Source organism: Nicotiana tabacum, chromosome 11 (assembly GCF_000715075.1).
Source record: "Nicotiana tabacum cultivar K326 chromosome 11, ASM71507v2, whole genome shotgun sequence".
Taxonomy (NCBI): Eukaryota; Viridiplantae; Streptophyta; class Magnoliopsida; order Solanales; family Solanaceae; genus Nicotiana; species Nicotiana tabacum.
The window spans coordinates 163,486,067-163,630,245 of record NC_134090.1 but is presented as its reverse complement, the minus strand read 5'-3'; the positions used below and the strand labels follow the sequence as shown (position 1 = coordinate 163,630,245).

Here is a 144,179-nt window from a genome sequence, read left to right as displayed (position 1 = left end):
TCACTCCTAGGTCGGCTCCCATGAAGGAAATGAGATGAAATGAGCCAAACCCATTTCTTTACACTTATACACTGCCCAAACGACTCTTCTTCGCGTTCGCGAGACCCCCATCACGTTCGCGAAGAAGAAAATTCCCAAAAACTATTTTTCAAACTTTTCTCAGACAGCCTTTAGTACAATGGCCATAACGTTTTGTAAAAAATTTCAAATGACAAATGGTTCAATGTTTTAAAAATTAGACACCAAGATCTACAACTTTTATGTTTTGGTCATCTACAAATTCCTTATAGATTTTGAGATATAGGCTGCCAAATTCAGCCATGTGCAACACAAATTTCTTCTTCATCTTCCCGGCAGCCTTAAATGTACCAGCCATAACCTTTTGTACACAAATCCAAATGCTAAATAGTTTACCTTTCTGAAAACTAGACACAAAGGTATACAATTTTTATTTTTGGATTATCTCCAAATTCCTGATAGATTGCGAGATATGATCCTCTGAAGTCAGACCTGTGCAACAGAGATTTCCATCTTTGCGAACGCGAGGGTCTCTTCGCGAACGCGAAGAACAAAATCCCTGAAGCCAAATCCTTCTTCGCGAACGCGAAGAACAACACCAAACACCAGCATCAGCTATTGCAAAACAACTCGAAATGATCCGAAACACACCCGAAGCCCCTGGGGCCCCGTCCAAACATACCAACAAGTCCCATAACATAACACAGACCTACTCAAGGCCTCAAATCACATCAAACAATGCTAAAATCATGAATCGCATTCCAATCCAAGTTTAATGAACTTAAGAATTTTAAACATATATATTCGATGTCGAAACCTATCAAATCACACCCGATTGACCTCAAATTTTGCACACAAATCATATTCGATATTACGGACCTACTCCAATTTCCGGAATCGGAATCCGATCCCGATATCAAAAAGTCTACTTCCGGTCAAACTCCTCAAAACCCTTCAAATTTCTATCTTTAGCCAAATGATTCCAAAATGACCCACAGACCTCCGAATTCACTTCCGATAGCGCTCCCAACACCAGAATTACCATACGGAGCTACTCCCAGACCCGGAATCCCAAACGTACATCGATAACACTGAAATGCACTTCAACCCAAACTTATGAAATTCTTTCAAAAATGCAAACTTCCAGAATAGGTGCCGAAACGTTTCTGGGTCTTTCAAAACCTGATCCGGACATACGCCCAAGTTTGAAATCATCATACGAACCTATTGGAACCTTCGAATCCCGATTCCGAGATCATTTACTCAAAAATCTAATTTTAGTCAATTCTTCCAACTTAAAGCTTTCGAAATAGGAATTCTCTTTTCAAATCAACTTCGAACTTCCCGGAATTCAATTCCAACCAAGCGTACTAGTCATAATACCTGAAGTGAAGCTGCTCATGGCCTCAAACTGTTGAACGACGCGCTAGAGCTCAAAACGACCGGTCGGGTCGTTACAACGCCTCTGGCATGTAAGTAGCTCCTGCATTCTTAAGCCCGAAGGGCATTACATTGTAGCAATAGATGCCTTGTACAATGAGGAATGCTGCCTATAACTCATCTTCTTTTCTTTTTTTGTGATAAATTGCTGGAGGTACATTTATTTTCGTTTAAAAAGTTTGAGATCTTGACATAGCAGTCAACTTTCTTTTTTCTTTTTGTCAATCCGAGAAATTTTGCTTTCATTTGTTTGGATTCTACCTTTCATTTTCTTTTTGTGATATATTACTTTATGTTTATATTTGTTATGTTAAATTTTATATGTAAATATTTTATATTCATTACACATATGGACACAAGCGGCTGGTGGGGTGAATAAAGGTATAAATATTACGTAATTATCTTTTTGGTATTAATTTGGAAGTTGTTTGTTTGTTTTCTTACTTCTTTTACTTTCTTTTCTTTATTTCTCGTGAAAATAATAAATAAAGGCCGAGTCAATGGGATTGGAGTACAACCATCCTCTAGTCGTCCACCAATAGCATTATTCACTGGGGCATCAATTTCCTAAGAAGACATGGAAGCTATGCGTCAAAAAGTGGATCAAATGTCGCAAGAATTTCAAGCAACTCTAGCTTTGATCCAAAACTTATTAAAAAGGAAAAGCAAGAAAGGAGCTGCAATGGAGTCTGAGTCTGAGGAGGAGACTGATTCTGAATATGCTATTTGAATGTTTTAGAGTTGAAGTTAGAGAGATATTTAATTTATGTTGTTTGATAGTTGGCCGAATTGTTATAAATATTATTGTTCATTTTGTAGTAAACATTGGATTTTGGATTGTTATGTTATATTTTTGGATTGTTATATTAGGTTTTGGGCTAATTGTTAGGTGTTTGGTTGGCTGTTTTATTTGGCAGGTGGTGTAATTAGAAATACAACAGAATTCTACTTAAAAATGCCCAGATTTGCGACTGAATCAATCGCAAATTTCACCAGGAATTACCCAGATTTGCGATTGATTCATTTGCAAATTGAAAAACTTAATTAAGATTTGTGACTGAATCAGTCGCAAATGGAGAATTTCCAATAGTTTTAATTAATTAATAATCAATAGTTACAATTGTTTCAGTCGGAATAATTAATTAAAAATTAACTTTATTTTTAATTTTTCGACGGAATCAATCAAAACTTTTTATTTATATATTTTTTAAACTCTGGTCAGCGACTAAATCAGTCGCTAAATTTGCAACTGATTCGGTCGCACATGGCTTAATTTCAAATGTCCCCGTATTTTTCAATTTGCGACGGAATCCGTCGTAAATTTTTGACTGATTCTGTCGCAAATATATTGCGACCACGTGTTTTCCGACTGACACTTTTCAGTCATAAATCGAAAAAATACAATTTTCGACTGATTTGACGATCACAAATTTGTTGTTTTTTAGTAGTGAAGCCCTTTGAATTTATTTTTTAATGTAAAGTTATAATTCATGTTGTTTGCAGCAAATTTTCGATGTACGAAAAATAACTGCGATCACAAAGGTATAAAGTAATTTTATTAATCAATTGGTGGTACAATTCTGTTTCTCTCTTGATTTTTCTCTCCTGATTATCTCCGTGATTAGAGAGCTGGAGCAGAGTATTTCGCGAACGTAGGATGATGCAAAATTTCTTGGATGTATCTGATATCCATGAAAGTTTGTTGTGGATCTTCTTGAAATATTTGATTATCAAGAATTATTCGACCACATCTTGATCTCGTGTGTATCCCGTTAGTTTATGGGATATTCGAGATGATCTCCAATTTTGAGATGTCTTTTCAAGGGAATATGTGATATAGGGTATGATAGAGTAGCCTCCAAATTAGGTTTCAATAGAGTAGCCTCCAAGTGACCGTAATGGACTCCTAGAATTTCAAGAGTAATGTCTTGAATTTAGGATTTAACCCAAATTTTGTATAGGCTTGATTTATTAAAATTTCTATGCCTACACATGTAATTCAATCGCAATTAAATAGAATATTGATTATTATAAATGTGTGTGGTTTTGAATGTTTGGTTAGATGTGAAAATAATATATTAAAAATTGATCTAAACCTTCTGAATGCATTGTCTTTTTGTGTTTCTAGTTGATATCTCGTTGAAAATTCTTTTGGGGAAGAAGAAGAAGAAGAAGAAGCAAAAGAAGGTGATGATCTTAAATATCCTTATCTCTAGCTGATCACTTTGCTTATTATTATTCTTAAACAAAGACGCGCTGGAAATTTGCTGCTGGAGGTCATTGTCTACACTCATCGAATTAGACGAATTAGGAATGTTGAGATCAGAGATCAAGCTTTGAGTCCAGCTAGAAAGATCAGAAGCGGCATAGAAAATTGCATCTGTATTAGAAACAAAGGAATCCCCATCATTGTGTCCATAGACATCTCTCTATAACTCATTTTCTCTTCTTTTTTGTGATAAATTGCTGGAGGTACATTTATCTTCGTTTAAAAAGATTGAGATATTGACATACCATACCAGTTTATCAACTTTCTTTTTTCTTTTTGTCATTTCATGAAATTTCGCTTTCATTTGTTTGGAATCTACCTTTCATTTCAGACACGTCACTCGAAGCGATCAACTTTAATTTGTCTTTATTTATCAATGCTCAATGCCCTTTTGCTTGGACTTTGTATATATATTAAACTTTTTACTATTAAATATTTATAGACTACGAGCCTAATTGTTATTGTATATAAATTTGACTTATAAGCTTTAAATTCTATATAAGCGTCTGCTTATCTTATGCCAACGCAAAATGAGTGCAGAAAAGTGATAGTGATCCAAACAAGACTAAAATTGCGAGAAAAGTTGGACGCTGAATTTCCTGGAACATGTAAGGCGTAGATGAAGACTTGATTCGAAAAAAATTGGACGTTAGTTGCATGGCTGTAGTGATTTTATTGCCAATTGGCTCTTGATTTCTTTTTTTTCCACCAATCAAGTCTTAATTCAATAGTCATTAAAATCCTGAATCCTCTCTTGACAAAAATTTCACAAGCTATTAATTATTTCACAACATATTATGAATATAATTATTTACCTGTAAAATAGTACAATTAAATTTGTTACGTGATTTATACACAAGCGAATCGATTTGATCCAAAATGATGAAGAGATAAAATTAATATTAAGATTAGCAATTTAAATTGAAGAAGATCACAAGCCTGGCTCCGAACGCAATGCCTCCGGGGACAACATTGAAAGTAACGATTAACCGCAAATGAAACAGTTTGATTGATAGCAAAAGTAATAAAATAAAGCTTTTCTATCAGAAAACTTCCTCTTTTTACAATGGTTGTTTATCTAGGAAAATAAGATCCTAAAATCATGCTCTTCCTTAATGATAATAAAATAGTCATTGATGAACGTGTAATGACAGACCATGAATGCAAATATTCTATGCAACGGTCGCTCATTTAATATTAGTAAATATTCCCTCATTAAATGTTATCCAATGACAAACCCTTGATCTTTTTCCGTCGACTATGTATGCTCCCTTCAAGATCTATCCTATATCGATTACATTAGTTATATCCGGTATTGATTATTGACTGACTTGCCCTTTGTCTATCTTCGATTCCACGTGTCATGTTATCATTCGACCATTCGTTATAACCCAATTTTACCCCATACAGATAGTTCCCCTACTTTCCAGTGACATATCTAGTGTTATCGGAAAGTTGGTGAAGATGCCTTTCTTGGCGGGAAAGTTCCTGAACATGCTCTAATGCTTGAAAGGACGCACGTCTTCTCACATTTAATACCCCGAACATGTGTTGCCTCACGATTCAGCAAATATTTTTGCCAGTTTTCTAGGTAATCATGACCACAATTTTTGTCATCTATAACTTCTCTGCCATTCATCATTTACTTCTTCACTTTCACAACTTTCATAAATTTTTCTTCCTCTCTGCACTTGCTTAAAAATATCTTATAACCTTCAATTTTCTCAGCAAAAATCTTACTAACCTTTTATTACCATGGCTTCTTACACCACTTTCTCCGACAACACTGGTCTTCTCTTCGGGGGAGGTCTGTGTGATGACCCAAAAGGTCATCACTTATTTTAAAAATAAATTCTGCATTTCGAGTCCTTAATTTTTTTCTGTCTTACCTCGATTTGCGTGCGTAATTCGGGCGCGTAGTCGGAAAGCCATTATGTGGAAATCTATGAAAAATGATGAATTTTGCCTTTAAAATGAGTTTAAGTTGACTTCGGTCAACATTTTAGGTAAACGAACCCGGACCCATGATTTGACGGTCCCGAGGGTCCGTAGGAAAATATAGGACTTGAGCGTATGCTCGAAATCGAATTCCGAGGTTCCAAGCCCGAGAAATAATTTTTTAAAGAAAATTATTTTTTGGAATTATTTCTGAGTTTTGGAAATGAAATATGTTTAAAACTTGATGTTATCGGGCTCGTATTTTAGTTTTGGAGCCCGGTACAGGTCTTATATGTGATTTAAGATAAGTCTGTGAAATTTGGTAAGAAACGGAAGTCGTTTGAGGTGATTCGGACCCGTAGTTGTGAAAATTCATACTTTGAAAGTTTTGAGATTTTCTTAGATTTCCATGCTAAATTCGTTGTTTAAAAGGTTATTTTGGCGATTTGTATGCATGTTTGGTTTGGAGACCCGAGGGCTTGAGTGAGTTTTGGATGGGTTTCGAAAGGTTTTGAACTTGGAAAAGTTGCAGGTTTTTGCTGTCTCAGTGCATAGAGGTTTTGTTCTTCGCGTTCGCATGGTCCCACTCGTGAACGCGTAAGGCAATTTCCTCAAGTGCCAGTTTGTTCTTCGCAAATGCGGAGCTTGGGACGCGAACGTGAGGCTGTAGGGGGAGTACCCTTCACGAACGCGTCCAGGCACTCGTGAACGTGTAGGCTAATAGCCTGGGGGGAGGGATTCATATTTTGTTCTACGTGAACGCGACCAACTAACCGCGAACGCGAAGGCTCTAGGGGCTGAAGCTCCGCGAACACGAGCCGACGAATGCGAACGCGATGGTTAATTGGCCTGACCCATCGCGAACGCGATGAAGATCTGTCCAGTGATTTTAAAACAGAAGCAAAAACGGGATTTAACCAAAATTTCATAACTTCTTCTTCTAAACTCCAAATTGGGTGATTTTTGAAAGAGTACTTCACCACAAATCCATAAGTATATAATCTTAGACTCATTTTCTAAAATTTTCATTAACCCCCATTAGATTTCTAGGCTTAAATCATGTTCTTAAGGGTAGAAAATTAGGGATTTGGTTAGAGTTAGGGCTTTTTGCATAATTGGGATTTAGACCTCGTTTTGGGGTTGGATTTTAGAACTAATTACATATTCGGGCTCGTGGGTGAATGGGTGATCAAGTTTTGGTCCGAACCTCGTGTTTTGACCAAGCGGGCTCGGGGTCGATTTTTGACTTTTTGGGGAAAATGATAGAAAACCTATAATTGAGCATTGGGTATGAATTCTTTAGCATTTATTGATGTTGTTAAATCAATTTGGACTAGGTACGAGTTGTTTGGAGGCGAATTCTAAAGGAAAAAACGGTGTTTGAGGCTTGAGTTGGCCGTGGAAGTTCGAGGTAAGTGTTTGGTCCAACCTTAACTTGAGGGATTAGGAGTTGTGTCTATTTGCTACGTGTTACTTGTTGAGTACGACATATAGGTATGGTGACGAGTATCTATACGTCGATGTCAAGCATGACCGTGAGTCTTAAATTGAAAGTGTTGTGTTCTTAATAAATACTACGAATGCCTAAGTTGTTGATTCTCTGTGTTGAGAGAGGATTATGATTATTCTCGTGGAAATTACTTATGATTGAGTATTAGTACTAGTTGAGGAAGTTAGATGTTGGAAAAAGTTTGGTTATAGTTGGTTTTCCCTTGCCGGGACGTTTTTACTTTTACTGTCGATTCCCTTGCCAGGATAGTATTGTTTCTTTATTGATCCCTTGCTGAGACTCTCTTTGTGATTTGTTGTTGAACTGTATATATGGATCGGGTTGCACGCCGCAATAATATTATGTTTGGATCGGGTTGCATGCCGCAACAGTGATAAATGATATCGATTGGGTTGCACGCCGCAACGGTGTTATTATGTTTTGGGATCGGGTTGCATGCCGCAACAATAGATAATACAAAGTGCTTATAGACTGGTTACGAGTTCCTTATTGTTTTGCTGTAAATTCTAAATTGTCCTATGTTTTTCTCTTAAATTATTGTTGGTAATGATATTCCCCCGTAGCATGTTCCCCCTTCCAGCTTTACTTGTTTATTTCTGTTTTATTTTCTGCTGTATATTATATAACTGCACATGTTTATTTGGTAATCTAGTCCTAGCCTCGTTACTACTTCGCCGGGGTTAGGCCAGACACTTGCCAGCACATGGGGTCGGTTGTGCTGATACTACACTCTGCACTATGTGCAGATCTCGGAGCGGCAACTTTTGGACCGTAGCTTTGGGTGATTGCGTCCAGTCCAGTTAGAGATCCCGAGGTAGTCCTACAGGCGTTTGCAGGCCTGACGCTCTCTTCTATCTTTATAAGAATTATGTTTTCATTTACTTCAGATACAAATTGTACCTTTCTTTCTAGACAATTGTATGTAGTATTCGTAGTTGGTCCGTGATATTGTGACACCGGATTCCGGGTAGAGATGTATGTTGGTATTGTCGTACTGGTTTGGCTAAGTTATCAGATTAAGTCTTCCCCATGTATTTATTTATCGTTAATATTTTACTGTTGATCACATGTTAATCTAAATTGTTAAAAGGGCTAAGTAAAAGACTTAGTGATTCTATATTACGTGGCTTGCCTAGCTTTCACGAGTAGGCACCATCACGCCTCCCGAGGGTGAGAAATCCGGGTCGTGACAGTCTGAAGAAAAACAAGGATAAGGTGGTCGAAGTCGATTATGAGCCTCCCATTGTTAGCACTATCATACCACATCATCTCAGCACCGCGAACGACTTTCAAGAGAAGGCTCCTTCTACCTCTTCACGAACTTGGCCAGTTAGCAGGTACCCCTCATCTATTTGCCCTTCCAGTATCCCGTAAAAAGGACTGACTGTCCCAATCTTGAATTCCTTGCCCCGGATATGATAGAGCATGTTACCTTCACCAAGGAGGGGTTCCCATATGTCTATACGTATCCCTTTACCTTGGGTCCATTCTCCTTGAGGTCGAATGAAGGTCTTGACCCAATAATTTTGGAGTTTTGCCATCGGTATCAGGTCTGCTTAGCATAAGTAGGCCTGTATATATGGCGAACGGTGGCCTGCCTTCGCCAATTGTGCACGGAGACCGTGGAAACCCTAACCCTTGCACACATGATGAATCTTTACTCTCCCAAAATTTTCCGTAGGGGAGTAATAAACTTCAACAAATATGGCCACCACGATCTTCTCACTAATGTAGATGATGACAACGATTGTGGGTGGATAGAACGATTCGTCAACACTGCTACTAGGTACATCATCCTAGACACAACTCTAACTTTTTTCGAGTCATGGAATTGATTTCGCAAGTTTTCAGTCATTCACCTCCTTCTTTCGTGAAAAGATTGCTTCCCGTTGTCACTGATTTTCCTGTTTCTTCTACTTCAGCTACTCCATGGGAACCATCACGTGTTCAGGGCTTGGACCAATGGGTTTAGAAAATTCTGGACATCATAACTCCAGAATCCCAATGGTGGAAGGAGACGTCTCCCAAATACGGGTGGGAGGCCAAACATCATGGTAAGTCAAGCTTTACTTCTGTTTGAATACAAGAAATCTACATGATTAGACTGTTAACTCTATTTTTTGTCTGATATAGGACTTCTGAGGGTCTTTGTCGTTTGTCAAGAAGTTGACGCCTTAGCTGACCCCGAAGAGGCTAGGAGGGTGCTTTAAAATGCCCTTGTCCGAAGTGGAGCTCGCAGGTCTACTTCCGATGTGGGGGCCCCTTCTGGGAATCTCCAGCCCAAGAAACCGAAGAGAAGTCGCTCCTTCCGGCTGGGGCTCAAGAGAAGAAAGCAAAGAAAATGCCATCTGAGCCGACCATAGTTTTCCTCGCTGATGAAGGGGAAGCTAGTGATGGAGAGGCTTCCATTATAATGAGAAAAGGATATTCGTCAACTCAATCGAATGCTCAGTCGGGGGAGCTTCAAAACCTGACATTAGAGGAAACCCAAGCACTTTGGGTGAGATGGACCTGGTAGAGAATATTGATTCTCTCTTCCCGCCTTTCATTGTTGTTTCCAGTTAAAGGAGTTCAAACCCAGAGCCTCTTCTGCCTCCCAACATTGAGCAAATAACAACCAGTATTGTTCCTGCCGCAACTACTTCTCATCTTTCCACACTAACAACTTCACGTCCATCGACACCTGCTGCTCCTTTGCCACCAGCACCAATTGCATATCCTCTACCGACAATAGATGATCGAGAAAAAGATGCTTCTCCTCCTCGTTCTCCCGACCACGGGAATTTGGGGCATGATTATTCAGCCCCTTCCCGAGATCCTCGAGGAAGTAGAAGGCCACTCTTTCGATTTTGAAAGAGTTCCATCTTTTGTCCAAGTCGGTGGAGCTTGAGAATTATATGTGCTTGCTGCTGCCGAGCATGAGTCTGTTGATGATAGGCTATAATTACATATTTTAGTCGATTATTACATTCCAATTTACTGCACTTTCATTGAGTTTGAGCTTTAATCGTTAGTGTTTTGCACTAATGGTGTGTTTTATGCCTTGTAAGAGTAATTCCAAGCTATGTAGATATTATGGAATCAATTTAAGTGATTTGGAGCTTTGAAGTCTGAGTAAAAGCCCAAGGAATTAAGCTGGGATTGTATTCGGAGATCAACGAATGATAGTTTAGAACGAAAGAAGAATCGAGTAGGCATATTGCGTACTGTCTAGTAAAATGCACATAACTTTTCGCTTATAACCATTTGGGCTCCACAATATATTGTTGGAAATCTAACTCAAAAGGATACAACTTTCATATTTTATGTTTTTTCAAATTCCAAATAGAACAGGGTGAAAAGTGTGCGGCAAGTGCGCGGCCGCGCACTGGCCGTGCAAAATGGGGTAAAACACTAGGCAAAATGATCTGCGGCCGCGCACGTCCTGTCCAGGAAAAATATCCTTTTTTGCGTAGGAAAAGGTAAAATTATTTGGGCCCGACCCTACTTGGTATATATACATGGAAAACGGTATTTTGAGGACTTTTGACATAATTTAGACCTAAGGAGGCTAAGGAGATCGGGGATTCGACCTAAGGAGGCAAGAACACACTAGGCGCAAGGCGGAGAATTCTTTTATGAGTTTTTCATTTCCTTCTTCTTATTTCCGTTATTGGTTATGAATTCTAGTATTGTAGTTATGCATAATATTATGAATAGCTAATTTGTTATCTAGAGTTTTGATAGAACCTTTTGTAGGATAAATTCTTGTTATGTTTTTATATAATTGAGCCGTTGGATTTCTCTATTTGTTCAACTACGGTTATATTGCGGTTGATTGAAGGGCTCTCAATTGAATGTGCCTATTTAGTGTGTATTACTCGGGAGAGAGTGCATATTTAGGTAGTTGTTGAACAACATCACTCCTAACGTATATAAGGGATCAATACGGAGGGTTTAAAGGCGGGATTAGGGATAACGAAACCTTGGTGCGATCCGAGTGAGCCGTACTTAATGCCACCTAGTGTAATTTGGGAGAATATGTCTTGTAAATTGTGGTAGTTACTCGGGAGAGAATTACAACACTCAGAGCGCTTATGATCGGTAGAGAATACTTAGGCGAAGTTATAGAAGACGTAGCGGGAAGGATTCCGACAATTGGGGAAGTCATAACTCTAGACCTCCTTAATATTTTCTCCAACCCGTAGTATCTTTAATTGTTAATCTACTAATTTAATTTGTTAGTTAATTAGATACAAAAATCTTAATATTTATAACTTAGGAATTATTCGAGCTTGTCTTCTTAGTAAGCCTTAGTTCTCTATGGGATTCGACTCCGGACTTGTAAATCGGATTATATTTGCAGCGACCGCTTAGTCCTTTTTATAAGGCATAGTTGGGCGTGATCAAATTTTGGTACCGTTGCCGGTGAATTAACGTTGTAGCTGTAGGTGTACATATTGCTAAGCTTCAAGTTTGAACTTTTATTTTTATTTATTTGTATTTGATTTTTATTTTTATTTTTTGTTTTACTTATTAATTTGAGAAACATGGCATCTTGGAATTATGAAAGTTTTGATGTTGGTAATTCTACTTTTGATCTTCCTTATACATTTAGTGTAGGAAACCACCCGGGGCAAAATTATCAAAATATTCCCGAGAGCGAGTTATGTGCACCAACTCAATCTTATGTGTGGAATGTGTATGGTATGTGTGGTGGTCAAGATGATCACTTTCATGGTTGTGCTTATATTTCTTATCTTCCCCCAACCCCTTACTGTGATGGTTCTACTTTTTCTTGTGAGGATAACAGGAACAAAGAACCTAGGAAAGCTGACCTAAAGGAGATCAAAGATATATTAAAGTGCCATATGGAATAATATGATGAGAAACCATGGCATATACAAAGGCAAGAGGCAACTATTCATAACTTGAAGGCTCAAGAGAATAAATTAATTGAACCTTGTAAAACGCAACAAGTTGACATTGTGGATAGTAGCCAGTATGAGTATAAATTGGCTGCAGAAATTGCTATTATATTGGAGGATTTAAAAAAAATGGGGATGAGATAGAGGAGAAGGCCAGAGTAGAACACCAACAATCAATTGAGCTAGATTTTGAGGATGCCGATGTCGTAAAAGAGATACTAGAGTCAACCAAGGATATTGAGGATACATATTTAGTTGAATCTAGTATTATTAGTGTTGAGGATATTGACAATCCCAATATTTATGTAGTTGAGCGCATTGGTCCACACTCCAAGCATTTTTTCACATTGTGTTTGGATGATGATATGGAAATAGAGTCGTCCGAGCCACTTGAGGAGTCAAGGAGTAAGGAACAAGATGCCTACATTCTGGAATACTTCGTGCCAAAAAGTCGGGAATACACATCTCATCCAAAGGCCAAGAAGCGCAAAATACTGCATTGTTTTATTAGGCCAGTCAGATTCGTTCTACCACCCCAGGAGCATGATTACAGAGCAGAATCAAAACTTGGGGTCTAATTCATAAGTTCAAAGTGGAGGCAGAAAGTGATTCGCATTGTGCCACGATGTTAAATCAAACGCTTGTTGGGAGGCAACCTAGCTTTACTGCTTTCTTTTATTTTTTTCATTTTTTGTTAATTGTATTATGTTTGTAGTGTCAATTTTTGATTTTCTAGGAGCATGGAAAGCAATGCTATTGGAAGGATGCAACAGCAAACCAGATGATTGGAACTAAGTGTGAGGTACCCGCATGAAGGACCAGACTTGGGAGAAGTCTGAGTACCCCATGAGCTGCTAATGTTTCGGCCTTTGGCCTACCAGAGAGTTTCTTTTACCCTCTTATTAGTATGGTGTGTATTGGAGACAATGCACAATTTTAAGTGTGGGGTGAGGAAATTGTCTGGGTGACTTTCTATGCTATTTTAATTGTGTTAGTTTAATTGAATAACTTTTTTAGAAAAACAAAAAAAATAGACTTTTACCGATAATGGATATCCTAGACAATTTTCTTGAGGGATTTAGGTCTAAAGAAAAAAAGATAAAAGATTTTCTTTGTAGGTAGTGTAGTAATTCCCCCTTGGTTTTTCTTTGTGTCGCGGTTCTTTTCCAAGGGTTTTGTTTGAACCGAGTGTAGTTAGTTTTTTTAGGGAGTAGGAGCTAGTGTGATATGAATTGAATCATAATGATATCTCTTGACTTTGTTATGCCTTGAGAATAGTGAGTACTTTGGTTGTAACGCTTAGTCTTAGTTTTTGACTCTTATATAAGTACCTTAAATTGTACTCCCTCTATTCCAATTTATGTGAACCTATTTGACTGGGCACAGAGTTTAAAAAAATGAAGACTTTTGAAATTTGTGGTCCTAAACAAAGCAAAAGGGGCCCCAGAGTATTTGTGTGGTTATAAAAGCTTCTCATTAAGGGCAGAATTGTAAGTTTAAACTAAATTGTTACCAAATTTAGAAAGGGGTCATTCTTTTTGGAACGGACCAAAAAGGAAATAGGTTCACATAAACTGGAACATAGGGAGTATGATTTTAAACTTGCTTAACTACTTTGACTAGAGAGTCTTGATGAGTCCAATCCTGAGATGAGTTATGTGCCATGTGTGTCTAAGTTTTTGTGTTATTCTATGCATTGCATTTGATGTCTAGAACTTGCCCCGTGTGTTTGCAAAGCGAAATAGTAGTTTCGTTCAGTCTTGGAAGTGATATAGACGTTTCTTTGTTGAGCCATATATATATTTCTCCCACCTAATTGTTATGTATCGTAGTTAACCCTTTTGAGCATGTAATCATGTTTCTTTGGCAACCACATTACAAGCCTTACCCATTTGTTTGAATAACTATCTATTTGAACCTTTTCACCTCTCATGAGCACTTGAATTGTTATGAACTTTGTAAAAGTTAAAGTGTGGGGTGGTTGGTTTGACTTTTGAGTGGAACTAATGAAATAAAGAGAAAGGTGCACTGATTTGAAAGAGCAAGAGCCACTTGAATTGTAAAAGAAAAGAAAAGAAAAAAATAGTTGTATTACTGTGAAAAATATTCTTTGATAGTGGTGACTCTTGATGTAATTGTGCTTAAATAATTTGGGAGTTGATGTATATTGATGTGAAGGTGGAGTCATGGTTTGACATAAGTATGGGGTTTTAAATGTTAAAGTATATGTATTAAAGTGATAATTTGGGAGTTGATGTATATTGATGTGAAGGTGGAGTCATGGTTTGACATAAGTATGGGGTTTTAAATGTTAAAGTATATGTATTAAAGTGCTTAGGGAGGTGTAATAACTCTTATATCTAAATGCATCCTACCCGTCCCGTAGTCTACATTACAACCAAATAAAGTCTTACTTGATCCTAGACTGAATGAGCTCGATTAGTAGAGTAGTACACTACGGGCAAGCCTATAGTGCATCTTTTGTGGCATATGAATGTTATTTCTGAGAGTGAGTGAATTCTTTCTATCTTGAGTTCCTAAGTGTTCTTAAATTTTATTGTGTAGAGCTACTCTCTTTTGTTGTGTGAGGGTACTTGATTCATGAAGGAAAGGTAATGTCAGTGAACTCTATGTTAGAGTAAGTGGGTTAATTATGAATAATGCATGGTACTTGCGAGTCAAATCTTTTGAGGTGAAGATGTTACGATTTTGTGCTTAGTTTATTTTAAATATTCTTGGAGTAATGAGTTAGGAGAATTGTTTAAAAAGGCCGTGTCTATATAAAGTGTTGTTTGATTGCTCGAGGACGAGCAATGGTTTAAGTGTGGGGTGTTGATGATAGGCTATAATTACGTATTTTAGTCGATTATTACATTCCAATTTACTATACTATAATTGAGTTTGAGCTTTAATCGCTAGTGTTTTGCACTAATGGTGTATTTTATGTCTTGTAGAAGTGATTCCGAGCTATGTAGATGTTATGGAATGAATTCAAGTGATTTGGAGCTTTAAATTCTGAGTAAAAGCCCAAGAAATTAAGTCGGGATTGTATTCGGGGATTAACGAATGATAGATAAGAACGAACGAAAAATTGAGTAGGCATATTGTGCACTGTCTAGTAAAATGCACATAACTTTTCGCTGAGGACTCCATTTGGGCTCTACAATATATGGTTGGAAAGTTAACTCAAAGGCTATAACTTTCATGTTTTACGTTTTTTCAAATTTCAAAAAGAACAGGGTGAAAAAGTGTGCGGCAAGTGCGCGACAGCGCACTGGCCGCACAAATGGGGCAGAACACTGGGCAAAATCCATGGCCAATCCGCGGCCGCGCACGTCCTGTTCGGGAAAAGTGTCCTTTTTTGCGTAGGAAAAGGTGTAAGTGTTTGGGCCCGACCCTACTTGGTGTATATATATATAGAAAATGGTATTTTAAGGACTTTTGACATAATTTAGACCTAAGGAGGCTAAGGAGATCGAGGATTCGACCTAAGGAGGTAAGAACACACTAGGAGCAAGACGGAGGATTTTGTTTACGAGTTTTTCACTTCCTTTTTCATATTTCCATTATTGGTTATGGATTCTAGTATTGTAGTTATGCATACTATTATGAATAGCTAATTTGTTATCTAGAGTTTTAATAGAACCTTCTGTAGGATAAATTCTTGTTATGTTTTTATATAATTGAGTCGTTGAATTTCTCTATTTGTTCAACTACGGTTATATTGTGGTTGATTGAAGAGCTCTCAATTGACTGTGCCTATTTAGTGTGTATTACTCGGGAGAGAGTACATATTTAGGTAGTTGTTGAACAACATCACACCTAACGTATGTGAGGGATCAATATGGAGGGCTTAAAGGTGGGATTAGGGATAACAAAACCTTGGTACGATCCGAGTGAGCCGTACTTAATGCCACCTAGCGTAATTTGGGAGAATATGTCTAGTAAATTGTGGTAGTTACTCGGGAGAGAATTACAACACTCAGAGAGCTTATGATCGGTAGAGAATACTTAGATAGAAGACGTAGCAGGAAGGATTCCGACAATTGGAAAAATCATAACTCTAGACCTTCTTAATATTTTCTCCAACCCACAGTAACTTTAGTTGTTAATCTACTAATTTTATTATTTAGTTAATTAGATACAAGAATCTTAATGTTTATAACTTAGGAATTGTTTGAGCTTGTCTTCTTAGTAATAGGTAGGTAAGCCTTAGTTCTTTATGGGATTCGACTCTGGACTTGTAAACCTGATTATATTTGCAGCGACCACTTAGTCCTTTTTATAAGGCATAATTGGGTGTGATCATCTGTCTTCGAGGAGAAGATCATTAATTTGAAGGCAGGATTAAGCTCTAAGACCTAGGAGCCCAATGTTGTCGAGGAAAATAGGGCCCGAATCGAAGAGAGGCTTAAGGGTCTATTGACCAAAACTGGCTTCATTCAACTACGAATGTTGAGTTCGACACTCGCCTTCGTGCTTTGATGTCCGAAATAGAAGAGCTCTAGGCTAAAATCAATAAACCTTAGGCCAAACTCCGATAGCAAGAGGATTCCCTTCTCTTCGAAAAGACATATACCATATATCTATACGAAGAGGAAGACCGTGGAGAAGGCCAAAGCGGTTATCACCAACATAGATAATTGTATTGCCCAGGCCCGAAAACTAGAGTTATCCGCTCGTCAAAATCTTTTTGTTCGGCCCACTACGACTGACTCCTCAGTAATGGTTCCGAGAACTCGGGAATTGAAGGGGAGACTAAAGAAGATGAAGGCCCTGAACCGATAGCGGATCCGCCTTCCTCTACCGGGGAAAATGTAGATCCATATCTTCCTTCGGGTTTCGGCGGCAATGATATATAACTTCTTCTTTCTGTATCTTGTAATTATGCCAAACTTTTCACTTTTAATATTATTTTAATTTATGTATATAGGTACTGGGTAGGTAGGGTTGGTCACTCCTATTTTAAGAAAAAAATATAAAATTAACCGGTACCGAAACTAATTGCATTTATTAGCCAGAATATATATAATATTGGTTATTATTTCTGGGAATGGTTAAAAATATGTATTTTTACTAATTTAATTGGGTTATTATTTATTAGACTAAAAATAAAAATAAAAAATGCGGAATAAGAAAATACTACTGGAATATTGTGCTTTCTGATCACTATGATTTTTGTATGAGTTAGTGAAAGTTTTATGATTTTTTGGTGAGAAAACAAAGTTATATGATTTTGATAAAAAAAGTCATATACTTATATGACCATTTGTGAAAGCATAAAATTTATGTGTAAAATGTACTAAAATTGTAACAAATAGTATATATGAACTCATAATCTTAATCATATACTGAGTTCAATACTAAAAATCTTAAAGATTGAACCCATAAAGTTTAAATCCTGAATCTGCCTCTGCTTCTATCCAAAGCTTCTACAAATAAGTCATACCTTTCTCATGGTTCCGCCCTTGATTGTGAAATCGCTAAAGTATTCTTAATAACATTAGATCCGCCCCTGATTCTTATGTCCCTGACAAGCGCATCCGTTGTGTCCAGATTATTTACAAGCCTAACGCTAGTTTCTTTGTTCGCAGCCCCAACAATCTCTGCCGATAAACCGCCATCAAATTCAGATTTAGCGCTAGATTTCAGCCTTTTATTGCTCTCTGATCCTTTATCCTCCTCCTCATCTCTATTACTGCAAACAACAACCGTAGAAAGCGCCCTGAAATCAACATTAAATATTCTTATCTCTTGCTGATCACTCTTCTTAGTATTATTCTTAGACCTATCGAAAGATGAACCTGACACAACCAAATCATCATCAGTATTACCACCTGCAGCAGCAGCAGTCGAGATCTGCTGCTGGAGGTCGTCTACACTCGTCGAATTAGACGAATTAGGAATGTTGGGATCGGAGATAAGGCTTTGAGTCCAACCTGAAATATCAGAAGCAGCATAGATGACTGCATCAGTATTAGAAACAAAGGAATCCTCATCTTTGATGATTGTTTTCATAGACATCTCTCTCTAATACTCGTCTCTCTTTTTTTCGGTCAAGTATATTATACGAGTGTTGCTGGAGTTTCCTTTCTGCTTCCCTTAAGAAAGAGTTGACACAGTCATTCTTTTTTTATTGTCATTCCGATTAAAAGGGAAAAAACAATGTTGTCCCAAGTACAAGAAACATATATATATATATATATATATATATATATATATATATATATATGAATACAATATTAGTTTTAGGATATAATATTATACGTTAGGAATCCTTCATGATGAATCCCACAATCTCGCCTAACCTATGAGCATTAAGTTGGCACAATTAAAAAAAATTAGTAGTTTCACGCCAAATATTTCAAAGAATAATATTCTATAATTTCGGACTTCACAAATATAGTTAGAATATAAAAATTAAATTGATGTATATGCAGTAGTTTATTTCTTAAGCATTTAAAACATGAAAACAAGAACACGTCAAAGAAAAGTGCTCTAATTTGATCGAGATATATATACATATATAGGACATATCTCTTATTCGGGTAATTTGAAGTTCCTATTAGTAATTTAATTTGAAAACTTATTATAATGTCTCATTACTTATATAATTTGATAATGTATTATATTGTTCAAATTTATATAGAAAAAAAGAGTCTATATCTATCTATATCTTTTATATATTATTATAGCACGAATATAATATTAATTGAATTTAATGTCGGTTTACAAAAATAACTTTATAATATTAAGTATAAAAACTTATAATAAAAGGATATAACTAAAATTCTATATATTAGCCTTATAATCCTATTAGTTTTAGGACATAATACTACATATTATGAATCCTAGAAAAACATGAAAAAATAATACTTACCGTTAAAAGTTCATAAGCATTCTACAGTTTAAATTTCAAAAGAGATGATGAAAATCAGAAGGACTTTTTCGTTGCTTGGCATATAATCACTATTCACATATTTATATTAGAAATTGTGCTATACATATATGTAATATCCAGATTTTGTGTAAATATCTTACATTGGCCACCCACAAAAATATGCACATGCATATATCATTGATTAATTTATCTATCTATATCTATATTATTATAAAAGTATGTATACAATGTCGGTTTACAAAATAACTTTATAATATTAAGCATAATAACGCATATTAAAAGGACATAATCAAAATTCTAGATATTAGCCTTATAATTCTATTAGTTTTATGACATATGCTATACGTTAGGAATCCTGCCCTAACGTAGAGAGGCTGTTTCCAAATAGACCCCCGGCATCCTTCCCTCCAAGAACTTCCCACCTTTGCTCTTGGAGAGACTCGAACTCACAACCTCTCGGTTGGAAGTGGGGGTTGCTTACCATCAGAGCAACCCCACCTATAGGAACACATTATGTTTCCTTTTAATATAATTACTTTCGGGGCAGAGACGTGTTTTTAGTCATATTATCCTATTACTTTTAGGATATACTTTTTAAAATTTTCTATTACTAATTTAATTTGAAAATGTATTATAATGTCCTATTACTAATTTAATTTGAGAATGTATTATATTGTCCAAATCTATTAAGAAAAATGAGATCATGTATTATTATGAAAGCACAAATATAATATTAATAGACCAAAATAGCCTTAAAATATTAAATGGAAGAACTCATAGGAAAAGGACATAACTGCAATAACCTATTTTTTGGACTAATTTGAGAATGTATTATATTGTCCAAATCGATTTAGAAAAAGGAAGTCTATATTATTATAAAGGCACAAATATATTATTAATAGACCAAAATAGCCCTAAAATATTAAATGAAAGAACTCATAGGTAAAGGACATAACTACAATAATCTATTTCTTGGACGACAATACCTTCTATTCAAAATTTTAATATTTAAAATTTTAAAAATAAAAAAAAGTTTCTATTAAATTCTTATTTAAAAATATTTAGGAAGGTTTAATAAAATCAATTTTTATAATAATCCTCCATATTGGCAATACATTACCACTCCATAATATCCAATACCAAGAAAAAATAAAAGTAATATTAATTGGGCTGCATAAAGAGTTGAAATTGAGGAAAATAATATCCCACAATAATATATTTTTTTATTATATTTGAACTGTTTTCTTACTCAAATAACCATCACAAATATATATCAAAGCAGAACAAAGGTGCTAAATTTATAAGGAAAGCAAAATTGATAATATGGGATGAAACACTTATAATTAAGTGTCAAACGATCGAAACAATTGCCCGGAGTTTTAGAGATATATTGAATGTTAATGAACCATTTGGTGAAAAATTAATGGTTTGGGAGGTGATTTCTATCAAGTACTACCAGTAGTCCAAAATCAACAAAAGCAGAGACTGTAAAATCTAGCTCGCCAAAGTTATACTTCTGGCCTCAAATAAAAAAAATTCAACTGACAAGAAATATAGAGTAAGAACAGATCCAATATTTAGTGTCTTCTTGCTTCATGTCGGAAACAAAGAAGAGTATCCAATAAAAGATGATTTGATTCTTCTCGAATACTTGGTTATCAACCCCAATGCTAATAGCAGTGCATTTAATAAGAGAAATATTTCTATCATTAGATTAAAAAATAATTTGCAAATCACATGATAGAATTAAAAAGCTATCTTAGCTAGCAGAAATGAATATGTTGATCAACTAAATAAAAGGTTGATTGCAAAATTTTATAGTAAAAACAAAATATTTTTCAGTTTTTGACTTAGCAGAGAATGATACCAATAATTACTACCAAGAAGAATACTTAACTACATTAATATCAAATGGCCTTCTACCTTACACATTTGTTGTCAAGTTTAATATTTCTTACGTATGTTAGTGTCACCGTATATATAATAGACTAAGTTAAAATTGATCTTCCATTATATATAGGTTGTTTTTGAAAAAAATATGCTCGTTATGCTACTAAAAAACTTAGATATGCTGAATAGATAATGTAATAGCACACATATGGTATATAGAAGTTGTGACAGTAATGTCATACATGCAAAATTATGATATTGGTCAATGTGCTTCTAAATATATTCTTATCTTTAAATTCAACTTTGGTCTTTCAAAATTAAGGAATATTCTTTTAAATTTGTGTCAAAATAATTTTTAGTATGTTTATGTTTTTCAAATATAATAGATAAATCACAAGGACAGACATACTAAATATTAGATTATGTTTACCGCAATATATTTTCTTGCACAAACAACTGTATATTGCACTTTCAAGAGGAATATCAAAATCAACAACAAGAGTTCTAGTTAAGGTAGAGTAACCAATTAGGAGAAAACATACACACACAAAAATATCGCCCACAAAGAAGTGTTCGATAAGATACCATCACATTAAATACTTTTAAATTATACTTCCTCCGATCCACTTTAAGGTAAATATGTTCAATTATATTGTTAATTAATGATAAAAGGTGAATTCCTTAATATGTGTGAAAGTAACCAAAAAATCACTTAAAGTGGACCAGAGGAAGTACTAATACATTATTATCTTACTAACATGACAAAATTGATCATTTGTGTGATGATGTCCTTTTATTTTAAATTCATCTATTATGTTAATGTAATAATATTTTTAGGTATTTAGATGATTATTATATATAAAATTTCTCTCATTAATTAAATTTTATTGTTCCTTTATATAATTAAATGTTTAAACTATCACGTGTCATTATTAACGTGGAACGCACGTTCATAGATACTAGTATATATATATATATGAGAGAGAGAGGTGATGTGACACCTTCCATAGATGATGATTGTCATTTATCTTTTTGAGTTATTATCACTTTTAGCCCGCGCCATAAATTATTTACATTCGGTAGCCGAAAAAATATATAATTTTTATATATAGCATACATAATGTATATATATACAAACAAATATACAAATTTTATACATTCGTTTGGCTTTTATTTTTACAGCGGCTATACGGTGTCGTTTTTCCTTTTTTCCCTAATTTTTTGGCTTTTATCCTATTTTTTCATTTATTTATGTTCTCTATTACTATTATATAAAACTTGCATTGAACATTAAAATTTATTTTCTGAAAGATAGTGTTCTTCCAAAAAGAGGGGATGTCACGACCCCAAATACCCGGTTGTGATGGCGCCTATCACAATACTAGGCAAGCCAACTCAATCAAGTATCCTCAGTAAATTTCTTTTAATAAAAACATTTTTTTCTAACATTTATTTAAGTTTCAATTTTTCATACGATATTTAAATCACTGAAATGTGTGGAAAACAGAAAAATATCAAACCAACATAGCCTAACAATCTGGTGTCACGAGTCTAGAGCCTCTAAATACAACTAGTCCGACTGTCTATTACATAACAAGTCTAAAAATGCGGAAAACAAGGATAGAAAGGAGGAAAGCAGGGCTGCGGACGTCATGCAGCTACCTTGCAGTCTCCGATAAGCTCCGAAAATGTTGGGGACCCTCACTCTGCCGCTCGGACACCTGAATCTGCACACAAGGTGCAGGGAGTAATATGAGTACGCCAACTTAGTAAGTAACTAAAGTAAATAAGGTCTGAGTGCAGTGACAAGCAGTTAAAAATCATATATAAGAGTACACAATAGAGTTTTAAATCAAACTCAATAGTTTAAAAGTCAGTTACTTCGTAAAAACTTCAGTTTCAATTGAAATACTTTGAAATCATTTACTTAACAGCTTTCAACAGAGGCTCATTATAAGAGAAAAGTGAAATCAGCAAAGATATCATAAATGGGCTCCTCGGGCAAGGTATCACTCATAAATATAGCCTCTCGGGCTAGCCTCTCAGTCACTCAGTACTCACACTCAGCACTCAGGCTCAATAATATCTCATAATAGTAATAATCATAATTACCGTTGCGGCATGCAGCCTGATCCATAGTTTATAGTCGACTACGCTCACTAGGGGTGTACAGACTCTGAAGGGGCTCCTACAACCCAAGCGTCATATCGCTGCGACACGCAGCCCGATCCAATATATATATATTGCTGCGGCGTGCAACCCGATCAATATAAGTATCGCTGCGGTGTGCAGCCCGATCCATAATATATACATATAGTATTGTTGCGGCGTACAGCCCAATCCATAATCTATGTATAATCCTCATCATTAGGCCCTCAACCTCTCTCAATCATTAACCTCACAGCCAATCGGGCATGACAGTTGAAATCAGGGAATCTCAGCCCAAACAGTTTTCACATTTTAAGAATTAGAGTGATAAAAACCAAGTTTAAACAATAAACAGGTACAAAGTGACTGAGGTTATGCTTTCAACCAAAGAGAGTGAGGAAAAATAGTAAAAATGCCCATAAGGGTTTCAACAGTTCAGCACAAGGCCTCAAACATGGCATACTACCCATAATATAGTATCAATCTCTAAAATACGTGATATCATAAAATTTCAAATCTAATACGTGACTTAATAGTCGCTACGGGACGGACCGAGTCACAATCCCTACCTGTGCACGCCCACACGCTCGTCACCTAGCATGTGCGTCACCTTATTTGTCAAAACAATACGAAATACTGGAGTTTTATACCCTCAATTCCAGATTTATAATGGTTACTTACCTGAAAACGAATGAAATACTACTCCCTGACACCTTTGCATCTTGCCTCGGCTTCAACTCGCGCCGAATCTTCCCAAATCCAGAATCATAGTGTTAGAATATGCTAAGGGAATGAAGCTCATGCGAAAATAATCAAATTATACCAAAAATTCCGAAATTGGCCAAACTCGACCCCCAGGCCCACGTCTTGGAACCCGATAAAATTTACATCAATGAAATCCTTATCACTCCAAGAGTTCATTCATATTAAAAGTACCAAAATTCGACCACAAATGGACTCTCGAACCCTCAATCAAAGGTCTTCAATACCAAGCCCTAATTCCCAAATTTTAACCCTTAATTTCCATTAATTCCAAGCCGAATCAGTGAAATAATACCATAGGCACGAGTTTAGGGTCCAAAAACCTTACCTCTATGAAATCACCTTGAAATCCCTCTTCAAATAGCTCCCTCAAGCTCAAACCCGCATGCAAATGGTGAAGAATAGCTCAAAAATCGTGAAGGATGGAATATATACCTTCTGACCCAGAGATTCCGCACATGCAGTCCTATTTCCACTTCTGCGGTACCGCTAATGCGATCCAACCAACCGCATCTGCGATTTTCACTTAAAGGTCCATTACCGCATCTGCGATCACGATCTCGCACCTGCGCTACCGCAGCTGTGCTCCTTTAGCCGCTTCTGTGGTTCCAGCTGATCCCCTCTTGGCCGCATCTGCGGCTCCATCTCCTCTTCTACGAGCCCGCACCTACGGTCCCCTAGCCGCAGGTGCGGTTATGACATCAGACTTAGCTTCAGCTGCAACTTCCAAAATCCTAACTTTCTGCCAATCATACGAAATCACCCCGAGGCCCCAAGGCCTCAACCAAAAGCACAACCAAGTCATATACTACTATCCAAACTTATACCAATCTTCAAAACACCTCGAACAACATCGAATTAACCAAAACACCTCAGATTCAAGCCTAAATCTACTCCGGACCTCCAAAACACATTCTGATCACGCTCCTAAGTCCCAAATCATCTTCCAAAGCTATCCGAACCATCGGAATTCACATCCGAGCCCTATTTCACATAATTCAATATCCGGTTGACTTATCCAACTTAAGCTCAATCAAAAGAGACTAAGTATATCAAACTTCACCAAAACCTTTTCGAACCCGATAACATATAATACCGATAAACACAACAATAAGAAGCAGAAATGGGGGAAACGGAGCGGTAACTCATGAGAAGACCGGCCGGGTCGTCACATCCTCCCCCTTTTAAACAAACATTCATCCCCGAACGAGTCAAGAAACATACCTGAAGCCTCAAATAGGCGAGGATATCTGCTCCGCATCTCCCGCTCGGTCTCCCAGGTAGTTTCCTCCACGGGCCGACCTCTCTACTGCACTTTCATTAAGGCTATATCCTTTGACCTCAACTTTCAAACCTGATGCTCCAAAATGGCTACTGGCTCCACATCATAGGTCAAATCATCATCTAACTGAACCGTGCTGAAATCCAAAACATGAGACGGATCGCCAATATACTTCCGGAGCATAGAAACATGAAATACCGGATGAACACTCGACAAGCTGGGTGGCAAAGCAAGCTCATAAGCCACCTCCCTAATCCTCTGAAGCACCTCAAAATGCCTAATGAACTGAGGACTTAATTTACCATTTTTCTCAAATCTCATAACACCCTCCATGGGTGAAACCTTCAACAGAACCTTCTCACCAACCATGTATAGGACACATCCTGAACCTTCCTATCAACATAACTTTTTTGTTTCCACTACGCTGTACGAAGCCTCTCCTGAATCACCTTCACCTTGTCTAAGTCATCATGCACCAAGTCTGTACCCAATAGCCTAGCCTCACCCGGCTCAAACCAACAAACTAGAGATCTACACCGCCTCTCATACAAAGCCTCATATGGAGCCATCTGAATACTCGACTGGTAACTATTGTTATAAGCAAACTCTACGAGCGGTAGAAACTGATCCCATGATCCTCCAAAATCAATGACACAAGCGCGCAACATGTCCTCCAATATCTGAATAGTGCGCTCGGACTGCCCGTCCATCTGAGGGTGAAAAGTTGTGCTCAACTCAACCTGAGTACCCAACTCTCGCTACACAGACCTCCAAAATTGTGAAGTAAACTGAGTGCCCCTATCTGAAATGATGGAAACTGGGACACCATGCAAACGAACAATCTCTCGGATATAGATCTCTGCCAACCGCTCTGAAGAATAGGTAGTACACACATGAATGAAATGCGCGACTTGGTTAGCCGATCCACAATCACCCAAATAGCATCGAACTTCTTTAAAGTCCATGGGAGCCCAACTACAAAGTCCATAGTGATCCGCTCCCACTTCCACTCTGGAATATCCATATGCTGAAGCAAGCCACTCGGTCTGTGATGCTCATATTTCACCTCCTGACAATTGAGACACCGAGCTAAAAATCCCACAATGTCTTTCTTCATTCTCTTCCACCAATAATGTTGTCTCAGATCCTGATACATCTTCGCGGCACCCGGATGAAAGGAATACCGCGAGCTATGGGCCTCCTCCAGAATCAACTCCCGAAGCCCATCTACATTGGGCACACATATTCGGCCCTGCATCCTCAACACCCCATCATCACCAATGGTCACATCTCTGGCATCATCGTGCTGAACTCTTTCCTTAAGGACAAGCAAATGAGGATCATCATACTGAAGCTCTCTGATGCGATCGAATAAGGAAAACCGAGAAATCACACAAGCCAATACTCGACTAGGCTCCGAAATATCTAACCTCACGAACCGATTGGCCAATGCATGAACATCAACTGCAAGAGGTATCTCCTCAACTAGAATGTATGCCAAACTCCCCATACTCACCGCCTTCCTACTCAAGGCATCAACCACCACATTGGCCTTTCCCGGATGATACAAAATAGTGATATCATAGTCCTTTAGCAGCTCCAACCATCTTCGCTGCCTCAAATTGAGATTCTTCTATTTGAACAAGTACTGGAGGCTACGATGATCAGTAAACACCTCACAAGACATACCATACAAATAATGCCTTCAAATCTTCAACGCGTGAACAATGACAGCCAACTCCAAATCATGAACATAGTGTTCTCCAAGATTGATCTCCGTTTAGGTTATCACCAGTTGAAGATCAGAGACTCGAATATTCTTAAGACAACCTTCAGGACCAGATACAGTCATTATGAGTTTCTTGTTATGTCTTTTGGGCTGATCAATGCCCCGGCAACGTTCATGCATTTGATGAACAACGCATTTCGGCCTTATCTCGACTCGTTCGTGATTGTTTTCATTGATGATATTCGAGTGTACTCACATAGTCAGGAGGAGCATGCGGAGTATTTGAGAGTTATGTTGCAGAGATTGAGGGAGGAGAAGCTTTATGCAACTTCCATTGAACATTAAAATTTATTTTCTGAAAGATAGTGTTCTTCCCAAAAGAGGGGAGCAGTTACAACAATTAATTATAATAATAGTAGCAATTTGAACGGACACTTTCCTGATTATGGGAAGGTTACAACTTACAACATTGAATATAATGGTGTCTATTAAAGGAGAAAGAAAGCAATACGGTACGTACAATTCTGTGATTCACTTTATTTTCGTTTGATAACCAAAACTTGATGCCTTGATCATTCATTTTAATTAATTTCGTTTTCTTTTTCGGCTTTCATTTTTACAGATTATTATAATATTTACTTGAGCACAAGAAAATTGTCTTTTTCCAATTTGAATTTCTTATACAGATTCTTTAGGTCATTATTCGGAGGGAGTAAAATCTCATCTTACGCTTTTAATTATTTCCCCCATTTTGGCAATTACCTTATTTAAATAGCCCAAACCTCTTTAAATATGATTAATCAACTATTCTCTACTATTATAATTGATATTAATTACTATTAATAATATATATATACACACACACCATTTGTGTGCTCTTTCGTGGCGTCAAACTTTAATTATCCAATACTTTTCATTTAGTGCTTGTATAATATTTTTTCTTCCTAGAAGTAACATGCATGGTTCCGTTGTATGAGTCCAAATTTGACCGATCACGACACACGACGATTAACGAAGCCTCCTTGAATTGACGTCCTGAGGGAGACGACCCTGAAATAAACCAGAGACTGGACGACCTTTGTAATAATGTATGGTCATTAGGGGATATCGGTTTAGAAGAGTTTCTCTCTTAATATAAAAAGAGGACAATAATCTTGTAACGGGCATTCCGAACTCTGGAGACATTACTATTTATGAATAAAAAGAAATTTCGTGACCTATCCTCTCTTTATTTATCACCCTTCTAGAGATTATTATTCTCAGCTAAGATTTACTCTTTCTTCTTTGATTGATTTGTTCAAAAAAGTTTTAATATCTTTTGAGCCAAACATCCGCTCTTACATGAATACCTAATAATATGTGACATTTTTTGGCTTTCGTATTCTTCAAATCTCAAAAGTCATTAAATATTACTGATACATGTACCTAATATAATTTATGATAGTATTTAAATAGGGATGGAACTTCTCGAAGATTGCATTTGCTCCCCAGCATACTGTCATTATATATAAAAGTACAAAAAAATTCGATACTTTTTTTAGATTTATTCCTATTTTAGTTCTAATATGTGATTATTCCTTAGTGATTTTTTTTTTAAATTTTTTTCATATGTATGTGTGTATATATATATATATATGCACGTGCATCGCGTTCGCGCACTCTTCTCTCTCGGCTAAATTTGCAAAAACATTATTTGGTAAATTCACTTTTTACTGCACGAAGCACAAATAAGTTAACTAGTTCTAATTAAAAATTGGAAACGGGGACATAATACCAAGTAGCATAAATAGTTGTAATTACTAATGGGAAAAGCTCCCTCAAAAACATCGCATTGAGGCAAGTTGTATCCAAACAAGACTGAATTACGACAAACGATCGAATTTATATTTCGTCGAACATGGCTGGTAGCCTTGTATAGATCATTAGTTTTGACAAAGTTAGACGCAACTTAAACTTCCTCCAACATGGCTGATTTAGATAAGTAATTTTCTTTGTCAAATTAAATGCCAATAAAGTCTTGCTTTATTTTTTCCCCACTACCATAATTATTAAAAGGCTAAATTCTGAGCTAGATAGCCTCTTAAACTTAGCTCGATTTGTTAGTTAGAATTCACAAACTTCACATTTGCTAGAATGGTTCATTGATGAGGGTAGTGAAAAGAAAATGCTCAAATGCAGGGTGGCTCAAACACATGTATAAAGCTAGAATTTAATGTGCGTCCTAAATATTTTTTTAAAAAATGGTATGATATATACAGAGGCGGCCCGACAAATTTTGTGGCCTAAAGCCAAACTTTATGAGGGGCCTTAACTTTTTAATTTTTTTAATTATTTATTTGAAGTCTATTTTTTTAGCTTTTCTTAGATGCAAAGTTATTAATAGTTTTCTTATAATCAATAACTCCTAATAAATATTTCTCAATTGACAATATAGCTTATCAATTTAACCTTTCTTGTGAAATTGTTATTTTTAGGTAAGATTTTATCAATTTTAATTTTGAAAACTTCTTTCCGCTGAACCAACGGTAACATGAGTTATGAACATTATTCCATAAGCAATATAGGCATTTGAAAAAAAAATCTTTTTATTTGATTAAGTGTATCAATTAAACTGTTATCTTCTAATTGTACTATTTTTCTTAATACTTTTAATTCAGAAAATAAATCTAAACCATTAATATCGAATTGATTACTATGCTTTAAGTAACATTCAAGATTAAGGCAATATTTTTTCAAATTTCCAACATTTAGTGATCTTAGTTTTTACTGCCAAATAGAAAACCAAAAATATTTTCATATACTTCGAATTGTTCAAAATCTATTTTGAAGTGAAAAAATAGCCTTGTCTATTATGTATAAAAGTAATCAACTCTAAAGGACTCTTCGAAAGATTTTGAGATTTCATTATTAACATTCGCATCAAATTGTTACTTCTTATATATAACACGTTTCTTATGTAATTCAGGTTCGATATTCATTTCAAGTACAATTTCCTTGGTAGAAATCATAGCAGTTGCAAATTCTTCTTCTCTATATTTGTTAAATAAAGAAATCAAACCTTTTCACTTTACAAAACTCTTTTTTAAACTTATACATAGTCTATTAGGTGTCACAAAAAATGGGGTCTCCCACAAATGTGGGGCCTAAAGCAATTGCTTTACTTGTTTTATGAAAAGGCCGTCCATGGATATATATATTTATTTGAAATCTATTCTTCTAATTTTTTGAGATGCATAGTTGTTAATAATTTTCTTATAATCGATTTCTTTCAGCAATCTCTTTTCAATTGATAATATAACCAATATTTAGTCTTTTCTAAGACACTATTGATCTTAGATAAACTTTATTAATTTTAATTTTTTTTTCACTGAGGCAACTATTATAGGAACTGTCAATATTATTCTATAAGCAAGTGAAAAAAAATTAAGTTTTTTTTTATCTTCTACTTGTAGTATTTTCCTTGTCAATTCAATTGCAATTCACACGTTAGAAAACTATTCATACTGCCCATTTTTAAGTAAGTCAAACAATTATTTTATTTAAATATCTAAAAAAAAGTTCTTTCCTTTTATATCCCTATTTTTTTTTTATAGTAAACGCTTGTATAATTAATCTCTTGCCCTCGATTTATCCGCAATGATTTAACTTATATACAGTCTAAATAAATTTTATACTAGTAATGAAGTTAAAATCAAAGTTGTTCTTCGAAAAATGACTTTAGCCTAAAAGCGAGGAAAGTCATTTTTTCATTTTAATATGGTAACTAAATATTAGAATAACTTACTCGAAAAATATTTATTTTATTGTAAAAAAATGACACCAAATAGTTATTCTAGAGTACTTCTATTTAGGAATTATCCAATGGATCCTGAATTTCAGTTTTTCAGGACTTTGTGTCCTGAAATTAAAATTTTAATTCAAATTTTCAAAATATAAGTATTGGCTAATTCCTAAATAGCAGCTCTAAAATGGTTATTTGTGTACTTTCTCCTATTTTAGTGAAACAAAAGGAACGGGCCTTTCTAAGTGGGCTGCACTATGATAACGTTCGTCCTATTATGAGATGGAATTAACCCAAATAACTGCTCACCCTACTACTTAAACTATAAATAGCCGATGAATGTATAATATATGTATAATTTATATGTTACATGTGTATAATTGTGTATAATCAATATATAATCTATGTATATGGCTAGAAAAAGTAAAGAATTAATATAGCTGGCTATTTGTGTAAAGATCCCTTCATTAAAGTTATAGCCCATTGTTGAATCCCAAAAAGACAAAAAAGAAAGCCACGTCATATATCCTCGTAACACAATGTAAGTAAGATTCTTAACCGTTGGATTTTGTTCCAATCCATAATCTTCAACCGCTCATTTAGTATACTTTGTTTTTTTTCTGGTTCAGATATTCTCTCTTTAGTTCTTTGATTCCTAGTTTTTGAGTAGCAATTTTCTACTGTGCTTTTGAAGCTGACACTCTTCTTTCTTTGTAGGGACATCTCTCTCTCTCTCTTTCTCTCTTTTTCACTGTGTGTTTGTGTGTGCCATGGCAACTGAAAGCTTCAACAAACCTCCATCATACCCTGAGGTAAACCAAGCTTTCAACTTTCCCTTTTTGCTTTTTTCATTTTTTTTTTGCATCTCATTTTTTAACATTTTTAGATCAGAATTATACCCCTAAAGTCTTATATTTTCAAACAAACACAAAAAAAATGATTTTTTTACCCATATTTCAGTGATTTTTTTCTTAATTCTTGATGAAAGATGTAATCTTTAAAGTTACATGCAAGAACCCTTTAACCCTCATTGTAATATAAACAAGAAAAAAAAATTCTAGCCTTTTGCCTTTGTTATGGGTAATTCACTTAATATTTCTCTAATTCTTCAGGACTTAGTGCTTGTAAAGTTTGAGTTTTTGCAATTGTTGCTCAATTCCCTAGAATTTTTTTGTAAAAGAAGAAAAAATCAGCAGTTTAAAGTTACTATTTTTACTGTTTTAATGGCTCCCACATGAACATATATGATATCAGGAATGCTTTTTTTAACAGATCTGCATGTTTGTTTCTTGAAAAAGAAAAAAACACAAGAATTTCAAAAATAAAGATTTGGGTTTTGTTTTAACAGATGATATATGAAGCCATTGAAGCACTAAATCAAGAAGGGGGTTCAAACAAGTCATCAATATCTACTTACATTGAATCAAAATATGGAGATCTGGGTAAAGATCATTCAGAGTTTCTAACTTTACATTTGGACAACATGAAGCAAACTGGAGAGCTCATTTTCCTTAAGAACAATTACATTAAACCTGGTTCAGATGTTCCTCAGAAAAGGGGTAGAGGCAGACCACCAAAGCCAAAAGTTCCTTTACCACCTGGTGCAGAATCTGCAGAAATTGCATCACCAAGGCCAAGAGGAAGGCCAAGAAAAGATCCCAATGCACCACCTACTTCAAAGAAGCCAAAGCCAACACCTGCAGCCCCAAATTCCACAGGGAGGCCTAGGGGTAGGCCTAGGAAAGTTAGGCCACAGCCTGCACAAGATGATGATGATGTTGAGGAAAGCTGAAAAATAAATTGTAGGCTTATTGTTGGACTAGATCTGTTGATGGTGATGACTCTAGTTATGACTTAGTTGTCTTATTTTTCTTTTTGTTTAGGTATTAGTATTCGCTTTTGTCAGACTTGTTGTCGTGTGACCAGGGGTTAGGGATTCAAAGCGGTACAAGTAGTCTCTTGTAGAAATGTAATGTAAGACCGTGACCAGTAGACTGATGTGGTTTGGTTCTTTCTCGAATCCTGTCAAATCCTGTTTGCTATCAGTAGACTGATGTGGTCCGACTCTTTCTCAAATCTTGCGTGCAGTGGTAGCTTAGTGTTGCAGCCCTTTTATTAGTATGATCTCCTCTTGGTTAATGCCTCACATGTAGTGGATTATTACTTTCTGTAGTTCTAGTAGGATTGTGTATGTGTTTAGCTCTTTGTTCAAGATTCACTGTAGAGAGATCTGTAATCCTTGTTACTATGTGTAATTGCTGCACTTTTCACTCTGTTATCTATATGTTAAAATTAGAATGCATCTTTTTGAAACTGTCCTTTTACCATTGAAGTATCTTAGTTTTGAGTTCTAACTTGTCCCAAAGGTATGATTGATTACAAGATTAGCATGAGCCATATACTTTTGTTGGGCAAATTCATCATGACTCGTGCTTTTGTGTTGTAGTATTAGGTTATTTGATGAATTAGTAGAAGTTGAATTATTGGATGCCACCATACTTTTTAAAAAAGACTTTTGAGTCTTATAATTAAATATTTTTCAAACTTTTTGAAGTTTGATTGTTTGGGCTGAGGCGTAGTTATTGAGAATATAGTACACTGGTGATTTGGAGTTAGTTATTGATGGTAACTGCTAAAGTGAGTTTCTAATGGAGCTCAAGTGGGAAAAAAATAAAAGAATATTATTGGATAAGAGGATAATGAGATGAAGACATTGTAGTGGATTAAAAGGTCATGAATTAACAGGTTTTGTTGGACAAGAGACATAATGTGTAAGAACTAGATTGTCTCTATATGGAGACATTATCTCTTATCCATATAAAAATTGTTACTATAATCATGTCTTTATCTAAGGCAGTTAAGGTCCCACTTAAGGTTGGAATCCTGATCTATTAGGACAAGTCCTTTGATGCCTCCTAGTGGGAGCAGCAGATTGTTGGAATCTTCTTATGCGTGTTTGTATATGAGTTAAAGGGTCAAAACTTCTTGGTGGTGGAAGCTGTGATTGGATGCAATGAAGAATATTTGAGAGTGTCACTCAGAAGAAGCGAATCTAGAATTTGTAAGTTCGTGTTTGCAGAGTTTATATATTGAATGTATGAATAAAGTATCATATTGAAAGTTGATAAAAAAGAAGAAAGCTATATATAAGGTAGGGATACTTTGCGGAATTTTAGAAAAAATTAGTTTGGCTCAAAACGAATAGTATTATATCACACTAAGTGGGGCCAATGACACAAATAACATTGAAAGAAGCTGGTCTTGAACTTTTGACATTTGAGGCAGATCACTTGATCAACGTCCAAAACTTTTAACTTTTGACCTTAAGTTTGTCTATTGATCAACTGATCGCCCCATCGCCAAAAGTTAAAAACCACCGTTTATGGTGTTCTATTTCTGCCATTTTCTGCACTAAGTGAAGAGTGTCTTTGAATTAGCTTAGTCCATTCTGTTTCTTGGTTAATGACCTACTTTATCAAGTATAGTTTGAAATCAGTAGCAAAAGTAGACATTCAACAGAAATATGAAATCAATAAATTTTGACAAGGGGGTAAAGTTGGGAAATTGGCACATGTCAAGAATCAGGACCACCCCTAGTTTAATGCTCATCTTTTCAACAGAAACTGCAGTAGGATGCTGTGACAACATAATGGTCCATCATTATGGTCTTGTCTTAGTACAGCTGTAGAATCTTGCCAAAGTTGTGCTTTATGTTGACATACAAGGACCAGAGAGTAGCACCATTGTTTGGATATTGCCATTCACTTGTTCAATTTTTTTTTTTTTTTGATATAACTATCTGGTATTACATACACATTAATCCGATTAATCCATATTCAATATCATAGAGGGTCCGAATGAATACTTTCCTACCTTCCTAAATGAACAATTCAACGGCCAAGAGGTTGCAATTCAAACAGTAGTGTCATTTGCTTTTAATAACAATTCAACGGCCAAGAGGTTGCAATTCAAACAGTAGTGTCATTTGCTTTAGTGCACTGTGCTGCCTTTTTATTAGGGAAAAATTTAAGAATAGTCAGATTTACAAATGGTCGTTCAAAAATAGTCCGGTTTCAAAAGTAATCGAAATTTAGCCACTTTCATGTAAAGATAAATGGGAACGAAAAAACTGTTTAAAATCCGGAAAAATGCTCCAGCATAATATACTGGAGTTCCAGTATAATATACCAGTCCGGCATAATATACTGGAGTTTGGAGCACCGGTGCTCCAGTTTTCAGTATATTATACTGGAGCTAGCAAAGTATACCGGTCCAGCATAATATGCTGGAAGTTCATACACAGGTGCACCGAACTCCAATATATTATGTTGGACCGGTCTCTATTGCAGCAAAATAGTGGCTATTTTTCATTGACTTGGTAAACGCTGGCTATTTTTGAATGACCAGTCTGAAAACTGGCTAGACCGTGCTATTTGAATGCCAAAGCTAGTTTTTCAAGGTGAGGGTACCTTGTTTCGGTATCGATTAAGGTTTTGCTGATATAGTAAATCGGAGATTGCGTACCTTCGTTTTTGCGGACCAAGACTGCGCTTACCGCAACTTCAGAGACCGCTAGATACACAAGTAGACATTCACCTATGTCTGCCTTGACGAGTAGGGGTGGCGAAGATAGATACGCTTTCAGTTTTCTCAAGGCGTCGACGCATTCTGCATTCCATTGCAGTCTGTGGTCTTTCCTTAGCGCATTGTAGAATTTATGGCATCTATCCGATAATCGTGAAATGAACCTCGACAGGGCGACTATTCATCCTGTTAATTTTTGCACCTGCTTTTTGCTGGCCAGTACCTACGGTATTCCATCGATGGCTCTAATCTGGTCCGGGTTGACCTCGATACCCCTTTATGACACTAGAAAACCAAGGAACTTTCCTGAAGTTATGTCGAAGACGTATTTTTCGGGATTCAGCTTCATCCCGTATTGCCTCAATATCTCGAAGACCTCCTTCAGATGGCCGATGTGATCCTCTTTCTTTGTCGATTTTACTAGCATGTCGTCGATGTAAACCTCCATGGTCTTACTGAGTTGTTCTTTGAACATCTTGGTGACTAACCTTTGATATGTCGCCCCCGCATTCTTGAGTCTGAACGGCATTACCTTGTATCAGTACGTTCCTCGGTGACTGATGAAAGTGGTCTTTTCTTGATCTTCTTCAGCCATTAGAATTTGGTTGTAACTGGAATAGGTGTCCAAAAAGCTCAGTTATTCGTGCCCCGCTGTTGCGTCGATGAGCTGATCGATGTGCGGTAATGGAAAGGAATCTTTCGTGCATGCTTTGTTCAAGTCGGTGAAGTCAACACACATCCGCCATTTCCCGTTCTTCTTTTTTACCATGACCACATTGGCGACCCATTGGGGGTATTTCGACTCTCTAATGGAACCATTGGCGAGTAATTTATCAACCTCCTCGCTGACCGCCTCATTGATGGTGGCATTGAACTTTCTCCTCATTTGCCATATCGGCGGGTAAAGAGGATCAACGTTCAGCATGTGTGTGGCGATATCCCTTGGGATTCCTGGCATATTTGAGTGAGAAAATGCAAATAAATCGGCGTTGTTAGTTAAGAACTCACGATATTTACCTGGTTCCGAGAGGTTGTGTCCGACATAAGCCTTTTTCCTGCTATCGGTATTGTCTAGTTGAATGGGATCAAGATCTTCTACTGTTGCTTTGCAAGCTTCTTTGACGTCCGGGTCTTTGATGGCTTTTACTTGTGCGTCGGGTTTGGTTCCCGACATGACTGATTGTTATGCCTCCGCACTTTCCCCTTTTAGTTGTTTGATGTGTGTGCAATCTTGGGCTATCCGGTAGCATTCTTGGGCGGTGCGTGGCTCGCCTCGGATGCTGAATATCTCCCATGGGGTGGGAAATTTGATTACTTGATAGAAACTCGACGGGACGGCGCGCATGGCGTGTATCCATGGTCGTCCTATGATGGCATTGTAGGTTGTTTCTTGGTTCATGACGTGGAATGACGTTTCCAGGGTGACTCCTCATGCCAGGACGGGCAGCACTATTTCCCCAGAGGTTCGTTCCACTGCGTTATTAAAACCCGTTAGTGTTATACAATGCGGTATTATTTTATCCTCGAGACTCATCTGCATGAGAACTCGTGGGTGAACAATACACACGTCGCTTTCGTCATACATCGTTATTCTTTTTACATCGGTATCTGCGATGCGTAAAGTTATAACCAAAGCATCATAGTGAGGGACAGACAAAACGTCGGTATCCGACTTATCAAAAATGATACTGTCTTTGAGGTCGTCATACCGTTTGTGGGCAACCGTCCGTTTGAATTTATGTGTGGTGGTGAATTTCACATGGTTGATTATCGTGTCGTTGCTGCCGCCAATGATTATTTGTATAGTACGAGCTGGTGATGGTGGTTTTGGAGGTCCTTGAGGTTGATCGCGTCCACGAGTGAAGTTGGCCCTTCCTTGGTTGCTCAGCAGTTCTTTCACGTATCCTTGGTTTTAACATTCTTACCACTTCTTGTAGCAGACCTATGCAGTCTTCGGTATTGTTTCCTCTTTCCTGGTGGAATTCACATAGAACGTTCGATCTCTTGGTGCTCGGATCCGACTTTATCTTTTGCGGCCACTGCACCTTCGTGCCGAGCTTTTCCAGTGCGTACACAATTTCTGAAGGAAAAACACAAAAGTTATGAGCAGATAACAGTGGAGGCATACCTCTTTCGTTTCGAGGGGGGGGGGATGTGTCGAGGCGCGACGTCTGCATGTTGTGGAGGAGGGGGATTGGGTGTTCGGATATAGGGCTGGTGCCTTTCTCGGTTGAAACATGGTAGTTAATCCCTTCGACCGTCATTGCGGCGATCTCTCCTTGTCTCGGTTTGGACTGATGTTAATCGCTGGAGCGGACCGTTCAGGTCATCCTCATCTACTCTCACTTCGGCGCAATAGGCATTATGGATCTCTTCCCATGTAGTAGGGGTACTTCATGAGTCTACTTGGACCCGTTTCTATTCAGCCCATTTTGAAAGGCTGCTATTGCCATCCCTTCTGACACGTTCGGTAGGCTCATCCTTACCCTGTTGAATCGGGCTAGGAAATCCCGAAGTCCCTCGCCCGTGGTTTGCCTGACGGCGAAGATATCGTTGACCCTAGCCTCTGCCTTTTTCGCCCCCGCGTGAGCGGTGGCGAACTTATCTGCCATCTCTTCGAACGTTGATATCGATCGCGCTGGTAGTTAGGAATACCATGTCAATGCTCCCCTTGTCAGAGTTTCGCCGAACTTTTTCAGCAGTACAGACGACACCTGTTCCTTTGATAGATCGTTACCTTTTACTGCGGTAACGTAATGGATTAAGTGATCCTCCGGGTCCGTAGTGCCATCATATATTTTTAAATATGGCGGCATTTTGAAGGTCTTCGGAATAGTGGGGAGCTGCCCCTTCGCTATATGGTTGTTCGACGAATCAGCCTACATCGCGTTTTGGTAACAACTTTGGAGCGCCTGGTATTTTATCAACCCTTTCCTGATGTTCCTTCATCTGGTCGCGGAGTGTTTTGTTCTCGTTTTCCATCTCTTCCATTTTCTTTAAGATGGTCGTAAGTGCATTGTTGCATGCATCAACAACAGTACGGGTGTTACCTGTTCGTTTAGTGTCTGGCTCATCGGCAACAACTGCGGTTTCTGCAGGTAATATGTCTTCGATATCTCTCTGAACGGGTTTCTCGAGCATGCTGCTCAAGGTGTTTGTCAACCATTCTTCTAATAGCCTTTTCACGGCCGGTGGCGCTTCTCCTGCTGCGGATGTTGAGGTTTTCCTCTCGCGCAAGATCGTTAGATCCTCGTGCGAGGGAGGTGAGATCTCTCCCTCAGGTGTAACACTTGGTGTTGCATTTTTGTTGTCTTCTCCACTGGCTTCGTTGAGGGAATTCAGGAGGTTGTTTGTGACACCTACTATTGCCTTTAGCCTTGTTTCTCCCTTTCCCGCCATTGTTAGCCTTTATGAAGCTAAAGAAAAGTGATTATTTCTTTCAAGAATCTAGATGAAAACTACGATTTCAGCTATAGAAATCCCCACAGACGGCGCCAAATTGTTTGACTCAAAAGATATCGAAACTTTTTTGAACAAATCAATCAAAATTGAAGGGTTAAATCTTAGCTAAGTATAATAATCTCTAGATTGGAAGATAGGTAAGGAGAAGATGGGTAATAAGATTTCTTTATAGATCTGAATCAATAAAATCCTTTCAAGAACACTTCTCATTCATAAGTAGAATAATAGCCGATATTCTGAATCCCCCCTTACAAAGTTATGGTTCGCTATATATATAGGGAGTGAGTCTCCTCTAAGCTGTAAAAGATAGATTATAAGGAATATTCGAAGGAATATTCTTAGTATCCCCTAACGGGCCTATATATTACAAGAGTCGTACAATCTCTTATTTGTCTCAAGGTCGTCCTCTGCAAGGCGTCAGGTTATGGGGAACTCGTCGTTTCGTCGTACTCGTCGATGGTCATGGGTGTTCAAATTTGGACCCATACAATGACAAACTGAGGGAATGGCATCAGAATGCTAAATGAACATTTATGAATTCATGAACATAATTACACGACGCAAAACTATTGCACAAAAGAATTTGCAACTGCACTTTTGATGGGGCTTCAGATTGTACATTGTGGTGGTTGATATACAAAAAAGAAGATATTGTACAGGGGGGTATGGATAATAAAGAATTATGACGATTTCATACATAGCCATCATAAAAAAGAAGAGAGAAAAAGCACCTTGGAACAGAGTTGTTAATCGGGACCAGTTGCATCTCTCTTTAATCGTAATTTCCCACTTTCATCTCTATTGAAAAGCTTCTCAACTACTTCATCCCAGTTAGTTCTTGCATCACTGCACTGCGCTTTGTTTGTCATTGCATCTTCCTCCTGTTTCTGAGATGACTCCTCAGTTATACTCTCCGCGGATTCCTCTTCATCTGCGTCCACAGCGTGTGGTATGTTTAAACTGACAGCTCTTTCGAGTGCATCCTTGTGTTCTTTTTCTAATGTCTTCAGCCTTTCAATTTTCTGCACTTTGGGGGGAGTCGTAGTGGTCTCAGCACTAGCCTCCTTAAGTCTCTGCAAGGAAGAGTTTGCTTAACTAGATCAAAATTCGTCCGACACATGAGCAGGGGGGGATGTAGCATAGGAGTACCGGGTTCAGACCCGGTACTTTCAATGCAGAACATAAATTTGTGTGTAAAATCCACTAAAATTACAACACATAGTAGATATGAACTTATAACTTTAAAAATACAATGAGTTTCATGCTAAAAACCTTAGAGGTTGAAACCATAAAGTTTAAATCCTGGATTTGCAAACGAGGATTCATATAGCTAACCCCAACTGATTGAGGATTGAGACATAGTTGATTGTTCGATAAACGTAACCACCAGTTGTGAAAAGCGCTCGCTTTAGCGCTTTAAGCATGAAGCGAAGCGAGGCCGCCACTGTGTTGCTTCTGTAGGGTGAAGCGTAATAGGCAGGTTGAAGTGGTCTTCTTCTTCTTCTCATTTCAGTGCTTAAAATAGCAGCGAAATGCTGCCAAATCTTTTTTGCCCTTCAGTTTTTCTTCTTCATTTTCGTTTCAGTCTTAAAATTGCAGCGAAATGCTGCCAATTTTTTTCTTCAGTTCTTCATCTTTTGTCCTTAGTCTCACTGCCAATATTTTAGCATTGGTAGTTATATTTGTTGTATGTAGTTACATGTGTAACATATGTTGTCTATACAGTATTTTTTTTAAAATTCCACTTCACTTCAAAAAAGTGAGCGCTTCGCTTCTCGGTTCACGCTTTAAGCGAAAAGCGATTTTCCTTACTTCACGCTCTTCACAACACTGGTAACCACTGAAAGAAGACAACAATGACTTGCAAGCATGCAGAAATATAGCACGGATGACTATACACCGGTTTTGCCACTATGCATTTCAGGATCTTAACATTGAAAGATTTCACTGGAACTGAGCTGGAAGACATTCTAGATCCATCATATCAGCACGTAATACAGATGGAGTAGAGTATTTCTAGACTTAAAGAATGGAAGGCAAGGGGACGCGACCAAGCCATAAGTTCATACACGCAAATTACCATATGTTACCCACAATTTAAACTTCTATGGAATCGCTCCCAAAAAGGTGTTGCGGAAGCCAAATCTATATAGTGTGAATAAGTCACAACTACTATACCAAAAATTATGACAGCCACCAAATAATAAATAACACAATAAAGCAACAATAAAGGGAACACCAGAATTTACGAGGTTCAGCTAATTTTGCCTACTCCTCGGACACAACCAATATTTTATTTCACTCCAAAAATACAAGTGAAATAATACTAAAGAGAGAAGATACAAATGCCTTAAACAGATGAGAAGGCAAATGAGAGGTGTGTATCAATCCTAAACATTAGGCCTTCTTTTATAGGGGAAAAATCCCCTCCAAACTTAACTCCCAACCAATGTGGGACTTTGGCATTTTGCCAAACTTCAACAAATCTCCACCTTGGCAAAATTCCACATTTTCAATTCTCTCTCAATAACAAATTTTGGTTGTGTCTTCATCTTCAATCTTCAGTGTTCAACAATGTTGATCAAATCCAAACAATGTTGAAACTTGACCGCAGTCACCACCTTTGTCAGCATATCAGCAGGATTCTCTGTAGTATGAATTTTCTTCACCGTGACTCCACCTTTTTCTATGACTTCTCGTACGAAATGATACCGAACATCAATGTGCTTCGTCCTTGCATGATAAACTTGGTTCTTCGCTAATTGAATAGCACTTTGACTATCACAAAAAATTGTGATACCTTTTTGTTCAACACCAAGCTCCTTTAGCAATCCTTGAAGCCAAATTGCCTCTTTCACAGCATCTGTAATAGCCATGTACTCTGCCTCTGTTGTAGACAAAGCAACTGTTGACTGCAAAGTAGACTTCCAACTAACTGGTGCCTTTGCAAAAGTAAACACATAACCAGTAGTTGATCTTCGTTTGTCCATATCACCCGCAAAATCTGAGTCACAATATCCAACTACAGACTGATTGTCTTCCTGCTCAAAAACTAACCCGACATCTACAGTATTATGAATATACCGTAGAATCCACTTCACAGCTTGCCAATGCTCCTTCCCTGGATTGTGCATATATCTGCTAATAACTCCAACAGCTTGTGAAATGTCAGGCCTTGTGCAAACCATTGCATACATCAAGCTACCAACAACATTTGTGTATGGTACCTTTGACATATACTCTCGTTCAGCTTCATCCATTGGCGACATAGTAGTACTTAGCTTAAAATGGGAAGCAAGTGGAGTACTAACTGGCTTAGTCTTGTCATCTATGCCAAAACGTTGAAGTACTCTCTTCAAATATTCCTTTTGAGATAAACAGAGTTTCTTTGAACGTCTATCTCTAATTATCTCCATGCCAAGAATTTTCTTTGCCTCACCCAAATCCTTCATCTCGAACTCGTTCTTCAGTTGAATCTTCAACTTATCAATTTCTTCCAAATTCTTGGAAGCTATCAACATATCATCAACATATAGGAGAAGATATACAAAGGAACCATCTTTAAGCTTGTGCAAATACACACAATGATCGTATTTGCTTCTCTTGTACCCTTGCCGCAACATAAACTCGTCAAATCGCTTGTACCATTGTCTAGAAGATTGTTTCAATCCGTACAACGATTTTTCAAGTTTGCACACCATATTTTCTTTTCCAGCAACTTTGAATCCTTCTGGCTGAGTCATGTAGATTTCCTCCTCCAAGTTTCCATGTAAAAACGCAGTTTTTACATCCATTTGAACTAGTTCCAAATCCAATTGTGCTACCAAAGCCAACATAATTCTAATGGAGGAATGTTTTACAACTGGAGAAAACACTTCATTGTAATCAATTCTCTCCTTTTGAGCATATCCTTTGGCCACCAATCTTGCTTTGTAGCGAACATCTAATTGGTTAGGAAATCCTTCTTTCTTTGCAAATACCCATTTGCACCCAATTGCTTTCTTTCCCTTCGGGAGATTGGCCAATCTCCATGTATGATTCTGATGAAGGGACTGTATTTCATCATTCATGGCAATCCTCCACTTATCTTCTTCTGAACTTTGGACAGCGTCTTTGTAAGTAGTAGGAACATCATCAGCTACAATTGAGGTTGCACAAGCAACCGTCTCTATGAGACGAACAGGTTTCGTTATTGTTCTTTTTGGCCTGCTGGTTGCTATTGATTCAAGTTGTTGTTGAGATTCCTGAGTTGGAATCTCCTCTACTGGCTCTCCTTCCAGAGGGTAATCTTCATTTGTTTCCTCCTCTGCTTCTTGTGTAGGAAAAATAAATTTTCCCTCAAACTCCACCTGCTTAGAAGCACCTTCATTTTGTTTGGTATCTTTTGTTACCTTATTTACCATAGCAAATTCATCAAAGGTAACATCTCTGCTGAACATTACTTTCTTTGTCATAGGACACCATAAGCGATATCCTTTGACTCCAGAAGTAATTCCCATAAAAATAGCCTTCTTTGCCCTTGGATCCAATTTTGACTCCGTCATATGATAATATGTAGTTGAGCCAAACACGTGCAAAGAGTTATAATCTACAGCAGGTTTTCCGTACCATTTTTCAAATGGTGTTTTGCCATCAATAGCAGCAGATGATAGACGATTAATGAGGTGGCATGCATATGTAATTGCCTCAGCCCAAAATTCTTTGCCCAAGCCAGCATTGGACAACATACACCGTACCTTCTCTAGCAAGGTCCGGTTCATACGTTCTGCCACTCCATTCTGTTGTGGTGTATGTCTAACAGTGAAGTGTCGGATGATGCCATCATTTTCACAGACCTTATTGAAATGATCATTTTTGTATTCACCTCCATTGTCTGTGCGAATACACTTGATTCTCCTGCCTGTCTGATTCTCCACCATCATCTTCCATTTGAGAAAAATTCCCAACACTTCATCTTTGCTCTTCATTGTATACACCCATACTCTTCGGGAAAAATCATCAACAAAGGTTACAAAATAGTGCTTCCCACCCAATGAAGGTGTTTTGGAAGGACCCCAAACATCAGAGTGTACATAATCCAAAATGCCTTTAGTATTATGGATCGCTGTACCAAATTTAACCCTTGTCTGTTTCCCTTTAACACAATGCTCACAAAACTCCAAGTTGCAAGCCTTTACTCCTTTTAACAATCCTTGATCTGATAGAGTTTTCAAGGATTTTCCTCCAGCATGTCCCAAGCGCATGTGCCATAGCTTGGTTGCTTCTGCCTCTTTGTCGTCACTGGATGTTACTGTCGCTGTCCCAATAACTGTACTGCCACGATAGCGGTACATATTATTATTCTTCCGATTAGCCTTCATTACCACTAGTGCACCGGAGCATACTCTCATCACTCCATTTTCTGCAATGATTTTGAACCCTTTTGATTCTAGGGCTCCCACAGAGATGAGATTCTTCTTCAAATCCGGTACATATCGAACATCTATCAATGTTCTGATCATTCCATCATGGTTCCTTAATCGTATTGAACCAATGCCATATGAGGTAAGAGGGCTGTTATCCGCTGTATGGATGACTCCATATTCTCCTTCTTGAAATTCCACGAACCAGTCCCTGTTGGGACACATATGATAGCTACAAGCCGAGTCCATCAACCATATGTCTGATGATGTTGATGACTCTGTTGTAACTAATGAGAAGTCTGAATCATCACAATCAACTACATTTGAATCCATAATAGCCTTTCCATTGTTATGTTTGGCCTTATTCTTCAACTTCGGACAGTCTTTCTTCCAGTGCCCTTTTTCTCGACAAAAGGCACATTCATCTTTGCTGGGTCTGGATCTTGACTTGGATCTTCCCTTCTTTGTCCTCGTTTGATTTTGAGGACGACCCCTCACAAACAGTGCTTCTCCTTCTCCGCCCTTCTGTTTTTCTCGCTTTCTTTGTTCATAGCTGTACAAAGCTGAACAAACTTCTCTGAGAGAAATTTCGTCATTTCCATGGAGTAGAGTAGTTTCAAGGTGCTCGTACTCATCAGGAAGTGACGCCAACAACATTAAGGCCAAGTCACCATCATCATAAGTTGTATCCATATTTTGCAAATCTGTGACCAACTTATTGAAACTGGTGATATGTTTATTCATCGTGGTACCAGGAACATAGGTGAAGTGAAACAGTCTCTTCTTCATGTACAATTTATTTTGACTGTTTTTCTTCAAAAATTTATCCTCCAGTGCTTTCCATAATTTACTTGCAGAAGTTTCCTTTGTGTATGGATATTTCTGCTCTCTAGCAAGGTAGGATCGAATGGTACCGCAAGCAACACGGTTGATAATTCTCCAATCTTCTTCTCCAATAACATCTGGTTTCTTTTCTTCAATGGCCAGATCTAGCCCTTGTTGAAAAAGGACATCTAGAACCTCGCCTTGCCACATCCCAAAATGTCCGGACCCGTCAAATATTTCGACCGCAAATTTCGCATTTGACACAATTCTTGTCATAAGCGAAGATGCCAATGATGGCGTATTGTTGACACTTGATGTAGATTCTTCTTGTTTATTGTCCCCCATATTTGACACAAATATTATTTAATAGCTGACGACACAAATCAAGATTATTTCCTTTCTGATGTAGAAGATCAGACTAAGCTGCAACTACAGAGCATACTCAGACAGAACCTTGACTCAGTTACCAAGATAAATCTTTTCTGATGTGGAAGATCAGACTATGCTGCAACCACAGAGCATACTTAGACAGTACCTTGGCTCTGATACCAATTGTTGCGGAAGCCAAATGTATATAGTGTGAATAAGTCACAACTACTATACCAAAAATTATGACAGCCACCAAATAATAAATAAGACAATAAAGCAACAATAAAGGGAACACCAGAATTTACGAGGTTCAGCTAATTTTGCCTACTCCTCGGACACAACCAATATTTTATTTCACTCCAAAAATACAAGTGAAATAATACTAAATAGAGAAGATACAAATGCTTTAAACAGATGAGAAGGCAAATGAGAGGTGTGTATCAATCCTAAACATTAGGCCTTCTTTTATAGGGGAAAAATCCCCTCCAAACTTAACTCCCAACCAATGTGGGACTTTGGCATTTTGCCAAACTTCAACAAATCTCCACCTTGGCAAAATTCCACATTTTCAATTCTCTCTCAATAACAAATTTTGGTTGTGTCTTCATCTTCAATCTTCAGTGTTCAACAATGTTGACCAAATCCAAACAATGTTAACACTGTTGTTGCAAAAACCTACATCTTCCAGCAAAGGTAAAATCCTTTGCTCAATCTATTTCCAATTTCCATGCAGGTAGTGTCATTTGACTACATTTCACTGTACTGATTATTTCAGAAAGTCTTGTTAACTTTTTGTGGGATAAAATCTTAAAAAGATCCGTTTGTGTCCAAAAGCACATATATTTGGTTCTCTTTTATGAAGACAACCACTCCTCTTATCAATGACAAAATGACTAGGTTTACGCTTTTGTCTTTGGAAATTTTCACGTGATGAAAGCAAGGCATTTGCTTCTTAACGTGTTTTGCCACGAAATGAAATCATAGATGACCAACTGGAGTCCTTCCTTCACAAAGGAAAAAGTATGTTGATGCTACTTACTGCTAATGCTTTTTCAGATTCTCTTTCGATCCAAATGATTCCATGATCAGCTGTAGCATTGTGTGACAACACGATATGCTCAAATCTTCCGTCAACTGGGATGGCAGTTCTAACATCTGGAGGGTACCTCCCACATCTGTCAAGCAGGAAATTGCACATCAGGAGTATTAAAGCTTCACTGTTGAAAAAATATCATAAACACTGAGTGCTAATATCATAACCAAGAGGAAATCTTTACATCGTCCTAACAACAACAACAACAAACCCGGTGAATCCCACAAGTGGGGTCTGGGGAGGGTAGAATGTACACAGACCTTACCCCTACCTTCAAGAAGACAGAGAGGCTGTTTCCGGAAGACCCTTGGAAAAAACGTTTTTTTTCCTAAAATGGCAAAGTTGAGAGCCAAAATGGTGGAAAACCCCATGGTCTCATCTGAAAATATTGTGCTGTAGCATCGTCTGTACAATAATCGTAAATGCCTAAGCGAGCGCCGACAGTTACATGAAGAGAATAAATACATCGTAGCATCAGAAAACACAAATAGGAAACATACGGATAATGAAATTCGTTAGGTAGCTAGTCTGAAAATCCTGGACATGAGAGAAAGAAATGAACCAAGAATCTATTCGTACTACTAAAGGTTCTTATCTCTCCCACTCTAAACCAACTCATGGTGCAATTTAGGGAAAACAACAGAAGAGGATAACGATTTTTTAAGATTAACTCAAACTAGGGAAACAAAAGCAATAAGGCTAAAATGCTTCTTGTCCAACTAGTGAGAATAATTCACCAATATCTGAGGACTGAGATTAGTTCAACTTTATTCTGCACTCGTCTATTTAATAGGAGATAAAGATGCCGATGCATTTCATATGAAACTGTTCTATACTATCTTCAATAATTCAGGGAACTAACGGAACACAATGCCTCTATTTGTCAGGGTTAGTATATCCTAATCAGTGGATTTAACAAGATGAGGACAAAGAATATTGTCAAGATCGATAGTTGAACGAACACCACTTAAGAGCACAATGTTTCGGATGACTCATACTAGTTGATAGTGGCAAGCATCAGACCCCAACACCAATTCGATAGACTTATAAGCCGGGTTGTGAAACATAAACAAGGAAATCAAGACATCAGAATATTAGAAAGGAATGAGATCTCGTCATGCACAGAACTGAGGGAAGATAACACAAATCAAACGAAGCACGCAATGACCACAAGCAATGGTCGGCGGTTCTGTGAAAGTCACACCGACAGAGGCTAGGTTATATCATATTCACTAGTTTGCATTACTTTGACAGTACATAGCACACTAGCAACACTCATCTGAATGTGCTTTACCTGCAGAATTTTCTTTCTACAATGTGATACATACGGCCTGGTGCATAAAGTCTTCTTGGATCTCGGAGTTTTCTGCCCTCAGGAATGAAGGTATCTCTCAAGCATACCAAAAATATCAAGCACGGTAAACTGTTGAAAGCATTAATGCCTGGTATAAGAGATAATTATAGCAATCACGCAACGGCAAGAAATCAGAGAATATAGAGAAAGTTTTATTATGCACACAGAGTGTGGATTTAAACTAACCAGAAGATGGATTTAAATATATCTTCAAGTGGGGTGGCTGTTCTTGGCAAGAAATCATCCTGTTAGGAAAGAGTCATGGTTACGTTGTAAATTCACTGGATGTGATGGTTCATGAATTTCTCATGGCAAATTAGCACATAAATATATAATGCCTATAGATCAAGATGCCATCTATAACAGGAGGCACTTAAATTTACAGCCGAAAACAGATGAGATGATGCTAGTTGAACTGTCTCAATGTACTTCAAGTCTTCAACTTCTCACTCTTGGCAGTAAATTCCAAAAACAAGAGATAGTAAAGATTCAACTTTACTGTAAATCAAAGGAATGATTAACTGCTCATTACAAAAATTGGTTCTTTCCTTGTAGCATTTGCAGACTACATTATCCTATGCCCAATATTTATCAGCTAAATCAACTTACTACATTACTCTGAACCCGTTAGTAATTAGTCCCTAGTCGATCTCTCTTTTCCCGGTTGAACCGACCACCTCACCACTTATTAATAACATCTTCCAGAATACATTCCCAATATTTAAGCATTCTCTGCATGAGCAAATGCAGCATATGAAGGCAGTTCCAATCAATTCGAATTACATACAAGATAATTTTTTTTGAATATTCAAAGTGTGTGTCACGTCCGCATTCTTTGCCACAAAAGAATAACTGGTGAAAAGTGTATTACCTACGCACTGACTCAAAATTCTGGATTAATTTCCGACACTTACCTGCAATACCACAGAGTGTATTATATCAGCATACTTAACAGCCAAGTTGAGTGACATGCACCGCGCTGGTGCAACTGCATAACACCTTAAAAGACTCCTCGGGATTCCCCCTAATCTATCCTTATGATTCGCCACAATTATTGTCAGCAACGACGCCACACCAGAACCCAAAGAATGCCCTGCAAAATAGATGTGGCAAAATCAACCAATTTTTCGTAATCCGCCCAACCGTTGGGATAAACTCGAAATGACCCATTAAACTATTGGTTCAAAGTAGGATGACTTGTTGTTGACTTTACTCCAGCTTGAACTTGAAATGACCCATCAAACTATCAGGCTACCAGACGGGTAAAAATTCATCCCAACTCCAAAAATACAAAATTACATTTGGAGGTTGGAAATTATACAAACTTATAAGAACTTAAGCTAAAAAAGGGCAGCCCAGTGCACTCGGCTCCCGCTATACATGGGTCCGGGAAAGGGCCGGACCACGAGGGTCTATTGTACGCAGCTTCAGCAAGAGGTTATTTTCACGGCTCGAACGCGTCCTGGTCATATGATAGCATCTTTACCAATTACATCAAGGCTCCCCTCCACATTTTTCACATTTTTTCCAAGATGCAAAAAAAAATATTAAAAAAGAAGAGGTTGATTCATGTTAAACAGGTTGGATTATGACCCATTTTAACTCGCTCAAAATTTAATCCAACCAGCCTATTTTGCTATATTTACCTGCAAATATCATCTTGTAACTCTTCCTATTCTCAATCCAAAGCTTCTTCAAAGTATCAGACTCATTATTCAAAACCCAAACCGCAGATTTCAACAACCCATGATGTACATACCCTCCATCAAACATCTGTTTCCCCAACCTATTATCCAACAAAACTTTGTAATCACTTTCGTTCAGTAAATTCAACCCACGAATAGCGACTACAATCTCTTGGTGCTCGTGATCACAGTAGATCAAATACGGAGGTGCATTGCCAGATGTTTGTTCATATGTGGCCCGTTTAATGACCCAATCGGGGTTTAGCCTGTACCCACCCTCCGGCGGGTACTTGGGGCTACGGAGGTTTGGTTCGTTTACTGCTAGAATTGTACGGCAGATACGTGGAACTGGTTCGAATTCCTCGTAGGTAGCTGTTGGCCACGTATCACTGTCGTCATTGCCGGTGTACGTGCAGCGTTTCCATGCCCAACGGAGACAACCTAAAATCAACACACACTCAGCTCCACAAGCTACTGACATTAGTTACCGTTATGTGAGCTCAAATGATACTTAACTTTTTTGCAAGGAAACAAAGGCGACTCAATAAAATTAATGGCATCAAACCAATTAATGCAACTGAACTCAATGTAAAATTGCTTTTGGTCTTTTCAAAAGGAAAGTTGGGGAAGTAGCTGGAAGTTTCACGTGTGTGATAGAGAGGATTGACTGATTTTTATTGGAATGACAGAGACGTGAGGGAAAGTGTTGTATACTGTATATTACAGAGAGGATTTTGATTCTGGTTCTTGTCTTAATGTCTAAGTATGTGTTTTTCCTTTTCTTGATTTTTGTATGAAAAGTTTGAAGTCTTCTGCTGCATCATTGTTAGTTGGTGATGAATAAGTTTTGCCTCGGCATTGCTGGACACCAACTGTTTCTGTTCGGACAATTTTTAAATACTCCTTCCCGTTTCAAATTTAAAAGAAAAAAATACAAGGTCATTTATCCTTCCGTCTCAAATTAGATGTGGTTTCTAAAATTATATTAAATTAATTATTTTTTTCCTATTCTATTATTAATATTAGTTGTTCTTGAAAACTATAAATATCACAATTACAAGTAAATATTTTATGTAAAGAGATTACATCTTAAAATATAAATAATGGTAAAATAGTAAAAAAATCTGTCATATTTAATTTTTGTTAAGGAACGTATAAAAATAAATATGATAGATAATTTGAGACGGTGTACTTAACTTCAGAGGAGAAAACAACGACACAGCCGATGATACTTTTTAAGGATGTGAATAACATAACTTCTACACCATTAATTGTATTCCGAATTCATCAAATCTAAAAGGGAAGTCAATCCTATGGCCTATTACAGCAGAGGTCTAACCAAGTGGAATAAGAGCACATGCGGATGTCTTGTTCGACAAATTAACTAGCTGGTCCAGGCTTGTGAGTTGTCACGTTATTAATGTTAGAGGTCGTTTGATAGAGTGTGTTATAGAAAATAATACATGTATTAACTTTGTGTATTAGTAATGCTTTGTTTGGTACACTTTTTCAACCTATGTATAACTAATACAAACATTAATTATACACTCTATTTGGTATTATCCTATGTATAGCTAATGCATAGAAAACCATGGCATTAGCTATACAAAGGCTATTAATGCATGCATTAGCATGGTTAAAGACAAAATTATCCTTAAAGTCCCTTAAGTTAAAGAATATGGAGGGCATTTTTGTAAACAATTAAATTTCTTAAAAATTATGCAATGCATTTTAATTTTTAATACACTACACCAAACAATGCATAAGAAATAATCTCTATATAATTAATGTTTGCATTACTAACCCATGCATTACTAACCCCTGCATTACGAATGCACCTTATTTAGCATTATTCTTATACGCCCTACCAAACGACCCCTTAGTGTTTCTTGTTCCAACAATGTGAATAATGCTGTAAGTAACGGCACGACTAAGTCAACGTCTACTTCTCCATATGGACGTCTGCAAGATGTAAAAATTGCACGGTATAGTCAGTTTCCGGACTGATCATTCAAAAATAGTCAGCATTTACCAAGTCAATGAAAAATAATCACTATTTTGCTGCAACTGAGACCGGTCCAGCATAATATACTGGAGTTCGGTGCACCTGTGTATGAACTCCAGTATATTTTGCTAGACCGGTATACTTTGCTGGTTCTAGTATAATATACTGGAGACTGGAGCAACAATGATCCAATCTCCAGTATATTATGCTGGAGTTCCAGCATACTTATCCTGGAACTCCAGTATAATATGCTGGAGTTCAAGTATACTTATGTTGGAACTCCAGCATAATATACTGGCGTATTTTTCGGGTTTTGAACGGTGTTTTCGCTCAGATTTATCTTTACACAAAAAGTGGCTAAATTTCGATTACTTTTGAAATTGGGCTATTTTTGAACGACCAGTTATAAATCTGGCTATTTTTGAATTTCTACTTTTGGTGGAATGCTTTGTGGAGGCCCATATAGAGGGTGGTTATGGTAAGAAAAGAGATCTTTACACAAATAGCCGGATGGATCTATTATTTATTTTTCCTAGTTGAGTATTCACACATGCACAGACACACACACATACATACATACATATATATATATATATATATTAGTTTTAGGGTACGCGCGTTGCGCGTGTATCCTATATCATTATATACAAAACTTTAAGATTAAACATTATGAAATATTCTTTATAAACTAATTAAAAAAATTACAGATAAAAGTACAAGTGCCTAAAAAAATAAAGAAATGTTGTCCTACGACAGTCATTTGATGCCTTATTATTGGATCCAAAGAAACTAAATTACAATGAATTTTAATTTGCTAGATAAAATCTTTAGGTTTTTACTACTTAACATAATGTGCTTTTGAAATTATGAGTAAATAGACAAAGAAACTTTATACAAGGTAAACTTATATATAGTTCAAATAGACAAAGAAAATTTTATTATTAAAATAAAGACTCCTAATCCACAAATAAGTTCAAAAGGCTCATTTTCACCTAATATATTTTATAAAAAATTAGTCCTAATAAGTTAGTACCGAAACTTTTCTAACTTTCCTACGTCAAAACTTTATTAACTAAAGAAAAATTAAAACTGCAGAATTTTATTAACTAAAAAAATCTCCTTAAAAACCTTAAAGAAGAAATTTGGTACTCCTAAATATAAATGGAGTTGAATGAAAAACTTTCCTAGTTTATAAATATTAGGAAAATAATTAATGACTATTCTAGATAGTAGGAAATTAATTAAATGACTATTTCTAAATATTAGGGAAATAACAAACTTTCCTAGTTTAAAAATATTAGGAGAATAATTAAATGACCATTCTTAAATAGTAGGAGATTAATTAAATGACTATTTGTAAATATTAAGAAAATAATAAAATTACTATTTCGTATAGTGTGAACTTAATTTTTAAAGGGTAAAAAAGGCGAATGATATTTTGCTAAAGGCCTTCGTGCTTTTATTATTACTAGTTTTTATGTACGTGCGTTGCACGTAGGTCTTCAGTCGACTGCAATAATTTTCTAATGTTGAAATCAATATAGTACAAAAAATATCTGGATTTAGCTACGAAGTTCATCACGGATCCGTCACTACCAGAATTTTTTAATATTCTTTGATTAATTTGTTGTTAAATAGGATTAACAATAGATTTTACAGTTTAGCTACATAATTTGTTCGTCGCTAATATCAGTTTTTAGGTAATATTATTACATTAATTTAATACTTAAATAAAAGAATAGATATCATTTGAACTAACAAAAATGATAATTTAGTTTAGTTAGTTAGATTTCACATTTGTCACTTTGGTTGTTCCGTCATGATCAGAACTTTATTCTCTACATAATTATCGTTTCTGAAAGTGCAACATAAGGTTGTCCGTATGAAAAAACATGTTGTCGTAGTATGTCCAACACTTAGGATTATTTGAACATGTAATTTATTCATTATCATTGCATCAAATAAGCGTAAATATTTTGAGATAAAATTAAAAGGATTAGTGAAAGAATAAAAGGAGCAAAAGGAACGTCTCAAGGTAAGCATTAACCAAATATTCAATATATAATAAGAGGTTTCGGTCGTTAATTAGAGTCTTGTAACCTTAGTTTATGAGCAATATACAAATGAAAAGTTTTCAAAAAATTCATAAAAATATTATATGCTCATAAAATCTATATTTAGGACAAAATCTTCATCTAACTCCAACTAATGCATTATCGAGAATCTTTAAAGAAGCAACATAACACAACAAATATACTTCACATACTCATCCAGCTAAATATTATCACATTATTCACAAAATAAAAAAAATTAAAAGCAATGCTTTTCTTCTATTAACTTGTTTATGTGTTGTCTTTCCGTTTATGTATTGTCTTTTGAAAAATAATCATTTTTTCTAGAGTTCTGCAAGTAAAATTTACACAAAACAACATATAGTCGGGAGTCATACATATTTAGGTTCACATACGCCCAATATATATGTACAAAAATTTGTACAAACCTAGCTACCAAATCTACTTCCAAACAGACACGAGAAGCACGAAAAATATTGCCAACATATAGTCAATAACCACAATCTAATTTTGAACTTGCTATACAGTAGATAACATTAATTCATAAAATTGGAACCAAATTTTTCGAAGAAACTATATTTTGTTATTTATAAAATTGATGTACATAGTTACCTCAAGTAGAAAAGAAATCATGTTCAAAATAATCATAACGAACTTCAAAAAAGTATTTTTTTTGTGTCATAAGTACTAAATTATATATATGAGAATCATTGAATCACCATATATATAACAATTATTTTTTTAAAACATTAGTGATACAAATTTAGAAATACTTACTTTCTTATTGTTGAATAAAGAAGAGGTACTTTGCGCAAAAGCTTCTTGTTTTGGGTTCAAGACTTTGCTGTGCTCTTTTTGGCCGAATGGATATATTCTTTAGATTCAGAAGTAGTGTTGTTGCACCAGAAGCTAAAGTTTATATGGAGATTCTATTCTACGTTATGTTATAGCTTTAAAAAAGTTCTACTATGATCAGTTGGTTTCAAATTCCTATAGGTAAGGCACTAAATAAACTGCAGATTTTATCCAACATTCTGTTTTCTTTTTGAACTCCTATATTTTAGGCATTAAATGTTACCATATTACCCAACGTTTTATTTTTCTTTCAAAGAAATAAATTTATTTTGAAGGGTATAAAAGTCATCTAATATTTCAAGGATATTTTTGTTGTTTAACATTTAGCGTAAAATTCGTTCTAGATAGTAGAAAATTAATTAAATGACTATTTTTAAATATTAGGAAAATAACAAACTTTCCTAGTTTAAAAATATTAGGAGAATAATTAAAGGACCATTCCTAAAAAGTAGGATATTAATTAAATGACTATTTGTAAATATTAAGAAAATAATAAAATTACTATTTCGTCTAGTGTGAACTTAATTTTTAAAGGGTAAAAAAGGCGAACTATATTTTGCTAAGGGCCTTCGTGCTTTTAATATTATATATATATATATATATATATATATATATATATATATTGATTATATTTATATGATTATACATTACCCGGATATTTTTTAACGCATGCTCCTCTCTCAAATATCATATATTTTAATATTATATTTCTTAAAAATTTCTTAAGTGTACATGTGCGCACCCAAGCTCAAAGTGTCACGACCCATTTTCATAATAGGTCATGATGGTGCCCAACACCATTGCCGGGCAAGCCAACGCGGAAAAATACCAAATAAGCTCTCATTTTACTTTTACCAACATACTTGCAATAATTCCTTAAGTTAAGATTAGAACGAGTGATAATCAGTAATGTACCAAAAATAATTTTATAATCCCCAAAAGAATAATCTACTAATGTGTGTGCCAAGACCTAGTGTCACAAGTTGAGGGCAACTAATAGAATATACAAAATAATCAATCTATCCTTGTGATGACCTAAAATGTCATCTTTAAATTAAATAATTATCTCGGTAATTTAAGATCTTGAAAAGTAGTATCAATAATTTCTCGACTTACATGCGTAGTTCGTATAATTTTCCGGAAGGTTTTTATGTGAAGAAAATGGATTAAATTGTGAACTAGAGCTTTAAAACTCAACTGAGTTGACTTCGGTCAACATTTTGAGCAAATGAACCCAAATAAAAGTTTTGACCATTCCGGTAGTTCCGTATCGTGATTTCGGACTTGGTTATATGCCCGAAATCGAATTTGGAGGTCCCTAGATCAAATTATCGCCATTTAACGGAATCTAGAAATCTAAGGCTAAAGATTTCTTAAGTTTGATCGGAGATTTGACTTTTTGATATCGGGGTCGAAATCCAGTTCTGAAATTTTTTATAGCTTCGTTATGTCATTTATGACTTGTGTGCAAAATTTGAAGTTAATCGGATTTGATTTGATAGGTTTTTGCATCTATTACTAATTTTGGCATTTGATTAGTGATTTTAGTTGAGAAAATCTTGAAAACCCTCTTGGTTTAATTTGAAGATTTGAGAGTCGAGTTGATGCCGGATTTTAGTAAACTTGGTATGGTTGGACTCGTGGTTGGATGAGGTTTCATATTCCGTAATTTTTTTCGGGTTTCGAGATGTGGGCCCCACGGGCGAATTTTTAGTGCAATTTCGGATTTTTAATGGAAAATGTAGAATTTCATATGGAATTAATTCCTATAATTTTTATTGACTGAATCGAATTGTTTATGACTAGGTTTGAGAATTTCGGGCACGAATTCGCGAGGCAAAGGTTTGTTGGAATTTTGAATTGGTTGCAAAGCGAGGTAAGTGTTTGGTCTCACCTTAGCTTGAGGGATTGGGAGTTGTGTCCTATTTGTTATATGTTATTTGTTGAGTATGACGTATAGGCATGGTGGCGAGTATCTATACGTTGGTGTCAAGCATGCCCGTGAGTCTTATACTTTGATTAATGTGACTCCGTTTCGTATTGTATATGCTCTATATGATAATTTCTATTGAGGTATATGACTTGTGGAAGTATTATTATTAATTGAACATGGTAGAGCGTTGGCTCAAGTTGAGAATTTAATTGTTGAACATGGTAGAGCATTGGCTCAAGTTGAGAATTGAATTGTTGAACATTGTAGAGCATTGGCTTAAGTTGAGAATTTAATTGTTGAACATTGTAGAGCATTGGCTCAAGTTGAGAATAGAATTGTTGAACATTATAGAGCATTGGCTCAAGTTGTGAATTGAGTTGTGAAGTAAACGTGAAAGAAGAAAGGAGAGAGAGAATCATGATATTTTCTCCCTTGCCGGGATGTTATTGTTTTCCTTGCCGGGATTTGATTGTTGTACTATTGTTCCCTTGTCGGGATTTTATTGTGATATTTTTGATTTCCCTTGCCCAAATTGCTTTGTGATTGTTGCTTGGGTGAGGAAGAGCGATAAAGCACGAAGGGTGATGCCGTGCACATTTATATTATTCATATGGTGAGGAAAGAGTGTTAAAGCACGAAGGGTGATGCCGTGTCGCACGATGTACAATTCCGTGCCGATTATATTGATTTTATGGTGTGGATGAGAGTAAAAGCACGAAGGGTGATGCCGTGCAGTTTATATTGATTCTTATGGCGAGGACGAGAGTAAAAGCACGAAGGGTGATGCCGTGCATTTGTCCTTGATTTTCTCTGATTCTTGCTGATAATTGAGTTATGTTGTCATTTACGTTTATTTACTGATTTTCTGTTGTTACTTGATTTTATTTCGAGGTTATAGATTCCCTTACCCTATTTGCCTTGTGATTGTTGTTTGGGTGAGGAAGAGCGTAAAGCACGAATGGTGATGTCGTGCATTGTTTTGGTGAGGAAGAACGTTAAAGCACGAAGGGTGATGTCGTGTATTGTCTTGGTGAGGAAGAGCGCTAAAGCACGAAGGGTGATGTCGTGTATTGTTTTGGTGAGAGAGAGTAAAAGCACGAAGGGTGATGCCGTGCACTTTCTACTGTTGTGTTTATTTGTTGTTATCAATTCAAGTGTTTAAACTGTTTGAATTCCTTTATTGTTGTGATCCTTTGTGTTAGAACCTACAGTGTTTGCAATATCTCACCGCATTTATACATATATATACATTTCAATACTTCAAACTTCAATAATTGTTACACCCTTAATTCAATTAGTTCCTCAACTATATCCCCTTAAACCGTTTGAGGTTGTACTTTACTTAAAAAGGAATTTCTACTATATTTTGGTTTATTGATTTCTCGTATTAGAGGTAATGATTCATTCGATATTGTACTTTAATGGAAAAAGGGTATTTTCTTTATCGAATGATTTCTATAAATAATTTCATCTTTTCTTGTTGATTTCCTAATTGGGTTGGAAGTTGTACTCTACTTTATATCAAGTAAATGAGGCTCTTTGAACATTCTTAATTGTATTGGGTTATGGACCCTATGAATTGAGTAACATGAGAAGGTTGTTGCGAAATGTGAAACAAAAACATGTGGGCACAAGGTGCTGGGAAAAATATGATAATTTTTATTAATGACAGATTATGATATAGGCACGAGGTGCCGGGGAAAATATTATGGTTTTATTTAATAGCACGTGAGTTGTCTGTGCGGTTGTGATATAAATATGGGCACGAGATATCGTGAAAATGTAAAAGTGGGCTGAGACCTGTCACACCTCCTTTTTCCGCGCCCGGGGGGCGCAGAGGGAGTTTTTTCCAATTAAAGGACAATCGAAACGGGATTCATTTGTTTATTTCAGAGTCGCCACTTGGGAGATTTAGGGTGTCCCAAGTCACCAATTTTAATCCCGAATCGAGGAAAATAATGACTCTATATTACAGTCTGCGTACCAGAAATCTAGATAAGGAATTCTGTTAACCCGGGAGAAGGTGTTAGGCATTCCCGAGTTCCGTGGTTCTAGCACGGTCGCTCAACTGTTATATTTGGCTTATTTATCTGATTTTTAATACACTATGAACTTATGTGCAAATTTATCTTTTAACCGCTTTATTATTATTGTTTTTACAAGAATGTGAACATCGCTTAAAATATATCTTTGGACTGTGTCACATGAAATGCACCCACAATCCGAAACATATTTTATTTGATGTTTTAGGATTTGGATTTGGGTCGCATGAAATGCACACCCGAGTTTAAGAAAATTAGATTATTAAAGGTGCGCCTAAAGAGACTATAGCGTTATTATTTTGCGGAGGCCGTGAAATTCGCTAAACAACCCTCCTGAATTCTAAGTAATTTTAAACAAGTATTTACTGAGGGCCCCGCAATCTGTATTTTTATTCGGCGAGGCTCATCTCATTCTTATTTTTTTTAAGAATTTGCAACGTCATGGAAATGCATCTCGGGCCGCGCCACAATCAATGCGCCCGTGACTAGAGACATATTTCGACTCCGTTGAGATTTGGATTTGGGTCACATAAATGTGCACCCGAGTTTAGGGAGATAACATTATTAAAGGCGCGCCTAAAGCAACTAGCGCATTATTATTTTTGGGTAGGGCCGTGAAACTTGCTAAACGGCCCGTCCCGGAATCTAAGTATTCGATATATGCATTTAGAGGGCCCCACGGCTTGTGCATTTTTTCTTTTTATTTTTTTTTTTATTTTTTTTTTATTTTTTGCAAGGCTCGTCTCATTTTTACTATTTAAGGGCAAACTTAAAACAACTACGATTTCCTACTAGTGAAGCCATCCAAGATTAAACGAACAAAACGATTCTAACAGGTAATAATATTCATGGTAAAAATGAAAAAAATAGAATAACCTCGTTCGTATGCTCATATTTACTTTAAGCATGCAGTAACTAAACATAAAAATACCATTCTTAACACAACAACAAAAATTGCATCGTTGACATTTATAAATATAGAATATTTTCATTTATTGCCTTGAACAATAATATGCAAAATGAATGAAATGAAGCAAAGGACGAAGAACACCAACCTTCGAACCTCGACAATCCTAGAACGACAAACAGTGCTTTCTACGGAACTCGAACCGGACTTCACCGAACAAGGAACAACAACGAAAACCCCGGAACAAACTCGACGAACCGGACCTCGACTCAACTTTGGACTTTGGACTGGAACTCGACTCAGCTTTTTGGGCTTTGGACTGGAACTCGACCTCGACTCGACCTCACTGACGGCTTGTTTGGTCGACGACTGTGGAGCTCGCAACGGCAACAATGGCGGATTCAAGGAGGAGGAAGGAGATGGTTATGGCGGTGTTTGGACAGTGTCCAGGAGCTGGTCGTTGCTATATTTTTCCGGCGCGACCTCTGTGTATTTGAAGCAGCAGTTGGAGAGGTCGTTTGGGCAGTTGGCGACGGGGGGTGGTTGGGCGACGCAGTTTGGGCAGTGGTCGACGACGGAGTGTTTGGTGGGGGTGACGACGCTGAGGAGGTTGGTGGCGACGTGAGGAGGTGGTGGTCGACGCGGGTCATGGCGTTTGGACAGTGGTAGGCGATGGAGGAGTTGGGTGGTCGTTCATGGAGGCGGGCTGGTTGGGTTTGACGGAGGATCGACGATGGAGTGTTTGGCGGGGTGACGACGGGAGGGGTGGTCGTGGTCAGTAGGGTCGTTTGTTGAGTTTTTTTTTTTCAGCAAGGGGTTTGGCCATCCGAGCTAAGGCCAACAGCTTCTTCTTCTTTTATGAAGAAGAAGCGTCAACAGTACTTGTTTTCTTTTTCTTTTTTTTTTCTTTTTTTTTTTAAATTCCAAAATTCCCAAAAATCCCCCCCCTTGTCAAATGTGTAGTCCGTGTATTTGGCATGGTTTGCCATGAAAAATGAGCCCACGCGTGGTGGGGTTCAAGGCATATGTCCCCCACGCGTGGTGGGGTTCCCCATGTGTCCTGGACACTGTTTATTATGGGCTAGGTCCGAAAATTAGGCCTAAAACCGGGTAGTTTAAACCCGAATATTATTCTTTTGCCCGGACCCGAGAAATAGGAACACGTTGCTTAACTAGTCCTATGTAAGCAAAAATAACTACCAAAAATAAGACTAGTATTCAACAAAACTATATATTTTTTAAAATATTTTTTTAAAGATTTAAAATAGCTACAAAATATTAATGAAACTATTTTTTTTGTAATTTTCGTTTTTCTTAAATATTAAGATAAAATATGAAGTAATATTTTTTGTATTTTTCAAAGTTAAAATGATTATAGAATATTAATAAAACTATTTTTTTGTAATTTTCGTTTTTAATAAAGAAAAAAAATAAAAAGTAATATTTTTTTGTATTTTTCCAAAATTAAAACGACTACAAAACATTAATAGAATTATATTTTTTTGTAATTTTTGAATTTATATAAAGTACAAAAATAAAGTGCAATTTTGTATTTTTCAAGTTGATGAGAGATACATAAACTAAAATTTATATATATACCTTTTTTTGTAATTTTTCTTTTTGCAACGAAATAAAGGAAAAATAGTTAAAATAGCTATACTAGACCCAATTTCACATATTCACACTAAAAATGTGAAAATTCTCGGGGAGGGTCAAAAATCACGTGCTTACAGCTGCCCCTCTTTGACTGGAAACACGAAGAGTTTTCCGACAAAGAACGACTAGCCGTGTTTTTGACCCGACCATTACTTGGACGGACTACACTTCAGGAAAGGGAGGGAATGTGACCGAGCCCTGGTATCTGAGCTGCCTACATATCCTTGGTTATACAGGAATCAGGCCACGTGTAGTTCGGAAATGAGAGAGACAGTGAAGTGTACCGAGGTGAAGAGCCGATCGAGGTGCCGTTCCGTTGAGGTTCCGGTCCGCGGTCCTGTCGTTACAACAAAAATGAAAACTGAAAAAGACTAACTAAGCCTATCAGCTACTAGTTACAAGGATTCCTATCTCTTAAGTCTTCTGAAACTTGGTCTTGAGTCTTGAATGGTGCTTCATACAGACTTTGGATTTGAATCTTGATACTTGCTAGTTGTAGGCGCTAGTTCTTGAGCAGATCACATCTGTTCTCCACTTCCGTGCTTCGGATTCATTCATTTTTCTCTTTTTCTTTTTCTTCTTTTTTTCTTTTTGTTTTTTTGTGACTAGCTTTTGTTGACCCTCTCAGACTGTTGACTCGCATCCTTGGGGCGAGATTCTTGTTGCTTCTATCTTGGATTGAGTGCTGGGGATTTTTGTTGTAATCCTTCTGCTCTCCAGTGGGTCACTGCTTGATTTTGAAAAATGTTTTCTCCGTTCTACAGGCGGGTCCCTGACAATCAAAGCAAACAAAACAAACAAAATTTCCTAACCCAGTTTGTGCTGGGAAGGTTTGTGAGTCGTTAGCAAAATTGTAACTCACTTACACTACTGATGCAATGATGAGAGTGAACTAAAGACTAGGCTAGGATGTGCATCTCCTATGAGTAAAACCAAAACTCTTGCTAGCAAATGTGTCTGCTAAAATAAAACCTCAATGACTCAAACTAGAAAGTGTGTCTTCTATGGTTGAATCGGAATGAGCTAAACTAGGAAGTGCATCTCCTAAGGGTGAAAACTCTAGTGACTAGAACTAGGAAGTGTGTCTCCTATGAACCTGAAAGACCTTGATTAGGAAGTGCGTCTCCTACGGGTAAACTTCAAATGAATCTGGACTAGGAATGGTGTCTCCTATGGTAGAACTTAAAAATGAATCAAACTAGGAAGTGCATCTCCTAGGGGTGAAATCTTTTTAGGAAGTGCGTCTCCTATTGGTGAAACTGAACTTAGGAAGTGCGTCTCCTACTGGTGAAACTTATCTTAGGAAGTGCGTCTCCTACTGGTAAAACTTGCTTAGGAAGTGCGTCTCCTATGGTGAAACTGAACTTTAGGAAGTGCGCCTCCTATGGTGAAACTGACTTAGGAAGTGCGTCTCCTATGGGTGAAATGAACTTAGGAAGTGCGTCTCCTATTGGTGAAACTTGCTTTTAGGAAGTGCGTCTCCTATGGTGAAACTTGAACATAGGAAGTGCGTCTCCTATTGGTGAAACTTGCTTTAGGAAGTGCGTCTCCTATGGTGAAAATAACTTAGGAAGTGCGTCTCCTATTGATGAAACTTGCTTAGGAAGTGCGTCTCCTATTGGTGAAACTTGCTTTAGGAAGTGCGTCTCCTATGGTGAAACTTGAACATAGGAAGTGCGTCTCCTATTGGTGAAACTTGCTTTAGGAAGTGCGTCTCCTATGGTGAAAATAACTTAGGAAGTGCGTCTCCTATTGATGAAACTTGCTTAGGAAGTGCGTCTCCTATTGGTGAAACTTGAACTTAGGAAGTGCGTCTCCTATTGATGAAACTTGCTTAGGAAGTGCGTCTCCTACTGGTGAAACTGAAACTTAGGAAGTGCGTCTCCTATTGGTGAAACTGAAACTAGGAAGTGCGTCTCCTATTGGTGAAATAAACTTAGGAAGTGCGTCTCCTATTGGTGAAACTTGTTTAGGAAGTGCGTCTCCTATTGGTGAAACTTGCTTAGGAAGTGCGTCTCCTATTGGTGAAACTTGCTTAGGAAGTGCGTCTCCTACTGGTGAAACTTATCTTAGGAAGTGCGTCTCCTACTGATAAAACTTGCTTAGGAAGTGCGTCTCCTACTGGTGAAACTGAAACTTAGGAAGTGCGTCTCCTATTGGTGAAACTGAAACTAGGAAGTGCGTCTCCTATTGGTGAAATAAACTTAGGAAGTGCGTCTCCTATTGGTGAAACTTGTTTAGGAAGTGCGTCTCCTATTGGTGAAACTTGCTTAGGAAGTGCGTCTCCTATTGGTGAATTAAACTTAGGAAGTGCGTCTCCTATCGGTGAAATTAACTTAGGAAGTGCGTCTCCTATTGGTGAATGGATTTAGGAAGTGCGTCTCCTATTGGTAGAACTGAATTTAGGAAGTGCGTCTCCTATGGTAAAACTGAACTTAGGAGGAAATGCATCTCCTATGGGTAAAAACGTGGAATGTATGCCTCTGTTATCTGGGCGGGCTCCCGATTTCAACACTTGAAAAGTAAAGACTGAATTTATGCCTCTCATTATACAGATGGGCGCCTGGCTTCAACACTTAAAAGTAAAGACTGAATGTATTCCTCTCATTATACAGGTGGGCGCCTGGTTTCAACACTTAAAAGTAAAGACTGAATTTATGCCTCTCATTATACAGGTGGGCGCCTGGTTTCAACACTTAAAAGTAAAGACTGAATGTATTCCTCTCATTATACAGGTGGGCGCCTGGTAAAACCTGAAATAAAAAGACTGAAACCAACAGATCCTATTTGAGGGCGGATGAACCCAACAGATCCTATTTGAGGGCGGATGAACCCGACATATCCTATTTGAGGGCGGATGAACCCAACATATCCTATTTGAGGGCGGATGAACCCGACATATCCTATTTGAGGGCGGATGAACCCGACAGATCCTATTTGAGGGCGGATGAACCCGACAGATCCTATTTGAGGGCGGATGAACCCGACAGATCCTATTTGAGGGCGGATGAACCCGACATATCCTATTTGAGGGCGGATGAACCCGACATATCCTATTTGAGGGCGGATGAACCCGACAGATCCTATTTGAGGGCGGATGAACCCGACAGATCCTATTTGAGGGCGGATGAACCCGACAGATCCTATTTGAGGGCGGATGAACCCGACATATCCTATTTGAGGGCGGATGAACCCGACAGATCCTATTTGAGGGCGGATGAACCCGACAGATCCTATTTGAGGGCGGATGAACCCGACAGATCCTATTTGAGGGCGGATGAACCCGACATATCCTATTTGAGGGCGGATGAACCCGACATATCCTATTTGAGGGCGGATGAACCCGACAGATCCTATTTGAGGGCGGATGAACCCGACAGATCCTATTTGAGGGCGGATGAACCCGACAGATCCTATTTGAGGGCGGATGAACCCGACATATCCTATTTGAGGGCGGATGAACCCGACAGATCCTATTTGAGGGCGGATGAACCCGACATATCCTATTTGAGGGCGGACGAACCCGACATATCCTATTTGAGGGCGGACGAACCCAACATATCCTATTTGAGGGCGGATGAACCCGAAATATCCTTAAGACTTGAAAATGTCTTACCTCGAATACTTGCTGGGGATTGGGATGAATTTTCCTTTTCTACCTTCCCCATTTTTATTATTATTCTTTTTTTTTTTTTTCTATTCCCTTTTTTATTTTTGTTTTGTTTTTGCATAGCTTCTCCCTTCAAAGAATACCTCCCTTGATTACTTACCTGTTGGGGGGTAAAATGTTATCAGCTGGGGGTACCTGACTTCCAGAAAATTTTCTAAATGGAAGGAAAATTTTCTGCCCCAGTTTGATAATATCCCTTGTGGCATGCGTTTCTGCCTCAATGCCATTTCCCTTACCTGTTCCAAATCAAACAAAATTGTTAGTTTAAAACATGGTGGTTGGTTGTGATACTCCCAATGGGATGGCTTTTCCTTTTTTCCTTCCTTGCTTTGCGTTGCACAACTTGTTGGGGATGATATTATGTGCTAGGGATAATCCCTTCCTGCTGGGGGATATCCCTCTTCTTTTGTGGCATAGCTTGGAAACTGGCATTTTCCCCGACCTTTTAGTCTAGCATTGATTTCGCCAAATCATGCTCACTGCTCTCCTTGCTTTGAGGTTTATAACCTTGGTTTTGGCAAGGATATCCCTCTTGACGCTTGTCAATCCTTTTGTCAATTCCCTTTGCTGGGGATATGTTTCTTGACACTGGCCTCGCGTTTGCTCCCTACTGACTATACCACTTGGATGTACAAGTCAGATCTCATTTTGGAAAGCTGATGGCCTATTTGAAGTCATTTCATACCTGTTCTGACCAGACATACTCTATTGGGGATTTTTCTATGAAAGGAAAAAGATGAAAGGGAACAGGATAAAAAGACAAAGGAAGAAACATGACTCTTTAACAAAAGAAACTATAAATAAAAAACCCTATCAAATGCAGATACCGACTCTAATGGCCATGACATGCGTATGTGGCCTATCCTTTACCGCCAATCATCTTTCAAGATCCTCAATTGGCGATTCCCCATCTGATTCCCAATCTTATTCGACTTGCAGTGCCCGAAGGGTTTTCACTATCAAGCCTCTCTCATTTTGGTTTTCTCTCAGCTTTCATCGCCTTATGGTGCCTGTGAAGGTTTTCACCGATAAGACTCTCTCATTTGTATCATTTTCCAGCTGGGGATTTGGAGTGTCGTCGGCATGACTCTTTCTGCTGGAGATTAGAGTCCTTTCTGTTGGGGAAACAGAATGTTATGTTCGCCGGTAAGAATCTTATTTGTCTGACTTGGCATCTTTTGAAGACTGGTCAGAAGGTCTTTCTTTGGACCGTAATGTGGGTTTTGGATAGGGCTAGAAAGAAAGGGTATAAAAGGCTCAAAAAATGCATTAATTTTGGGTTATTAATTACAACCTTCGGAATTAGATTTATTTACAACAAACGCAACTTTTGCCCCAGTTTCTTGCTTGGGGATATTTTAATTGATTTTTTTTCATTTTTCAACTATGACCGAGCCGTGAAGCGCCTACGTATCCTCTTTGAGGAATCAGGTCAAACGTAGTTCCCATTCCTCTTTTTCATCTGACTTTTTTTTCTTTTTTTCTTTTTATCAATTTTCTTTTCTTTTCTCTTTTCATTTCTCCTTTCTTTTTGTCGTTTTTTCTTTCTCTCTTTTTTCTTTTATTCTTCTTTTTCCATTTTGTTGTTTTCTTTTCTTTCTTTTCTCTTATCCGCCATGCTTGCGTATTTTATTCGTTGCTACTAATTCCGAACGAGGGGTATGAAAGAAAAATAAATAAGGCTCAAAGGGGGTAACGAAGGATAAAGTGTTTGGGTAGCAGAATAAAATGCCTTCGTCATTCCAATCTTTAAAACATGCCAAGTGCAAACAACACAATTTAAGCTTGTAGTCCCTTCTGATGGTGCTAGACTTGACAATTATATTCAACATCTGTTTGTTCATTTGTCACTTCTAAAGCACCGTTGGGCGACACTCTCATTCTCATTATTATGAACGACCCTCATGCCAATTTAGGCGAATCTTTCTTTAACGGTTTTCTTTGTGTCTAACTTGCCCCAGTTCCATATGACTCGGGCTCCAAATAATCTCAAACCGTCCTTATTTCTTTAAATGGTTTGATCGCCTTTCTGGGGTTTTGTGATTAACTTTAAAGACTAGGCCCAAACTGTGTGCGCATGTCATGTCCCTAGAATCGATATTGAACAAAAAATGATAAAAGGACTAAACAAAAAGATGACTGGAAATAACAAAAGACCGACTTTGTATTAGACTACCGGCGAAATGGTTTGAATAATAAAACAAACAAAACAACCAGAATAAAATCCTAACACAAACTGGACAAAATCTAAACAAACTGCTATGACAAAAATGGAAAGATAAGAAGGTTTGACACATGACAAAATCCCAATTACAACCTTAATAATCCGAACAACAGAAATGACCACAAAATAAGCCACCGCAAGCTTCTCTCTTGCTGACCAAGGAACGAAGCGTCCTCCCACTTTATCAAAACTGGCATCTTAGCCACTGAGCTTTGCATCAATACTGCCGAGACCATTACCAGCTTCAACCTCATCAACCTCCGTCGGCAAATTCTCGAGGAGGTTCGAGTGCTCCATGTCACTGTTATTAATCGCAACCCGCCCTTCTCGGATCATTTTCTCTACTTCCCTTCTCCAGCTATGACAGCTCTCAATGTTGTGCCCTACGACATTGGAGTGGTAGGCGCATCGTGCTGCCGGATCAAAGCTCCTTGCAAGCGGATTTATAGTACATGCGGGGAGTGGCTCAATCGAACCAGCATGCCTTAGCCTTTCAAACAGACTGGCATAAGATACCCCGATGGGGGTGAGAGCCTCTCCTCGTTTCAGCAACCTCTTCATTCTTGCATGTTGACAGGGCCGGAAACCTGACCCAAGTGGCTTTTGGTAGGCTTGTGTCGGTGGGTAGGCATTTTGTGGAGCCGGGTGCCTGGAAAGTGAAGTATGGCGGGGAAAGAATTGGTGTTGGGGAGTGGAGAAGCATTGAGGAGTGATGGAGCTACTCGGGTAGCTGGGAAAACTGTCATAAGCGGGTCGGGATGGTGAGTATGGGGGATCTTCCGCTATGGTGTTGGGTGCTTCGGAAGCGACAGAGTTCAAGAAGCTTGGCGGTGGAGGGGGTGGTGCTTTTCCTGTTATCCATGCCTGATACATGTCTGCCACATGTTGTCTCAGCATTTTCACTTCTTCTACCAACCCGTTGTTCCGTTCGACCAATTGTTGTCGGTCATCAGTACCGACCCACTCGGTTCTGCGGTTCTGAGCCATTGTCCTTTGATTTTGCTTTGCAAGGAGGAGTTACCACAACCAACCACTCTCTATATATGGACACATCAAAGGGAAGTCATCACGTTAGTGTTAGGGCATTGGAAAGACAATCATATATCAGAGATACAATGTACCTAAGCAGTTAGACAATTGTGCCCCCTGAAAATCTTCCACACTCTCTTTTATTTATTTATTATTATATTTTTTTTTATTTTTTATTTTTTTTATTTTTATTTTTTCATTTTAGTGGTGGTCGAATCTTATGGAGATTGCCTACGTATCATGTCCCCGCATGAATCAGACCTTGCGTAGTTCGGACCAATAAAATAAACAATAATGAACATTTTTTCTTTTCACTTTCCTATTAAAACAAACTGGGTTTCAAAGGTTTAAAGATGACCTACAAACTTGAAAATCCAATAACTCATATACTTTAATCAAGAGATTTATAAACTCAAAAACAAAAGGCTAACTCCCTTTCTCTGTTCGACAAATGCAACCAAATGGCTATTTTTGCAAATGTGGCCCCTTCCGACTTTCACATGAATTTTGAGGCCGGGGAGGGTTATTTTATGACACTTTTACAAACTTGTCCGTTCTTTTACGAAAATAACCTTTCGACAACTGAAAGATACTCTAAGGCTACTTCGGCAAGAACGGTTTAAGACGCGGCCGAAACTGGCTCGGCTTATTATTCACTTGACCGTCGACTCTTTGTTTTTTTTTTTTCAAATTATGATAAACTTGGTGTTGCAAAACACGGCCCTTCAGCGTCTCGGGGACGAAGCTTTTTAAGGCTGTGTGGGTCAACTGGACCAAAATCCTAAACATGACCCAAAGGTGGCTGTTTATGCAAAGTCAGCCTTCCGGCGTCCCTTTCGGGAACATTCGGCTATTTTTGACAAAACAGCACCACCCGACTTACTTATGACAAAATTAAAATTTTGACATGTTTTTATTATTTGTTATTTTAGAAAAAGGTGGGGTTGGACATCACCCGATTTATTTAGGACATTTTTTGCAAAATGGGGGTTGGACCCGATGAGGGTTGCCTACGTATCTCACATCCGGTGAGAATCAAACCCGCGTAGTTCGGGCAAATAAACTGTTTTTGAGAGGACCCTTTTCCATTTTCTATATTTATTTTTTATATTTTATTATTATTTTCACAACAATCAAATAGACTATTATTCTATTATTTTCATTTCAAACAAACGAATTAACGAAAAACATAAAACATTCCTTCTTTTTTGAGAAGGTGGGGTTGGACCCGATGAGGGTTGCCTACGTATCTCACATCCGGTGAGAATCAAACCCGCGTAGTTCGGTCGATCAAGGATAAGTAGATGAACTAACTTTTTTTGAATTTGAAAGAACTACTTTAAAAGAAGAAAGGAAGTATAATTTTTTATTTTTGATTGATTTTCTTTTTAAAAGAAACACTTCTAAGATATATTTTTGAATTTCATTTGCTTCTTTTTTTTTATTCTAAAGAAGAAGAAGAAAATATTTTTTGGAATTTTACCTTTAATAAAAGAAATGCTTCTAAAATGTTTTTTTTTCTGAATTTTCTAAAGAAGAATCAAAATATTTTCGGATTTTTATTTATCTATTTTATCTTTTTTGAATTTTGAACTTTCTTTTGAATTTTTTTTTTTTTTTTGGATTATATATATACTTATTTTTGGAACAAATAATAAAACTCTTTTTATTTTTATTTCTGGCAAAACAAACTATTTTCTTTAATATTTTTTTAAAAAAACAGACAGAACAATGGTGATTTTTTTTTTATTCTTCCTTTGCTTTTAATATAACAAACCAATAAGACATTTCTTTTCATTTTCTCAAAATTTCGGCAGGGTTTCGATACTACTTGGACATTGGTTTTTTACCTCTAAAAATAAGTAGTTATATCTCCACACTGCCATTTTCTCATCTTTTCACGATTTTCTAATTTGTGGAAAATGATGACAACATATAAAATCTTTTTGATTTTTCCAATACTTTTATTTATTTTTATTATTTCTTTCAAAAATGTGGCATGGGAGACATAACGATTTCCAAGACTTCTTGGATTCCGCAAATGCTCCCCATGCGCTTTTCCCAACATATGAAGCGTGGGGGACATATGGGAATTCCAAGACTTCTTGGATTCCACAAATGTTCCCCATGTGCTTTCCCAAAAAGCAAGCGTGGGGGACATAGGGAATTCCAAGGCTTCTTGGATTCCACAAATGTTCCCCATGCTTTGATTAAAATAACATCATGCTGGAAACGACCAAATGACCCATACGCCCTTGACTAAATACAACATGTAGCACATAGGATGCCGAAAGATTGTCTATTATTTTCAGGTTGCTTGTCCTAGACGGACCCAACCCCTATGTTGAGTCCCCTAAGTCAAATGCACATGATGCAAATAAACGTTCCTACTAGGGATCCGGCATGTGGCTTTGTTATACTAGGTTCAAAAACCTGGGTCGGTGTTCTAGACAGTGTACCCGAGCGGACAACTCGAGCTGAGGAAGGTGCTCCTTTCCGGGAACCAAAAGGCCAGCCGGCTTAGAAACTTTCCGAGCCTCTTTTATTTAGGGTATGACACTAACAGAATAGGGAGTCTCAACCAGTAAGCACATCCCCGGAGGTAAGAAGAGAAAGGTTTCGGCACAGTTTATATACAGTTCAAATAATATCAAAGCGGTAAAAGCAGCATTTAGCACATTAGGCTCAAAACATGTAATAATCAGATAATAAATAAAGCCAAATAATAACAATTATTCTAAGCTCGAATTCTTAACCCTGAACCAGTGGTTCTGGGTGTCACATCCCCAGCAGAGTCGCCAGAGCTGTCACACCTCCTTTTTCCGCGCCCGCGGGGCGCAGAGGGAGTTTTTTCCAATTAAAGGACAATCGAAACGGGATTCATTTGTTTATTTCAGAGTCGCCACTTGGGAGATTTAGGGTGTCCCAAGTCACCAATTTTAATCCCGAATCGAGGAAAATAATGACTCTATATTACAGTCTGCGTACCAGAAATCTAGATAAGGAATTCTGTTAACCCGGGAGAAGGTGTTAGGCATTCCCGAGTTCCGTGGTTCTAGCACGGTCGCTCAACTGTTATATTTGGCTTATTTATCTGATTTTTAATACACTATGAACTTATGTGCAAATTTATCTTTTAACCGCTTTATTATTATTGTTTTTACAAGAATGTGAACATCGCTTAAAATATATCTTTGGACTGTGTCACATGAAATGCACCCACAATCCGAAACATATTTTATTTGATGTTTTAGGATTTGGATTTGGGTCGCATGAAATGCACACCCGAGTTTAAGAAAATTAGATTATTAAAGGTGCGCCTAAAGAGACTATAGCGTTATTATTTTGCGGAGGCCGTGAAATTCGCTAAACAACCCTCCTGAATTCTAAGTAATTTTAAACAAGTATTTACTGAGGGCCCCGCAATCTGTATTTTTATTCGGCGAGGCTCATCTCATTCTTATTTTTTTTAAGAATTTGCAACGTCATGGAAATGCATCTCGGGCCGCGCCACAATCAATGCGCCCGTGACTAGAGACATATTTCGACTCCGTTGAGATTTGGATTTGGGTCACATAAATGTGCACCCGAGTTTAGGGAGATAACATTATTAAAGGCGCGCCTAAAGCAACTAGCGCATTATTATTTTTGGGTAGGGCCGTGAAACTTGCTAAACGGCCCGTCCCGGAATCTAAGTATTCGATATATGCATTTAGAGGGCCCCACGGCTTGTGCATTTTTTCTTTTTTTTTTTTTTTATTTTTTTTTTATTTTTTGCAAGGCTCGTCTCATTTTTACTATTTAAGGGCAAACTTAAAACAACTACGATTTCCTACTAGTGAAGCCATCCAAGATTAAACGAACAAAACGATTCTAACAGGTAATAATATTCATGGTAAAAATGAAAAAAATAGAATAACCTCGTTCGTATGCTCATATTTACTTTAAGCATGCAGTAACTAAACATAAAAATACCATTCTTAACACAACAACAAAAATTGCATCGTTGACATTTATAAATATAGAATATTTTCATTTATTGCCTTGAACAATAATATGCAAAATGAATGAAATGAAGCAAAGGACGAAGAACACCAACCTTCGAACCTCGACAATCCTAGAACGACAAACAGTGCTTTCTACGGAACTCGAACCGGACTTCACCGAACAAGGAACAACAACGAAAACCCCGGAACAAACTCGACGAACCGGACCTCGACTCAACTTTGGACTTTGGACTGGAACTCGACTCAGCTTTTTGGGCTTTGGACTGGAACTCGACCTCGACTCGACCTCACTGACGGCTTGTTTGGTCGACGACTGTGGAGCTCGCAACGGCAACAATGGCGGATTCAAGGAGGAGGAAGGAGATGGTTATGGCGGTGTTTGGACAGTGTCCAGGAGCTGGTCGTTGCTATATTTTTCCGGCGCGACCTCTGTGTATTTGAAGCAGCAGTTGGAGAGGTCGTTTGGGCAGTTGGCGACGGGGGGTGGTTGGGCGACGCAGTTTGGGCAGTGGTCGACGACGGAGTGTTTGGTGGGGGTGACGACGCTGAGGAGGTTGGTGGCGACGTGAGGAGGTGGTGGTCGACGCGGGTCATGGCGTTTGGACAGTGGTAGGCGATGGAGGAGTTGGGTGGTCGTTCATGGAGGCGGGCTGGTTGGGTTTGACGGAGGATCGACGATGGAGTGTTTGGCGGGGTGACGACGGGAGGGGTGGTCGTGGTCAGTAGGGTCGTTTGTTGAGTTTTTTTTTTTCAGCAAGGGGTTTGGCCATCCGAGCTAAGGCCAACAGCTTCTTCTTCTTTTATGAAGAAGAAGCGTCAACAGTACTTGTTTTCTTTTTCTTTTTTTTTTCTTTTTTTTTTTTTAAATTCCAAAATTCCCAAAAATCCCCCCCCTTGTCAAATGTGTAGTCCGTGTATTTGGCATGGTTTGCCATGAAAAATGAGCCCACGCGTGGTGGGGTTCAAGGCATATGTCCCCCACGCGTGGTGGGGTTCCCCATGTGTCCTGGACACTGTTTATTATGGGCTAGGTCCGAAAATTAGGCCTAAAACCGGGTAGTTTAAACCCGAATATTATTCTTTTGCCCGGACCCGAGAAATAGGAACACGTTGCTTAACTAGTCCTATGTAAGCAAAAATAACTACCAAAAATAAGACTAGTATTCAACAAAACTATATATTTTTTTAAAATATTTTTTAAAGATTTAAAATAGCTACAAAATATTAATGAAACTATTTTTTTTGTAATTTTCGTTTTTCTTAAATATTAAGATAAAATATGAAGTAATATTTTTTGTATTTTTCAAAGTTAAAATGATTATAGAATATTAATAAAACTATTTTTTTGTAATTTTCGTTTTTAATAAAGAAAAAAAATAAAAAGTAATATTTTTTTGTATTTTTCCAAAATTAAAACGACTACAAAACATTAATAGAATTATATTTTTTTGTAATTTTTGAATTTATATAAAGTACAAAAATAAAGTGCAATTTTGTATTTTTCAAGTTGATGAGAGATACATAAACTAAAATTTATATATATACCTTTTTTTGTAATTTTTCTTTTTGCAACGAAATAAAGGAAAAATAGTTAAAATAGCTATACTAGACCCAATTTCACATATTCACACTAAAAATGTGAAAATTCTCGGGGAGGGTCAAAAATCACGTGCTTACAAGACCTATATTATTTATGATTATGAAATGAGGCGTCACAAGGTGACCTTTACTCGAAAGATGCTTATTTGAAAGATATTTATTTGAAGGAAATATATTCAAAATATATTTATTGAAAAGCTCAAAATGTTGACTGAAGTCAACTCAAATAGATTTTTAAGGCACGAATTCACATTTTAATTAATTTTTCACATTAAAGCCTTAGGCACAGACTGCGCATGCAAATCGAGGAAGGATAAAAGAAGGTATTTGAGGTTTTAAAATACTGAATTAAGGGTTAAAGCTTTAGATGACCTATCGGATCATCATAGAGAACGCTTATTAACTGCTACTCTTTTGATAAATAGATTTTCTTCAAAAAATTTGGGTCTTAAGTCCCCTTATGAGGTTCTGTTTGGTGATAGTCCTTCTTTTGATTCTTTCAATTTTTTTGGTTATTTATTTTGTTCCTCTTATTTGTCTTCTCATAGGTCTAAATTTGATCCTAGATTTATCAAATGTGTTTTTATGGAGTATCCTTTTGGGAAGAAAGGATACAAACTTTTGGATCTTAGTACAGGAAAATTCATTATCTCCAGGGATGTCTTATTCTATGAGGATATTTTTCCTATTCCCACACACAATCATATTCAATCAACTTTTCCAATCTTACATTCACTTGCAGAACAAGGATCTGCTCCTTCAGCATCTTCACCCTCTGGATCAATTTCAGTTGAACCCCCTACTCATGCATTACCTGCCCTTGGCAAGTCTCCTATTTTCATTCCTTCTCCAAGATAGTCTCCTATTTTCATTCCTTCTCCAAGATCAGCTTCACCTCAGATTCATCAGTCCCCATCTTTCTCTGATTCTGCACCTTCTACTGATCAATCTCATGTTCAACCTGCATTAAGAAGATCACTTAGAATACACAACACACCCTCAAATCTGGCAGATTATGTATGCAATTCAAATTACTTGATTGGCCCAACATCTACTTGTTTTGCAGTACCTCCAGAACCTAATGTTCTTTCTTTTTCTGCTCTTTTCTTCCACTAATCAAAATTTTTTAAGGTATCTTTCCCACATATCAGAACCTATCACTTATCAGCAGGCAAGGTTACACCCTGGTTGGCAGGATGCAATGGCTCAAGAATTTGCAACCATGGAAGCTAATAAGACATGGGAAGTAGTGGAACTACCTAAGGGTATGAAAGCACTACCTAGAAAGTGTTTTTATAAAGTGAAATATAAATCTGATTGAAGTGTGGAGATACTTAAAGCTTGATTGGTTATAAGGGGAGACATTCAAAGAAAGGGCATCGATTATACCGAGACTTTTTCTCCTGTGGTTAAAATGACCACCGTTAGATGTCTCATGGAGTGGTTGTAAAGAAAGGTGGAAATTGTTTTAGTTAGATGTTAATAATGCTTTTTTACATGGTGATTTATAGGAGAAGTTTTATATAAAAATTCCTGCAGGTATGGATTGTCCTAGTCCTAATCATGTATGCAGATTGAAGAAGTCTCTCTACGGATTAAAACAAGCATCCAAGAAATGGTATGCAAGGCTAACTGCTGCTCAATTTCAAGGGTTACACTCACTCACATAATAACTATTCTCTATTTTTTAAAAAAACTACTAACTCTGGTGTCCAGTGGCCATTTATGACAATGATATTTCATGAACAAGGGATGATCCTGCAGAGTTAAACCTTCTAAAAGTCTTTCTTGATTCAGAGTTTAAGATAAAGGACCTTAGGAAAGCTCACTTTTTTCTTAGTATGGAAATTATTAGGGAGCAACAAGGTTTAATTTTGAGTCAGCGAAAATTTACCTTGGAATTTCTCGAAGAATACAATTGCCTTGATTCAAAGACTGCTTCTTCTCCATTGGATCCCTATTGCAAGTTACAAGCAGACTCTGGTGAATTTGATCCAACTATCTACCATCGGCTAATTGGTAAATTGAACTTTTAGTTCATACTAGGCCGGATATCACTTTTGCTGTTCATTGACTTAGCCAATTCATGCAAAGTCCTCGTCAATCACACTTCGATGCACCTCTCTATTGTCTTTGATATCTATTGGGTAATCCCAGTCTTGCGATCCTGATTAGGGCTTTTGTCCGGGCACCAGACGGTCTGTTAGTGGCTATTTCATTAGTCTTGGTGGTTCACTACTCTCTTGAAAATCAAAGATACAACCTTTGATTTATCTTTCATCTGCTGAAGCAGAATATAGGTCAATGCAATGGGTAGTTTCTGAAGTCACTTGGCTTGTTCGTCTTCTTCAAGATTTGTCTGTTTCCCCGGTCTTACCAGTCGTTTTTCACTCTGACAGTCAGGCAGTGATTCATATCGCCAAAAATCTCGTCTTCTATGAACACACAAAACATGTGGAATTAGATTGTTGTTTTATTCTGTAATAGTTCTTGGTTGGACTGATTTCCTTCTCTTTCGTTCCTTCTTCTTCTCAACTCGTCGATGTCTTCACCAAAGCTCTTCCAGTATCTCTTCATCACTCTCTCGTCGGCAAGTTGGGTGTGTGTTCCCCACCCTCCAACTTGAGGGGGGATAATGAAAATAGGGATTTTTTCCTTCCTATACCATATATGAAATTTTATTACCAAATATGTGCATAGTATCTAAATTACCCGCCTAGTCCACATTTTTCCTACAATTTATGTACCATTCGTTTATTAGGAATTAATAGGGCAGAATCTTCTCCTAATAATGCGCGAAAAATTAGGAAAGAATCTTGGGATTGATTGATTCTACATTAAATTCAAGTTTTGAAACGGAAAGAAGATTTCGCAACAATTGCAGAACATATCTTCGAGATTCAACAAACTGAATTCAAATTGTAGAATTCAAATTTTCGAGATTCAACAACTCAACATTGCTATATTCTGTTCTTCGTCGTTTTCAGAAATCAAATTGGCGATCATATATCTGTTCTTCATCTTTTTTTCTCTCAATCTTGAAATCCAAAAAAAAGAAAAAATTTAGAATAATACATCAACAACAACACGCAATCATGTTCAAAATCGCAATCATGCTACAATTGAATGAGAATTGGGATAACTATGGCAGATTTAGAGATTTTGAAGTTGATGTCATTGTGGTAGATGAGAATGCAAGCTACAGTATTCTAATTTCTACAATTGCAGAACAACTATCGATTGATACTTCAGAAAAATTGTAGAAATCAAATACATGGTGAACGACAATTGTCCCCCAATGGAGATTAGGAATGATATGGGGGTTCGTGTGTATATGGAGACCAAAAAGGAGAATAAAAACTTAGGTTCATATCCGTTATGTATAAGTGTACGAGATTTCAATATGGAATTGGCAATCACCAACAATAACACAAGTGCAACTTTGTATAGTTCGAAATTGCATAGAATTATGGTTTTACGGTATTATCTACAAAATTACTACATTTACCTACAATTAAACTACAAATCAGTTTAATGAAAGAATAAAGCAATGTTGTTTTCAAAATTATCTACAAAGTTACTACATTTATATGACAAAATAAACTACAATCTATGATTAGAAATTGTTGATTTCAAAATGTTGTCTTCAAATAAAACTACAATCTATGTTTAGAATAAAATCTAGTCAAATAAAATACAAATAAGTTTAATTATGTACGAAGTAGTATTTTTTTCACAAATTTCTACAAATTGCAACAGTTATAGTACAATTTAACTACCATGTCTGACATCCTAAAATGGATGACTACAAAATTTTCACTATATCTACAAATTATCTACAAAGATTCTACAAAATTATAATGACACTGTTTATCTTTATTTTGATGCAGGTTCGTCTGAATCCCTAAAGTTACTTGATATGTCATCCTCTCCAGATATAGAGGAATATCAAAGTGAAATAATAACAGAATCTACGCAAACTGCTATTGAAGAAGGACAAGTGTATCATGACAAGCAAACTGTAGCTGCTGCAATGAAGCACTTTTCTGTGATGCACAAGTTCCAGTTCAGAGTTAAAAGATCTAGTCATAGAAGGTATGGAGATATTTGTGGTGAAAAGATCATTAAAAGCAGTGTTTTACTCAAGATATGTATTTTTTAAACATTGTAGATAAATTGTAGTACATTGTAGTTAAATTGTAGTTTATGTTACTTTATGTTAAAACAGTCCTTTTGTTGCATCTACATTTATAATCTGTATTAAATATTATATTTTTTTGTAGCTACTGGCTTGTATGCGTTGGTGAAAACTGTAAATGGCACTTCAAGGCAACGTCAATTAATGATTCCGCAATGTTCAAGATAAGGAGTTTCAACCGACAACACACATGCTCCTTAATGGACGAAACATTCATACAGTGCAAACGTACTGCAGCTGTAGTTGGTAGCATGGTCATTCCAAAGTATTGTGACCCTAAGACTGTTTACACACCAAAGGACATACAAACTGACATGTTATCCGAACACGGAGTGAACCTAAGCTACATGCAAGCATGGAGAGCAAAGGAAAAGGCTTTACAGTTTTTGAGAGGGAATCCAGCTGACTCCTACAACAAATTACCCAAATATTTTTATATTCTTGAGGAGATTTATCCTGATTCGGTTGTTAAATTGAAGAAAACAGCAGATGAATGCTTCTTATACGCATTTGTTGCTCTTTGTACATCAATAAGTAGTTAGCAACATTGTAGGCCAGTAGAAGTGGTTGATGGGACATTCTTAAAGTCAGCCTACAGAGGGATTATGCTGACAGCAAGCACCATGGATGCAACAGATAAAAAGTATAAAAATTTTGTAGTTATTTTGTAGGCAGTCTATAAAATGTAGATACATTGTAGTAATTTTGTAGCTATTACATGAAATGTAGATAAATTATCTATATTATGAAGATATATTGCAGTTGTTATGTATTTATATTTTTATATACATTTTCAAAGCTGCCAATTAATATTTTATGAATTAATAATGTAGGTACAATATTGCCCTTGGCATATGCTGTGGTTGATTCTGAAAACGACGCATCTTGGAAGTGGTTCTTTGAGCAATTCAAGCAGGCATATGGTGAAAGACCTTCAATGTGTGTTGTTTCAGATAGGAATGAGAGTATACTAAAGGCAACATCAATTGTTTATCCAGGCATGACACACTACTCTTGCATGTGGCATATTTGGACAAATATAAGGTCAAAATTCAAGAAGGGTCATCTACAATTACATGAATTGTACTTTGCTACAACACGATCATACACTCTGGATGAATTTAATGAAAGGATGTCGAAGATTGAATAAGTAGACCCGCTTGTGAAATCTTACTTATATGATATTGGCTATCATAGATGGTCAAGAGTTCATGCAACAGTGAATAGAACGTGGACAATGACATCAAATATTGCAGAGTCGTTGAACGCTGTAACAAAAGATGCAAGAGAGTTGCCGATATTTGACCTTTTAGAGTCTATGTGGACACTGCTAGAACGTTGGACCAACGAGAAGTTATTGAAGACGAAGGGTACTTTCACATTTCTTGGGTCCAAATTCAACAAAGAATTAGAGAACAACAGAACATTATCTCAGAAGCTTAGGGTAAGATCTGTTTATTTGGTGCAGAAAAAATAAATTACTTAATATGCAGTGTTTCCAGATTGTAGATAAATTGTAGTCAAATTGTAGATAATTGTAGGTTATAGATAAGGTGTAGAATATTTGTAGATGATTTGTAGATAGGTTGTAGATAATCTATTTTTATGATTGAGATAACATTTTTTTTGTTTGTTCTGCAATTGTAGGTGAGGGCTTCAACAGATCATATACATACTGTGTTAGATGGTGTGAAGCGGTACATTGTGTGTCTAGAAAACAAGAAATGTAGTTGTGGCCAATTCCAACTTGAAGAACTTTCATGTGCGCATGCTTTGGCAGCATTAAGGCACAAGAATGAAACATATGAAAACTATTGCTCTCCGTATTACACAAGGGAGAGTCTTCTGCGTACGTATGAAATACCAGTAAATCCTCTTCCTGATGAAAGCAAATGGAATGTGCCACAACATATTTTGGATGACGTAGTAAATCCACCGACGGGAGATAAAAGGCAGCCAGGAGACCTCAAAAGGAAAGATATAAAATATATGATGAAATAAAGTCAAAGCAATACAAGGTGTCATGTGGAAATTGTGGAGGTGAAGGGCATAACAAAAGATCTTGCAAGAATGCGCCCAAAAAGAAATGAATATCATGTAGTTAGAATAGTTATTCAAACTAACTGTTAGTGAGTTAAAGTTAGCAGATTTTTTGTGTAATCGTTTAGGTTTTTAAAGATCATTATGAAGTAGACTACAATTTGTTTATGTGTGTTTAATATGTTTTTATATATTATGTCAGGCATCTAAATTTGTCTTTGATATAGTGTAATTAAATTTTAATATTTATTATCTACAATACAACTGATATCAAAAAAGTAACTTTAATGTAAAGTATTTCCAGATTGTAGGTAAAATATAGGTTAATTGTAGTTAAATTGTAGTCTTGGTAATAATTTGTAGATGATTTGTAGATAAATTGTGGATAATATATTTCTAGGATTGGAGTATTTATTTCTTCTGTTTGTTGTGTAATTTAACTTCAACTGACAGTTATATATAGATATTACCTAGAACTTGAAGGTATTTCGTAAAAATTATGAACATATACAACTACAAAATTATATACAATAACTACATTGAGTGTTTCCAAAATGTAGATATTGTGAAGATTATTTGTAGGCAAATTGTATTCTAACATCAAAATATTCATGTTTAATATAATGAAGATACAGTGCTGTAAACAACCAATTTATATTCAAGTGAACAACTAATAATGAAAGATAAAATAACAAAACAAAAAGGTATGCTGCAATAAAAAAATAAAAATTTTGTTCATAAAGTAGTGTATTCTCCTTCAACTAAACTAGGAAAATAGGACACTATTTCTTTTTTCTATGGACTCTAGTCTTCTCATTCAAAGCAGGAGCACCCTTCCTCCTTGCTAGCCTGCTTGTAACCTCACTTTCACTGATTGACCCATCTTCTTGCTTCTTTGTAGCATAGTCCCATAGGAGAGCTCCATAGCGTCTACGGTGTTGGTCAATATCCGAAAGGTCTTCTGAAGGGATTGACAAATCTCCAAGGCTAACATACTCCGCAAAAGCAGCCACAAATACACCACAATCGCCGCATAAGACAATTTTTTTTAATTATTTAACAAATGATTATAAAAAAAATAATTAAACATATAGAAAGAGAGAATAGTTTTTTTTACAGTGATCCTTCCTTTTGTTGTGGAATATCCGCAACCATCCACTATATTTTGAGAGGGTCTGTAACTGGTTTCTCAATGTATGCCTTTGTGGTCTTGAAGTCAATATCTTTACGCTTCCCGTAGAAACCAGTGCAAGACAAATACAGAGGGATAATGATTGAAAGCTTATCAACACATGATTCAACAGCATTATGATGGTGTGAAGACACCATGGAATCATACACATAAAATTGCCTGTCCGCTATGTCGAAAACGACCAACAACCAATGGAAATTCTCTACAATGTTCACGGGCATGATGACATAGTCAACTTCATCCCAGAAAACATTAGCAAGAAGTCTATACCCAAGAATATATTCTGCAACATCATCATCGGGTTTAACAACCGAATACTTTTTTTTTGGCGGAGAACTTATGAACTTCTCATAGATTTGTTCAATCTTTGACTTGAACAAGCAATCGGTTGTTGTAAACCTAGTGTTGTTGTTGTTGGGGCCATATTTGCCTCTTTTTCTCAGGTAATACATAATAACATAAATGTGCTGCAAAATAAAATAAAATCTACTATAAGCTACAATGTAACTACAATTATCAACAAAGCAACTACACTTTAAACTACAAAGCCAAAATTCAAATAATCTAACAAATAGCTACACTTTAGCTGCTATACACAGCAACAAATGGAACACAGCAACTACCATAAGGTCTCAATAATATCTACATTCAAACTACAGTTAATATTATAAGTCTTCAACTTGCTCTACAATTTAACTACAAATTAACTACAATCATGAAATACAGATATACCAATTCTATCCAAATTACCAAATATACAATTTTTAAATACAATTTATCATCAAATATGATACATAAGGTCCAACCTAAATATAATCACACTATAAATAATAAGAGCAATATTTATAAGAAATGTCTACATTATATCTACAATTTATAATAAAAGGCATGGTTACATATATTTCATATCTATAATATAACTACAATTATACTACAAAACAGAAGACAAAATATATCTTGTGAATTTATTCTTTGATACTTACCGAGTCATTGAGGACTTGTCCGGGGTGAGAAAGGGAATAAAACCAGTGCTTCTTATCCACCTTTTCAACTCCAAGGTCTAACCAAGCTTGATTTGGTTATCCTTTATGGAAAAGGGAGCCTTCCTCCCGTAACAACAAATAAATGTCCAATCAAAAAAATCACAGAATAAATTACATATTTAAACTTTAAAATGTTGAAATGAAAGTGTCAAATTAAGCATTCATACCTCTTAGATACTTTGTGACTACGGTGGTATAACCACTTGTTGAACTTATCTAACACATCAGAATCTACATTTTCACCTATAAGAGTTGTGAAGGGGTGCTTGAGGTAGAAAAATTTAGGTCCAATAGAGTTGCTACCTCCAGAACTATATAGAGGTATGAAAGGTGATCGTGCATGTTTCCTCGGTTGTTTTGTTCTCCCCGGATGAATAGGGGTTGCTTCATCTGGTATGGGCTCGCCATACTTAACCAATTGTGTTAAGTTGTCTGGCAACTCAAAGTCATCCAATGTCACACCCTTCTTATCAATGCCTGATCCTTCAGAAACAACTTCATCCACATGTTGTGCATCTTCACCTTCATTTAGCTGTTTCTCAATGACTTATTCTGTCTGAGCTGCTACAGTCACTCCGTGAATTGGGGACTGTGCATTGATATCTTCAATATCTGTTACATAAAATATAACTTACTTAACAAGAATGTAAAATTGTATAAACAATAATTATTTATTCTGAATGACAGTATGATATTATACCTGCTTGTTCTATCTCAGTTGCTTCTTGAAATTCTGAATATAAGTCAACATGTGCTGGAACATGTTCTGGACAAATTGCAGCTTCAATTTATAATTAAAAAAGGTAAATAATACTAGATAATGTTGCCTTGAAAGTTGTAGATATATGTAGGAAGTTGTAGATAAAATGTGAATAATAAAACTATGCTCTATAAAGTTTTATACTAAGTGTATATATTTGTAGGTATTTTGTAGATACCTGTGTTGCTTGTGCTTACATGCACTTGATCACCAATATTGAACTGAAATTGCTGGTTGTTCACTCCTTGTTGTTGGTCATTGTTTTTGGTTGAACTACCAGCAAACTAAAGATTTTATGTTAGTTTGAGTATATTGTTTCATATGCCATAATTTGTTTTGGTATATAAATATATGTCAACTCTTACCTTTGCCTCATCCACATCATATCTCCTGTTTATCAATTCAAAACACTCTTCACAGAATCATCTATAAACACTCGAAGGTCATGGAGTTCCTCAAATACAGCCTTCCTAAAATCCTCTAACTTTCCATCAACCTAAAAGTTAAAAATATAGTTAGTTGGTAATTTTATTCAAATAAATTACAAATCAGTTTAATTATGTACGAGGCAGTATTGTTTTCACAATTGTCTACAAATTGCTACAATTATACTACAATTTAACTACAATGTGTGAAATCCCAACAGGGCTGACTATAGAATTATACTACAATTTAACTACAATGTATACTACATAAATTGTTATGAAATGTAGATAAATTGTAGCAAATATGTAAATATATTGTAGTTAATAATATTACCTGCTCAATTCCCTTTCCTAGCTTCCTGAGCTTCTTAGCCACATATTCCTTGTCCTCTTGACAATCTGTATGTTTGGGTTCCAATATTGGAGAATCAACATTTGGAACCACTGATGATTGTGCACCTTGTTCATCTTCATACTCAATCTTATTTGGCAGAGTAAGCACTCGAATCTCTTCTCCAGATTCAGTCACGCTTGTGAACTGAATGATGAAAAAAAATAATTAGTTCCACTAAGGCAGAAAATATAGACTAATTGTAGATATTATGAAGGTAAATGTAGCAACATATAAAACTGAAAAAATACCTTAATCCACTCAGGCTTGATCATCTTCTCTTCAAAGGCAGTTAACCAAATTTGCCCCTTAGTAGCTGACCATCTTAATATGCGAGGTATTGAGTCAGAACACCTCGTAGCAAGCTCCGTGCTGACGGTCGAGCAACACTCATAAAGCCACACTTGCAAGGCTATAACATCCCCGTATGAGATAAGAATGTACACGGGGATTTAGACGATGCCTAACGAATTCCATAACCTGATTGAACGATTTAATACCCCATGGGTATGACTCAAACTGACCAGACTCTACCAAATAGAACCTAAAGTGGTCTATAAAAGACACATGATCTTTGTCATAAGGGCAAACAAAAAATTCCAAAAGATAAAGAATGCACAACTTGACTGCATCCTCATCGTTTACCCAAGATCTATTTGTTACTATATTTTTCAAATACCACTTCTCTACTCTTTTTTTGTTAGGAAAATAGCTATTCATTAACTTGCTAACATAACTAGAAGTATATCCATAATCTGTAAACTGATTCACACAATTTAAACCGGTAATTAAACCAAACTCTCTCAATGAAAAATTCAATTTTTTCCCCTTCAAGTGTACTGAAAAAATGATTCATTAGACCTAGACAGTTCATACTTCATCAGAAGATGAATAGCTTGGTTTTGCATGCAAATGGAGGGGAGAGACAGTAAGTAACCAAAACAAGTGTTTTTAAAAAACTTTAAAGCATTTGGAGACAATAACTCTTTTATCTGGCTAGGAATGCTAGGATCACACAAAGTGTGGAATCTAAGCACCCCATAATCCACATTATGTGGGGCAAAATAATGTCCATTCTGCACAAAATGATAAATTATTTCACATTAGTAAACTGCATAAAAATGAAGCATTAATCTACATATTATCTACATATAACTACATAATCACTACACAAATAGCTAAACACAAATCAGGAAGAAAAAATACATACAAATCTGCTTCAAAAAAATACAGCCTACCCACACATATAACTACAAAACACTACAAGATATCTACAGATATAAACTTATCTACAAAAATGCAGGAAGAAAAAAGTAACTACAGCTCTGTTTCAAAATTAAAAAGCTAACGACAATATAACTACAAAATAACTACAATTATAAATTGTAGAAAATCTACAAATAATCTACAAAATTAAGACAACTAATCTACAATTTACCAAAACACTTAAAACAGAGATTTTTACATCCAAAACAAAACTAAAAAAATTGGAAACGAAAATAATAAATGTTTACCTTCACCAAATTTTTTTTCTGAACCAATTTTGGGAGTTTTTTGGACTGTTTCTTCGTTTTTTGTTTTGAGGAAGCAGGAGACAACTTGGGTTTTTTAACTGTTGGAATTTTAGGGACATCTTCAACAAAGTCGTCATCTACACATACATCTTTCCCCTTTCTTTTGAGTTGTTTGCCGCTAGTTGTAGCACTTCCTCCAGCATCTACATCGTGCATTTGCTTTGTTCTCATCTCGGCACGGATTTGTCTAGGAGATGAACTGTGAGTAGTTGGTTCTATTGCATGTGTAGATTTTAGTTGTTTTTGTGGTGATTTTGGTGTTAAAACACCTAAATCGAAAGAGGGGATATCACCTACTGTAGATTTTTTAGGTATTTTTTTGGGAGATTTGATGTTCTTCATGGTTTAACTTCAACTTGACTAAAGATGGGAACGAATTTTGTAGAATGATAACTTCAATATTTGGTGAATTTAAATGGAGAATAATGAAGAACGTGGGTAGATTTTGTTCTGTAAAGAAGAAAACAGATGCTAAACGTGGAGGAGTGAAGGGTAAAGGTAAAACGTGGGGGGGGGGGGAGTTACGGGTAAAGGTAAAACGTGGGGAGAGGGGTTGAGCTGAAAGGAAAGAGAAACGTGGGAATATACGGTCCTATAATTATGCCTCATATAAATACCCTATTAATTATATCCCTATTTTAAATTATGGTATATAAATGATAATTTAGTATACTAAATGTAATTATCTCTAACTTTAAACATTGAGGGTAATAAGGTTTCATATATAGCATAGGAAGGTAAAAATTCCTTTGGACTAAGTGCAATATCCGATTCAGAGGCCCAACATCTTAAGTTTGTTGGGCCATCAAGTAAAGAACAATATGCGGCCCATTCAATATAGCTCTTCCAGAAACTTCTAGGCCAATTGCATGTGGATAAATCTAGCATTTTGTAAGTTATTTTATTTTTGTATTTATCTGACAGTTTGTTAGAATAGGAACAGTTAGAGAGAGACAGCTGTAGGTAGTTATATAATAGATTTTACATTCTTGCCCAATACTTGTATAAAGATACTCTGTAGAGCTTACATCATTCATTCAATGAAAATGAAAATTCCTAAAATCTATCCGTATTTCCAATAACCAAATAAGCGAAGAGGTCCCTGATTTATCTTCCAAGTTTGTAGAGGAAACTAATTATAGTCAAAGCATGCTGAAGAGATCCATCACATTTTCAAGAAACTTATACCTGATGAAGATGGCAGAAAAGATCCAGGTGAACCGCGGTAGTTACAAAATGCCAGTGAAAAGAGACGCGGAAGGCCTAATGATACGTTTTGGATTCTGTTTTTATTTTTGAAAGTTTGTTGGCCATTTTAAGTTCAATTCTTCTTTTCTAGTTAGCAGTAGACTTATTTACCAGTATTTTATTACTACTGGCCTCATTGTAAATTGACAAGAAAATGATTTATTTGGATCAGCCATGTTCGAGGAAGTTTAACTTCCAATTTCCCTCCAATCAAGACTTCATAGGCCTAGGAAAATAAAATGACTTCACTTTAGATCAAAGTGCCATTCTTTTTAATAACGAAAGGGAAATTTCTTTGAATAACGAAACAAATAAAAAAAGTTGACTAAGTCAAGACCTCACTCTTTTTAAGCAAAGCAGAAAGCTAAGATGACTCCAGCAATTTATCAACAAAAAAAAAGAAAAAGAAAAGAAAAGAGGAAGAACAAGAACAAGAAAAAGAAGATAGTTCTAGAGAGATGTCTATGGACACAATCATGGAAAATTCGGATTCCTTTGTTTCTACTACAGATGCAATCATCCATGGCGCTTCTAATATTTCAGGGTGGACTCAAAGCCTGATCTCAGATCCCAATATTCCTAATTCGTCAACGAGTGTAGACGACCACCTGCAGCAGATTTCGACTGCAGGCAATGGTGATGATATGATTGTATCATGTGCAACTTCCAGGATATTTAATAGCATTGATGTCAGCGCGTTTTCTAGGAATATTAACGCTGTTTGCGATAATTACAGCGATAAATTGGCGGAGGAAGGATCAGAGAGCAGTAACGAAATGAGGTCTCGGGATGGTCTTGAACTTTGTTTAGGTTTGAGTATTGGCAGTGGGGCAGTGAACGAAGAACTACTTGTCAAAATCTTAATGGCTTGTGGCGAGGCAGTCCAACGAAACAACCTAAATCTAGCCGATGCATTAGTCAGGCTCATAAGAGAACATGCAGTTTCACAATTTAGACCAATTAAAAAGGTGGCAACTTATTTCGCTGAAGCTTTGGATCAAAAGATTCAAGGAATGAATTTAGAAGATATTATGGAATTCTGTTGTTACACGGACAACCTCATGCAGATGCGCCTCCATGAGGTTCGTCCGTACCTCGAATTCGCCTATTCCTCTGTCAATCGAGCTATTCTCGACGCCTTTGCCAATTCTAGTAGAGTACATATAATTGATTTCAGCTTGAACATGTTAAGTTTGGCAGAAATGTTTGTCCCACATCGGTGGGAAAAGAAGAATTGGGGGGATTTTTCCCCTATAAAAGAAGGCCTAATGTTTAGGATTTAAACATACCTCTCATTTGCCTTCTCATCTGTTTAAGACATTTGTATCTTCTCTCTTTAGTATTATTTAACTTGTATTTTTGGAGTGAAATAAAATATTGGTTGTGTTCGAGGAGTAGGCAAAATTAGCCGAACCTCGTAAATTCTGGTGTTCTCTTTATTGTTGCTTTATTGTCTTATTTATTATTTGGTGGCTGTCATAATTTTTGGTATAGTAGTTGTGACTTATTCACACTATATACATTTGGCTTCCACAACAATTGGTATCAGAGCCAAGGTAATGTCTTAGTATGCTTTGTGGTTGCAGCATAGTCTGATCTTCCACATCAGAAAAGATTTATCTTGGTAACTGTGTCAACGTTCTATCTTAGTATGCTTTGTGGTTGCAGCTTAGTCTGATCTTCCACACCAGAAAGGAAATAATCTTGATTTGTGTCGTCAGCTATTAAATAATATTTGTGTCAAAATGGGAGACAATAAACAAGAAAAATCTACATCAAGTGTCAATAATATGTCATCGTTGGCATATTCGCTTATGACAAGAATTGTGTCAAATGCGAAATTTGCGGTAGAAATTTTTGACGGATCAAGACATTTTGGGATGTGGCAAGGTGAGGTTCTAGATGTCCTTTTTCAACAAGGGCTAGATCTTGCCATTGAAGAAAAAAGACCAGATGTTATTGGAGAAGAAGATTGGAGAATTATCAACCGTGTTGCTTGCGGTACCATTCGATCCTACCTTGCTAGAGAGCAGAAATATCCATACACAAAGGAAACTTCTGCAAGTAAATTATGGAAAGCACTGGAGGATAAATTTTTGAAGAAAAATAGTCAAAATAAATTGTACATGAAGAAGAGACTGTTTCACTTCACCTATGTTCCTGGTACCACGATGAATGCACATATCATCAGTTTCAATAAGTTGGTCACAAATTTGCAAAATATGGATACAACTTATGAAGATGGTGACTTGGCCTTGATGTTGTTGGCGTCACTTCCTGATGAGTACGAGCACCTTGAAACTATTCTACTCCATGGAAATGACGAAGTTTCTCTCAGAGAAGTTTGTTCGGCTTTGTACAACTATGAACAAAGAAAGCGAGAAAAATAGAAGGGCGGAGAAGGAAAAGCACTGTTTGTGAGGGGTCGTCCTCAAAATCAAACGAGGACAAAGAAGGGAAGATCCAAGTCAAGATCCAAACCCAGCAAAGATGAATGTGCCTTTTGTCGAGAAAAAGGGCACTAGAAGAAAGACTATCCGAAGTTGAAGAATAAGGCCAAATATAATAATGGAAAGACCATTATGGATTCAAATGTAGCTGATTGTGATGATTCAGACTTCTCATTAGTTACAACAGAGTCATCAACATCATCAGACATATGGTTGATGGACTCGGCTTGTAGCTATCATATGTGTCCCAACAGGGACTGGTTCGTGGATTTTCAAGAAGGAGAATATGGAATTATTCACACAGCGGATAACAGCCCTCTTACCTCATATGGGATTGGTTCAATACGATTAAGGAACCACGATGGAATGATCAGAACATTAACAGATGTTCGATTTGTACCAGATTTGAAGAAGAATCTCATCTCTGTAGGAGCCCTAGAATCAAAAGGGTTCAAAATCATTGCAGAAAATGGAGTGATGAGAGTATGCTCCGGTGCACTAGTGGTAATGAAGGCTAATCGGAAGAACAATAATATGTACCGCTATCGTGGTAGTACAGTTATTGGGACAGCGACAGTGACATCCAGTGACGACAAAGAGGCAGAAGCAACCAAGTTATGGCACATGCGCTTGGGACGTGTTGGAGGAAAATCCTTGAAAACTCTATCAGATCAAGGATTGTTAAAAGGAGTCAAGGCTTGCAACTTGGAGTTTTGTGAGCATTGTGTTAAAGGAAAACAAACAATGATTAAATTTGGTACAACGATCCATAATACTAAAGGCATTTTGGATTATGTACACTCTAATGTTTGGGGTCCTTCCAAAACACCTTCATTGGGTGGGAAAGCACTATTTTGTAACCTTTGTTGATGATTTTTCCCGAAGAGTATGAGTGTATACAATGAAGAGCAAAGATGAAGTGTTGGGAATTTTTCTCAAATGGAAGACGATGGTGGAGAATCAAACAGGCAAGAGGATCAAGTGTATTCGCACAGACAATGGAGGTGAATACAAAAATGATCATTTCAATAAGGTCTGTGAAAATGATGGCATCGTCCGACACTTCACTGTCAGACATACACCACAACAGAATGGAGTGGCAGAACGTATGAACCGAACCTTGCTGGAGAAGGTACGGTATATGTTGTCCAATGCTGGCTTGGACAAAGAATTTTGGGCTGAGGCAGTTACATATGCATGTCACCTCATTAATCGCTTACCATCTGCTGTTATTGATGGCAAGACACCAATTGACAAATGGTATGGAAAGCCTGCTGTAGATTATGACTCTTTGCACGTGTTTGGCTCAACTACATATTATCATGTGACAGAGTCAAAATTGGATCCAAGGGCAAAGAAGGCTATTTTTATGGGAATTACTTCTGGAGTCAAAGGATATCGCTTATGGTGTCCTATGACAAAGAAAGTAATATTCAGCAGGGATGTTACCTTTGATGAATCTGCTATGGTAAATAAGGTAACAGAAGATACCAAACAAAATGAAGGTGCTTCTAAGCAGGTGGAGTTTGAGGGAAAATTTATTTTTCCTACACAAGAAGCATAGGAGGAAACAAATGAAGATTACCCTCTGGAAGGAGAGCAAGTAGAGGAAATTCCAACTCAGGAACCTCAACAACAACTTGAATCAATAGCAACCAGCAGGCCAAAAAGAACAATAACGAAACCTGTTCATCTCATAGAAACGGTTGTTTGTGCAACCTCAATTATAGTTGATGATGTTCCTACTACTTATAAAGACGCAGTCCAAAGTTCAGAAGAAGATAAGTGGAGGATTGCCATGAATGATGAAATACAGTCCCTTCATCAAAATCATACATGGAGGTTGCCCAATCTTCCAAAGGGAAAGAAAGCAATTGGGTGCAAATGGGTATTGCAAAGAAGGAAGGATTTCTAACCAAGTTGATGTTCGCTACAAAGCAAGATTGGTGACCAAAGGATATGCTCAAAAGGAGGAAATTGATTACAATGAAGTGTTTTCTCCAGTTGTAAAACATTCCTCAATTAGAATTATGTTGGCTTTGGTAGCACAATTGGATTTGGAACTAGTTCAGATGGATGTAAAAACTGCATTTTTACATGGAAACTTGGAGGAGGAAATCTACATGACTCAGCCAGAAGGATTCAAAGTTGTTGGAAAAGAAAATATGGTATGCAAACTTGAAAAATCGTTGTACGGATTGAAACAATCTTCTTGACAATGGTACAAGCGATTTGACGAGTTTATATTGCGGCAAGGGTACAAGAGAAGCAAATACGATCATTGTGTGTATTTGCGCAAGCTTAAAGATGGTTCCTTTGTATATCTTCTCCTATATGTTGATGATATGTTGATAGCTTCCAAGAATTCGGAAGAAATTGATAAGTTGAAGATTCAACTGAAGAAGGAGTTCGAGATGAAGGATTTGGGTGAGGCAAAGAAAATTCTTGGCATGGAGATAATTAGAGATAGACGTTCAAAGAAACTCTGTTTATCTCAAAAGGAATATTTGAAGAGAGTACTTCAACGTTTTGGCATAGATGACAAGACTAAGCTAGTTAGTACTCCACTTGCTTCCCATTTTAAGCTAAGTACTACTATGTCGCCAATGGATGAAGCTGAACGAGAGTATATGTCAAAGGTACCATACGCAAATGCTGTTGGTAGCTTGATGTATGCAATGGTTTGCACAAGGCCTGACATTTCACAAGCTGTTGGAGTTATTAGCAGATATATGCACAATCCAGGGAAGAAGCATTGTCAAGCTGTGAAGTGGATTCTACGGTATATTCATAATACTGTAGATGTCGGGTTAGTTTTTGAGCAGGAAGACAATCAATCTGTAGTTGGATATTGTGACTCAGATTTTGCGGGTGATCTGGACAAACGAAGATCAACTACTGGTTATGTGTTTACTTTTGCAAAGGCACCAGTTAGTTGGAAGTCTACTTTGCAGTCAACAGTTGCTTTGTCTACAACAGAGGCAGAGTACATGGCTATTACAGAGGTTGTGAAAGAGGCAATTTGGCTTCAAGGATTGCTAAAGGAGCTTGGTGTTGAACAAAAAGATATCACAATTTTTTGTGATAGTCAAAGTGCTATTCAATTAGCGAAGAACCAAGTTTATCATGCAAGGACGAAGCACATTGATGTTCGGTATCATTTCGTACGAGAAATCATAGAAGAAGGTAGAGTCACGGTGAAGAAAATTCATACTATGGAGAATCCTGCTGATATGCTGACAAAGGTGGTGACTGCGGTCAAGTTTCAACATTGTTTGGATTTGATCAACATTGTTGAAAACTGAAGATTGAAGATGAAGACACAATCAAAATTTGTTATTGAGAGAAAATTGAAGATGTGGAATTTTGCCAAGGTGGAGATTTGTTAAGTTTGGCAGAAATGTTTGTCCCACATCGGTGGGAAAAGAAGAATTGGGGGGATTTTCCCCCTATAAAAGAAGGCCTAATGTTTAGGATTTAAACACACCTCTCATTTGTCTTCTCATCTGTTTAAGACATTTGTATCTTCTCTCTTTAGTATTATTTCACTTGTATTTTTGGAGTGGAATAAAATATTGGTTGTGTCCGAGGAGTAGGCAAAATTAGCCGAACCTCGTAAATTCTGGTGTTCTCTTTATTGTTGTTTTATTGTCTTATTTATTATTTGGTGGCTGCCATAATTTTTGGTATAGTAGTTGTGACTTATTCACACTATATACATTTGGTTTCCGCAACATAACCAAGGTCCGCAATGGCTATTCGGCTCACTGGAATATAATTGGCTCACCCGATAACACCAATGCCTTACGGCAACTCAAGTGGAAGCTCGCCGAGTTTGCCGATAAATCTGGCGTAGAATTTGAATTCCGTGGGATCGTGGTCGAGTCTTTAGCCGATGTTGATACTGCCATTTTGGATATTAGGCCTAATAATTTTGAAGAAGTGGCTGTGAACTCTATTTTCGAGTTTCACCATCTGCTGTATACACCAGGCGAAGTCGAGAAGGTGCTGAATTCAATCAAAGAAATGCATCCGAAGATTGTGACCATAATCGAAGAAGAAGCAAATCGAAGTGTCTTTATGGATAAGTTTAATGACGCATGGTCTTTCTATTCAAAAATGTTTGACTCGTTGGAGAACTAAGAGTCGAGTAATCAGCAAAACAGTGGTGACTCAAGGTTGGTGCATGAGTACCTAGGTCAGCAAATCAATAACATGGTGGCTTGCGAAGGAACTGAGCGAGTTGAGACGACGCTGAGTGAATGGCGAGTGAAGATGAACTCAGCTGGGTTCAACCCGGTTCAGCTAGGTAAAAGCACGTCCCTGCAAGCAACCATGATTTTGGCCTTGTTTCAAAATAGGGATGGATATCGAGTGGAACAGAATGATGGATGTCTTACGTTGAGTTGGCATGGTCGCCCACTCATTTCCACTTCTGTTTGGCAGCTTACGCCGCCGAGTCTAGGCTAGTCAGTTATGATGAACTCGTTATCCGATCCGTTTGAACAAGTTTTTAGAGGAAGAACGTAGTTCTTTGGCTAATTTTAAAAGACCCTTCAATTTACCCTACTTTGCCCCATTTTAGGATAGAGCCCATATAATATATCAGTACTATTAAAGTCGTTTGGTTTGAAGGGAAGCCTTGGCGTAACTGATAAAGTTACTGTCATGTGATCAAGAGGTTACGGGTTCAAGTAGTGAAAATAGTCGTTTGCAAAAATACAGGGTAAGACTGCATATAATATATCCTTATGATTTGGTCTTTCCCAAACTCCTCACGTAGCGGAAACTTAGTACATTAGCTATGTAAAATTTGTAATGCAGTAATTACAATCTTTTTTGTTTATGTTACAATGAAGGTTTATGTTCCGAAAGTTTCTAAGTAAATTTAGGTACAAAATGAAAAGAAAAAGTTTATCTTCATTGTTATTCAATCATTTGGCGGTGGATCAGTCGTGTGGACCTTGTGCTAATGATATCTTTTTGAAAAATGTTGATACAACTTGTATGAGAGTGAAAACAAGACTTGATTGGTGTCAGAAAAAAGGATCAAGACTTCATTGGAAAGTAACAGCAAAATTATTTATCTACATGAGCAGCCATGTATATTCGAGGAAGTTAAACGACCAACTTTTTATTATTATTTCTTTAACGTCCAATTTTTCGCCAACCAACACTTCATTAGCAATAGTATAAGATATTATATACATTAGACATGCTCGAGGAATTCAGTGTTTCTGCTGAAACAAACCTCCTTCGAAAAGATAGAGAGGCTGTTTTCTGTTGCCGGGACTTTAACCTGAGTCTCTCGGATAAGGAGCCGAGTATCCTAACCACCTAGACTACAACGGATTGTGTACTTCTCAATATTGAAAATGGAGAGATTTCTATCTAAACAGTTAAAACATAACGACACAAGAATAATATCTTTTATTCCTTTAATCTCATGCCTGCCGTTCGATTAATTAGCGAAGAACAGATTAGTGAAGGCATTACTAGAAATCCGGGAAAATCCGACCGAGACATACAGACCAACGTTAGTCGGTCAAAAAAAGCGACCAAACCCCGTCCAAAGCGGACGGAAACTATCAAAAAAATATTTTATATTTTTTTTAAATTAAATACCGACCAAAATCGATCTATATATTGGTCAAACATTTGACTGTAATGGTCAGACTTGCTTAGTCAAAACACTTTTTTCATTACCGACCAACATTGGTCGGTAATGAGGACCCAAATTTTTAAATTTTAATAATTATATTATTATTGAAAATATTATATAAAATTTATAGTTGAATTTATAGACTAAAGTCGGTCGGTTATTACAGGAGAAGATATTACCGACCAACTTTGGTCGATAGCTGTAATTTCTGAAAAATAATCGATCAATGTCGGTCAGTTCATAGGTCAAACATGGTCAAACTTTTGAATCACCTTAAAATTTACTATCTAAATAATATAAATATAATTCATTAACATTTTAATTTGTAACACAAATAATGAGGGGTTGCTCTGATGGTAAGCAACCTCCACTTCAAACCAAGAGGTTGTGAGTACGAGTCTCCCCAAGAGCAAGGTGGGAAGTTCTTGGAGGGAAGGATGTCGGGGATCTATTTGGAAACAGCCTCTCTACCCTAGGGTAAGGGTAAGGTCTGCGTACACACTACCTTCCCCAGACTCCACTAAGTGTGATTATACTGGGTTATTGTTGTAAATAATGAATGCACTGACATATACTATTATCACGACCCAAAACCCTAGCTTGTCGTGATGGCGCCTAACGTGGTACTAGGCAAGCTGACATTTCTAAAATATTTTCTAACAGTTAACAAAATGAGTCAAAGTAGTTTTAAATGACCAAAATTCTCATAAACGGGGTAAAACCCAAAACACAAATGCGGAAAACTCCCAATCGGGGTGTCACCGAGCTCATGAGCATATATACATCACTAGTCTAGAAAGTAATGTGTATGAAAGTTTGGATTTAAATACAGTAAAAGAAAAGATAAGGAAGGAGAAACAAGGGTTGCGAACGTCGGACAACTACCTCGAAGTCTCCAACGATCAGCTGTGCGAAATATCAACACCACCATATCAAGAAATACCTGGATTTGCATACGAAGTGCAGGGTGTAGCGTGAGTACAACTAACTCAATAAGTAACAAGACTAAATAAAGAACTGAAGATAGTGACGAGCTACGCAGTTATAGTTCAATTTCAGTAATCTCACCAAAAGAAAGTAGGCATGCTTTCAAATCCGACAATTTAAGTCAAATCAATTTATTCATGTCAAGTTCAAGTAAAACCAGATGTAATATCTCTAAGAAATTCCAAAGCAGTGATATATGGCAGTTAAGTGCATCAATAAGGAAATCAAAAGCATCCTCTCAGAGCAACAGTCACTCAATCTTTCTCAATAGCTCAACACTCATCACGCGTACTCAATAGGTACCTGCGCTCACTGGGGGTGTACAGACTACGGGGGAGCTCCTTCACCCCAAGCACTATATCGTTGCGGCGTGCAGTCTGATCCCATCAATATATATATACCCATAAGGCTCGTTGCAGCGTGCAACCCGATCCACATATATACAGCCCTAAGGCTCGTTGCGGCGTGCAACCGATCCACATATATACAGCCTTGAGGTTCATTGTAGTGTGCAACCCGATCTATATATATACATACCGTTCATAGCTCGGCACTCAGGCCCTAACTCAGTCTCTAACCTCTCTAGTCTCTTGGGCTCTCAGAAGTCATAAAAATCAGCCCAATTCCTACAAAACATGCCCACACGCCCGTCGCCTAACATATGTGTCACATCCAAACCAATCACATAACAAAAAATTCGGGGTTTCATACCCTCAGAACCAGATTTAGAACAGTTACTTACCTCAATCCGAGCAAAATCCCTACTCCAATACGCCTTTGCCTCGCAAATCGGCCTCCAAACGTCTCGAATCTAGCCACAATACAATACAATACAATACAATCAACACGGGCTAACGAATCAATTCCATAAGAAAAATATGAAGTTTTAATCAAAAATCCGAAATTGGCTCAAAGCCCCCCCGGGCCCACGTCTCAGAATCCAACAAAAATTATAAAACCCAAAAGCCCATTCAACCATAAGTATAGTCATACCAAATTCATCAAAATCCGACCCCAAATCGCCACTCATACCCCAAAATCAACTCTCCAACTACCTAGTCTCAAACTCCCAAATTACAGCTCAAAAATACACCAACTAGTTGGGAAAATCAATGGGGAAGCATAATTATTGAAGAAATTTAACCACAAGTGACTTACCTCAAGAATCCCTTCGAAATCCCTCTAAAAAATCACCCAATTCCGAGTTTGCAAAAGTCAAGAATTTATAAAACCCTCAGAACCCAACATTTATATTCTACCCAGGCTTTTCGCACCTGCGGCCACTTATCCGCACCTGCGGACCCGCTTCTGCGGTAATTTCTCCGTTTTTGCGAAAATCACTTACCTAGATGCCTCCGCTTCTGCGAACCTTGAAACGCATATGCGCAATCACAGTTGCGAAACATCCCATCGCACCTGCACCCCCATTCGCTTTTGCGCCCATCACCTCGCTTCAACAACCATACAGATGCGGGAGAATCTTCGCTCCTGTGACCTCTGCTCACCTCTTTCTTGCCCGCTTCTACGGCTCCCTTCCCGTTTCTATGGGCCCGCACCTACGGTGCCCACTCTGCAGGTGCAATTACACCAGCATTTGAAATTCTTCAGCAACTCTTCAACTTCAAAACTTGATCCGTTAACCACCCGAAATCAACTCCAGGCCTCCGAGACCTCAACCAAACATACCAACAAGTCTTAAAATATAATACGAACTTAGTCGAACCCTCAAACCACCTCAAACAATATCAAAAACATGATTCGCACATAGATTTAAGCCTAATGATCTTTGAAATTTTCAAATTCTACAAATGATGGCGAAACCTATCAAATCATGTTCGATTGACATCAAATTTTGCACACAAGTCACAAATGACACCACAAACCTACTTTAACTTTCGGAATCCCAATCCGACCCCGATATCAAAAAGTCCACTCCCAGTCAAATTTCCTAAAAATTTAACTTTTGCCATTTCAAGCCTAATTCCACTACGGACATCTAAATCACAATTTGGACATGCTCCTAAGTCCAAAATCACTCAACGGAGCTAACAGAGCTATCAAAATTCAAACCTGAGGTCGTTTACACATAAGTCAACATCCGATCAACTTTTTTAACTTAAGCTTTCAATTACGAGACTAAGTGTCTCAACTCATTCCGAAATCTCTCCGAACCCGAACCAACTAACCTGGTAAGTCATATAACAGTTATAAAGCACATAAGAGGAAGTAAATGGGAGAACATGGCTACAACTCTCGAAACGATCGGTCGGGTCGTTACAACTATAATAAGCTATATATAGTTAAAGTAGTACAACGAAGTGAATATATTTATTTATATACACTAAGAACGTGACGCTCTAGTGCCAAAGGGTCGGGTTTATTTTGGGGATAGAATTATGAAGAAACAATAATCTAATTAGTATATATAATTGATCATCATCAAATATATCTATTGTAAATTGTTTCATCGACTTATAACTGTAATGAACCAGCCGGTCGTTTCGAGAGTTGTAGCCTTATTTCCCTATTTTATGCTCCTTTTGTGTTTTACAGCTTTTATATAACTTACCGAGTTGGTTGGTTCGGGTCCAGAGATATTTCAGAGTGAGTTGAGACACTTAGTCTCATAATTGAAAGCTTAGTTAAAAAAATTGACCGGATATCGATTTATGTGCAAACAATCTCATATATGAATTTTGATGGTTCCGTTAGCTCCATTGAGTATTGGACCGTGATAGCCAGCTAAAACTTAACAGGGTTGAAGCATCTTCTTGGAATCACTAAGGAAGTAGGAAAGGATCCAGTAATTTTGGACTTAGGAGCGTGTCCATATTGTGATTTAGAGGTCCGTAGTAGAATAAGGCTTGAAATGGCAAAAGTTTGACCGGGGGTGGACCTTCTAATATTGGGGTCAGATCGGATTTATGAAAATTAGAGTAGGTTCATGGTGTCATTTTTGAGTTGTGTCCAAAATTTGAGATCAATTGGACGTGATTTGATAGGTTTCAGCGTCGTTTGTAGAATTTGGAAATTTCAAAGTTCATTAGTCTTGAATTCGTGTGTAATTTGTGTTTTTGATGTTGTTTGAGATGATTTGAGGGTTCGACTAAGTTCGTATGAGATATAAGACTTGTTGGTATATTTGGTTGAGGTCCCAAGGACCTCGGGTTGATGTCGGGTGATTAACGGATCAAGTTTTGAAGTTGTAAACTTGTTAAAGGTTTTCCACTGCTGGTGTAATCGCACCTGCAGAGTGGGAACCGCAGGTGCGTGCCCGCAAAAGCGGGAGTTAAGCCACAGAAGCGGCCAGGGGAGTGAGGCAGCAGAAGGTCACAGATGCGATGGTCTTCCCGCACCTGTGTAACCGCAGATGCGGCAAAAGAGCCGCAGAAGCAGAAATTTGTCTTGTAGAAGCTAGTCCACTGGAGCGAAAAATTGGACGCATGTGTGGAGTTAGCCGTAGAAGTGGGCTCTGGGGCACACCTGCAAGACCGCAGAAGCGGCTAAGTTGCCGCAGGAGCAAAAATCCTAGGCAGAAACAATAAATACGAGACTTCGAGATTTTTTACCATTTTTATCATTTTGAGCTCGGACTTTGGAGGTTTTTGAGAGGGGTTTTGAAGAGATTATTGAAGTAAGCTCCTTGTGTTCCACTAATTTCCCACCTAGTTGGTGTGTTTTTAAGGTGAAATTTGGGGGTTTGAGGCTAGGGATTTGGAGAGTAAATTTTGGGGATTTGAATGACCATTTGATGTCGGAATTTGGTCAATTTTGTATAGTTAGAATCATGAGTGAATGGACTTTCAGATTTTGTAACTTTTGTCGGATTTCGAGACGTGGGTCCAGGGGCCGAGTTTTGAGACTTTTTCGAATTTTGAGCTATAATTTCGTATTTTTCTTGTGAAATTGATTCCTTTAGCCTGTATTGATTGTATTGTACTATTTGTGGTTAGATTCGGGACATTTGGAGGCTGACTCGCGAGGCAAAGGCATTTTGAAGTAGAGTTTTGCTCAGATTGAGGTAAGTAACAGTTCTAAATCTGGTCCTGAGGGTAAGAAACCCCGGATTTGTGTTATGTGATTATTTTGGAGGTGACGCACATGCTAGGTGACGGGCGTGTGGGCGTGCACCGAAGGGATTGTGACTTTGTCCGTCCCGTGAAACTATAAAGTTGAATAACTTGTTGTTAGCTATAAGCTCCTCTATGTGTTATAGAACTCTGAATGTAAATCATGTTAGAAACCATATTTAGGCTATGTGTTGGTACTGTTGGGACCCACAGAGGTTGTGTTTCATGACGAATTGCCTACTAAATGCTATTTGTACTTAGTCTCAGTTTTTACTCGCATATTATATCTCAGTCTCTGTTATTCTTATTGATATATCATGTTATTGTTGTTTGGGCTTATTTTCCTGATTCCTGAGATCCCGAGAGACTGGAGAGATTGATGACTGAGTGAGCCCGCAGGCTTGATTGTGAGTATATTTATGGAATCGGGCTGCACGTCGCAGCATGTTTCATTGATTTATGCCATGATTGGCTTGATATAGCGCTTGGGCTGTAGGAGCCCCTTCGGAGTTTGTACACACCCCCAGTGAGCGCAAGTACCTACTGAGTGAGAGTGTTGAGTGCGAGTGTTGAGTGCGAGTGTTGAGTGCCGAGTGCTGAGTGATCGTGAGGAATGAGTGACTATGAGGTAGGAGTAAATGGGAGGATTGAGTGAATGTTGCCTTGAGAGGATTGAGTGAATGTTGCCTTCAGGGGACCAGTTTCTGCCACGTGCGGAGTTTTCTTACAACAACAGCTATCAGTCGAGCATTCAGATGGCTCAATATGAGTCTTTATATGGGAGGCAGTGTAGATCTTCTGTAGGTTGGTTTGAGCCGGGGGAAGTTAGGCTATTGGGTACTGACTTGGTTCAGGATGCTTTGGACAAGGTTAAATTGATTCAGGAGCGGCTTCGCACGGCGCTGTCTAGATAGAAGAGTTATGCTGACAAGAAGGTCTGTGATGTGTCTTACATGGTTAGGGAGAAGGTTCTGCTGAAGGTTTCACTTATGAAGGGTGTTATGAGGTTCAGAAAGAAGGGCAAGTTGAGCATTTTCATTAGGCCTTTTGAGGTACTTCAGAGAATTGGGGAGGTGTCTTACAAACATGCCTTACCACCTAGCTTGTCAAATGTGCATCCATTATTTCATGCTTCTATGCTCCAGAAGTACATCAGTGATTGATCATGCTAACTCTAGTCCTAAAAAGGATAAGCGGTCGCTACAAATATAATCCGGTCTAAAAGTTCGGAGTCGAATCCCACAGAGAACTAATGCTTAGCTATATCTGTTTAATATCACTAAAAAGACAAGTTTGAATAATTTTCTAAATTATAAAAATTGATATTTATATTTCTAACTAATTAACTAGCAAATACTAGAAAACGGTAAAATTATCAACTAACGAGACAAAGGGTTGGATACTAAATTTAGGAGGTCTAGAGTTATGATTTCCCCAATTGTCGGAATCCTTCTAGCTATGTTCCCTACAATTTTTTCAATGTATTCTCTACTGATCGTGAGCACTTTAGGTGTCGTAATTCTCTCTCGAGTAACTACAACAATTTACTAGACATATTCTCTCAAACTACGCTAATTGGCTTTATCTAACCGCTCATTATGACCACGTCAAGGCTTTGTTATTTCTAAACCTACCTTTAAACCCGATGTATTTATTTCTCACATACGTTAGGAGTGACATTGTTCAAAAATCACCTTAATATGTATCCTTTCTCAAGCAACACATAATAATAGGCACAGTCAATCGATGGCCTTTCAATCAACAACAATAAACACGTAGTTGAACAAGTAGAGAAATTCAACGGCTCAATTATATAAAAACATAACAAGAATTTATTCTACAAAAGGTTCTATCAAAACCCTAGATAATAATTTAGTTATTCATAATAGTATGTAAAACTACAATACTAAAAATCATAACCAACAATGAAAAATAGTAAGAGGAAGGAAAAACTCGTTGAAGAATTCCCCGCCTTGCTCCTATTGTGTTCTTGACTCCTTAGGTCGAATCCTCAGTCTCCTTAGCCTCCTTAGGTCTAATATTTATGTCAAAAGTGTGCCCCACCCTTAAAAATACGTTTTCCCATGTATATATACCAAGTAGGGTCGGGCCCAAATAATTATACCTTCTCCTACGCGAAAAAAGACAATATTTCACGTTTGGACTGTCGCAGCCGCGGTCAACCGCGGTATATGGCATGTATACTGCCTCAGCCCGCCTCAGCTCCGCGGTCGCAGTTTCGACTGCGCTTTTCACCCTGTTCCATTTGGAATTTGAAAAAACGTAAAATATGAAAGTTATAGCCCATTGAGTTAGATTTCCAACCATATATTGTGGAGCTGAAATGGAGTTCTGAACAAAAGGTTTTGTGCATTTTACTAGACAGTACGTAATATGCCTACTCGAGTCTTTGTTTTGTTGCTTTATTATCTGTTGATCCCCGAATACAATCCCGGCTTAATTTCTTGGGCTTTTACTCAGACGTCAAAGCTCCAGATCACCTGAATTCATTCAATAACATCTGTATAGCTCAAAATCACTCTTACAAGGCATAAAACACACCGTTAGTGCAAAACACTATCGATTAAAACACAAACTCAACTAAAGTGCAGTAAATTAGAGTGTAATAATCGACTAAAATACGCAATTATAGCCGATTCAGTTGGATGGTGATTTGACTTATGATGTGGAGTCGGTGGTCATTTTGGATCGGCAGGTTCGAAAGTTGAGGTCAAAGGATATAACTTCAGTGAAGGTGCAGTAGAGAGGTCAGCCCATAGAGGAGGCTAATTAGGAGACCGAGCGGGAGATGCGGAGCAGATATCCACACCTATTCATGACTCTAGGTATGTTTCTAGACCCGTTCGAGGGCTAATGTTTGTTTAAGAGGGTGAGGATGTAACGACCCTATCGGTCGTTTCAAGAGTTGTAGCCCCGTTTTCCTATTTTATGCTCTTTTTTTGTTCTACAACTGTTATATGACTTATCAGGTTGGTTGGTTCAGGTTCGGAGAGATTTCAGCGTGAATTGAGACACTTAGTCTCTTGATTGAAAGCTTAAGTTGGAAAAGTTGACCGGATATCGACTTATGTGCAAACAATCTCAGATTCAAATTTTGATGGTTCTGTTAGCTCCGTTAGGTGATTTTGGACTTAGGAGCGCGTCCGGATTGTGATTTGGAGGTCCGTAGTAGAATTAGGCTTGAAATGGTGAAAGTTTGACCAGGGGTGGACCTTCTGATATCGGGGTCAGATCGGATTTCCGGAAATTGGAGTAGGTCCATGGTGTCATTTACCACTTGTGTGCAAAATTTAAGGTCAACCGAACGTGATTTAATAGGTTTAGGAGTCATTTGTAGACTTTGGAAATTTCAAAGTTCATTAGGCTTGAATTTGTGCGCAATTTGTGTTTTTGATGTTATTTGAATTGATTTGAGGGTTCGACTAAGTTCGTATTGGGATATAAGACTTGTTGGTATGTTTGGTTGAGGTCTTGGGAGCCTCGGGTTGATGTCGGGTGATTAACGGATCAATTTTGAAATTGTAAGCTTGCTGAAGGTTTTCCATTGTTGGTGTAATCGCACCTGCAGAGTGGGAACTGCAGGTGCGTGCCTGCAAAAGCGGGAGTTAAGATGCAGAAGCAACCAGGGGAGTGAGGCAGCAGAAGGTCGCAGGTGCGATGGTCTTCCCGCACTTGCGTGACCGCAGATGCGGCAAAAGGGCCATAGAAGCGAATTTGGCCGTAAAGCTTGACTTCGCAGAAGCAGAGATTTCTCTCGCAGAAGTGAGTTTGATGGAGCCAAAAAATTGGACGCATGTGTGGAGTTAGCCGCAGAAGCGGGCTCTGGGCGCACCTGCGAGACCGCAGAAGCGGCTAAGTTGTCGCAGGTGCGGAAAGCCTGGGCAGAAACTATAAATACGAGACTTCATCATTTTGAGCTCGGACTTTAGAGGTTTTTGAGAGGTTTTTGAAGAGATTACTGAGGTAAGATCCTAGTGTTCATTATTCTTCAATAATGATGTTTGTCCCACTGATTTCCCACCTAGTTGGTGTGTTTTTAAGGTGAAATTTGGGGATTTAAGGCTAGGGATTTGGAGAGTGAATTTTGGGGATTTGAATGACCATTTGATGTCGGAATTTTGATAAATTTGGTATGGTTAGACTCGAGAGTGAATGGCCTTTCGGATTTTGTGACTTTTTTTGAATTTTGAGACATGGGCCCTGGGGCTGGATATGAGCCGATTTTAGATTTTGAGTTATAATTTTGTATTTTTCTTGTGGAATTGATTCATTTAGCCTGTATTGATTGTATTGTACAATTTGTAGTTAGATTTGGGACATTTGGAGGCCGACTCATGAGGCAAAGGCATTTTGGAGTAGAGTTTTGCTCGGATTGAGGTAAGTAATAGTTCTAAATCTGGTCCTGAGGGTAAGAAACCCTGGATTTATGTTATGTGATTGTTTTGGAGGTGACACACATGCTAGGTAACAGGCGTGTGAGCGTGCACCGTGGGGACTGTGACTTGGTCCGTCCTGTGAAACTATAAAGTTAAATAACTTGTTGTTATCTATATGCCCTCTATGTGTTATAAAAATTTGACTGTAAATCATGTTAAAAATCATGTTTAGGCTATGTGTTGGTATTGTTGGGACCCACAGAGGCCGCGTTTCATGACGAATTGCCTACTAAATGTTATTTGTACTCAGTCTCAGTTTTTACTCACATATTATATCTTAGTCTCTATTATTCTTATTGATACATTATGTTATTGCTGTTTGGGCCAATTTTTCTGATTTCTGAGAGCCCAAGAGACTGGAGAGATTGATGACTGAGTGAGGCCGCGGGCCTGATTGTGAGGATATTTATGGGATCGAGCTGCACGCCGCAACATGTTTTATTGATTTATGCCATGATTGGATTGATATAGCGCTTGGGCTGTAGGAGCCCCTCCAGAGTCTGTATACACCCCCAGTGAGCGTAGTTACCTACTGAATGCGAGTGCCGAGTGCCGAGTGATCGTGAGGAATGAGTGATTGTGAGGTTGGAGTGAATGTGAGGACTGAGTGAATGTTGCCTTGAGAGGCTGTTTATGATTCATTATTGTTGCACACAGTTCCCTTATATCACTATTTTGAAAACTTCTTAAAGATATCTTTATCCGGATTTACTTGAACTTAGCATAAATATACTGATTTGACTTAATTTATCGGATTTGGGAAGCATGTCTATTTTCCTTGTTGAGACTATTAAAAATGAATTATAACTGTGTAGCTTGTCCCTATCTTTCATTTCTTTATTTATTATTGTTACTTACTGAGTTGGTTGTACTCACGCTACACCCCACACTTCTTGTGCAGATCCAGGAGTTTCTGGATGCGGAGGGTGTTGATAGTTCTCGTAGCTGACCGTTGGAGATAGCAAGGTAGCTGCCTGACATTCCTAGACCTTTTTTCTCCTTCCTTATCCTTTCTTTCGTTGTATTTAGATTCAGACCGTGATAGTCATTTTATTTCCAGATTGGTTATGTTTAGATGTGTCACGACCCAAACCCCGCTTCGATCGTGATGGCGCCTCTCGTGAAGACAAGGCCAGCCAACAAACTCATATCGCCTTTTCAAAAATAGTTAAACATTAATAAATAGTTTAAATATGATTTAATGATATAATTAACGGAAGCACAACCCAACACAGCCCTAACCGGGGTGTCACAAGTCACGAGCATCTAATAAGGTATAAATACAACTGAAAGCCAGGAGTGTACAAATACAGACTAATGAAATGAGCAGAGAGAAAAGTAGTGCTGCGAACGCTGACAACTACCTTGCTAAACCCTGATTACTCTGCCTCCGATCAGCCAAAACATACCTGACACAAGGTGCATGGAGTAATGTGAGTACTCCGACTCAGTGAGTAATAATAATAAATAAAGACTGAAGGCAAGAAATCATGCAAAAACACAAGGTATTCCATACTGAAGCAGTAAAATCACTTTAAACAGTAAAGCAGTGAGAAATCAAGTGAAAATTCCTTTTTTCCAACAAGTAAAACAAGTAGTTTACATGTTAGTAACAAAAATGATAGAAATGTAAACAGCCCCTCGGGCAAAACATGTACAACAAACTGCCCCTCGGGCATAATATCAACAGAACCAGCCCCTCGGGCTCAATATCAGAACAACGCCAGCCCCTCAGGCTCAATATCAGAATAGTAACAGCCCCTCGGGCTCAATATCAGAACAGTAACAGCCCCTCGGGCTCAATATCAGATCAGTAACGTCCAAATGACCTGAAATTTTGTGCACACATCACAAATGACATAACGAAGCTACAACAACTCTCGGAATTCCATTCTGACCCTCGGATCAAAATCTCACCTATCAACCGGAATTCGCCAAAATATTAACTTTGTCAATTCAAGCCAAATCCTTCCATGGACTTCCAAAATGCATTCCGATCACGCTCCTAAGTCATAAATTACCCAACAAAGCTATCCAAATCATAAAATTTCTGATCCGAGCTCATATACAAATAAGTCAACTCTTAGTCAAATCTTTCAAATTCAAAGCTTTCAACTGAGACTGTTCCTTCAAATTTATTTTGATTTTTCCTGAAAACCAAAACCAATGATCTACATCAGTCATAATACGTTACACCGGGCAAGTCATGCCCGGGAACTGGCGATCAAAGTGCAAAAGTTCAAAACGACTGGTCAGGTCATTACATCCCCCCCACTTAAACACACGTTCGTCCTGAACGTACCCAGAGCTGTTCTATAAGCCAACCAATCGTTGAATAACCTTACCATGCATATAGCCGGGGGTGATCCCACGTCACCCTATCTCCTATAGGTCCGGTAACACCGTTTAACTAAAATTACATAATCCAATCTAGCCCATAAACTATAGAACCACATTTTCACTTATGAAACGATCAATATGATCAAAACCTCACACATATACTTTGACTAGACCCAAACTAGCTATAGTAACCCATGCCTACAACCTCGGGAGCAATCCCATGATATACCATATAACTCTAACGCTCACAGCAATAACTTCTATTCACAGCAGCTGCCTATAACAACCAAATACCGATAGAAAACCTTTTATCAGCTAAAGTCTCATTCCAACACTTTCATATACTGCCAACGATAAATGAAACACGCAATAAACCATAACCATTTCTCAGATCAACCATTTATGAAGCCATTTCTCCTCTAACAATTACCATAGCAATTTTTTTTTGAACCGAACCTCGATGTTTACCCATCAAACATGCTGAAATTGAATCCGTTTATTTTCATTAATGATCCCAACGATCTCCTCTGACCCAACACACTACCCTGGTAACATGTCATACCAATAGAGGCCTAAGCCACATCTAGCATAATACGCGCACCAATAAGCAACGGTCCGAACATACTCAAATCATCAAAATGACTCAAATGAAAAAGTTGTACCTCAAGTTCACGAGTACCACCACAACGCAGGGCTGAGAACCCATCTCACATTATTGAATAGGACATACGAATCTAACCCGCAAGGTCATATCTCCACATAGCTTCGCTACAATGCGCGATCCTATCCAAACACTACTCCACATGGGACACCTCAAGTCACTATGCTCGAAATTGACAACCACACACAATGTGACATCTGGAACCAAAGCAAATTATTACACCAACGGTGAAACAAGTAACATATACCACGCAAACCCGATAGGACGTAACCGTTACACCATTCACCGAGCAACACCTGATTACTCTTCCCGCTTGACTTCCACTATGAACCTCATTAGAACCGCACCATATGTGCCCATAACCAATAAATCATAATGTCTCGCAACATAGAAAGGAAACTCATAGATCTCCCCAGATCACTAATAAGCTCAATAACAGTCGAATCAACCTATCCCTCAACAATACAATTCGGGGCCAACCAAACCGACTCAAGCTAGAACACGCATCCACATTGGCCTGCCAACGAACTCCTTACCAAGGAAGCCTAAAGTTGCTCCTTCAACTACCATAACTCCTGCCGGAGCCATACAATACGGTGCCCGACATCACATAAATACCGAAATCCACAACCTCTCCCGACGACATGCCCGGCCACAAGAAATGCTTCCGGAAAGTCCCTCAACACCGGAACTGAATCAATGGTAGAAACCTCTACACTGACATCCATCACGAAGGCCCAATTAAGAAAAGCAATCTTTCCTAGCCGTCCGCTGGGTCTATGAAATATAAACCACTCCACTAGAACATAACCCGACGCATATCGCCACACAACCTTTGGCATTTCCAACCTAGCCCATAACGCAATAGTCTAGAATAACCCAACACTGAGACGATCAGTCTAAATCCCCAACATCACATCCAAAATCTAACATACCAAGCAAAGAAAGATCCACTCGGGCCTCCAAATCTCGGTAGTCACTAAAAAGTGCTGATACATACGATCTACAATCACAACATAGCCTGAATATGAGAACTTCCGTCTCCACGTCCATATGGCACATGAATCAACATATCCTATCCCAATTTCGTCGTCTAATATATGCCACACCTCTAATACCCAATCATTCCACTATAGATACTCTAAAATTTCCCTGTGCCACCAAGCAAACCCGAATATCACTAGTCGATCTAAAAAGAAGGTGTTGCAATACTACCGAAGTGCTATCAACTTAATAACATTGCCCTTTTACTAAAACATATACTCTCGTCAAATCATTTTCAATTAACAGTACCATTTCCTTAATCATCTGAGGCTACCCGCTGCCTAAGAGTTTTGTGAACTTCCTTTCAAAACTGAACTGTAACTCATCCAGCCAAGAACTTCCATTAATCCTATCTAGAAGAAAAATCATTACATATCATATGCTTCTCACACTCGGAGAAATTGTACCTCTCCAACCACGGTAGAAATCAATAAGAACTCTCCCAATTCTATTTGCACAAATTCAACTGCCAGGACTGAATCCTTCTAACTAGACCAAGCTAAGCAAGCCATCAAAACCCAAGAGCATTGTTGCAAAATAGTTGTAGGAACTCATTACCTCGAACACACACAAGGAATTAATCATATCCTTACCATACCGATTTGGTCTACTATCAAGATACCCCATCTATCTAAATTCCTTCTGATTCATCTTCAACTTGATATTCCTTCTTGTTGTAGCACCACAATTTCCTCAACCTAGGCTTATCACACGAAACCCAAGCATAAAGCTACACCGTCTAAGGCTCCTAAACCACTGAATACTCTCTAAGTGTTCCTAAAAGCCATTACCTTCACCTTCCCGATACTGATATATAGAATCTCATAATTAATATAGAAAATACCACAAGTCTTGCCATCTTCCACTGAAAACTCAGTTTCTATCCATAAGTATAACTTAGAAGCCTCCAATTATTGCATGTAGAGTTTTGAACATAATAAGACCATTCTCTAGAGTCATCCATACTACTCAAACCGTAGTTAGATTGATTAAACGAACCGAACAATCTGTGCTTCATTAGCACTCTAACACTGCAGAATGTGACCTTATTCCAATATAACCAAGCAACTTCTTGTTCTATGCACCGAGAATTCGTTACCAACCACAACTCAAGTCATTCCCCGATTCTCGTACACCCATAAAGCATAACATATCCTTCATTGAAATTTCCTTTACTCGAGCCACAACTGATTTACAAATATGCCTCGAACTGGAACCATTAGAGCACATAACTGTGCAATCAACTATTCAATAGCGGACTCCCCCACTTGGCTCGAAGCCATAGATCAACACATGCTCAATAACCCATAACGATTATTCTCTATTGATGCCATGATACCATAATGAGATTAAACTCAAATCTTTTATAAGTTTGTGAAAACACAGATCATCTAGAATTTTAACTCTTCTGCAAATCTCGCATTCCACTCTCGCAACAGTTACACCCACTCACTAAGCGACCCAATTTAAGTTGCAACACATATCATTCACTCGTAAATCTAACAGACACATAAGGATCGTACAACCTCAGAACACTTCGTATGAGATAACCCACCTTCTTCGCCTTAAACTAACATTTATGTATGCCTTCCACTGTCATAACCATTACGCAGTCACTTAGTCTTCCTGAGTCTAACCTCATACTGCAACATGAAATTACTTCACTCCCAACTAGGACACATGAAAAGACTCTTTGCTCATCCATAACTCGGGGCTATACCTCAAATCAAGATGGATACATCTCGCAGTACTAACATACTCATCACATAGTTATCCAGCCATCACTCCCACTAATAGGGACACTACCGAACATATAAGTTCAAAAATACTTGCTCACACAATCAACACCTCGGTGCTCAAGCCATAGGCAAATATTCGGCCTCAAGTCCTCCAGACTGGCCCAACATCAAACTCACAGAGATCACATCTCACCCCTCGATCGGGGAATCACAAGCCATCAAGGCACATCTGATACTTAGCGCTCATGCGCGCATACGAACGCGTGGAAGGAATTCAAAGAGTTACATTTCAAGCTGAATCAAAGGACGCACGATAAGAATTCAAGAATGTGAAGTTTTCCTAAAGGTTCTGCAGCCTCTCGAGGATAAATACAGACGTCTCCGTACTGATCCGCGAGACTCTACTAAACCTGCTCATGACTTGTGAGACCTATGTAACCTAGGGTTTGAATCGCTGTCACGACCCAAACCCCGCTCCGGTCATGATGGCGCCTCTCGTAAAGACAAGGCCAGCCAACAAACCCATATCGCCTTTTCAAAAATAGTTAAACATTAATAAATAGTTTAAATATGATTTAATGATATAATTAACGGAAGCACAACCCGACACAACCCTAACCGGAGTGTCACAAGTCACGAGCATCTACTAGGGTATAAATGCAACTGAAAGCCAGGAGTGTACAAATACAGACTAATGAAATGAGGAGAGAGAAAAGTAGTGTTGCAAACGCCGGCAGCTACCTTGCTAAACCCTGATTACTCTGCCTCCGATCAGCCAAAACATACATGAATCTGCACACAAGGTGTAGGGAGTAATGTGAGTACTCCGACTCAGTGAGTAATAATAATAAATAAAGACTGAAGGCAAGAAATCATGTAAAAACACAAGGTATTCCATACTGAAGCAGTAAAATCACTTTAAATAGTAAAGCAGTGAGAAATCAAGTGAAAGTCCCTTTTTTCCAACAAGTAAAGCAAGTAGTTTACATGTGAGTAACAAAAATGATAGAAATGTAAACAGCCCCTCGGGCAAAACATGTACAACAAACCGCCCCTCGGGCATAATATCAACAGAACCAGCCCCTCGGGCTCAATATCAGAACAGTGCCAGCCCCTCGGGCTCAATATCAGAATAGTAACAGCCCCTCGGGCTCAATATCAGAACAGTAACAGCCCCTCGGGCTCAATATCAGATCAGTAACAGCCCCTCGGGCTCACTCTCAGAATAGTATCAGCCCCTTGACTACCTCACAATCACTCATATCAGCCCTTCGGACATAGTATCAATCACTCAAAACAATGGGTACCCGCGCTCACTGTGGGTGTGCAGACTCCGGAGGGGCCCCTTACAGCCCAAGCGCTATATCAAGCCACCTCGTGGCATCATCACTCAGCATATCCTCACATCACTCAAGCCACCACGTGGCATATAAAGTATCTCAGGCCTTCGGCCTCACATCACTCAAGCCACCTCGTGGCATAAATAGTATCTCAGGACCTCGGCCTCATATCACTTAGCATATCCTCACATATAACCCTCGGCCTCACTCAGTCCAGAAATCATCATAAGCCCCTCGGGCATTTGTAAAACAGTAATTCTCAGCCCAAACTGCCATTTAGAAATATCATTTGAGTTTTCAAATCTGCATAAAAGCGGTTGAGTTTGTAAAACAATAATTATCAATAGGACTGAGTTTAAATATAAGTCAAAACAGTGAGGAAATAGTGATAAAAATTCCCAAAGGATTCAAATAATTGGCACGAAGCCCAAGTATGGCAATCGGCCCAAATCATGATGATAACAAATAAGTTTCAATCAAATATGCGGTAAAATCATCAATCGGGATGGACCAAGTCACAATCCCCGGTAGTAAAAGACCCCGCGCTCATCATCCAGCGTGTGTCTCACCTCAATATAGCACTACGATGTGCAAATCCGGGGTTTCAAACCCTCAGGACATCATTTACAATCATTACTCACCTCGAACCGGCTAATCCTCTAGCTCGCGATGCCTTTGTCTCTCAAATTGACCTCCGAATGCCTCGAATCTAGCCACAATAATTCCATTCAGTTAATAAAAATTATAGGAATTAATTCGATATGAAATTCTACATTTTCCATTAAAAATCCAAAATTGCACTCAAAATTCGCATGTGGGGCCCACGTCTCGAAACCCGACCAAAATTATGGAATATGAAACCTCATCCAACCACGAGTCCAACCATACCAATTTTACTAAAATCCGATATCAACTCGACCCTCAAATCTTCAAATTAAACCAAGAGGGTTTTCAAGATTTTCCCAACTAAAATCACCAATTAAATGCCAAAACTAGTGATAGATTCGGGTAATCTAACCAAAATTAAGTTAAGAACACTTACCCCGTTATTTTTTCTGAAAATCTCCCGAAAATTGCCTCTCCCCGAGCTCCAATTTGGTAAAAATGAAAAATCAGAACTCAACATTCTCTCTAGAATTTCCATGGTTACTGTTCACACATTTTACTGTTCATGGGGTACTGTGCACGGTACAGTTCATGGGTGCTGTATACGGGATACTGTTCATATGTACTGTACACGTATACTGTACACGGATACTATTCATGTTTACTGTACACGGTACTGTATACGGATACTATTCACGCATGTGTGGTTACTGTTCACACGTGCGAAAAATGCAGAAACTGCCCAGAAAATTGCAGCAGCTTTTCTTTTCACTAAAAAGGCTCTAACTCCATCATACGAACTCGTAATTGGATGATTCTTATTCCTATGAGTCATAAATAATAATACGAACATAGACCTTCAGTCGAAACTTAATTCGGAGCTCATTTGCTCAGTTCAATACCCATTTCGCTCATTAAACAATTAACTCATGTTTCGTGTCAAAAACTCAATCGCGACTTGATGAAATTAGACCAAACTTTCCAGATCAGTCCTATAATTCATTATCAAAATTCCGGAAGTCTCGAAATCAAATTTCGATCTCTAGAACTAAAAATGGACCTTTGGATCATTACATGCTTATGCTCAAAATGGCAAAATCTTCCAAAAACTCTTCAAAAATATATCCGAGCCTCATGGGACCCCGACCAAACATGCCAATACACCCCATAACATAATTCAAACTTGTTCCAACCTTCGGAATGCTCAAAACAACATCAAAACATCAAATCATCCTCGGATTCAAGCCTAAGAATTCCAAAACTTCTAAAATCCGAATTCGATCAAAAAATCGACCAAACGACGTCCAAATGACCTAAAAGTTTGCGCACACATCACAAATGACATAACGAAGCTATATCAACTCTCGGAATTCCATTCCGACCCTCAGATCAAAATCTCATCTATCAACCGGAATTCGCCAAAATATTAACTTTGTCAATTCAAGCCAAATCATTCCACGGACTTCCAAAATGCATTCCGATCGCGCTCCTAAGTGATAAATAACCCAACAAAGCTATCCAAAATCATAAAATTTCTGATCCGAGCTCATATAAATAAGTCAACTCTTAGTCAAACCTTTCAAATTCAAAGCTTTCAAGTGAGACTGTTCCTTCAAATTTATTCTGATTTTTCCTGAAAACCAAAACCAACGATCTACATTAGTCATAATACGTACACGGGGCAAGTCATGTCCGGGAAGTGGCGATCAAAGTGCAAAAGTTCAAAACGGCCGGTCGGGTCGTTACAGGATGCTCATGACTTAGTGACACCCCGATGTTGGGGCTATTTTCCGCATTTGTGTTTTGGGTTTAACCCCTATTTACGAAAACTCTATTTATTTGAAAAATTTTGATTTACTTTTCTGTGAGATATTGAAAATATTTTGAAAATGTCGGCTTGCCTAGTACCATCGATAGGCGCCATCAAGACAGGTTAGGATTTGGGTCGTGACAATAACTTACTTAGATGCATCAATGAATATTAAAAATGAAATGTCTCGACCTATATCGATGAATATTAAAAACAAAACGTCTCAACCTTTATCGATAAATATTAAAAATAAAACGTCTCGACCTAGATCGATTAATCTATGTCTTGCATTTTTAGTGATGAATGAATGAAACATAGAAGAATAGTAAACTTCTTTGACATGTATATATGTATCACAAATTAAATAAATGAAAGAAGCTATTAGCATTAAGTAAATGAATTAATATAACAATCGATTAAATATATTTAAAATAGAATAATATTGGTTTACCAATTCATTAATTGATCAAGTTTTAGTACGTAGTAATGTATGTGATTGATCATCAATTACAATATAATGTATGTGTGTATATGTATATGTGAAATGACTCATATACTTAATTATAACTTAGAAAATTAACTTAGATAGATGAATACAAAAGGTAAAACATCTTGACCAATATTTATTAATCTATGTGATTTGTAATTAGTTATTAAACGAATGAATATATAAGACGAAATGTGGAATTCGAATAAAATAATCGTCTCATATATATACCTTTATTTTTTATTATGATTGATTAAGTCCTCGACGCCTTACTTACAAGATAATCATTGATAAGGCTCATGTAGGCTTTGAGGTTTGTTCCCCTCTCCCAAATGTTCTCATCTGTATCACGGCCGCGCCATTTCACCAAGAACTCTTGGTGATCTTCTATGATGACCCGATAGGTCATATTATATTTTAGAACCTAATTTTGTGCTTTGAAGCCTCTCCTGGAAACAGCCTCTCTACCCTTCGGGGCAGGGGTAAGGTCTGCGTACATATTACCCTCCCCAGACCCCACTTGTGGGATTATACTGGGTCGTTGTTGTTGTTGTTGTGAAGCCTTAAATGCCTTATCTTAGCCCTTCTCAATTTGCGTGCATAGTCCGAGTATTTTTTCGGAAAGCTTTTATGTTAAAAAGTGAGAAAATATAAAAATTTTGCCTTAAAATCTATTTGAGTTGACTTCGGTCAACGTTTTGAGCAAACAGACCTGGATTCGTATTTTGACGGTCCTGGTGGATCCATATCGTGATTTGAGATTTGGGCGTATGCCCAGAATTGAATTCGAAAGTCCCTAACCCGAGTTATCGTATTTTGTTGAAATTTGAAAGTTTAAAAGCTTAATGATTTTGAAAGTTTGACAAATGTTTGACTTTATTGAAATCGGGTCCATATTTTGGTTTCGAAACCCGGTATAGGTCCATATATATTAATGACTTGTTTGTCAAATTTGGTGAGAAACAGAGTTGGTTTGACGTGATTCGGACGTCCGGTTGTTAATATAGCAATTCTAAAGCTTCTTGAAAATTTCATTTGATTTTGGTGTCTGATTCATAGTTCTAGGTGTTATTTTGGCGATTTGATCACGCGGGTAAGTTTGCATGATATTTTTGGATTTGTGTGCATGTTTGGTTTGGAACCCCGAGGGCTTGGGTGAGTTTCTGATAGGCTACGGAGTGGTTTGGACTTAGAAAACTCAGCTGGTGTTCTTCAGTTTCTGGGCGGCCTCGCATTTGCGACATGGCGGCATACCTGTCAGGTTCGCATTTTGCGATCAGATTCTTCGCATTTGGGAAGAGATACAGTTGCACAATTGCGAACAGGTCTTCGCTTTTGCAATGGTGACTGTGGGGGGGGGGGGTTTCTTTGCATTTGCGACCAGGCCCAGTTCGCATTTGCGAACAAATCACAGGTTTACCCCTTTTTCGCATTTTTGCATTTTCGATAATTGTACCCTCCAATAGTACATGTTTAGCTTTTAGTCATTGTTATCTTGTACATATACTGTTATCTGCATAGGTTTATTATGTAGGTGTCTTGTTATAGCCTCGTCACTACTTCGTCGAGGTTAGGCTCGATACTTACGAGTACATGGGGTCGGTTGTACTCATACTATACTTTACACTTCTTGTGCAGACTTTAGTACTGGCCCCAGCTGTTCGTGAGGCATAGCAGATTTGAGGTAGATTTGCTGACGTTCGCAGGTCTTGAAGTCCCATCCTATTTCCCCTATTTTACTATCTCTTTTCGTTCAGAACAATTGTATTTATTTCTAATCCTATTTGTAGAAATTCTAGAAGATCGTGAGTTGTGACTCCAGATCGGGATTGTATTAGATATTATGGACTTTTATGTTATTCCGCACTGAGCTTTAACTTCTATTTGGCTTAATTGATTCTGTTATTGAAATTGACTAAAATTGGCTTAAGGAATCCTCTAATGTTGGCTTGCCTAGCAAGTGAAATGTTATGCGCCATCACGGTCCCGAGGGTGGGAATTTCGGGTCGTGACAAATATATGCTAATAGTTTATAATTATTTTTTAAAGTTTATAATATTTTAAGAAATAATAACATAAAAAATTAATTTAATTAGTTTTTTTAAAAATAACCGACCGCAGTTGGTCGGTTAACTGTGGTCGAACACGGTCAATGGTTACTTAAGTGTACCGACCAACTTTACTGACCGACGTCGGTCGGTACCTTTAATTCTAGATCTGAAATACAGGGTTTCTCCCTCATTTCTCTTATTCTCTTCTCAAAATTTTCTAACTCCTCCCTCTCTTCTCCCTGACACACACATAACACCCTTCCCTCCACTCCTTCTCTATTTTCCTCACACAAATCCCATTCCCCACCCCACGTCACCACTGCCCCCGGGTCGCTACTGCCTCCGCTACTGCTGCTACTGCCTCCACTGCCCCTCCTCCTCCACCTCCTAAAAATTTTAGGTTTCAATTTGAACTTACATTGTTTGTATAATTTTAATATTTTGTTAATTAGTTATGAATTAATTAATAATTGTTTAAATTGATTGTTTAACTTTGAATTTTATTCAAATCTAGGGTTTGGGCCATGTTAAAATTGAATTTAATTGAATCGATTAACTAGGGTGTAAATTGAATGTTTAAGTTTGTATTGACTTGAGTAGTTTAGTTAAGAATTGAATGTTTAACTTTTAATTGAATTGAGTTTTTAGGATTTGTTCTTGTGAATTGAACTTTTAGGTTATGAATTGAATTTTTAGGGGTAAGTGTTGAACTTTTTGGACAAAGCTTATGTTTTGTGAGGTTAATTGAATTGTTTAGGGTATTAATTGAATTGTTTAGGGTATAGGTTGAACTTTTAGGATATGAATTAAACTTTTAGGGGTAATGGTTGAACTTTTTGGATATGAATTGAACTTGTAGGGATAAGTGGTAAAACTTTTAGGTATGAATTGAACTTATAGCTTATGTTTAAATTGAATGAATCATAATTAATTATGTTTACCATAATTTAATTTTGGTATAATTAGTAAAAATTAATTATCTTAATTAACTAAAAATAATTTAATTAAAATATAATTATAGAATAAATTAAGTAGTTCTAATACTTATGGAAATATCTCAATTTATTTTGTTTTATTTGTATAGATGGAACATCGTATTTGGATGTACAATAGGAATTATCCTAATCGGCGGGGATTGAGGGAGGATTTTTAGAAGGGATTGATGACTTTGTTAGACATACAATGTCACTTTCACCATACCAAATTGAATGAGTAATCAGGTGCCCTTGTGTCAAGTGCGATTATGTGAAGTTTAAAAAACAAGAGGAAGTTAAGCTTCATCTTTATAGGAAGGGGTTTACAGAGAATTACTTTGTGTGAACTAATCATGGAGAGATCGATGATAGCCCTGGAATATTTCATAACATGGTTGTTGGTGAAAGTAGTCGGTCGGTGGAGAATAGAAATCAAGATTCTAGAATTCATGATATGGTTGTGGATGCTTTTGGTATGCACTCCGGGGTTGAGGCCAATGAAAATGTTGAACAAACTCATAATAATGATGCAAAACATTTTTATGAACAGTTAGAGGAAGCTAGCCGTCTACTACGTGAAGGAAGTCCGCACTCTGAGCTGTCTGTTGCGGTTAGATTACTAAGTATCAAATATGATTGGAATATTTCTCAAGCGGCCATGGGCTCTTTCATTGACCTTATGAGTGAAATAGTTGATCCAACTATCAACTTACCTGGTGATTTCCATAAGGCAAAGAGATTGGTTTCTAAGTTAGGACTGTTGTCGATGAGAATTAATTGTTGTAAAGATGGTTGTATGTTATATGATAAAGATGATCCAAATTTAGAAAGTTGTAAATTTTGTGAAAATTCTCGTTTCAAGAGGCTTTCCGGCGAGAATATGGTTGTTGTGAAGGTGATGCATTATTTTCCTCTTATACCTAGATTAAAGAGGTTATATGCGTCGATGAGTTATGCTCCTCATATGAGATGACACTTTGAAAATAGAAGACCACCTGGTGTTATGTGTCATCCTTTAGATGGAGAAGCTTAGAAGCACTTTGATAGGACATATCCAGATTATGCTAGTGAACCAAGGAACATTTGGTTAGGTTTGTGTGCAAATGGCTTCACACCTTTTTCTATATCTGCGACACCATATTCATGCTTGCCTGTCTTTCTTACACCTTATAATCTACCACTTGAGTTGTGTATGACTAGTCTCTCTCTCTCTCTCTCTCTCTATATATATATATATATATATATATATATATATATATATATATAAATTATATTATTCCTGGTCCACGTAATCCAAAAAGTTTGATTGATGTATATTTACAACCTTTGATTGATGAGCAAAAACAGTTGTGGTATGATGGTGTTGAAACATATGACATATCAACCAAGCAGAATTTCAACTTGCGTGCTAATTTAATATGGACTAATAACGATTTTCCAACGTATGGACTGTTGTCTAGGTGGATGGCTCCTGGGAAGCTAGCTTGTCCTTATTGCTTTGCCTGTGAGACCGTAGCTCTGAGCCCCCATCTACACCGTCTATACATGCCTCTGATACACATGCTGAGGATGATGATCCAGAGGTACTGCATTATGATCGCTCTGGCAGGATCATCATAGCCCCTGAGGGTAACGGGTAAGAGTTATTTGTTATTTTTGCATTTATTGTTTTATAATATTTTTACTAATATTCTCATGTGTTTTTATTGTTAAATTGCAGGTTCAGGTTGGGTAAGCAGACTACGAAGATAATCACCAATGCGATAAAAAAGCTTTATGATAGCCCCTATGCAACTTGGAGTAATTTTTTATACTCGTTGAAGGAGCAAATTTTCAACCAGTTTAAGGTATAATTATTCTTTTAAGTAGTTTAATAATTTATACTTATGATATTTCCATCTAATATTTAACTTTTAAAATGCAGAGTAAGTGTGTATGGGAAGACCACTATAGCGAGGAAGTGGCTGTAAATTTTTATTTTAAAGCCCGCAAGAGATTGGCGGGTCATTTCTCGGATGGTAGAAAGAAGAACAAGAGTCATGACTGGTGTCTGCAGCATTTATGAGATGATTTCTTAAGGCAATGGCAGGCCGAGCAATTCTTACAGAATAGCGAACTAGGGAAGAAAGCTCGCTCATCCAAGAAGGGAGACTATTTACACACTGGGGTGCTATCAGTATTGGGACAATAAGAAGAAGATTGGTAATTGCTTAAATTGTTACGTCTTTACTTTTCTAAGTATATCAATTCTATTTATTAACCAAATTAATTTGTTTTCATGAAAAGAAGTATGGGCATCCAATGCATCATGATGAGCTATTCAAGGAGACGCATATTTTAAAGAAGAAGAAAGAGGGGGATGCAGATAGATGAGTCGAGGACCGTGCAGAGACTACATATGTAAGATTTTAATTTTCCTTAAGTGTTATAATTTATTTTTATAAGATTTTTTATATACTAATTTAATTTAATATAACGTAGGGTCGCTACCAAAGTAACGTGGAGGACTTCATTCGTAGTCAGCCAACTGGTGAATCGGGTGAGCCAACCCAACCTTCAAATGAGGATGCTGAAAGAATATGGTTGGAGGTTGTTGGCGGTCCAAAAAAGGGAAAGTTATACGGGTTTCCTGAGAAAAGAATTCATCGCTACAAGTGTAGAATGCAAGGAATAGTGACTTCCTCACACGGAGAGACACTTAATAGGGAGAGCCTCTTGGCTATGCATGAGACAGTGAAAAGGCTTACATCTGAGCTAGAAGTGGACAAGGAAAGAGAAAGGCTTAGAGATGCTCAATTTCTTGGTATGCAAGCTGAGACCAGAACTCTCTTTTTTACTGGAGCTTATTGTTGCCTCGGTCTCGTGAGTCCTCTCCAGAGGCTCGACCTCCCCGTGATCGTTTCTCCCGTCCTCCACGTGATCATTCCTCCAGTCCTTCCCGTGATCGTTCTTCCCGTCCTCCATAAGACCGTTCTCTATACCATCTTGTAGGTGACAGTTCATCAGATGGTGATGATATTGTAGAAAATACCCCTTGACCAATACTTTGATATACTTTGAACTAGACTAATAGAACTAGTTTTGAATTAGATTGAACAATTTTGAACTTGTTGTAATTACTTAGTTTTTGCTTGGTTTTGAATTGTGATATTTTATTGAACTTTGTTAGTTTTAGAACATTATTTGGATGTTTGGTTGGATCTGTGGTGAATTAGGGGTTGTTTGTGGTGAATTGGGGGTATTGGTATGTTGCTTGTATTTGGCAGGTGGTGTAGCTACCAAAACAGACATTTTCTGCCCAAAATTAATCCTAAAAAATCGACCGACCTTGGTCGGTAACTAATTAAAAATAAAATTTTAAATTGCAAAATACCGACCAACTTTGGTCTATTAATACGCATTGAATTCCCAGAAATTCAACATTACCGACCAACTTTGGTAGGTAAGTTGGCTGTCATATCCAGATTACCGACCAACATCGGTCGGTATTATTAAATTTAAATATTTATAAAAAATATAAATTTTCTAGTACCGACCAATATTGGCCGGTATATGAAATATTATAAATTAATTTATTTTTCATTACCGACCAAATTTGGTCGGTAAATAAAATTATTAAATTTAGAATACCGACCAATGTTGGTCGGTAAAATTAAATTATTAAAATAACATTCCGACCAATATCAGTCGGTAATTCAATTAAATTGTCAGATGGTCGTGTAGAGCATACCGACTAAAGTTGGTCGGTAATTTTCGACCGACTTTGGTCGGTGTACTCTACCGACCTTTAAAATACCGACCACATGTAAATGGTCGCGTTTTGGACGGTTATTGATCATTACCGACAAATTTTGCTCGGTTTTACGCCGATTTTTAGTGTTCCGATTTTAGATTTTAGCACTTCAGTTAGCCTTGGACTCCATGTGCACCTATTTTGAATAGTTAGGGGGAGTATTAGTTCTCTAGGTTAAACATAAAGGATGATTTTAATACAAAGCTGAAGCTTAAGGGACTACTTTGGACCTTTTGAACAAATAAATCGTACTATTAATCAAAAATCCGTTTTCATCAAATCGGAATTATAAGCTGCATTTATCAAATGATACGCAAGTCTCGATTTCAAATGCGATTTATAAGTTGTACTAGTGAGGGATAGCCCATGCAATGCATGGGCCCAATAACATTATTATCTAAATATTGGAGTCATAAATATGTGTATGGTAGAATTAGACCGAGTTCATCTTCAAAGATACTAAAATTATTTAAATCACCTAGAGTCATTAAAAATCGTAATTTTATTGGTCTCAACATACCTTGAAAATTAAAATTTGAAAGGAGCTTGTTTTCATGATCATGTTGTGCGAATTAGCCGGAGTAATAAAATTTTCGTATAACTTATAAGCATTGCAATCTTCTTTTGTTGCAATGTCATATTATCTAACATAACTATAACTAGATTCACATTTAATAGTACTTCATGTCTAAAATAAATATCGTTTTAAATTTTTTTTATGCTAATTAAAAAAATCATATAAAACAATAATTATAAGATTTATTTGATTAAGTTATATTTATATCATAGTCAAATTACTCATTATACTCTGTATGTAATTTAGTAGACCGAAAATATAATTGGAAAATCATAGCTAATATCGTTTTAATTTTCCGAAGCAACATTTATTTTGGACAAATATATTTAGCTTAATAAAATGACATTTAGGGAAGGGGATATAACCCAATTAAAACTATTTACATGTGAAATAAGTAGAAGAAGATGACTTATTTTTTTGTTTCTATTTTACTCAGAAAAATTGTTTACTCAAAGAAAGATTTTAATGTTACTTTTATAAGATTATAGATATGCATATACTAAAGTTGGACAATTTTAGCTTCAATTATTGATTATGAAAATTTATACTACTATTACTTGATAGGGAAAAAATACTTAAAATTTTATTGATGAGAAGAAATTTACGTTTAAGAAAGAACTTTAAACATATATTTACAATTCAACGTATAAAATGATGAGAAGAGCACATTTGTCCAACTAATTATTTGTACAAATATTAAATATACAATTTAATTTAATACAAATCAAATAAAAGTATATTTTTTGTGTGAGATTTATGAGATTAACAACATATAAAGTACAGTTATTAGCCCATGGAATTATTTTTGCATAGTTCTAATCTTTTCTTGGAATATTCAGAATATTTTACTCCTACACATAAGGGAGAAGATAAATCCATTAGCAGAAGTCTAATTCTATAATCTAAAAAGTAAGATGTAAGCGTGTATAATCGAGCATTAAATGTAGTCCTTTATTTTATTTTATTTAGTATGGATTTTTTGAATATTTTTGTTAAAGAATAAAGCTTTGTACAAAATATTAAATGTGAAAAATAAAAAAGATACCATAGCCAATTCATGGTAGGGGTGGACGTTCGGTATTTCGGTTCGGTATTTCGGTATTCGGTTTATCGATTGTGTATACCAAATACCGTACCAAATTATTTCGGTACGGTTCGATATTTCTTATTTTGGTTCGGTACGGTTTCGGTTTTTAACAATCAATGAACAATCAAGGCTAACTTGCTAAGTGCTACTGCTAAGTGCTAAGTGCTAACAGTGGACATGCACATCACAATTGAAAATTTGAAATTCACTCTAAAAGAATGTTTTTCGATATATAACACTATAATAAGTTAACAAGAACGTGCTTACGTGCACATGGCTGAAAGCCTGAAACACCAACACTGTAATTTTCACTCTAATTTGACACTATAATTTTCATTCTAAAACTGTAAAACAACTGCACAACCACAGGTCCACAACGTGAACGTGCACAACTGCACATGGCTGAAAGCCTGAAACAAGAATAACATCTGCAGTTGCACAACTATATTACTGCACAAGAATAACATCTGCAGTTGCAGAATAACATCTGCAATTGCACAACTGCCAACTGCACAATGCACATTACACAACTATATTAAACAACTTAAACACAGTTAAACACTTAACAGTTAACACAGTCCAAACTGCATATCATTCTGCTGAAAGCCTGAAACAAGATTTGTTGTCCAAACTTAAACACAGTTTCATGGCTGAAAGCCTGAAACAAGAATAGCATATCATTCTGCAGACAACAATTTCACAATCTGGCAACTGCAGATGCAAACTTGCACGCCAGATCTGGCAATCAACTTAATAGTTAACACTTAACACTGACAGTGCAGTAAAAAGTTAAAAACACAGTCCAAACTTAAACACATGGCAGCTGAACTTAAAATTGTTAAACAGTTAAACTGCAGATGCTAACTTGCACAACTACAGTCTGCAGATGCTAAACTGCAGTCCAAACTGCAGTCTGTAGACAACAAACTTGCAGAAGCATTTGACAATGTAGGACAAAGCCACCACATTTTGAACATGGTGTCGACTGTAGCTTCCCCTAATATTAATATGTCCATCAAATCAATGTTTGCTTCCAAGTAATCACAAGCAATCAGCCGGGACTGAACCTGCTGCCTCTGCAGATTTGCTACTACTTGAGTAGCATCTTTGCGGGTCTGTGAATTAGAAACATCATTTTGTTATAAAAAATTAAGGAGCAGACAAAAACAAGATTTCAAAAGAGTCACAGGCTTAACAGAAGTGAAAACCTAATTCCAATTGATCAAATAACATGTAATAGAACTCTTAGAAGACGTCAAATTACCTCTAAATTCAAATTGGGAAGACAAGTAATTATCAGCCGGAGTGTGTTCTCTCTGAAGAATTCTTGAGTCAACTGAGCACAAGCCTCAGCGAGAGGCTCGGATTCGCCATTCCCGTAAAGAATAATCTTTAATTCCCGGATTGACTTGCTTAACTCCATCATCTGCGGATATGCAGTTAAGAAGAAAAAGTGTATAACAAACACTATAATAAACATAATCAAGCAAAAGCATAACTCATACAAAAGTGTACTGCCATATATCTATCTCAAATCATAAAAATAGGGGCATTGTCACTGATGATTCAACACACAACTCCAGATCACATATTTGAGAAATCGCCTGAGTTCAATTACCAATTCTACTGCATATCACATAAAACTCTTATCCACCACTTCCATTGTTCACTTAGCAATTGGTGTTATCAACAAATTCACAGAATTAAAAAATAAATTCTGATAACAAGAAAATGAACCAGATCCAAATTGGGTTTACTAAAGCTATCCCATTTGTGAATTTTTTCCCAAAGCAAGTTAATTCAAACAATTGAACCAAACCAATCAACTATGAATTCCCTGTATCCGTTCCACTCTATTCAGATCTCTAATTCATAAGCTAAGCTAATTCAGAAGTCTCACCCCATCAATCAATCAATCATCAACTATTCACAATTCCAAACTAGTTAGGACAGAAAACACAAATCCTTATATATTTTCACTCTGTTCGAGTCCGATTTTTCTTCAGATACAAGATAAGAAAGGTAACATTTTTCAGTAAGAATCAATTAACTGCATCTCAAACCAAACTAGTTGAGCTCTGCTATATGAATCCTTTGTATCCATTCCACTCCATAGTCCATTCACATCACTAATCCACAACTAAGCCATTCAAAAGTATCAGCCTAAAAATCAATCAATCATGTCAAGTATGCATCAATTCCAAACTAGTTATCTGACCCTTTTTCTTTTTCTTTTTTTTTTCAAAAATAAGAATAAACATCAACCTTTTCAAGTCACTAATTCACAAACTAAGCCAATTTAAAAATCTCAACCCAACAATCAGGCAATCATCAACTAGACCTCAATTCCAAACTAGTCTGAATCGAAGATGCAAATAACTATATATGAGATCATGAGAATGAGATGAGACTTACAAAACTTACAAAAGTAGTGAAGTTAACCGGTGAAGATGAGATGAGACTCGAGCTCGAATGTCGACTAGTCGTAACTCGACTCGCACACTGATATCCTAGAGTCGCAGTCGATTCTCGTCTTCTTCTTCTCGTTCTCGATGATATCTCCTAAGTCCTAAGCACCGCGAACGCCCACGGACCACCCCTACCGCGAAGGCTGAACTGAAGCAGTAAGCAAACCCTAATGCTAATACCCTATGTCGAACTCAAATTCTCGATGAGTCTGAGAGTCTGAGTGTTGGGAGTTGGGTAATTGGGTTTGGGGCGCAGCTGGGCCTGGGTGTGGGCTGTGGCCCAAAATCAAATAAAATAGGTAATTCATAATTGGGTTGGGGGCTTTGGGGTTTGGGCTGTATAATATATTAGCAAATTTTGGTATTTCGGTATACCGAAATAATTCACTTATAAAACCGAAAACCGAACCGAAATACCGAAATTCACGTACCAAATTAGACCGAAATACCGAAAAAATCGAAACCGAAATACCAAATTAATTTGGTTCGGTTCGGAATTCGATTTTTCGGTTTTTTTGCCCACCCCTAATTCATGGAACAAATAGAGAGCTAAAATATTGTAGTAAGGGTGAATTGGAAGGGGGGGCCCACTTAGACGGTAAGTGGCAGTTTTAAAATGCTGCAGTAACAAGTGGCATGGAAAGTTGAGATGGACCCCACACTTCCGACAAACTTATTAAGTGTACAAGAAATAAAGCTAGTGTTATAAATATATTATATTATGGATGTTCATTTAATACTCCGTTGTAAATAAGCTTCCTGAAGAAGCTTATCCGTATGGGACTCCACAGTAAATATGTTTATCTATTTAGTATTATATTGGAAATAAGCTTCCTGAAGAAGCTTATCACTTCGGTACCCGGTTATGGATAAACATTACCCCCAGTAGAAGTTTATCCATACCGGGTATAATAAGCTTATCTTTTCAGTACCCAGTTATGGATAAACATTACCCCCGGTAGAAGATTATCCATACCGGGTATAATAAGCTTATCTTTTCAGTAACCAGTTATGGATAAACATTACCCCCGGTAGAAGATTATTCATACCGGGTATAATAAGCTTATCCATTCAGTACTCCGTTATGGATAAATATTGCTCTCAGTAGAAGATTATCCATATCTGGTACAGCAGCAGCTTACACAGCAGCTTGTAGTAGCAGCTTACACAGCAGCTTATAGTAGCTTACACTGCAGCTTGTAGTAGCAGCTTACACAGCAGCTTGTAGTAGCAGCTTACAGAGCAGCTTCCTTTCTTCTATAAATAGAAGAGATTTCAGTTCATTATGTACATCAGTTTGAATTCGAATAATATATCAGTTTCTCTCTATACTTGTCTTTACTTTATAGTCTTTATTTCATAACAGCTAGAAAGTATAATATCCTCAAGTATATAAATTATGAAATTCCAGAAATATTGCTACCATGAGCTGGTTATTCACATTTATAGTATAGGACTTCGTAGGTCGCAGTCCCATAATTCTTTACAAGTCGCATTATGCAGACCCGTTTTTAAGTACATTCCGTAAATGAATTTTAGAAGGTGCATTCTTTCAATACGATTTATAAGCCCGCATCCATTCTCACATTCGGCTTATTCTTCCTCTCTTTCGCCGCAACCTCAAACTCCGTTCCTCCGCCTCCGCCACCCGCCAGAATCCGCCGTACCAACCAAGGCCTCGTCGCTGATTTGTTTGCCGCCGGTGATAGAGTTGGCAAGGCTCGCCGTTGACTCTGGCGGTGATCATGGTTTCAAAGGACTTTTGATCCAACGGTCATCCCTGTGAGTTAACAGATTCAACTTATATTTACAGTTTAACTTTCGTTATTTACAGTATAATTGCTATAATCTATTTACTATATTTTTCAGGTAATAATTCATGCTTACTATAGGCCGTTAATCTTAGTTAGTATATTTATGGGATCTGACTCTATAAATAGGTTTGCACTGTAATTTCTTGTACAGCTCGTTGAAATAATTGTGCATCTGTTAATTTGTTTCCTCGCAAAAGCAAAAGCTAACCGTTTCAAGTATTTTATTCAGTACATGATAATATTCCTCTTTAATAAGTAATCTAATTTTTGCATCTGATGTAAATGATAAAATTCTCTTTGAAGTTAATAGTTAAATTTTTGTTTCAAAAGTAGAAACAAAATACATCTAACTTAGATCATATTTAAAAATGGTGAAAATTAAGTTCAGTCTAAAGGAATTGTTTATATCCAACGGAAGGCACAAAATGGTTTGATTATTCCACATCCAAGTACTAAAAAAGTATATTTCGAAGTATTATTGTAGCTTATTGTCCTCTGTTTCTTTTGTTTAAATTTGTGTTACCAAGGTTGACTTCTGTGATCAAACTGCTCGTGACCTACAACATGGGAAACGACCGAAGTCACTTACGGTTCAATTCATGACCTAAATGGAAAAAATTACTCCCTTCGTCCCAATTTATGTGTAGTGTTGACTGAGCACGAAAATTAATAAAGAAAGAAAGAATTTTGGGAAAACTTAAAGTTGAATTGTTTCTAAATAAATATGATATTCTATATTAGAAAAACTAAAAAGGAAAGTATGACACATAAATTGGGACATAAGGAGTACTATTGTTGCTCATGATTCCCTGAATTTCTATTTTGTTATTTCTAAATCCCTCAATTTAAATTTATATATTTTACGCTGCCAAAGTTGACTGATGTGTTCAAAATGGGCAAGTTTTCTAAACAGAAAGATGCTGTCTCACGATTACTTTAATCAGTATTCCACAAACGAAAAGTTAAAAAAAAGATTAGTGAACGATCATTGAGTTACCAAAATGATGTCATTGTCTCACTATTACTAGATGGAATGCTTAACAGATATGGATTTTCCTAGAACTTGTGTACCAAGACCAAGTCTAACCTTGTGTTTTTTTTTTCCTTAGACACCAAGGTCTATTTAATGGTTATTTCTGAGGAAACAATTTAAAGCAATCTTAAATTACTAGTATATTGCTTTTTTTCCGATATATCTTCTGCAACTTGATTGACTTTGCGAAAAAGATGAAAAGTGAGATATTTTTATTTCTCAATATTGCATTTTCAGTGTTCATAGGACTTGTTATTGGAACAAGTTCAGGAGGGGATGGTCGTACTACTTTGTGCATTGAGAGGGAGAGGGAAGCTCTTCTCAAGTTCAAGCAAGGTCTGATAGATAACTACGGTATCCTCTCGTCATGGGGGAGAGAAGAAGAGAAAGAAGAATGCTGTGGTTGGAAAGGTGTGCAGTGTAGCAATATAACAGGTCATGTTGTGGTTCTTGATATTCCTGCTCCGTCCTATAGTCAACATTTGAGAGGTAACATTACTCCTTCATTGCTTGAATTGCAACATCTGAAGCACCTAGACCTTAGTTACAATAATTTTGGTACAAGTCGAATACCGAATTTCATTGGTTCTTTTCCAAGACTGGAATATCTTTTTCTTGAGTATGCTAACTTGTCAGGTGAAATTCCTCACGCTCTTGGGAAACTTACCCATTTGCAGATTCTTGACCTTAGCCTGAACTCCCGTCTAGTAGTGAAGAACCTTGAGTGGCTTCCTCGTCTTGTTTTTTTACTTGACCTTGACCTTTCTGGGGTTCATATTGAAACAGTCAATTGGTTGCAACAAATAATTAAGTCCCCTTCTTTAGAACAATTGAATTTGGAACATTGCAACGTCCCCGAGCCAATCATATCAATATCTCATCTCTCATCCAATGTCTCTTCCCGTTTGCTTTCCAGCCTCAACCTTGCTGATACTGGGCTTTCCTCTTCTGCATTTCGGTGGTTGTTCAACTTGAGTACGAGATTTACTTCCATAGATCTCTCTTCTAACCATTTAGCAGGCCGCATCCCTGAAGCCTTTGGGTATATGCAACATCTTGAGTTCATTGACCTTGCTACAAATATTCTAGAAGGTGGATTGCCCAAATCTTTTGGCAACTTGAGTCACTTAAGAGCCCTTGATTTATCAACTAATAACTTGAACCAACCACTTCCTGAATTATTTCTGAGCTTATCTGGTAAAGCAGAAAAATCACTTGAAGAATTGCATTTATCTAACAATCATTTTAGTGGTTCATTGCCTGACATCACCAGATTTTCATCCTTAAAAAGTTTGTACCTGCAAGAGAATCAACTGAATGGATCTTTCTTAGAAAGCTATGGGCAGACTTCCAAGATCGAATTCCTCGATTTATCTTTGAATCAAATAACAGGACCTTTGCCAAACTTAACAGCATTTTCAGCATTAAGAGAGTTGCATTTGAACAATAACCAATTCAAAGGGAGGTTACCCCAAAGTATAGGACGACTTTCAAAGCTTGAGATGTTGAGGGTCGAATCAAATTTCATGGAAGGTCCAATCACAGAGTCACATCTTTCTAACCTTTCCAGCTTAAGAGTGTTGGACTTGTCATATAACTCCTTCTCTTTTCAGTTGGGACTTAATTGGCTTCCTCCTTTTGAATTAGATGTTATAGGTCTCTCCCATTGTAAAATGGGGCCTCATTTCCCACAGTGGCTACGAACTCAGAAGAGTTACTCACATCTTGATATCTCTTTCGCTGGTATATCAGGCGTAGCACCTAACTGGTTTTGGGATCTTTCTCCTGAAATGATGCACTTTAGTATTTCCAATAACCAAATAAGTGGAGAGGTCCCTGATTTGTCTTCCAAGTTTGTAAAGGAAACTAATTACCCGACAATGGATTTTAGTTCGAATAATTTCTCGGGTTTAGTGCCATCATTCTCATCCAACTTGGAATCATTGAACCTTTCCAAAAACAAGTTTGTTGGATCAATTTCTTTCCTGTGCAAAATAGCCAACGCTTTGTTCCGCACCATTGACCTCTCAAATAACCTACTTTCAGGAGAACTTCACAATTGTTTGATGGGATTTGAAGAACTAGCCATTCTTAATTTAGCTAACAACAATCTATATGGTAAAATTCCCAGTTCCATTGGTTCTTTGTCGGATATCCAATCTCTACAGTTGCGGAACAACAATTTTACTGGTGATCTGCCTACCTCTTTGAAAAACTGCGCAATATTGCAAATCTTGGACGTAGGAGGAAATAAGCTAAGTGGAGAAATACCATTATGGATTGGCTCACACTTAACATTCTTGGTTGTCTTAAGTTTGAGACTCAACAAGTTCAATGGAAGCATACCTCAAAATTTGTGTCATCTGAATAAAATCCATATTTTGGATCTTTCTCAGAACAGCTTATCTGGAGAAATCCCCCGATGTCTCAACAATATCACATCTTTGCTTCAGAATAATAATAGTTCAACCCCAAGCATCCTTTTTGAATTAGGTGGAGACAGTCACAATGGCTATTCTTATTTTGAAGAATACTTGGGGGATGCATTAGTTCAATGGAAAAGCAGTGAATCTGTGTACAATAAGACACTCGGGTTGTTGAAGATCATCGATTTTTCTAATAACGAGTTAGCTGGAAATGTTCCTGAAGAAATCGCGCAACTGGATGGAGTGCTTTCACTAAACCTCTCGAGAAATAATTTAACAGGAAATGTAATACAAGGAATTGGGAAGATGGAAAAGTTAGAGTCCCTTGATTTGTCTGGAAATCAGTTCACTGGTCGAATTCCCACAAGTCTTGCTCAACTACATTTCCTAAGTGTCTTAGACTTGTCGAGTAACAACTTATCGGGGAAAATTCCTTCAAGCACTCAATTGCAGAGTTTTGATCCTTCATCATATGAAGGAAACAATGAACTTTGTGGCCCACCACTTGCAGAATGTCCTGAAGATAGAAATACTCAAAGCCTTTCTGCTGATCATAGCAAAATCAACAATCTTGATGAAGATGACAAGATTCTGTCGTTTGGGTTTTATGTATGTGTGGCAAGTGGCTTCATTCTTGGATTTTGGGGAGTAATATTTACTTTAGCCCTCAAGCAATCATTTAGAGATGCTTACTTTCAGAAGTTGACCAATTTCGCAAACTGGATCTTTGTGACAATAATAATGTCTCTACACAGATTGAAGATGATGTGGAGCTAGCGAATATATCGCTAAACTTTTATATCTATATCAGTCAATTTTGTTTAATTATTGATTAGATTCTTCTCCTCAAACATTTACAGGTTTTGTTGCAGCTGATCAGTTGTTCTTCAGGCCAGGTCCTTTGCATCAGAAAATCTGTATTGATGGATTAATTTTCCACAATCTGTTACTTATAAGCATATGTTGAGTGTCTTATCTTTATTAGTTATCTTGAACCTCTCTACTAGTCTAGCTTCTTTCATAAATGTAGAGTCATGAAGCAAGACAGAACAAATCTTTATGTACAATTTGTATAGTTCAATGATACACCAACTTTAAGCAAGAAAATTTTAGATGGCAAAAACATCCCTGCAACCAGAATTGCTCAAAAGAGCAGAAAAGATCAGCTGGAAAAGATTTCAGCATATCACTTGAGGACTCTCAAACACAGCTCAATTTTCCGCATTGCTACTTTCTACATGAGATGCATACAACTCCTCGGAAACTTACATCATTTTGTTGTCTTACAGTTTGGCCAAGCTTCTAAATCGGCTTATTTTGAAAAGTGCTTTCTAAAAAAAATAATTTTGGTGAGAAGCAGTTTGTATTTGTCTAATTAATTTGAAAAACACTTTTGAACAACAATTAGTGTTTCGGCAGCCTTTTAAAATGTACTTCTAAATGTATTTTTCTCAAAAGTCCTTTTAGTGAGAAACTACTTTTTCATGCTTCTTAAAAACTTATTCTACTTCTACTCAAAAATATTTTTTTTCTTCGAAAAGTTTGGTCAAACATCTTAACTTTGGGAGCAAAAAGAAACACCTTTGACACAAAAAAGAAAAAAGAAAAAAGAAAAAGAAAGCACTTTTGGCCCAAAATCAAATACTTTTGGCCAAAAAGATGTTTGGCCAAACAGGTGCTTAATAAGCCAATCAATAATGGTATCAATATTTACCCGACTCTGTGTAGGGGTGGCAAAATGGTTAAAAGAAAACAGTTAACCAACCATATTATCCACTAAAAAATAGATTGAATAATGAACTTTTTAAAAACGAGTCAAATATGGATAAGAACCATATTATCCATTTAGAAAATGGATAACCAATGAGTCTAAATTTTACATTTGTAAATCCTCAAATTGGGGGTTCCTCAAGTTAGGGTGACTAAAAATTCTCCCAAAAGTGATTATATGCAAGAATTCATGAATAATATGGTTACCCATATTATCCGCCGGTTAACCCGTTTTTTATCCGTATTAAATATGGATCGGGTAGGATAATTTATCTGTTTTTCCATTACCCGTTTTCGACCCGAACTATATCCGACCCGCCCCGCCCGTTTGTAGAGTTAGGAGATCATATAGTAGCAATTAGCAAGGTCTAAGTAGTTAACATTTACTCGAAGTGAACCAGTTCAAGAACTTTTCCAAGCATTCTTCATTAAGTTTTCTTACTTTTTGAAAGTACTAATACTTCAAAATTTAACAACGAATTAGGATTTAAATATCTGAATTATACCTCAAAACTTTTGAGCAATTGATGACTAAAGTCTAACCTAAAAATTGATTTTTTTTTTTAAAACTCACATACTAAAAAGTCTTCATTTATTTTAAAACTAGTGAATTTGCCGCGCTCTGCGCGGTCATAAAGATAAATAAATGAGCATTACAAACATCTTTTATAATTTTAATTCTATAAGTTGAATTTGTAAAATATATTTATATTTTAACGGATAGCTCAGTTTCACGAAAAAAATTGAAGGCAACAAAAAGAATGATAATAAGACTACAACGATATATGCTTAATAACTTTACATATACAACCATTTGGTAACAAATCTTTTTGTGGTAAAAGAAACAACAATTAGTAGTAAAAACACATAGTATATTGTTTAATGTTTTCATCATTCATCGTTAGTAAAATTGCAATTTCTGTAATTATTTTCTTTATTTTTTTCTCTTTCCCTTCTTTCTTTATTTCTTCCACTTCATCATATCATACTATTAAATCTTCGACTATAGTTGGCTTCTAATCCAACTAAAACACTCCTTTTGACCAAACGGACATACCTCTTCATATATCATCATAAAGAGTATACTTCCCAAAGTCAAGCACTATTACCTATATGATCAATAAAAAGCACTAAGTAGTTAGTTTCTCATGGTATATGAGCAAGCTGCCAAAAGAAATAGCAAATTAGATACTTCTAGCATCCCCAAAAGCCGGCGTAGTGCATCGATGAAAAATAACGGCATTTGCAGATTCAAAGCCCCTCATAACTCATAAGTGGCTTTCAATAGGGGAATTTAGGTAAGGGAAGGTGAAAATAGCCAAACTAATTAGAGATATTTGAGCACAAAAAAAATTATCAATTTCCTACTCCTCTAAATTAAACACGGTTGTCTGATCCTTAATCTTCACAAATTAAAGATCTTAAGTGGGATTCCTTAAATAAGGGGAGGTAAAACGGACAAAGCTAATCAGGAAAAAAAGAAGAAGAAGAACAAAAATATAAACGTGTTTTTTGGCCATAGGAATATATATGTAAAATCTACACTCTACACCTTCTTTTCCTTTTTGAAAGTTTCCTATATTTACGACAAAGAAAAGAGAAATGGAAAGTAAACCAAAAAAAATAAGAAGAAGGAAATGTTAGAATATACTATAATCCATGCGTATTGTTATAGTATTCTTTATGAACAATTATTTATTTACTTATTTAAATTCAATAAAGTTTCATTTTAAATAGATCATGTGTTGGTTTGTGCGTCCATTGCTTACATAATAGATGATTTAGTGTATAGAGTTTAGCTTATACACGGAAGATTAAATCATCGGTTCTTGTAAGACATAAAAGTTAATGTTGACAATCTAATGATGGAATTGGACAAATCATCGGAATGATTGTAGCACAAGATTAAATATAATTTATCTTGATTATGAGAATGGTTTAATTCCAACTTCTTGTGCTAGTACATTTTGTATGTATTGAACGGATCAAGTAGAGATGAGTATTTTATACTGACTTTATAAAATAATTTCTCTAGTCCATTTAATGTACTTATACTCTTAATCCTGATATAATTATTATTAGCTGTGTATGTCACTTGTTGTTTTGATTTATTAAAAGGCGAGATTCTTTCGCGAGTCAATAAGCCTGGTAAATTGGATAACAATGATATACATTGGCGAAGTAATAATTAGTTGATGGAATCCATGTCTCGATTCTGAGATTGATGATACTCCTTTATGAAAGCTTATAAGTTTTCATGTGTAAACCCGGCCGATGGATTTTGTATCCGACACATGAAATAAGTTAAGTGTAAGTCTAAAGGAAATAATCAATAAATTAAATAGTCAGTAATTTAATTTGATTGATTAGTATCTGAATCTTAACATGGGGAGTTAAATAAGGTTTTATGGAAGAATTTCGAAATTGAACTAAGGAGTGCAATTACGAATTTTTAGTGGAATAATTCGTAATTTATTATGATGGAAATTAGTTTCAGAATTTTGAAATTAATATCATAATAGGAAGCCTTGTTAATTAAATTCTGTGGTCCCTACTGTGCCTAAATAATAGAAAATAGTGGAAACTGTTACTTAGTGGGAAAGAAAACGTGGAAACCGTCCCTTAGTGGGAGAAGGAAACCTAACAGGTTTTGAAAACGGTTTTGACCTAAAAAACGCAGCTATATATATGGATATAAGGGCTGAACATTTTTTACATGATTCTGACTGCGGTTTCTACTAGAATTTTGCCCACCCAAAATTCTCTATTTTCGGTTATTGTTTGGGTAACACAGTAGAAGACTGTGGAAATCTGCTAGTGTGTTTTCAACTGAGGAACTGGAGAATGACCTAGATTTGTTGTGTTTACGCTTCAAGAGGTAATCCTAAAATCTCCATACGTGCTAGTTGTTTAGATTACACGTGAATAAGATTTTGTTATTGCTTCCGTTGTGGTATATATTCCAACAGGAAAAAAATGTAACAGATGAAAAAGAAGAAGAAGATAAAAATCGAAAAGTTTTAGATTAGGTAACAATGGAAAAAGAAATGTACGTACTTTCTTCTTTTCTTTTTCCCTTTCATTTCTAGTTCTTTTCTTTTTCCCTTTCATTTATCGTCTCTTTCATTTCTTTTCTTCTTTCTCTCTCCCTAACATGCTACTTCCTCCCTCACTAAGAAAAATTTCCTCCTAATTTGGCTTTATAACAAAAATGATAAATCTGTTCTACTATTCTATATAATACACACCTTCATTCAATATACATTTCGGAGTCCGGTGCATCTCCATCTCCCTTTCTTTTTCTCTATTCTCATCCTATTCATAATGAATGATCTTAACAAAAACTTTACCCTTTTGTGTCAAGTTTCCCATAATAATACATCTTGCATGATTCAAATGATTATATGAAACTCAGTATCAATATATGGGTTAGCAGGCTTTGCTCTGTCTCTTCCTTCAAAAGACACGAATCTTTTTACTCCATCAAAAGTCATGCATCTTACTCCTCTTCTTTCTTTTTCTACTAAACTCAACGCATTCGACGATAATATCTACTCGCTCTGTTTCCATTGTTTGTTTGATGCTTTTACTGCCTATTGATGTCCCTTCTTGTTTTTCAAATTTAAAGTAAAACGAAGTTTGAATGACATAGAATGCGCAAGTAATTTGAGATTGGTGCATAAATTTAACTTTAAACAGGTTGCAAAATTTAGGAAAGAGGTGAGAGGCCTGTAGGAAAAAGATCTTACCACATAAAAGTGTTGTAGTAGGTCTTAACAAAAAGTGAGATATAATTAAACCTGACCAAAAAAAGTGGAGAAAAAGAAATTCAAAATAAAGAAGAAGGTTGAAAAGATGCTTGTAGGAAAAAAGGAGATGTTACAGAAAAAAATTGTAATGGTACACAATAGTGAGGAAAGAGAGGAGACACAATAGGTGTAACATAAGAAAAATAATGCACCGTTTCAGGAAATTATTCTTTTAGATTTATTAATTGAGTTTATTGTGTGAAAAGAGAAGAAAAATCCCTAAAATCTAAGAAAATAGATAAATGCATTTCCTCATCGATAAGATATGCCACATCACTTTCTAAGGTCCCTGCCTTAGATTAATATATTGATTTAATATTAACTTCAATAGATAGTCATAAATTCATAATAATATATATCTTGCATGATTCAAATGGTTATATAAAATTCCGCATCAACTCAAGATACGAGTTAGCACGTGAGTTCCATAGAAAAAGATCTTAACAAATAGAAATGCCAATAGTTTTAAGAAAAGTGAAGATTTTAATAAACCTGGCCAGTTGGAAAATGTAAAATTCACACCCGACCAACATCCACACATATGAAATACTCCCTCCGTTTCATATTAAATGAGGTAGTTTGACTCGGTACGGAGTTTAAGAAAAAAGAAGAAGACTTTTGAAACTTGTGGTTTTAAAAGTTTAAGAGATAAAAAGTTTGTGGGGCCATGACATTTGTGTGGCTATAAAAGCATCTCATTAAGGGTAAATGAGTAAAATGAAAAGGTTTAAAGTTGAATTATTTCCAAATTTAGAAATGTGTCATTTGTTTTGAAATAGACTAAAAAGGAAAGTACCTCATTTAATATGAAACGGAGGGAGTAACGACTTTTTACCTCAAAGCTACAACGTCAAGGATCTCTCTCTGTCCTAGCACCCAAATTTCAGGCTGCAAATCTCTTGTTTTAAACCTGAAAAATAACCAAGTATGTCCAGGATATGTTTGTAAAATATGTGCAACAACGATTGCTATATAAAAATTACCAAAAGTACGTACTTACTTCTTCAGTTCCTACTACTCGAGAAAAAATGATAGGCCGACTTCAAGGTATTACCATGGCTTTCACTAATATTTTTGCGATTTTTTTTTTTTGATATCAGATAGAGAGAAATGAAATATGCAGAAAGTAAGATGTCAAATGAGAATATGCAAATAGTGATATCAGTGGAAAGGTTGTGATCCTTATATCTCCTTTAGAAGTCATTTTTCCAGAATGATTCAAATGTCGTGAATCGTGATCCATTCAAATGGGATAAGTGAGTAAATGAAAAATAAAAATGCATACGTTTGAATGAAGGAAGGAAAACAGAACCTTTAAAAAAGGGAGATGATGCCTCCACTCCGTAGAGATGGACTAAAGCTTTGAAGAAGACAAATGATTATCAAAGCCAAATATGAAAAACTTTTTCAGTTGCCTTTTCAATATACATGATGCAGAAATTCCTCACCATTGTGATGAGGGATTAGATTCTGTATATAATTGCCACAAGTCCTTCGATTTGGCCGTTGGGTTCTTTCATGCAAAGAAACGGTTATTTATTAATAGTAATGACTTTTGAAATTCTTTTTCATGAGACATGACTTTAGACTCCTACATAATTATTGCAATTAAATTAAAATAAAAAGGAGTGGGAGAAACTTGAAAAAATGGAGAAAAAAAATAATTTGAAATCCTAGGTTAGGAGAGTGCCACCTCACCCTCAATTAGAGATATATATAGATAAAGAAAATAATTTTCTATGTCGCCTACAGATATAATAAGCAGAACATAATCTAGAACATTTTTGTACACATTGGATCAGAAATCAACTTCATCTAAGAATTTCTATAATCAATTTCAACAAGCATTCAAAGGATTAATATAATCGTTCTCTACTAATTTAGGATTGACGTGCTTTTAGTATAAATCTTTTTTTTTTTTTTGAACTTTTAGTATAATCGGAAAAGGAAAAATATTAAAGTTTTCTCTCCCAAACTCTTGTTTCATGCAAGCCAAATAGGATCAAGGAGCAACCAAAAACAAAATTTAGACCTTTCCTTTTCCTGCCCAAATTTTGATTTATCTCCCATTTAGCTCTGAATTTTTACTAAGTTTATTATCACAGCATCATCAAAACCTGAGAAGCTAACAGTTTTTTTGCTAACTACAAAGTACGTAAATATTACCAATAGATTCTGTCCTTTTCTCAGTTGGCGAAGTTTCCTATTGTTTCTTTTCCCTGCTCAAGAACTCAACTGCAACTACAAAAAATTCCTTTAAACTGTTCACAAAATAATCAAAGTTGGCTTTTTTTAGCAATTCAGAATATGGGTCTTTGGAATTCTTTCCTCAACTGGCTTAGAAGGTAATTTAATTTGCCTTTTATTTTTCTTTTTTGTTGTTAAAGAAACCCCTTTTTAAGTTGCCTCTTGCTTGCTTGATAATTTCTGAAAAAAATTGAATTGTGTTGAGTTTTATGTGAATGGTTTTACTTGATTTTAAGGGTGTTTTGGTAGTTATTTTTCGGAGACGGAACCACGATTTTAACATTATGAGTTCTGAATTTTAGAACGATGATTTTAAGAGCTTCTTACTGGGTTCTAAATTATATATATATATATATATATATATATAATGAATTTCTTAATACTAATACATTATTTGAGCAAAAATTATTGGGTTCCGCCGTACCCGCATTTAGGCTTCTAGCTCCGCCTCTGTTATTGTTTATAGGCTCAATACTGTGCTTATGTAATTAGTAGTCACCGGGGAGAAGGAGCGGAGCACGATATTGAGCTAGGGAAATACTAAATAACACATGCTTAATCCTATGGTTTTTTTTTTTAATTTTAAAAATCGCGCACCAGAGCTTTTTTTTCTAGTGCTAAGTATGCAACATGTGATGTCTGAGTTAGGCGCACATTACCAGCTAGAACATTATAAGAGACAAAAGTCTGGTATTTAAGTGGAGAAGAGTAGAGGGTATTTCTCGATTATTTATTTATATTGCTTCCTAAGAGAAGGAAATCAAGAACTAAAAAGTAGAAATTGGAATTGATTGTTCTTCCTTCTTTCTTTTTCTAAACTGATTACGGGCATTGAGAAGTTGGAGATGAAGGAGGATTTTAGGCTGCTAACCAATATGAGTTGATGTTAGTCTTTTGTTACCCTATTTTTAAGGTTATACTCTTTGCTTATCTTAATTTTAACTTAGATAAAGATCAAAACTTTACAAGAAATTTTGCAGATACTCATGATTGAAATTGAATAGGCTGTCCATGCATTATTTGGAACAATATGTCAGGCTGTTTTCTTTTTACCTTTTTCTTTTTGGGACATTTTTTTTTTTTGGCTTAGATATTAATTAGTTGATACTTCGCCGTAATTAAGTGATGAAAAATGTTGGTTCATAATATTCAATAAGCAATAGCACTTAATACTATCAGTAGCACTTACTATTTTCAAATTGTGATGCTTTAGCTCGTTATAATGCTTAATCGGGTTGATGCGGAAAACTATTTTGTATTTTTTTTAGTCCTTACAAATTGGATTATAAGTTTATTACACTTGGTTTTGGCTCACGACAACCACATTCTATGCTCTTGTTGCTTCTATTTCGAAAAACAAGCAGCTATTAATGCTTGCATTAGGGTAAACTGTCTACATCAATACCTTTTGGGATGGCCCTTTCCCCGACCCTGTGTAAACGTGTAGAAAATGGCAAACTCCCACAACGGTGGGAGACTTGTATTTGGGGGAGAATTTCTCCCTATAAAAGGAGGTTTGAATGTTTAGGATTTAAACACACCTCTCATTTGCCTTCTTATCTTCTTAAGGCATGTGTATTTTCTCTCTTTAGAATTATTTCACTTGTATTTTTGGAGTGGAATTAAATATTGGTTGTGTCCGAGGAAGTAGACAAAATTGGCCGAACCTCGTAAATTCTGGTGTTCATTTTATTGTTGCTTTATTGTCTTATTTATTATTTGGTGGCTGTCATAATTTTTGATATAGTAGTTGTGACTCATTCACACTATATACATTTGGCTTTCGCAACAAAATGCGGGATACCTCGTGCATCAGGCTGCCCTTTTTTAGTCAATCTTTCTTGAAAGGAAACTCAGTGGTGGTAAATCGGAGTAGAAGTTGATAGATTGTGATTGAAGAAGTCGGACATAGTTAGCAGGTGGAGAATTTTTGCAATTTCTATATAAAGGATAATAGGAACAATGAGAATTCACATGTATCATATAATATTAAAGAATTAGACTAAGTATAGCAATTTCAAAGGCATGAAGATGTAGAGGAAACCTTGGTATTTTTTTCTTTGACTGGTCTCTCTCTACAATGAAATGCATGGCTTTGGTTTGTAATATTCCAGCAGAAGGTATGGTAATTAGATTGCAGAGGAACTTTTGCCATCCACAGCCAGATTTTAGCACCAAGTTAGAACTACAATTAAATAGGTCTTCGTATTGGTTGAGAATTTGCTTTATTCCAAGTCCTTGTTAATAGTCAAGAATGGAAGAGCATTTGACGTGTTCTCGGATGCTTTTGCTGTTGCCTGTGTCTTGCCTTGTGAGCATTGTGATTATCCATTGTCCTTCAGTTCAGTTCCCTTAGAGGTGGTTATTCTTTGTGTAAAGCCATTCGCGAGGGTGGCGAGTTGCAGGGGCGGAGCTAGCCCTTTGGTTACTGATTCGGCCGAATCCTGCAGGGTTCAAACCTTGTATTTATCTTAAGAAATTTATTAATATTGTACAAATTATTAATCTAAAACCCAAACTTAAAAAGAACTACAATCCCGAACCCATAAGCTTCAAATTAAATCTTGGATTCGCCTCTGGCGAGTTGTCATACAACTAATTACAACAGCAATGCTAGTTTCAGCCAGCTGCTGCAGATCCAAGGAATTGTCATGAACACAACGGTCATCACTGAGATCACTGACTGCACCTTGCTAGTTAGCTCAGAAATGCTAATTAAACCCAGAGGACCAAATCATAAGTTTCTTTCTTAATATTAATGAAAAGAGAACTGAATCATAGAACCAAATCATACGTTCATGTTGTTGAAAGAACTTTTTCTTTTACATACTTGCATTATGTGATGAAGAATGACACTGTTGATGAATAATCTTCTAATTTGCATTATGCGAATAAAGAAAAAGAACAAGTTATTAATCTGCTTTCTTGTTCAGCTTTTTCTTTAAACAGGAAATGGAACTTTCCCTTGTAGGCCTTCAGAATGCGGGGAAGACATCTCTCGTCAATGCCATCGCCGTAAGGACCTTAGCCTTTCTTTCTTACCTTATCTCTCCCTTGTTCTTTTCTTACTATACTATTTTCTTACATTAATATGTTGATCTTAATCAGACTGGCGGCTACAGCGAGGACATGATCCCAACGGTAGGTATCTTGTTCTCCTTGAATATGATTAACAATCCTGCCTTCTTGTAATTATGTGCTTATGTGAGTTTCTTGAAATCAGGTTGGGTTTAATATGCGTAAAGTTACAAAAGGAAATGTGACTATTAAACTCTGGGACCTTGGAGGCCAAAGGAGATTCCGTACGATGTGGGAACGCTATTGTCGGGGTGTTTCTGCAATACTGTAATTCCTACATCTTCCTCTCTTCCCTTATTTGTCTTCTCATGTGTTTAAATTACAATGTGCTTTTGAAATTCATTTGCTTCCACTTATGACCGAGTTTCTTTAACGAGTAAAACTGCTTCCCAGCTTTATGCGTATGATAGACGTGTGTAAGAAGAGAGCATAAGTCGAACCTCTCTATAACAGCCTTATTTGTTCCGAAATTTTTTTGCTGCTATAGTGAAGTGCTGTTATAGAGGACACTGTTATAGAGGACATATATTATAACATAACATAGTAATCAGTTTCGAGAAAAACTTGGCTTTTATAGTGAATGACTGTTATATGAGGATGATGTTATAGAGAGGTCTGACTGTTTCTCTCTGTGATTTAGGTATGTTGTAGACGCTGCTGATAGAGATAGTATTCCTATATCTGGAACAGAACTACATGAGCTTTTCAAAAAACCTTCTTTAAACGGAATTCCCTTGCTGGTGCTCGGAAACAAAGTTGATAAATCAGAAGCTCTTTCAAAGCAGGCGTTAGTCGATCAACTGTAAGTAGCAAAAACATTAGTTTTCATGCAACAGCATCCTTTTTTTTTCTCTCTCTCTCTCTCTTCGCTTCTAATTACTCGTGATGTTTGTTGTATCAGAGGTCTTAATTCAATCACGGATAGAGAAGTCTGCTGCTACATGATCTCATGTAAAGAGTCTGTAAATATAGATACCGTTATTGATTGGCTTATTAAGCACTCAAAGACAGCAAAATGATGCAAGCTTCCGATTTGTTGTATGAATCTCATGTAGGAGTTAGCAATGCGGAAAATTGAGCTTAGTTTATGAGAGTCCTTAAGTCATTCAATTGCTTGAACAGTTGTAATTTTGCCATCTAAAATTTTCTTGCTTGAACTGTATTTTGTATTTTCTGAATTTATTATTTGATTTATGCTTTGTACATAAAGATTTGTTCTGTCTTGCTTCATGACTCTTACTGTTGCATGAATAGAAACAGAAAGTATGAGAGGCCTTAGCCTGTTTGGACATAAGAAATTTCACTTTTTTTCGAAATCAGTTTGGCCATAAAATTTTCAATTTTCACTTGAATATAAATTTTGAAATTTTTCGAAAATTTGAAAAACTCCAAAAAGTTCTTTTTCAAAATTTTCATTCACACCACTCACAAAACTTCTAAAACAACCCAAAATTATATTCATGTCCAAATACAACTTTAATTTTCAAATACCATTTTTTGGAATTATATTCAAAATTATATTCAATTTTTTTGGAATTTTTCAATTCTTATGTCCAACGCCCAAATTTCTACAGTTATTACTAGTAAAGTAAGATCTGTGAAACTACATACTATATACCACCATCTACAACAACAAACCCAGTGTAATCCTACAAATGAGGTTTAGAGAGAGTAGTATGTATGCAGACTTTACTCTTGCAGTAGCAGTGTAGCACGTAACTACAAGAATTGTAGTTCTGATGTGAAAGAAGCAAGACTACTAAACCTGGCAGATGCTTATGACATTATTAATTCAAATGGCTTTAAAGATGCTCAAAATATCTAAAAAAGACAAGAAACCATAGTCCAAACATATGCTTATGACAAGACTGTGGACGATTAATCCGTCAATTTGGGTTTCTGATGCAAATTACCCGGTCTGAAAAACAACTGATCAGCTGCAACAAAACCTGTAAATGTTGGAGGATCAAACTAAATTAATAATCAAAATAAAAATTGACACTTAAAGATACAAAAGTCATGTGAGATATTCAAAAAAGAAGACAAAAAAAGAGTACTTGTTGTTCCCTAGTGTAGACATAGAAATTTTAACTGATCAAGCCCATACGAAATTTGAGCTAAATTCTAAATTCAAGATACTATAAGAAGACTATTGAAATCCTAGGAGTTCATTAGGGTTGCTGAGAGGCTACTCTACCAAAATCCTAACTTAGAGGTTACTCATAAAGGGATCTCGTGAATTCCATAAACTCATGGAATGCTCATAAAGAGATCAAGATACGGTCGGATACTTCTTGATAATCAAATACTTCAAGATGATCCACAACATCCTTTTATGGAGATAAGTCTGCATCATCCTACGTTCGAGAAACATATTGATCCAGCCCATGAAAATAATCAGAAGAGAAGAATCAAGAGAACAAACAGAATTGTACTCGCACTGTTTATCAATAAAATTATGTTTCTTCATATTTATATTGTGATTGCAATTGCAAACACCCAATCAACAAAAAATTGTTGCAAATACCTAGCTCCAGAGCACCTTCAATCTGCGGAGAAACATTACTGTTGTTACTCGACAATTTTCTTTTTTCAGTTGTTACTCGACATTGTCCAAATAGGACTAAGAGACAGATGCTATGCTTGCAAGCAGTGGTGAAGCCAAGAATTTACTCAAGGCTGTTCAAATTTGAAAGAAGTGAAAAAAATTCCCCGAAAAAGAATGTCCAATATATGTTGTATACTTCTAAAACCTAATATTTTACCTATATACACAGTGTGATTTTTCGACGAAGGATGATCAATTAACCACCCTTAGGACAATATGGCTTCACCCTTGCTTGCAAGTAAGCTTCGCCCAAGCATCATATTAACCAAGTTCGGGGTTGGGGAAAGGCTATTTACCCAGCAATATAGAATAATTATTATCCCCGCGCATCCACAAATGAGAGCATTGTCTTTACCCCTAGAAAATGTGCGATGTAATTTCCTGGTTCGATTACATGATGTAATTGTGTCTTAAAGGGTAATTGTCTGAGTAATCTCTTTTCTTATAAGAGCTACGAATCATTCTCATGAATAATCTCTACTCTACCTTAAGGAGATGTGGAGGCAATAGGTTGTTGGGTTAAACTGGCCCAAAAACACTCTTAACACGATATGATATTGACCGCTTTGGGC

The 144,179-nt window shown here is 36.9% G+C and overlaps 5 protein-coding genes and 1 pseudogene across 6 annotated transcripts; 5 read left to right on the top strand and 1 right to left on the bottom strand.

Annotated features, from left to right (window-relative positions):
- The first annotated feature begins 31,213 nt into the window (after positions 1 to 31,213).
- LOC107783486 (HMG-Y-related protein A-like) lies at positions 31,214 to 32,888 on the top strand. The gene is made up of 2 exons (XM_016604462.2): positions 31,214 to 31,387; positions 31,924 to 32,888. The coding sequence occupies exons 1-2, from the start codon at positions 31,346 to 31,348 to the stop codon at positions 32,365 to 32,367; spliced, it is 486 nt and encodes a 161-aa protein (XP_016459948.1). The 5' UTR covers positions 31,214 to 31,345; the 3' UTR covers positions 32,368 to 32,888.
- Positions 32,889 to 38,843: 5,955 nt separating this feature from the next.
- Positions 38,844 to 50,211, bottom strand: LOC107805292 (uncharacterized). 2 transcript variants are annotated; one of them, XM_075225670.1, is made up of 7 exons: positions 49,311 to 50,211; positions 48,579 to 48,757; positions 47,851 to 47,909; positions 47,605 to 47,733; positions 46,257 to 46,392; positions 39,353 to 39,694; positions 38,844 to 39,118 (listed from the first exon to the last, which is right to left on the bottom strand). In XM_075225670.1, the coding sequence occupies exons 1-6, from the start codon at positions 49,828 to 49,830 to the stop codon at positions 39,368 to 39,370; spliced, it is 1,350 nt and encodes a 449-aa protein (XP_075081771.1). In that variant the 5' UTR covers positions 49,831 to 50,211; the 3' UTR covers positions 38,844 to 39,118; positions 39,353 to 39,367. The 2 variants fall into 2 exon arrangements, with proteins under 2 accessions (XP_075081771.1, XP_075081769.1); XM_075225668.1 differs by lacking the exon at positions 38,844 to 39,118 and having other exon boundaries at positions 39,191 to 39,694.
- Positions 50,212 to 86,677: 36,466 nt separating this feature from the next.
- Positions 86,678 to 118,962, top strand: LOC107798362 (DELLA protein GAI-like; annotated as a pseudogene).
- A 7,319-nt stretch (positions 118,963 to 126,281) lies between these two features.
- Positions 126,282 to 131,202, top strand: LOC107797808 (receptor-like protein EIX2). The gene is made up of 2 exons (XM_016620729.2): positions 126,282 to 126,604; positions 127,907 to 131,202. The coding sequence occupies exon 2, from the start codon at positions 128,716 to 128,718 to the stop codon at positions 130,870 to 130,872; it is 2,157 nt and encodes a 718-aa protein (XP_016476215.2). The 5' UTR covers positions 126,282 to 126,604; positions 127,907 to 128,715; the 3' UTR covers positions 130,873 to 131,202.
- LOC142166114 (receptor-like protein EIX1) lies at positions 127,864 to 128,600 on the top strand. The gene is made up of 2 exons (XM_075224532.1): positions 127,864 to 128,454; positions 128,586 to 128,600. Exons 1-2 carry the CDS (start codon positions 127,864 to 127,866, stop codon positions 128,598 to 128,600), a joined length of 606 nt encoding a protein of 201 aa, XP_075080633.1.
- A 6,430-nt stretch (positions 131,203 to 137,632) lies between the features above and the next one.
- LOC107797809 (ADP-ribosylation factor-like protein 8c) lies at positions 137,633 to 142,191 on the top strand. Its single transcript, XM_016620730.2, has 6 exons — positions 137,633 to 138,019; positions 140,855 to 140,936; positions 141,030 to 141,062; positions 141,145 to 141,266; positions 141,640 to 141,801; positions 141,901 to 142,191. Exons 1-6 carry the CDS (start codon positions 137,982 to 137,984, stop codon positions 142,016 to 142,018), a joined length of 555 nt encoding a protein of 184 aa, XP_016476216.1. The 5' UTR covers positions 137,633 to 137,981; the 3' UTR covers positions 142,019 to 142,191.
- Positions 142,192 to 144,179: the final 1,988 nt, after the last annotated feature.

Excerpts from the sequence above, each read along its gene's own strand:
- LOC107783486 (XM_016604462.2), top strand. The coding sequence starts at position 31,346 with ATGGCAACTGAAAGCTTCAACAAACCTCCATCATACCCTGAG. Across the intron at positions 31,388-31,923 it reads AACCTCCATCATACCCTGAG|ATGATATATGAAGCCATTGA; the intron begins GTAAACCAAGCT and ends TTGTTTTAACAG.
- LOC107805292 (XM_075225670.1), bottom strand. The coding sequence starts at position 49,830 with ATGTCAGTAGCTTGTGGAGCTGAGTGTGTGTTGATTTTAGGTTGTCTC. Across the intron at positions 48,758-49,310 it reads TTACAAGATGATATTTGCAG|GGCATTCTTTGGGTTCTGGT; the intron begins GTAAATATAGCA and ends TCTATTTTGCAG. Across the intron at positions 47,734-47,850 it reads ATATTTAAATCCATCTTCTG|TTTACCGTGCTTGATATTTT; the intron begins GTTAGTTTAAAT and ends TGCTTTCAACAG.
- LOC142166114 (XM_075224532.1), top strand. The coding sequence starts at position 127,864 with ATGAAAAGTGAGATATTTTTATTTCTCAATATTGCATTTTCAGTGTTC.
- LOC107797808 (XM_016620729.2), top strand. The coding sequence starts at position 128,716 with ATGCAACATCTTGAGTTCATTGACCTTGCTACAAATATTCTAGAAGGT.
- LOC107797809 (XM_016620730.2), top strand. The coding sequence starts at position 137,982 with ATGGGTCTTTGGAATTCTTTCCTCAACTGGCTTAGAAG. Across the intron at positions 140,937-141,029 it reads CTCTCGTCAATGCCATCGCC|ACTGGCGGCTACAGCGAGGA; the intron begins GTAAGGACCTTA and ends GATCTTAATCAG. Across the intron at positions 141,802-141,900 it reads CAGGCGTTAGTCGATCAACT|AGGTCTTAATTCAATCACGG; the intron begins GTAAGTAGCAAA and ends TTGTTGTATCAG.